The sequence below is a fragment of the Nansenia antarctica genome (genome assembly GCF_963989245.1).
Source record: "Nansenia antarctica genome assembly, chromosome: 4".
Lineage (NCBI taxonomy): Eukaryota > Metazoa > Chordata > Actinopteri > Argentiniformes > Microstomatidae > Nansenia > Nansenia antarctica.
The window spans coordinates 62473395-62615816 of NC_137689.1; the positions used below are offsets into that span (position 1 = coordinate 62473395).

A 142422-nucleotide genomic window follows, 5' to 3' on the forward strand; every position below is an offset into this window, starting at 1 on the left:
AGTTAGTACAGTAGCAGAGGGGTCTCTGTGGGGACAGGGAGTTACAGCTGGAGCTTCAGGAATGGTTTGTTGATATTATGTATGTATGTTTGATATTTAATGATAATACTTCACACTTGCTTCATTTACTATTGTTTATTTCATATTGTATAATGTTGTACATTCACAAACCAAGCTCCAAAAGGGAACATGTACTGTATTCAGGTGACATGCAGTGAAAGAGGAGTATTGTAGTACGTGTCTGTGTGTCCTGCTATAACAGGAAGTAGTGTTAATCATTATGGGCATCGTGATAGCTTCTCAGGACTAAAGCAATATTTACATTTCTATCAATGTAACATTCTTTGTCTTTGCTTCTCTGGGAGCACATCTGAAAGGTCCTGTTGAACTCTGGCCAAACACATATCAACAAAAAGTAACAAAATTAACAGAAATCTCTCTCTCTCGCTCTCTCCATATCAGTAACAATTATACATCCAGAGAGGTAATCTACAACACTTGCATGTAACAGTAATCTCTGAAAGTCTGACCTTCAATTGTAGCAACATTGAAGCCACAAGGAAATGTGTTTGTTACCTGATCAAATAAAAATTACAATGACAAAAGATGTAGAATTCATAGTATTTGAAATGAGCATTAAAAAATCAGGACATTCATCTATGGTGACCCTACAGCAAAGTTCTTGACAACAATCAGCATTATAGCAGTCTGATGTACATGGAGTCAAATGGTTATTCTCTCTCTCTCTCTCAATCTTATCCCTTGTGATAATTATAATCATTTAAAATATGCAGTGTGTGTGGGGTGTCCATACACGGCAGGCCCTGTTGTACAGTTTGTCATCATCACTCCTCTTTCTTCAAGTCCAGTGTCTTGTTATGATGCTTCACCAAACAGTGTAACTTCAAAGTGACCCTTGACCCTCAGGCTATAGAAGTGACCCCTGGTCAGGCTGTAGAGATTAGCCCACTTCTGGACTGTGCATGATACAAAGTCAAGTTTGCTCACTCAAAGCAGAGCAGCACCGATGATGCTTAGTCAGTGAAATTAAATGGTAGTGGTCAGGCCTGGCAGAGTAATGTGGAAAATAGGACACAAGAGGGTGCTATATACCATGAAATGTACCATCCTGGCAACATCAGGGGAAACACTTGGTTGCTGTGCAACATGACTATATCTGTTAATTACATTCATATATGTATAATATACTTATTGTACAATTGTAATAGTATGAAAAATTGTCAGCTTGAAGCTATGTGATAAACTACATTACAAGTCATGACTTCTGTGATTCTATTAGCTTTTTAGGACATTACAACAATAAAAGCCTCAAGACAAAGGCTAAGTCTACAAACCTAAACAGTCAGTTTGTGAAGCATGTTACGATGGACACACAGTGTATGAGTTCATGATTGGCAATAAAAAAAGTGCAAAACCTAATAGACTCACAGACATCATTCTAAAAACACTTGGACTTGCTGACTTTTAAAGCTTTGAAATGAACAAAAGGCACGGAGGAATTACACTATTGCAAACAAAAGTCAACGTCCTCTGACTCTCCCTCATTGTGGCCTGTAGCCACTCAGCTGAGGCATATAGCTAGGGGCGGGTCCTGCTGACGACGGCTGCCAATCAGGGGTTTCCTCTTCATCTGTGGGCGTGGTCTGCTGAGACCCCTCCTCCAATGGGCTGAACCTGAGCGACGAGGCCCCGCCCTGCTCCTCCATCTCTAGCTGGTTGAACTCCGCAGGCGGACGGCTGTCCTCGTTACCCGCCGGCGAGCGTCTGAAGTATGGGTTCCTGGGGTAGCGGGACTCCTGCCCCTCCTGGAGGTGGTGCTGGTGGTGGAGGTCAGGGTGCTCCTCTGAGTCCAGCAGGGGCTGTGTGGACTCAGAGCGGGCGAAGACGTGCTGGGCCTGGGCCTGGGTCTGGGTCTGGGGGGGGAGGGACCCCGGGGTCTGGGTCTTGTAGCCAGTGGAGGCGGCCACCACAGAGGAGTATTGGACGGTGCTGGCCGTGGTCTGGCCCGAGTCTCCGCCCTCGTCGCTGTCAGAGACGCTCTGGCGTGGCGAGGACATACAGGAGGAGCCTCCGATGCCGCTGCTGTGCTCTTCCGACAGGTACTTGTCCTTCTTCAGGGGCAGGCACGTCTTGTCCTCCTCGTACAGGGACTTCCTGTCAAACACATCCACTTCCACCACGCTCACATCTGCCAGGATGCTCTCCTTGGGGCTGTCCGCCTGGCAGGGGAGAGGGGGGAGAGAGAGAAGAGGGTTGATGGGATTAAATAATAACCAGTATAATAATAATACTAATAATAATAATAATAATATAGAGATATAGATAGGTGAAGTGGATGCACATCTGAATCTAGGACAGGTGTTTTACATAAATCATCTAAGTTCCTAAGTTTATAAGTTCCTAAGTTTATTTCTTCCCACAGCAGCACAGAGGCACTGGGACCTACTTTGGAGGGGAAGTCAGGTGACCAGGTGGCGATGGTGCTGTTGGAGGGGTCTGGGACAACCGGCCAGAAGATCTTCTTGATCCTAAACAAAACAAGGCATGGTTAGAGAACGTCTTTTAGCAGGTGAAAAATAGACTATAGGTGTTAGTCTGTTGCTTTGTGTTTGGTTTGGCATGCAGGATGAGAACGTTTGGAACTATTCTGTTGATTCCACTGAAGCCTTCATGCTAGATTCAGTGAAATGGAGTGATAGTTCTTTGAAAAGGAATTATTTCAAACACAAACACAGCTAATTTTGTAAGTGCTTTGTTCAGACAGCTAATCTACTGTATGATATCAAGCAAAGTCAAATTCCTCAGCAATGACATACAGTATGTCATTAACATAAGCCATACTTTCTCTGTGGCTGTGTGTTATTTACCCCCAGCCAACTCCACTAGGCAGGTAGATGCAGCAGACTTTTATGAAAATATCCTCACAAATGTCTATAGTTTTCAGAAACTTGGCCCTTTTCTTATAATGGGAGACTTCAACAGCCGTTGTGCAGATTCTCAGGACTATATTGAGGGCGAGGACTTGGTGGAAGAACGGAATGTAGTGGACTTCTCATCTAACTCCCATGGTGAATTACTTACACAATTTCTGATCAGTGCAAATTGCTGTATTCTAAACGGGAGAAACTATTGTAAGAATGACTTCACCTGTGTGTCAAGTCAACTAAGGGGCTGTCAGTTGTTGATTATTTAATCGTCCCTCATGAAAATCTGCATTGGTTTAGTGACTTCACTGTAACTAGGAGCAGGGACCTTTTCACTCAAGCGGGGTGTGTCTCAATTATGGACACGACTAGAGTAATCCCAGACCACTCCTGCCTTACCTGCACCATGGCCCTACCAGCAGTACCTTCCCTACCTCAATCTTCCAAACAGAGGAACGAGGACAGGGTCTCTTTCACTGCCTTTGATTTGTCCACTATCCCCGACCACTTCCTGTCTAGTGACAGCTGCCAAGATGCACTGAGGGGCTGTATAGCCCAGTTAGAGGCCTCAGCAGCCAACCAGTTTACTGTGGACTCGGTGTATGCTCAGTTTTGTGACATTGTAAAACATGAGATGCGAGAACAGATACCCCACAAGGACATTATTATCCAACCGGGTCGCACAAACAAAAAGAGGAAAACCAAAAAAGCCTGGTGGACAGATGAGCAATCCTCATTATGGAACTCCTTGAGCGTGGCAGAGAAGGAGTGGACATCCTGCCCCCCCGGACCAACAAGAGCCAGGGCTAGAGCTGTGATGAAGGACAGACAGAGACAGTTTGACCGCTCAGTCCAAGCTGCAAAGAGACGCCACTGGAGACTGCAACAGGAGAATATCCAGGAGCTAGAAAGCAACGACCCGAAGACCTTCTGGAGCCAAGTTAACCAGCTTGGTGTAGGCAGCGAGCGGCACCCCAACATCCCCTGGGAGGTCTTGGGGCCGGATGGCTCCCCACAGACTGATAAAGAATCTGTCCTAGAGTCGGGGAGGAGCGAGTTTGCCAGCTTGTTCCAGGCGAACCAGCATAGTGGCCCCACCCTCGCCAGAGTCACAGAGCACCCCCACTTTAACCTGGATACATCCCTGAACCAGCCAATCAGTGAGCATGAGATTGTCAAAGTCCTGCAAGCAGCCAAGAAACGCAAAGCATATGGTTTTGATGGGCTACCTACTGATGTTCTGAAAAATGGTAATGCACTTAACTTATTGCATAGGCTTTTTAATCATTGTTTTCTTAATGGCACAATCCCAGAACTATGGAAATATGGCATCATCAACCCTATCTATAAAGGCGGGGGAAAAGATAAAAGAATACCTGCAAACTATCGAGCTATTACTTTGACCTCTGCTGTATATAAACTGTTCTGCTGTGTGTTACATAACAGGGTCTCTGAGTGGGTGGAGTCCAACGGCATCATAACAGATGAACAAAATGGGTTTAGAAAGAAAAGGAGTTGTATAGACCATTATTGCCACTTTAACTGCTATTATAGACTCAAGGAAAAAGCTTAGAAAATCTACATTCTGCTCTTTTATCGATTTTTCCAAAGCCTTTGATCATATTAACCGTAGCATGCTATGGGAGAAGTTGTCAGCTGTAGGCCTACATGGCAACAACCTTAACTGTCTTACTGCTCTGTACGAAAATGTGAAATGCTGTGTCCGTGTAAATGGTAGCCTTACAGATTGGTTCCTAGTCGACATCGGCGTAAAACAGGGCTGCATTTTGTCACCTGTTCTGTTCTCCATATATATAAATGACTTAAGTATAGCAATTAAGGCCTTGGGAAAAGGTGTCCCTATAGGAAATGAAAAGATCTCTATACTTTTATATGCAGATGATATTACCCTGATATCTGAGACAGAAGAGGAACTACAGGAGATGCTGACACTGGTCCATAGTTGGTGCCAGGAGTGGAAACTAAATATAAATGTTGATAAAACCAAAGTAGTGCATTTCAGAAATCCAGCAAAGCCCCTGTCCAGTTTTAGCTTCTCATGTGGGCTTTCCCCACTAGAGGTAGTCAGAGAATACAAATATCTGGGTCTATACTTAACAGAGTTCCTAGACTATAGTGTAACTGCTAAACATCTAGCCTTGCATGCAAATAGAGCACTAGGTGCAATTATAGCCAAAAGCAAAATATTGGGTGGTTTCCCCTTCAAATGTTTCACCAAATTGTTTGAATCTTTGGCTCTGCCCATCCTGACCTATGCAGCTGCTGTCTGGGGTTACAAAAGTCACTCTTGTATTAATGCAGTTTTTAATAGGGCATGTCGTTTTTGTTTGGGTGTGGGTAAATACACACCGAATGCTGCCATACAAGGTGATTTGGGGTGGAAAACCATGTGGCAACACCAGTGGTCATGCATTTTCAAGAACTGGAAGAGACTGTGTGGTATGCCTGATAACAGGCTATGTAAGCGTGTGTTCCTGTGGGCTAACCAGATGAGAAATGTGAAAAACTATGCTCATACGGTGCGATTTTTCTTTAGCTCTCTACATCTATCCCACCTCGCCAGCACTGATCTAATCCTATCAAGAAATGATCTACGGAGTCTTGATGGAGCAGTTGCAGAGGCAGACAAGGAGAAATGGCTCCGGCAGATTAACAGGCCAGAGGGAAACAAACTGCGTACTTACTGTTTTTTTTTTTTTATAAATTTGTTTTTCAGATTTTATCCCTTTTTCACCCAATTTGGTATCCAATTGAACCCAACCTAGCATCCAATTATCCCCTGCCTATTGCGTAGGATCCGCCGCACGACCCCGTGGCCGGCAGCCCCAGAGGAGATCGCCAGGCAGACTAGCTGACTGGCTCCTCGAGCCCAGCACCGTTATTCCGGCACCCCGGGGGCACTGTTGCGCGACGGATCCTTGTCCGGAAATAGTCCTATACCGCCCTCTGGAGCGGCCGCTCAATATGCTGTGTGCCTCGGCCATATCCGGGTCTGGCGAGACCGGGATTCGATCCCAGTCCCCGGTGGGCAGCTTGCACTAGTGGCTAGTGCTTAGACCGCTACGCCACTGCGGGGCACTACTTACTGTTCTTTTAAAAATGTTTTTGAATCAGAACCCTATGTTCAATGCATTATGCCCAGGCAGCATAGAAGTGCCCTTGCCAAATTTAGGTGTGGAGTCGCTCCCTTAGCCCTGGAAACCGGCAGATACACTAACACCCCAGTGGAGAGTCGTTTCTGCACACTGTGCAACAGTGGTTCGATTGAATCCGAAGCCCACGTCCTATTACACTGTGAACTTTATAACGACATCCGCGCTGATCTTTTTATCAAAACCTTTTTATCATTGCCTTTACTGTATACTGTATTTTATTGTAATGCCAATGCCAATTTGCTGTGTAATAGTTCAAGTGAAATAGTACTCGAATGTACGTTTTTAATTTGTATTGCTATGATTTGTATTGTGTCTCACAACTTTTTAATGCACCTTTTGTTGCTGTTCTTTATACCATACCTGTTTGTTGAGGAGTGACACATAAATAAAGATATATCTATCTATCTATGTGCTGTCTTCACAGAGAGAAGCCAAAACTGCTGCAGTAACTTTCCAGGAGTCATAAATATAATATATAATATAATAATCCATAGTGATGAATGTTGTTCCAGGCTGTCACAGTGTAGGAGAGACAGGATAACTAGGAGTAACTCACGACTCCTTCTTGCACATGCAGAACAGCATGGTCATCAACACCACGAACAGGAAGGCGAAACACGCTCCCACCACGATGCCCTCTATCTGGCCCGGAGCTGATGGACAACGCGCACGCGCACGCACGCACACGCGCACACGCACACGCACACACGCACACAACAAATAGAGAACATTTTAATGAGATCTAGAACATCAAGATGAGATACAACATAAAGATGACATCTACAACATTATTGTTGATTCACTTGACTAACGAATAGAACCACAGAGGGAGAACGGATGGCAGCCCAGGGGAAGTTATAGAGGGACAGAAGTTTAACAGAGTGCAAAATGTTGCTTTTGTAGTATGAAATATTCTTGTGCTCAGGCAGATTTTGTGAAAATATTGCTGATGGAGTCCATTCACATGGTGCAATTTTGGAAATACATGACAGACAGAATACAAAAGAAAACCATGTGGGTGTACCTCAGTCCATGTAACATGTTTGTGTTGGTTGTGTGTGTGCTTGGTTTTAGAACAGTACTGTGCTCCTGGTAACGCTCACCGTAGGTGTGGGTAACGAAGGAGAAGTTGGTGCTGTTGGTGTATCCCACCACAGTAGAGGCCATGACCCGCACCACGTAGTTACTGCTGCTGGACAGGTGCCTGAGCGTGTAGGAGTCGGTGTCAGGAGGCACGCTGTCGGCTGCAAAACAACACAGTCACAGAGGTGAACACACACACTCGTACACGCCGGCCCGACACTCCCATTACAGCAGGACTGCACATGGAGAACGAGATGACAGTAAATTGGGTCAAGACACAGAATCATTTTAATATAACATTTTTATTTAATTAATGTGTGTGTGTGTGTGTGTGTGTGTGTGTGTGTGTGTGTGTGCGTGCGTGCGTGTCCGTCGCGTCTGTTTGAGTGTGTGTGTACAGTACGTACAGAGTTCGTGGCCCCCTGTGGTGTAGTAGATGGTGTAGTTGGTGATGAAGCCTCGTTGTCTGTCCAGAGGGATCTCCATCCACTCCAGCTCTGCATCGTTCTTCCCTGGCCTCAGCTTCACTGACGGACCCTCCAAAGGAACTACAGCAGCGGAGCAGAGGACAGAGAAACTGCGATGAGTTCAACTACGTTACTAAGTGCTGCTCACTCCTGGTCCTGGGGAGCTGCAGTACTGCAGGCTTTTGTCCCAGCACAGCAGGGAGACACCTGATTTACCTAATCAAGGTTTTGAAGATCAGTTGACAGTTAACATAGACAACATAATGATGGATCCATCTTGTGTGTGCATGTGTGTGCGTGTCTTACCCCCTTGTTCCAGAAAGGCTGCTGTGGTGACAGGCTTCCCAACCATTCCAGAGTACAGCGGATACACAGAGATGTCGTAACGTTTATACTTCTCTATGTTTCCTGCATGGGGAAAACGTGGAATTATATTTATTAGACAGCAGAACCATATGTATGCATGGTCCACGTCTCAAAAAGGTGTTAAGTGTTCCCACGCACAAATTAAGCCTAACATGTTTTGTAATTACAATTTATTCCAAGACTTGGCTTAATCTGTGGCCAGGAAACCACCACTAAAAACGTACATACTGAAAGGAGCTGGTATAAAGTGCTGCCTAGCACTACATTTAGCTAAGGTTATCTAAGTCAACCATACCTTAGCTAAATTATCGAAGTCAACCATAACTTAGCTTAATTAGCTAAGTTGACCTTAACTTAGCTAAGGTTATCTAAGTCAACCATGACCATAAAGAGCTGCCTCATCCTGACCTCTGATGGCTGCTGTCCTGGTGCGTTTGCCTTCTCTCTGCCAGTCCATCTGGCCGTCGCTGACAGAGACCCACTCCACCAGGTACTCCGTCACCGCCCTGGGGTGCCCAGCCACATTGGCGGTCATGTTGGGGGGCTGCCACTCCACCCACAGCTGGCCCTCCTGGGTGTACCAGCCCAACGACTCCACCGGAGGGGGCTCTAGAGCACACATAACATTAACATAAATACACACTTCACAAAGTATTATAGAAACATTGTTATACATGGCATCCAGCTAGCAAGGTAGCACGCACACACGCACGCACACACACACACACACACACACACACACCTTGTGTTACTTTAGGGATAACTAGCAGGGCAATAGGCGACTGGCCGGCAGAGTTGCTGGCAATCACTTCAGCATAGACCCTCTTCTTCTCAGACAGGCTAATCTGGCGGAGGACGGTGATTTTCCTCTCTTGCGACCAGGCCTCCAGGTCAGCCTCAGAGCCGTTCACCACCACGCTCTCCCAATCCCAGTCCTGGATCTTTACCCTGTAGCTCCGGATCCTTCCATTACACTCCACAGGAGCCTGGCAGAGAACAGATATTTAACATCTTTTTCACATCATTTAGGCTACGATGAAGGGTCATATGGTGATTCTCAAGAAAACAATTTTAAGTAATAATAATAATAATGTTACATTTGTATAGTGGGCGTTTTCAAGTCTGGGTAAAGTCTTTATTGTCTGGTTGGCAGTTGATCACTGGGTCTTGTTTCAATGTTGAATAGATTTTAACAAACAAGACACATTTCTGTAGATCATATTTGAAGAGTCATTGTATGTATGTTCTATGACTGTCCTCTATATTTTTATGTTAATATTGTTTGACATGGAGACGTTCCGGCTGCAGAGCCTGAGGCCTGACACCGTGTATGTGGTTCAGGTGCGCTGCATTCATGACAAGGACTACGGCTACTGGAGCGACTGGAGCAGTAACACCACCGCCAGGACCCCTGAGGCCGGTGAGTGCCGAGCCTTCGCCTGAGCCTTGAGCGTCATCCATCTCCGTAGAATTCTTTATTTGTTGCTCATCACATTTCTTTTGTCCTCTAGTTTTCTTTCCCCCACTCATTCCAATATATTTTATAACGATTTGTATTAAAGTTTATGAATTAAGGGGGTTAGTTTTATCTGGCTATTGGGAGCTCAAAATTAAGCAGCCATCTTGCACGTTTCGCCACCGGAAGTCTACAAACTTCCCTTTTAATGGTTGTGGTGACTGGCTCTTACACTCACCGGCCTCAGGGGTCCTGGCGGTGGTGTTACTGCTCCAGTCGCTCCAGTAGCCGTAGTCCTTGTCATCAATGCAGCGCACCTGAATCACATACACGGTGTCAGGCCTCAGGCTCTGCAGCCGGAACGTCTCCATGTCAAACAATATTAACATAAAAATATAGAGGACAGTCATAGAACATACATACAATGACTCTTCAAATATGATCTACAGAAATGTGTCTTGTTTGTTAAAATCTATTCAACATTGAAACAAGACCCAGTGATCAACTGCCAACCAGACAATAAAGACTTTACCCAGACTTGAAAACAGTTGTGAAGCAATTGGGGGATCATGTGTAGATGAGGATTCTTCTCCTTCTTCACTATTAACCAAACATGGATTAAAATCTACTATCATACCTGTGTTGTATGTAATGTGTCAGTGTTTCTTTCCCTACCTTAGACATCAGTTGTATTCTCCGTTCAGCTTGCCCCTGGACAGGCATGAGCACCCTCCACAGATCAGGCTTACTGGAGGGCTCTAGAGGAGAGAGGACAGAGGAGACGTCACATATCTCACCAATGACAGATATCTCGGTACAGTTCTACCACACATACTGATACAATGAACTAGACACTAATCTGATCCATGAACATAGGGAACGTTTCAAAGAAGATGACGCCACTGCTCCTCTGTGCCTTACTTATGAATGTCTTGTTGGAATCCCTGCAGGGAAATATAAACTCATCCTGAGTTGATTCTCCTTATTTTTCCACCAGTCCGATGTACATTAGTCGATGGCTAATATGATCCAGTTTGTTTGGAAGGGAAACTAAAAGCTGCCACTGTTTAAGACGCTTGATCACAACTGGAGCCAGATTAACTGATTGCTGAGAGCAATTGAAAACAAATACATGTATGGAATACAAGTCCCTGTATAGACAGTCTACCCACACCCTTTTAAACATTTTCACCTTTTGTTGCCCCAGAGCCTGGAATTTGAATATATTCGAGAGTCCACCAACTCAAATTGCTGATTTCAGTTGCACACTATCTGTAGTTAACAACAAATTGCTGATGCCCTCATAATCAATACAATGTTATAAAAACAGAATTATCTTATGCCTACATTTATCCGTAAAACAGAGCAAGACAACTGTCTGGTCCTAGTAATATTATTCATTATCATACATGGAGGTCAAAATCAGAGGACGGGCTCGTTGTAATGCATGAAATGGAATGAGATATCCATCGCAATGAGCACCTCCTCCGGTTTCTACCTCCACCAGCCTCCCCTGACCCAAACACCACAATGCGTATCCACAGAGCCAGTGACTTACACTATGGTGGTCAACAGAGTGTAGGTAGTGGGCACCTCCTCTACTCCCCCAGGCAGCTCCTGCCTCCTCCCGGCATCCCAGAAGCAGGATACGTTAGAGGAGATCTGGGAGCCGGACTGGACGGCCATGCAGGACAGTCGCTTTGGCTTCACAGGAGCATCTGACCAGGACCAGAGGATGGAACACAATCAACTCTGGTCTATGGTTCGGTGTTCATATTGTTTGTATTTATTGTTTATATTGTTTAGTATTGTTCTTGTGCCTTGGAGACAATAGTTTTGTAAAAATCCCTATCCAAATCAATTTGATTGATTGACTGTCATTATATAAAAAGAAGTGTTGTGTTGCTATGGATCTTCAGGGTGACAAAATAAACAATGTTTCCTTGAAAGTAAATATTTTCATATGTTATTATATCATAACATTTCTATAAGTAAAATAGTGATATTTATGAAAATTAAAGTGTGAAGGAAACACAATTTCCTGGACATGGAGCCTATTGTAGCATTGCTAGCATTGTAGGCCTACTTACACCCCTTCTTCATAATGATCCCGTGGATTTGCAGTTTGTTGTTTCCCGTACTCCGATGGTTATTACATTATTTAGTCATTCAAAGGCAATATTAAAAAGATGGGTTTTCAGTCTTGACTTGAACATATTTGCAGCCTCACCAAATCTGTGGTACACATTGGGCTGATATGCTAGCAAAAGGTCTTTCAGATATTCTGGTGCTGTGCCAGTGAGAGCTTTATAAACAAGCAGAAGGATTTTGAAATCTATTCTGAATTTAACAGGAAGCCAGTGTAGTCTCTAAAATAGGAGTTATATGAAAAAAAGCACATGATATGGTAGGATAGATAGAACTAAAGGCATATGGATCACCTGCCACCAACTGCTCTCATACGTTAAACAATACTTGTACAATAGCGTGTACTGCAGGTCAGATGAGGTACAGTAGATGAGGTTACCTTCCCTCTTCCAATGACGTCCAGCAGTCTCCCCGGGGTTCCACAGAGCACGTTGCAGCCCTTCAGCACCTCTCTTATGGCGTAGCCGGTGCTGATGCCCACACGTCCTGCAGAGGAGAGGGACAATGTTGTCACATCACGTTTAGTTCCTTTGGGCAAAACAACATTCACGCTTTGCTGAAAATGTGGCATTCATCCTAGAACTGGGGAATGTTCGGGACACTTTCTAAAACTCCTTAATGTTTTATAACACATTCTAGAAGGGCTGCCTTCCTCACCCGAAGGCGAACTTCCTGGCCTCCAGGTAGATCTGGTTGATGAGCTCCCTCGTGGGAGCCACGATGATGGCCTCTGGTTCCTGCACCTCGCTGAACCTGCTGGCTGCCACACCGTCCGCCATCAGCTTCTGCAGGATGGGCAGCAGGAACGCAGCCTGGGGAGCGGTTTACAGCAAAACAATCATTAGTCCCTTACAGATTGTTGTTGTCAATTGTATTAATTGATTTGTCTGCACAAAGAGAGAAAATAAAGGCAATTGTGCAGGGTGCACTTGAATTCAAAACATGTTGATAAAACATGCTAGAGCCAAGTGTTGATAGAAAACAGATTAAAACTGTGTATTGATCAGTATTATGCATCCAAAAATATTGGTGGATATACTGTATATATAGAAAATTTTTGTGTAGATTGTAGAAGGTGACTCACTGTTTTTCCAGAGCCGGTCTGGGCACAGGCCATGAGGTCTCTGCCGGCTAAGATGATGGGGATGCCATGCTGGGACAGAGATCGGGGGACAGTGTTACGGTCTCTCAATTTACCTTCAGATCATACAACAATTCACAGACAAACAAGCAAATGTAAACCATTCAAGACAATTTGTGAAAATTGGTTAAAAAAAATTGCTCATCAGGTAGTGAAAGTCATCAACTGAGGCAACATGAAGACACCATGAAGGAACTCACCAGGATGGCTTTGGGGGGGTTGCTGCCACTGACATCCACCAGGATGTTGTCATACTTGTCAAAGTTGATGCCCGTTTCAAACTGAGCGAAGACATCAGAGTCCTCTTCAGAGGGGGTGGGGGGCACATAGGTCACCCTTGGAGGTGCTAAGGAGGGAGGGGAGGCACAGGTCACCCTAGAAGGTCTTAGGGAGGCCTTAGATACTCCGAAACTCCTGCTTAGCTAGACCACTCAGGAGAGACGGTTTACAGTAGAAGAGAAAGTTTGCAATATTTAGAGCCCATGGCCATCAGGTATGAACATACTGACCATCAGCATCACCGTCTCCTCCCTCACCATCCCGGGAGCCTGATGTGGGAAACAGGTCTCAATAAGACAGCAAGAAAACCATGTTTAAGTAAGTAAGCCTTGCACACAAATAGGGCAGGAGCCCATCTCTCCTGTCAACCAGGGAAGCAGAAATCAGAGGACAGCTCATTTCAGGGTTCTCCCCAAACAATGCAAGAGTGGCTGGGCCACCTCGTCAACAAATCAAGTTATGCTTTCCACTAATCAATCATGACCATTCATTGATAAGGTAATATCTCAAAGACAGAACCTCTGGAGAACACTTCTTCGTCTCTTCCACGGTAGCCTGAGGAGAACAAAGACAAGACACACTCTAAGGAGATGGACTCTAAGGAGCGGCAAGGCAGTTTCATCCAACACTCTAACCCCATGTCCTCAGACATCAATGGAAATTCCTGGTAAAATAAAAGGTTTTAAAAAACACACAAAACGCCCACTGAATTACCTCCTCCACCGAAGCCTCCTCTTCCACCTCCATCTTCACCATCTGAAACCAGGAAATCACGTTTGAGATCACACCCATCAGCAACTCAACTAGTACATTCTTATGAGCATAGTTGGTGTTCATCTTCACAGATTAACCAAGCATCTGCGTGTGCCTGTATCAGGTGTGTGACATGTTTGTTCTTCATCAGTCATGGAGCTAACAGAACATTCTAGAAGGGGAGATCAGTGGAGGCAGAAATCAGGAGACAGGCTCATTCGGATGGAAGGAGGAATGGGGTGTTCCTCATTTCACCGTCACCAGCCTCCTGTGGTGCAGAATCAGATGTACCTCTAGAGTGGAACCCTCCTCTGCCCCCACGACCTCCTCTGCCACCTCCAAAACCTGAGGGGAAATAGCAGAAGTGAGGAGAATTCAATGGTTTACCGCCATTACACCCCCAAGGTTCTCCCCAAACAATGTAAGAGTGGCGCTGCGCCATGGTGTGAACTTGGCAACAGAGCATGTTATCCTGCATTCAGTATATGAAAACCATCATACCTTTTTCATTGATGTCATCACCATCCCCTGTAAAACAGATTATTTTTTTTGCAGCAAGTCACAAAGAAGCTTGTCAGACAATGAAAGATCAACACATTAAGAGGCACAAAGAAGGAAAAAATTATAAACTGAATATACCACTTCTGAATCCACCACTTCCGCCCCCTGTTAAGACAAGAGGACATTACATTACTTCAGGGTTTAAAAGCATTCAATTATCAAGCATTGGTTAAAATACTCAGCTCAATGAATCCACACCATACAAACTAATGCCTTTCAGGAGGCCTGTTCAGAACATTCAGATAAGAATTGTATGGTTGAGAAAATGTCTCTAGTAATATTGGAGAAGTTTCGTCAGACCGAATAGACCCCAGTCAGGTCCAACCAGCAGCAGACATTCTCACCTCTTCCTCTCTCCCAACCACTATTCCAAGAGCTGCCTCCGTCACCCCCTGAAAGAAAAAAAGCCTATTTACTGAGAAAGGGTCTCAAACCGGGGGGTCATGTTATGGACTTCAATCTTTTGGGAAACAGTATGACCTCTGATATCAGTCAACACTTACCCTTGTTCCCATTCTCATCAGTGCTCCCTGTTCAGAAGAAAACACGCATTCAGCCGGAGTAAAGCAACTTCTCTCAATTATCATAGTACATAAAATGGAATTTTGTTGAGTTTTACTAACTACAATTGCAACTCAAGATTGGCTTGAATTTCTTTCTGTAACTAGTCTGTTTTTCTTAATTCAAAAAACACAAAGAACAAAATGGCTTGAAACACTCTTTATATTAGGTACTAAATGTAACCACCTGAAGCAAAGCGTTTGAAGCCTCCGCCTCTTCCCCTAGCTCCTCTGCCTGTGGAAGAGTAGACAGGAGGTTCAGATCAGCATAACAGCCCATCTAGCGATCATTCATCCCAGATATTCAGATGCCTATTCAATTGGTAAACGTTTAATTTACCACCTTGGTGGAATTTACATGACCTTTTAATTGGCTCAGTGCAAACTCTACCCAACCAGCCACTGGCAGAACTTAACAACCATGCCTATAGAACTTACCACTACCACCAAAGCCTCCTCCACTGTTCCTGGACACACCGTTATCTAAACACACCAATGACATCGAATCAGCTGATCGTATACATCTAATATTCTACCTTATAAGAAGACAAACATGGAGGACGCCAAGTGGGATTCACCTAATCATTACATTTCAACTTAAATGGGGTGCCATCAGTCAGGCATTCCCAAGCATCAGTTAGCATATACCATATGAAAAAGGCACCATCCTACCATCATTCGCTCCTAGTATAGTATCCAATATACACTGCTCAAAGAAATGAATGGGGACACTTCGAGGATATGCCTCCCCATACCATCACTGACAAACCGGTCATGCTGGATGATGTTGCAGGCAGCATAACATTCGCAACGGCGTCTCCACACTCTTTCATGTCTGTCACATGCTCAGTGTGAACCTGTTCTCATCTGTGAAGAGAACGGGGCACCAATGGCGAACCTGAAAATACTGTGATTAAGTGTTTCCTTCATTTTTTTTGAGCAGTGTACTAACTGTGGCCTTCACTGTTTCATGAGGTCATGCCACTGGGAGAGGAGATGCTTAGTCTTTAAGGTCATGTTCTCACATGAAAGTCCGAATCGAGACCCGGAGCAAGTGGATGACTTCGCAACATTGTTGCATAAATTATTTCTCTGATTTGCGTTTTCACAAGCCTTCATGTAAACGAAGTAACATACGCAATCGAAGTAACAGACGTGGTAGTTGTCCGTTGCCCGTTGTCCCGCTCTTATACAGATCAACACGCGTGCGCTGTTGTTTTCCTATGGACTGCCTCGAGCAGCATTCTCACCAAAAGCGAAGCAAAGTGATGGATGCATCGTTTCTAACCGAAGCGAAACCACCCTTTTCAAGCGGAGCATCCGAGGGTTCTTTGCTGCGGGAGCGACTTCGAATGCGAGTTCTCACAGCTCCAAACAACACAGAGCAAAGCGAACTTTATCCTAAACTCTGTTTCAAGTGAAGCAAATGTTCTAGTGAGAACACCCCCTAAAAAAAGGAAATCATTCCTTCAGTATTCTGTGTACAAAGCCATGTCACCTGTGAACGTGTTAGCTCTGCCAGAAGGAACCATCAGGCTATTGATTATTTGTAAATGTAAAATTCTTTCTTCTTCTAGCACGACTGCCAATGGCCCCTGGCCTGAGCTGGATAACTCTTCCTGCTACAACTAGTGTATTGATGATTCACTTGCTTAGTCAAATGTATCAATTGTAAGTAATTTGGAATAAGGCGTCTGCTAAATGCCAAAAATGTAAATGTAACTTTTCATAACTTAAAATGGGTCTTTAACTTACCATTGCTGGTACTGATAGTAGCATCCTGCAAACAGAGAGTGTGATTGTGAGGGGAAAAAACTGCCTCTTCATTTTAGTATGATTCATATCAAAATGTGTTTGATGAAGTTAATGGTCAGGTGGCAAATTACCTCGTCCCACTCTTCCATGATTGGTTTTGGGATTGGCTGTAGTAAAAGAATTACAGTGTCATGGCAACAAATCTTTATGCTTAAATACTACTGATTGATCATCATCAGCAATTAGGGAGACAAATGCATTTGCAGCCCTCCCCCCCCCCCCCCCACTCCAGTTTGATAGGTTGGTAGCTAACAATCAATTATAGCGCGTTTTCCGAATGCGGACGATCCTGCTAATTGGACAGAGTCAGAATTGTCCAAACGCTTGAGCAAAATCCCCGAATTAGTCCACTTACCAAACAGTTTTAGCTATACAATACATAACTAATTATGTTTAATTACCTGGCCGTATACAAACCGTTAATTACTAAAGCTTTAATTAATAGCAACTAGGTTAACGAAATGTTAACAGTAACCCAATGATAGTGCACAGTGCACACCATAAAGCAAGATTAATTCAATGACATAATTGCAGCACGTGTAAGACATTAACACATTTATATGTAATTTGATCAAATGTCTTCCATACATTACGCAACACTTTCCGCAGTGTCTTGATGGTCTTGGATGTGGCAGCGAGCAGGCTGAGAAAGTCAGAAAGACAGAATCGTCCACGACCAGGAATAACAGGGAAGGAATCACGTGTTCACTCCGTTAAGACGTGAGATAGTTCAACAGTTTACAACCAAATTAAAGTTTGCCCATATACATGCACCTTAATTTATGGATAGGCTACCTATATTCTATCTTGTATTTTGTTAACTGTTGCTGTGCAACACATTGTCTCTTAATTTAGTTATCTGAAAATAGCATCTATAGAGTCCATAATTAGCCTATTTACTGTGTCTTTGATGAGCGACGATCTGGTGGCGTCTTAATAAACTGGTTCAAGATCAGTTCGGTTGGTTGTTTGATTTGGGGTGGTTAGATTCATGCCTGAGGCAAGCCACCACTTACCGTACTCATCTCTTACACCTGCCACTGACTACGCAATTGACTCATTAAGTAGCACAGTCAAGTAGTTCCGAAACAGTTTACTGAAGAAGAAAAAATAATCAAAGTATGAAGTTGAGCTAAAAGACACAGTAAATGGTAGGCTCCTTATGGACTCCATAGCTGCTATTTTCAGATAAATATTCAGAGACAATGTGTTGCACAGCAGTTAATAAAAATACAAGATATACCGGTAATATAGGTATCCATGAATTAAGGTGCATGTATATGGGCAAAACTTAAATGTTGTTGTAAACTGTTGAACTATCTCACATGTTCAATGATAACGGAGTTAATTGCGTGTTTTTTTCAGAAGTGCAAATTACACGGGTCCTGTTTCCTCTCACGTGACTCCTTCCCGCTCCGGTCCTAGACACTCCTGGTCACAACTCCACAGACGTCGAGTCTTTCTTTTCTCTCCGACCATCAACCTGTTCGCTGCTCACCGCCCAGACCGACGAGAGTCTTAAATTGAACTGCCAGGCCCAAGACACCGCGGAAAGCCTTCCACAATGTATGGAAGACATTTTAATATCTTATCAATTTAACATATGAATGTGTTAATATCTCACGTGCTGCAATTATGTTATTGAGTTAATCTTGCTTTAAACGGTGTGTGCACTGTCATTGAACAAGCTGTGTTAGCGTTAGCATTTCGTTAGCTTAGTTGCTATTCATTAGAGCTTTCGTCATTGACGGCTGGTATACGGTCATTAAATATAGGTCATATATTACATATAGGTCATTAAACATAACTAGTTATGTATGTTATAGGTAAAACAGTTCGTCAAGTGGACTTATTAGGTAGTTGGACAATTCGGACTCTTTCCAATTAGATGCTAGGTAAGGGTCGATCGTCCGCATTCGGTAAACGCGCTATAATTGATTGTTAGCTACCAAGCTATCAAGTCTAGCTAGTTATGTATAAAATATATTCCAAATGCTGCACTATGACAATAATGTAGCCGTGAAACCAATCGACATTCTACAGCTATTCAACCCCCCTTGTGGGCTGTCCGTCCATTATCAGAACACGCGGTGGACACGTTTTGCGTAGGGGGGAGGGGGAGGGTTACAGTGATGAACTGTTAATCAGTATTTAGCCTGTATGGTTATGTATGTGTGTGTGTGTGTGTGTATATATATATATATAGGGTTCGACAATATCGATTTACTGTATATGCCGGTATGTTTTTCTGGCGGTTGCGCGTTGTAAAAACTCAAGCGTCAAACTCTGCTGTGTAGTATTCGACGGAGATGTAGAAACGTAGATGACTCGTGAAGATGTTATAGCTAGCTATCTACAATTTATCATAAAAATAATGAACAGCCAGCTAGATCCAAAACTAGTGCCGGTGGAGAAGGGCAAGTGTGCATTGGACAGACTACCAAAAAAGAAAAAGAAAGTATCTGGTTTTTCAAATGGCGTCTTTGGCAGTCAACGTTACTAATTTATAATGAGTTAACGACAGCAAAAGTGATGGGTGTCAGAAATACATTACCTGGAGATTCAATAAGGTAGTTTTTTATGACAGGATATGGGTTAGGGTTATGCCACCTGTAGCGGATTTGAGATCCTAATATCTAAAAAGCAATACAGTTTTCTTATTTTATCAGATTAAAGTAGCAAAGACCACACATTTACATTGACCGCCAGTCAAACTTCTACACTTCTACCACCCAAAAGGGTGTGTGATCGTTCTGATGACAGGGAGGTGATGTATAACTGCTCTATCAATGTATTCCTCTGCCTAATTGCCTAAGATGATAAGTAGAATTCATCCCTAAAGATTTGTTGCTTTGACACCTTCATTCTTTTACTACAGCTAATCCCTTCACAAGCCAATCATGGACGAATGGGACGAGGTAATTTACCACCTGAGCATTAGCTTTATCAAGTTACACAGACTATTTGATATGAGTAAAATGAAAAATGTCCTCACAATCACACTATCTATTTGCAGGGTGCTACCAGTACCAGTAATGGTAAGTTATCTTTAAGATGTGTGTTAATAATCAATAGTCTGGTGGTTCCTTATCACACAGGCAGAGGTAACAAGTTCACAGGTGTCATAGACATACACAGAATAGTGAAGGAATTACTTCCTCGTTTTAAAGACTAAGCATGTAGTGTTCTCTCCCAGTCAATGGAACAAGCTCATGAAACAGAACAGTTATTATATTGGATACTATACTAGAAGCTGGAATGGTAAGATGGTGCCTGTTTCATATGGTATATGCTAACTGTGATGCTTGGGACTGCCCGATTGATGGTACCCCATTTAAGTTGAAATGTAACTATTAGGTGAATTCCACTTGTCATCTACCATGTTTGTCATCTTATAAGGTACAATTTAAGATGTATAAGATCAGCTGATTGGATTTCATTGGTGTGTTTAGATAACGGTGTGTCCAGGAACAGTAGAGGAGGCTTTGGTGGTAGTGGTAAGTTCTATAGGCATGGTTGTTAAGCTCTGCCAGTGGCTGGTTGGGTAGAGTTTGCACTGAGCCAATTAAAAGGTACCGGTAATGTAAATTCCATCCAGGTGGTAAATCAAACGTTTACCAATTGAATAGGCATCTGAATTTCTGGGATGAATGATCGCTAGATGGGCTGTTATGCTGATCTGAACCGCCTGTCTACTCTTCCACAGGCAGAGGAGCTAGGGGAGGAGGCGGAGGCTTCAAATGCTTTGCTTCAGGTGGTTACATTTAGTACCTAATATAAAGAGTGTTTTTTTATAAAGCCATTTTGTTCTTTGTGTTTTTTATATTAAGAAAAACAGACTAGTTACAGAAAGACATTCAAGCCAATCTTGAGTTGCAATTGTAGTTAGTAAGATTCAACAAAATTCCATTTTATGTAGTATGATAATTGAGAGATGTTGCTTTACTCCGGCTGAATGCGTGTTTTCTTCTGAACAGGGAGCACCGATGAGAATGGGAACAAAGGTAAGTGTTGACTGATATCAGAGGTCATACTGTTTCCCAAAAGATTGAAGTCCATAACATGACCCCCCGGGTTGAGACCCTTTCTCAGTAAATAAAACCACCAAAGTAAACCATTGCTTGACAATTGAATGCTTCTAAACCCTGAAGTAATGTAATGTAATGTCCTGTTGTCTTAACAGGGGGCGGAAGAGGTGGATTCAGAAGTGGTATATTCAGTTTATCATTCTTTCCTATGTGTCTCTTAATGTGTTGATTTCCCATTGTCTGACATGTTTCTTTGTGATAAGACTTGCTGCAAAACACTTTTCTGTTTTACAGGGGATGGTGATGACATCAATGAAAAAGGTATGATGGTTTTCGTATACTGTAGGATAAAGTGCTCTGTTGCCAAGTTCACACCATGGCGCAGCGCCCAGGGTTTCCGCGGATCCTTAAAAAGTCTTAAAAAGTCTTAAATTCATGTATATAAAATTAATGCCTTAAAATGTCTTAAATTCATTACAAATGTCTTAAACTGGTCTTAAATACTTTACCCAAACGTCTTAAAATTGTCGGGGCAGGACTATTTAATTTTACTTTTTCTCGCGGCATTTTTCTATTGAGCAAACGTTTAATTTCATTGAGTAGCGCGCAGACTCCTCCCCCTTGCGTTCCTTTGGTTATAGTCAGCTGCAGTGCTTGCTACCTAGCATTAGCCAGTCTGCGAGATGGGGAAGTGCAAGTTCAACGAGAGGTGGCTTGACGACAGAAGATTTTGCGATTGGCTTAAGTCCACCGGCTACCCAGAAGAAGCAAGATGCACTGTGTGTAGGAAAACATTCAAACTCGGCACCATGGGCATTAAGGCGGTTGAGAGCCACCTAAAAAGCGAGAGGCATAAAACGGCTGCTAAAGGCCAACAGCAGACGCCAGGAATCTCCCAGTTCTGCGTGTCTGCCCCGGGCTCAGCGCCCCAGACAACGGCTGCCGCTGCTAGCAGCACTGCTAGCGATCTCAGAGCAACGTTTGGTGGAACACCTACACTGAAATCGGAGATTGTGTGGGTTCTCAATACAGTGGTAAAGCACCAGTCCTACTCCTCCAACGAGGGGATTGGAGATATCTTTCGGATTATGTTTCCCGACTCCCAAATCGCCACTACATTTGCTTGTGGAAAGGACAAGGCGTCATACATAATACGTTTCGGATTAGCTCCTTACGTCAGAAACGAGCTGATCGCGAATGTGAACGAGTCAGTTTTTGTTCTAATGTTTGACGAGAGTTTGAATCATGCCACAAAAAACAAGCAACTCGACGTGCACGTGCGGTATTGGGTCGGCGATCAAGTGGAGTCGCGTTACCTGGGCTCGCAGTTCATGGGACACGCTAAAGCTCAAGATTTACTGCAACACTTCAAGGTAAGTGCATTTTGTCAATGACAAAGTATTAGCTTTACATTAATTTTGGCAGATACTGGCAATGTCATGTAGATTCAGTATAATAGTAGGCGTACCATAGGGAATGATGCGGTGTAGTCTAGTCATTTCCACGTTATAGAGAGCCACAGAGAGGGAGAGGGGACGCGGGAGCGGGCGGGGGGATGGTGGGGAGAGAGAGTATCTAAGGGCGTAGGGAGAGGGAGTAGATGGATGAGTTATAGTTTGTTAACTGAGGATGTGTGCAGACAGAATGTTAAAGTACATTGAACCATTGGCAATCATGCTATTATTATTGTTATTATAGTCATCATTATCATCATCATTTATTATTATTGTTATTATTCTCATCATATTCATGTCATTCTCAGGAGTGTGTGGAGAGACTGAACCTGAGGAACATGGTGTCCATCTCCATGGATGGACCCAATGTTAACTGGAAGTTTCTGGAGCTTCTACAGCAAGAGCATGCTGAGCAGTATGGTGGTGCCCAGCTGGTTGTTGTGGGTAGCTGTGGGCTCCATACCCTACACAACGCATTCAAGTGTGGATTCTCCATGTGGCAACTGGAGAAGGTAAGATGATTATAACTATGAGAAGTAATCTTTCATTTGTCCCACAAGGCAAATTGGAATATTACAGCAAGTGGACACTTGACAGGATTTAAAGAGAGCATGAATTTACAGATGTTTCATACTATTAACTCCTAAGTTATTTTTCTAAGGGTTTATGCAATCAAAAGTGTCTGCACACATTATGTGTACAGTTCAGTCATTCTGTCAGTTTAGTTCTGGTATGTGTCTGTGTGTGTGTGGTCTACTGGGGAGCGCTGCTGGTTGAGCAGTCTGATAGGGCAGTGAGGAAGGACCTGCAGTATTGCTCCCTTACACACTTTGTGTCATTCCCCATGAGAGATGATGGCTAATTCAGCATTCTCCTCTCTCCCACCAAGGTGTTGAGAGCAATGCACTTTGTTTTCCACAATACACCAGCGAGGAGGGATGACTTCATTGCCCTCACCAAATCCTCAGTCTTCCCATTACCATTCTGTGGCCATCGGTGGATTGAGAACCTGCCAGTTGTGGAGAGGGCTATAGAGGTAATTAAAATCTTGATTTATATAGCACCTTTCTAAACAAAGTTACAAGGTGCTGCACAATGTATGATAAAATAGACATGCATGATAAAATAATACATACACATGGTGGAATTAAAGGTATGGCCATCACTGGTGAAGTATGTGGATGCAGTGAAGACAAAAAAGTTGCCAAACCCTGGGACAGCGTCATTTGACACCATCGAAGCAGCCCAGGGAGATCCGCTCATCTTGCCCAAGCTACAGTTCTTCATGGCCATCTCAAGGACCTTCACTCCCTTTCTCACAAAGTACCAGACTGACACACCAGTCATGCCATTCCTTGGCAAAGATTTGGCTGACTTGTCCAAGGTAATCAAATTAATAATGAACAATCAACAACAAAAGCAAAACAAGTTGAGTGTGTGTGGGCATGCTGAATGTGTGTGTGAGCAGGGAGAAATGGCAGATGCTACTGGGTGGCTTGATTAATTAAACTCGTCCTTAGTCAATACATAAAATTACTGAAAGATTATGTTTTGGCTAAGTAAAGGTTACTTATCATACTGTTATTGATATATTGCATATGTGATATGATATTATTTTAAATAACTATATAGAAATGCATTTCATGGTTAATGTGGTTATCAAAGGTACTTGCTTTACAATCATCATGCATTTTCTTGTTACCCTTTCAGAGTGTGCTGAGGCGTTTCGTCAAGAGGGAGCATCTCAATGACATCACTCCACTGCAGCTGGTCAGGCTGGATGTCGCTGATCAGAAGAGCTGGGTCAACCCGAAGGAAGCCGACATAGGCCTGGGTGCTGAGGCAGCCCTCAAGGTAATTTAGATGTATTACTTAACTTTATATCAAATGATGGTCCATATACAGGCAGGAGAGAATACTGTGTTAGGCCATTCAGTTGTATTTAAAACACATTACCCATCTGTCAGGACCTCCAGAGAAAGGGGACCGTAGGGGAGCTCACTGCCCTAGAGTTTAGGAAGGACTGCATGACGGGTATGTCAAATATCCTAAAGAAAGTCCAGGACAGGAGCCCCCTGAAGTACCCCATCGTGAGACAGATGGCATGTCTGGACCCCACAGTCATGTACGCCAACCCAGACGGATGCCAGGGAAGAATGAAAAGTCTAGTGCAGAAGTTACTGCAAGACAAGCAGTTGTCTGGAGGTGTCTCTGCTGGTATGAATAGTTAATAGAAAAGCTGGAAATGTTGTCCCTGATTATTAGCCAATGGACAATTGGACATAAGCCTGTCTGCTAATCAGGATTAATCATGTAAATAATATTTCACATATTTCCTTTCATCTGTTTTGTTATAGGTGATGTGATTATCCAACAGTTTGGGAACTTCCTGTCTGTTGAGGCTAAAAACGAGCACTTCCTGTCCTTCCGGCCCATGGAAACCAGGCTTGACGTGTTCCTGCATGGCTACCTCAGCCAACCCTACCCTGAGCTCTGGGGTTTCTGTCAGAAGCTTCTTCTCCTATCCCATGGGCAGGCGACAGTCGAGAGAGGCTTCTCCATTAACAAGGAGGTGGAGACCGTTAACATTCAGGAGGACACTGTCATTGCCCAGAGACTGGTCTGTGACTATGTTGCAGTTTGTGGGGGGGTTGCCAATGTCCCTCTCACCAAGGAGCTGCTAACTTCGGTGGGATCAGCAAGGTCAAAGTACAGAGAACACCTAGACCTGGAGAAGAGGAAGAGGCAAAGCGCTGCACAAGGGCAGAAAAGAAAAGCAGCAGAAGAGCACATCATCGAGCTGAAAAGGAAGAAGCAAACTCTTCTAGTGGTATCTGATTCTCTGGAGAAGGATGCAGACAAGTTTGCTGAGCAAGCTGAGGGGAAGTCCGGCACCTTGATGGCTCAGCTCATCACAAAGTCTAACGTCCTCAGGAAGAGATACAAAGAAAAAATGTGTGATTTGAAAAAAATAGAGGCAGAACTGGAGAGTAAGGCCACAGAATTGAGGCTCATGCCGTGAGTGTGTTAAGTAGATGGGGTTTTTTTGTTAGATGTTTCCGACCAACTAATTGCACTTTTAATTTAATTAAGTTATTGAACCAGAGCTTTTATGTTCAATAAACAAAACAAGTAAACTTGAATGAGTCTCATTGATTGACATGCTATGCTTGTATTGTAGTACAGTGGAATCCCCTAACCATCGCATATATATATTTTTTCGGTCTTAAATTCCATTTAAAGTGGCATTAAAAAGGTCTTAAAAAGTCTTAAATTGAACTTGCTGAAACCTGCAGAAACCCTGAGCGCCACTCTTACATTGTTTGGGGAGAACCCTGGGGGTGTAATGGAGGTAAGCCATTGAATTCTCCTCACTTCTGCTATTTCCCCTCAGGTTTTGGAGGTGGCAGAGGAGGTCGTGGGGGCAGAGGAGGCTTCCGTTCTAGAGGTACATCTGATTCTGCACGGCTGGTGACAGTGAAATGAGGAACACCCCATTCCTCCTTCCATCCTCCTTCCATCTCCTGATTTCTGCCCTCACTGATCTCCCCTTCTAGAATGTTCTGTTAGCTCCATGACTGATGAAGAACAAACATGTCACACACCTGATACAGGCACACGCAGATGCTTGGTTAATCTGTGAAGATGAACACCAACTATGCTCATAAGAATGTACTAGTTGAGTTGCTGATGGGTGTGATCTCAAACGTGATTTCCTGGTTTCAGATGGTGAAGATGGAGGTGGAAGAGGAGGCTTCGGTGGAGGAGGTAATTCAGTGGGCGTTTTGTGTGTTTTTTAAAACCTTTTATTTTACCAGGAATTTGATGTCTGAGGACATGGGGTTAGAGTGTTGGATGAAACTGCCTTGCCGCACAAGTCCATCTCCTTAGAGTGTGTCTTGTCTTTGTTCTCCTCAGGCTACCGTGGAAGAGACGAAGAAGTGTTCTCCAGAGGTTCTGTCTTTGAGATATTACCTTATCAATGAATGGTCATGATTGATTTGTCGAAAGCATAACATGATTTGTTGACAAGGTGGCCCAGCCACTCTTGCATTGTTTGGGGAGAACCCTGAAATGAGCTGTCCTCTGATTTCTGCTTCCCTGGTTGACAGGAGAGATGGGCTCCTGCCCTACTTGTGTGCAAGGCTTACTTACTTAAACATGGTTTTTTTTGCCGTCTTATTGAGACCTGTTTCCCACATCAGGCTCCCGGGATGGTGAGGGAGGAGACGGTGATGCTGATGGTCAGTATGTTCATACCTGATGGCCATGGGCTCTAAATATTGCAAACTTTCTCTTCTACTGTAAACCGTCTCTCCTGGGTGGTCTAGCTAAGCAGGAGTTTCGGAGTATCTTAGGACCTTCTAGGGTGACCTTTGCCTCCCCTCCCTCCTTAGCACCTCCAACCTATGTGACCTATGTGCCCCCCACCCCCTCTGAAGAGGAATCTGATGTCTTCGCTCATTTTGACACGGGCATCAACTTTGACAAGTATGACAACATCCTGGTGGATGTCAGTGGCAGCAACCCCCCCAAAGCCATCCTGGTGAGTTCCTTCCTGGTGTCTTCATGTTGCCTCAGTTGATGACTTTCACTACCTGATGAGCAAATTTTTTTTTTACCAATTTTCACAAATTGTCTTGAATGGTTTACATTTGCTTGTTTGTCTGTGAATTGTTGTATGATCTGAAGGTACATTGAGAGACCGTAACACTGTCCCCCCATCTCTGTCCCCCCAGACGTTTGAAGAGGCTGCCCTGTGTGATTCTCTGAACAGGAACGTCACCAAGTCTGGCTATGTGAAGCCCACCCTGGTGCAGAAGCATGGCATCCCCATCATCTTAGCCGGCAGAGACCTCATGGCCTGTGCCCAGACCGGCTCTGGAAAAACAGTGAGTCGCCTTCTACAATCTACACAAAAATGTTCTATATTGTGTGTTCCAATATTTTGGATGTCATTAATCATTAATGTCATCTATCATTAACTCTTGGCTCTAGCATGTTTTATCAACATGTTTTGAATTCAAGTGCACCCTGCACAATTGCCTTAATTTTCTCTCTATGCGCAGACAAATCAATGAATACAATTGACAACAACAATCTGTAAGGGACTAATGATTGTTTTGCTGTAAACCGCTCCCCAGGCTGCGTTCCTGCTGCCCATCCTGCAGAAGCTGATGGCGGACGGTGTGGCAGCCAGCAGGTTCAGTGAGGTGCAGGAACCAGAGGCCATCATCGTGGCTCCCACGAGGGAGCTCATCGTCCAGATCTGGCTTGAGGCCAGGAAGTTCGCTTTCGGGTAAGGAGGGCAGCCCTTCTAGAATGTGTTATAAAACGTTACAGAGTTTTACAAAGTGTCCTGAACATTCCCCAGTTCTAGGATGAATGCCACATTTTCAGCAAAGCGTGAATGTTGTTTTGCCCAAAGGAACTAAAAATGATGTGACAACATTGTCCCTCTCCTCTGCAGGACGTGTGTGCGCCCTGTAGTGGTCTATGGGGGCATCAGCACCCGACACACCATAACAGAGGTGCAGAAGGGCTGCAACGTGCTCTGTGGAACCCCGGGGAGACTGCTGGACATCATTGGAAAAGGGAAGGTAACCTCATCTACTGTACCTCATCTGACCTGCAGTACACGCTATTGTACACGTATTGTTTAACGTATGAGAGCAGTTGGTGGCAGGTGATCCATATGCCTTTAGTTCTATCTATCCTACCATATCATGTGCTTTTTTTCATATAACTCCTATTTTAGAGACTACACTGGCTTCCTGTTAAGTTCAGAATAGATTTCAAAATCATTCTGCTTGTTTATAAAGCTCTCACTGCTGGCACAGCACCAGAATATCTGAAAGACCTTTTGCTAGCTCAGCCCAATAGAGCTCTCAGGTCTTCTGATGCTTGTTTTCTCTGTGTACCACATCTACAAAAGAAGAGATTTGGTGAGGTTGCATTCTCATTTTATGCACCCAAATTGTGGAATGCACTGCCAGTTACTCAGCAAATATGTTCAAGTCAAGACTGAAAACCCATCTTTTTAATATTGCCTAAATAATTAAATTATGATTATATAATGATTGGAGCACTTTGAGCTGCAACGTTTGCAGGAAAAGTGCTATACAAATAAAAGTTATTATTATTATTTAACCAACTGCTATAACTGACTGTCCTTTATGTATAGTTGTACAACTAGAGCACTTCATTGGAGTTGGTTACTCCTTCTGGAATAATACAACCCTCTCTCTCTCTCCCCCAGGTGGGTCTGAGTAAGCTGCGTTACCTGGTCCTGGACGAGGCTGACAGGATGTTGGACATGGGCTTTGAGCCTGATATGCGTAAGCTGGTTGGGTCTCCAGGCATGCCCCCCAAGGAGGACCGCAATACACTGATGTTTAGTGCAACCTATCCAACTGACATCCAGATGTAGGTCTTTCTCTCTCTCTCTCTCTCTCTCTCTCTCTCTCTCTCTCTCATGTTTGTGGAAATAACTGAAGTTTACTGCAGATAAACTTATTATGAACAGCAGAGATGATGGTTGTGTGGAAGTATTTATATTGAATGTAGTGATCTGTCTGAGAATGCATATATTGTTGCATTGAGGATGAAGAAAAGGATTTGTGGTTCTATAGGATGGCTGCTGACTTCCTGAAGACTGATTACCTGTTCCTGACTGTGGGGACGGTGGGCGGAGCCTGCAGTGACGTGGAGCAGGTGATCGTAGAGGTGTCTCAGTATGACAAGAGGGACAAGCTCCTGGAGATACTCAAGACTACAGGTGACTGTCCACACCTCACCATACAGCCTGTTCTATTCCATGCATTACCATGAGCCTGTCCTTCAATTTCTGCCTCCCCTGTATTTCAATCATAATTCTCATGAATAGTTGATCCTTTAAGACAGGTTTCCCAGACACAGATTAAGTAATAAAAAACTAAAAAGGTTCTTCAATGGATATTTTCTATAGAAAGTGTGATGGGACTAGTCCAGGACTAGTGTCAATTCATCTGTGTTTGGGGAACTTGAACGTGATGTCTGAAATGGGTTTTGTTTCTGTAAGGAACGGAGCGCACCTTGGTATTTGTGGATAAGAAGAGGAAGGCTGACTTCATCGCCACGTACCTTTGTCAGGAGAAGGTGCCTACTACTAGTATTCATGGGTAGGTGTTCTCTGTCAGGAGAAGGTTTCTACTACTAGTATTCATGGGTAGTTCATCCTGGAGCCAGGCTTCACTTCAAGGAACTGTGATGACCATATTTGAATGATTTTTATTCGATGCAATGGATCTAGATTCTAGTAGCCTCATTCATGTGAGAAGTATCAGACTTGATATAAGAGCAATGTCACAATATGAGAGTATCTTAACTGCGATTAGGCTTAGGTAAAGGATTTCATACATTTACACAAAGGTGGAAATAATATGGTATAGAGTTTCAAATCTCAACTTCAATGAGGTCTCAGTCTGGTCGTAGTGCTTGGCATTTACCGTCTTCTCACCATCAACAGAGACCGTGAGCAGCGGGAGCGAGAGCAGGCGCTGGCAGACTTCCGCGCGGGCAGGTGTCCCGTCCTGGTGGCCACCTCTGTGGCAGCACGCGGCCTCGACATCGAACACGTTCAGCATGTGGTGAACTATGACCTCCCACAAGAGATAAATGAGTATGTGCACCGCATAGGGAGGACGGGTCGCTGCGGCAACACTGGGAGAGCTGTGACCTTCTACGACCCGAACACAGACAGCCAGCTGGCTCCGGGTCTGATCAAAATCCTCTCTGGGGTAGGTCACTAAGCTAGCACTGCAGCAACCCAAAAGTCTGTCCTCTCTTCTTCTCTCCCCATACATTCCAAGACAATATCAAGGGGGAGGATGCATTTTGAGAAAGAAACGATGAGAGCAGATTCAATTAACAGGAAAAACTATAGGGACATAGGGAAGCACTCAGAATCCAGCAACCACAATCCCAATTCTCTACGTTTCTCCTTAGTGTGCACTTGTTCACTTCCCAGTATGGTGTAAAAGCAATAGATTATGGACCGATCGTCTAAAGTGGCTGAGGAGGTGTATACTTGAGGGAGAAGGATGGAGAATTGGGACTGGGAGAGTGGATTAGCAAGTGATTCAGACAACGGACAGATTTTGAGATTAGGATGCATTTTCTAACATGACTAACTCGATTCGCAGGCTCAACAGGAAGTGCCCAAATGGTTGGAGGATGCGGCCTCCGGTGCCCATGGGACCTCTGGGTTCAACCTTGCCTCCACAGACTCAAGGATGGTGAGCATCTATCAGGCTCTGCACTGGGGGAGATCCCAAATGGATCCCTGGGACCACTCTAAACCTTCACTTGGTGACGTCTGTCAGGCCGTTCCAAGCATCCCATTTAGCATTAACTCAGCACTGGCTTTCCACTGAAGAGTGAGTCACCTGTGCGGTGTTTGTGTTACCAGGAAAAGTTGCACTAGCATAACTTTATCCCTTAGAGGTGCTAAGTACCTGTCAGGTTTGTACATGTTCACAGGGTCCTCTTTTGAAACTGCCAGAATACAGTCTTGCTGTCATCAGTGGAGGCAGAAATCAACATGACAAGCTGATTTTATTGGAATTACCATGATCCTGTCCTGATTTCTGCCTCCCCTGGCTGTCACTTACCAGGCTAACTGACTACATGTTCATGACTCTCAAATCTCTTCCTTGTCTCCAGGGTGGAGCTTCAGCCAATAATCAGTCCAGCCAGCAGCCAGCTGCCAGCGCTGCAGATGACGACGCATGGGAGTGAAACTCAAATGCATCCAGCACCTCTGGAACCATTATGTAGTCTTTCTTTTAGTGTTTGAAGGGGAAAGCACTTTGCTGTCCTGTGGTTGTAATGCTTACGTTTGTGACAGATGTATTTTTGGTGCCGGCTACATAAATATCTTTTATTTACTTGTTTTAAATACTGGATAACGTGTTTGTGTTTATTCAGAAAGAAAAAAACGTTTAATAAATCCCTGTTCAGTGCATTAGTTTGTAGTTCTGAGTTGTTTGTGTTTGTCATGTTGTCTGCCTTAGACACAACCATCCATCTAACTATTCTCACTACTCCGATCAACATACATTTAACAATATCCTGGTTCAGAGATGTGTAATGCTGTGGTTGTAATGCTTACGTTTGTGACAGATGTATTTTTGGTGCCGGCTTCATAAATATCTTTTATTTACTTGTTTTAAATACTGGATAACGTGTTCGTGTTTATTCAGAAAGAAAAAAACGTTTAATAAATCCCTGTTTAGTGCATTAGTTTGTAGTTCTGAGTTGTTTGTGTTTGTCATGTTGTCTGCCTTAGACACAACCATCCATCTAACTATTCTCACTACTCCGATCGACATACATTTAACAATATCCTGGTTCAGAGATGTGTAAATACATCACCACTACTGACTCAGAACACTACTCTAAAATACACCACCATTATTGATTCAGAAGACTACTACTTACTCAAAAATGCACCACTACTACTGACTGGTTTATTACAGGGTGTCCCGCTGTCAGCCGTACCCTGCCATTCGTCAGTTAACCAACCAAGTTTCTTCACTTCCCCTCTGACCGTTACCGTTGTTGAGCAATATATTGTGTATCCTAGCTCTGTCGTTGTCGTGTTGTTTAGTCCTGTTCACCGGGATCTTACCGTATTGTTGGTACTGTAAGTTTAACCAAGTGAAGGAGAGAGGTACACATGTATACGTCGACATTTCACGGGACACGGTAAGTACAGTTGCCTTACGAGCGGGATGTGAGGGAGAATACTGCACTAGTTTATTTTGTTGTTTCTCGACCTTCTGAGTGTTTTTTCGGTATTTTAAATAATATATAGTCATAGGTTAAACGTTAGTTTTGTGGTATTTGATGTTGAACTACCGCAGTGGTTATACTAGTGTGTCTTCCGGCAGTGCGTAATTCTTGCGCACATAAAATACATTCGGGGTGGTGCTGTGCGCGATGACATTCTATAGATTCACGTCTACCATGAACTTGACACGCTAACATTTTTTTGTCGATTTTCTGGTAGATGTTTAAAATATATTTTGAAATAAAAATTCTCAATTCTTAACTGCTATAATGCATTTGTGTTTCTGTGTGTTTGCCTATAGAGTCAGAGAAAGATGCATTCCACTCCAGTCCTGTTGATGCTGCTAGTGTTATTAGCACTCTCTAAAGGTAAGGCTGTCTTGCTCTAAGGATCAAAGCAAACCTTGTAACAGATAGACCTGAAGTCTTCACTTGTAGTAGGTTCATTCTGTGATTATAGGAACCGAAGCGCTTGTTATGGCCCATTAACACTAGAACAGCCGTGCCTTTTTACCTACTATAAGAGCCGCCCCTCTTTTTCAATGTAAAGCTGCTATTTACACACAACGACCACTAGTTGGCCGCTTGTAAATTAGCCTGCTTCCTACACAGAAGAACTGCAAAATAGCTTTATACTAGCTTATCCTGGAGTGATTTAGAAAATGTAAGGATACTGGGTGGAAATTTGATAGAAATATGACCCCTCATGGCTGTTCTAGTGTTAAAGATCTTTGATACCCTATTGCAGGCCTATTCAATTAGCGGCCCGGGGGCCGCATGCGGCCCAGACGTGACCCCCGATTGGCCCAGCCATAAAAGCAGAGAAAAACGTATTTCGCAAGTGTTCAGAAATTCATGCAGAAATGTCTACAATAGTAGCCTACAGAACGTGAATATAACACTCTAAACAAACTAAGCGGGGAGCTTAAAACAACAATGGACAACGTGATGGCTACAATTAATTTTATTCGCTCCACTTCGAGCCTCCAACATTATTATTATTATTATTATTATTATTATTATTATTAACTTATTCCGCAAGCTGCTGTCAGAAATGTCTGCTGAGCACCACGATCTGCTTTTGCATAACGACGTCAGGTGGCTGTCCAAAGGCAAGGCACTGGAGCGTTTCTGCGATCTCAGAGAGGAGATTACAACTTTCCTCCGCAGCAGCAAGCAAACGAAGGCAGAAACACACTTGAATCGTATACTGGACGACAACTTCATGGCTGATGTCTGCTTTCTGAGTGACATATTCAAACACCTGAATGACCTAAATGTGGGGCTACAAGGCAGAGACAAAACTGTGATTGATCTTGTGGAACAGGCGCGTTCCAAGTCAAACTGGACCTTTTCGCGGCCGACTTCTGCACCGGCAGAATGCTGCATTTTTCCGACGCTCCGCAAATGCGTCTCATCCCCGGCACAAATCACAGATGTGATGACTGATTTCATTGCGAGGTTGAAAGAGAACTTTGCTGGTCGACTGGATGGACTTGCTCTGCCCGCAGAGGTGATGGGCTTTGCCAGAGACCCGTTCACTGCTGCAATAGAAGGGGACTTATCCACCAGAGGAAAGGGAGTGGTGCCTTCCATCGACGAGGGGAAATTCATACTCGAACTTGTTGACATGCAGTCATCCGCTACCATGGCACAGGAGCTTCGCACTAATGGACCTGCGAAGTTTTGGAGTAATGTCAACGTGCACCAGTTCCCTAACGTTAAGAAAGTAGAAATCCATGTGCTCAGTATGTTTGGATCAACATACACCTGTGAATCAAGCTTTTCACACATGAACACAATAAAAAGCTGCTCTCGTTGTTCCCTGACTAACAGTACTCTTCACCAATGCCTTCGGATTGCATTGACATCTTAAGAGCCAAATGTCACTGCTCTTGTTCAGAATAAAACATGTCACTTCTCACACTAAGAAAGTCAGCAGGGTAAGATTAGATTAGATTAGATTAAATTTGATTGTTTAACTGTAATTGTAACTTGTTAAATTGTGCACTCAAGGCGTTGATGGTTATTTTCATTCAGTTAAAAGCACTTTGTGATGTGCCTGGGTCAGCTATGACCAACATTTATATTTTACAAAATATTTTTTTTTTATTGGTATACTACTGTACACTTTTTTATGCACTTTGAGATTACTTTTGACGTGCCTGTGTCAGATGTTACCTAATTTAAAAGGAAAACTATAAATAAACTGCTTGTATTTCATTAGGCCTACATTCATTTGTGTTGGTTTGAAATGTGTCATTACCTGGTGCCTAGGCTACTGGCCGCTGAAAATGTCTGGCCCAGCAACATTTCTTGGTTTTCAAATCTGGCCCAACTGAATTTGTAATTGAATACCCCTGCCCTATTGGTAATGATGATAGATGTACATGTATTATGAAATCATTTGGGATTTCATATTTCAAATTAGAGTTGTCCATAACCCTTATAGTTAGGTGCTTTAAGATGTTTGTCATATTTCAGAGTTCAGAGTTTCCGTTATGTTTAATTGTTCCAACAACAGGACAGCGTGAAGGATGTACATGTGAAGTTATCCCCAAAGACCCCTACATCGAGCTGGGCTCCGACATCCAGATTGGGTTCAGGAACACGTGCAGTGGTGAAGATCACCCTCACAACCACGGCAAGATCTACTGGACCCTGAACAACCAGAGGGTGGATGAGAGCCTTTATGAGGTCATCAACTCCACCTTCTCTGCTGTGGCCCTGGGGAACTTCTCCCTGCACAGGGCAACGGTCCAATGCCACAGCCTGGTTTTTGAGCAGGTTCTGGGTGGGACCATCATCAAAACATACCGTTAGTACAATATGGAGGATCGCTTATAATCTTTAAGCTTCTCTCTCTCTCTCTCTCTCTCTCTCTCTCTCTCTCTCTCTCTCTCTCTCTCTCTCTCTCTCTCTCTCTCTCTCTCTCTCTCACTCAGTCACTGACTCTTTCTTTTGTTGTTGTTTTTGCACGTCATCCAAGGACTCATCATCATTCATTGTTAAATCCATCCATTTGAATTAATCTTTTTTTGAGACTTATCATATTTTTCTTTTTCTTTTCTTTTTCATCAGAGAGACCCAGTAACATATCATGTGTCATGTCTACATCACCATCAAGTAATTTTACATGTCACTGGGAGGACAACATGAATGATTCCTCATTGAAAGTAAAATACACAGTCTATAGGAAATGGTGAGTTTTGACCATGTGTATATACAACAGGGGAGGCTGGTGGAGGTAGAAATCGGAGGACAGGCTCATTGTAATGAATGGAATGAGGAAGTCTTAGATACCATTCCTCATTTAATTCCATGAGCCCATCCTCTGATATCTACCTCCACCAGCCTCCCCTGATATACAGCACGTGCTTTTCCAAGCTTCCTGTTACTATATCCACTTTGGCCTCAACATTCCTCTCTGTCACATTCTGAATGACCAACAGCTGCATGTCCCTGTGACCTTCTGTACACCACACAACTGTGCTAGCCCTCTGAGCTCAAGCCTAAGTGCTCAGTGCTAACACAGGTCTTCAGGGTCACACCACAGGTGTTGCAGGGATTGTTACCTGTCTGTCTCTGTGTAGGGGTTGTTACCTGTCTGTTTCTGTGTAGGGGTTGTTACCTGTCTGTTTCTGTGTAGGGGTTGTTACCTGTCTGTGTCTGTGTAGGGGTTGTTACCTGTCTGTCTCTGTGTAGGGGTTGTTACCTGTCTGTCTCTGTGTAGGGGTTGTTACCTGTCTGTCTCTGTGTAGGGGTTGTTACCTGTCTGTCTCTGTGTAGGGGTTGTTACCTGTCTGTGTCTGTGTAGGGGTTGTTACCTGTCTGTCTCTGTGTAGGGGTTGTTACCTGTCTGTGTCTGTGTAGGGGTTGTTACCTGCCTGTCTCTGTGTAGGGGTTGTTACCTGTCTGTCTCTGTGTAGGGGTTGTTACCTGTCTGTGTCTGTGTAGGGGTTGTTACCTGTCTGTGTCTGTGTAGGGGTTGTTACCTGTCTGTCTCTGTGTAGGGGTTGTTACCTGTCTGTCTCTGTGTAGGGGTTGTTACCTGTCTGTCTCTGTGTAGGGGTTGTTACCTGTCTGTCTCTGTGTAGTGGTTGTTACCTGTCTGTCTCTGTGTAGGGGTTGTTACCTGTCTGTCTCTGTGTAGGGGTTGTTACCTGTCTGTCTCTGTGTAGGGGTTGTTACCTGTCTGTGTCTGTGTAGGGGTTGTTACCTGTCTGTCTCTGTGTAGGGGTTGTTACCTGTCTGTGTCTGTGTAGGGGTTGTTACCTGTCTGTCTCTGTGTAGGGGTTGTTACCTGTCTGTGTCTGTGTAGTGGTTGTTACCTGTCTGTCTCTGTGTAGGGGTTGTTACCTGTCTGTGTCTGTGTAGGGGTTGTTACCTGTCTGTCTCTGTGTAGGGGTTGTTACCTGTCTGTCTCTTTGTAGGCGTTGTTACCTGTCGGTCTCTGTGTAGGGGTTGTTACCTGTCTGTGTCTGTGTAGTGGTTGTTACCTGTCTGTCTCTGTGTAGGGGTTGTTACCTGTCTGTCTCTGTGTAGGGGTTGTTACCTGTCTGTGTCTGTGTAGGGGTTGTTACCTGTCTGTCTCTGTGTAGGGGTTGTTACCTGTCTGTCTCTGTGTAGGGGTTGTTACCTGTCTGTCTCTGTGTAGGGGTTGTTACCTGTCTGTCTCTGTGTAGGGGTTGTTACCTGTCTGTCTCTGTGTAGGGGTTGTTACCTGTCTGTCTCTGTGTAGGGGTTGTTACCTGTCGGTCTCTGTGTAGGGGTTGTTACCTGTCTGTCTCTGTGTAGGGGTTGTTACCTGTCTGTCTCTGTGTAGGGGTTGTTACCTGTCTGTGTCTGTGTAGGGGTTGTTACCTGTCTGTCTCTGTGTAGGGGTTGTTACCTGTCTGTCTCTGTGTAGGGGTTGTTACCTGTCTGTCTCTGTGTAGGGGTTGTTACCTGTCTGTCTCTGTGTAGGGGTTGTTACCTGTCTGTCTCTGTGTAGTGGTTGTTACCTGTCTGTCTCTGTGTAGGGGTTGTTACCTGTCTGTCTCTGTGTAGTGGTTGTTACCTGTCTGTGTCTGTGTAGGGGTTGTTACCTGTCTGTGTCTGTGTAGTGGTTGTTACCTGTCTGTCTCTGTGTAGGGGTTGTTACCTGTCTGTCTCTGTGTAGGGGTTGTTACCTGTCTGTGTCTGTGTAGGGGTTGTTACCTGTCTGTGTCTGTGTAGGGGTTGTCACCTGTCTGTGTCTGTGTAGTGGTTGTTACCTGTCTGTCTCTGTGTAGGGGTTGTTACCTGTCTGTGTCTGTGTAGGGGTTGTTACCTGTCTGTGTCTGTGTAGGGGTTGTCACCTGTCTGTCTCTGTGTAGGGGTTGTCACCTGTCTGTCTCTGTGTAGGGGTTGTTACCTGTCTGTCTCTATGTAGGGAGAAAGTTAATGGCGGTGGAAATTGGGAGGGCAATACATGCACTTCTAGGAGAAGGTCGTGTACATTCACGGACATGCCCATCTTGTCCCGTATTCAACACATCACTGTGAGAGCTACGACCACTGCCTGGGAGGTCGACTCAGTCACACAACCACTGGATCCATGGCAAACAAGTACGTAATCAAAATGCATAGAGAGCGTGTGTGTGTTTGCGCGTGCGCGTGTATCTTCCTGTATGAGTTGGACCAGCTTCTCTAGGATTTCATCCAGCACCCTGTGGACACATACACATACACACAGATAGAGAGGAAAGGGGGAGGTAAAGTTGAGAGAGAGAGAGAGTGAGAGACAGTGAGAGAGGGGGGGGAGAAAGGAAGAGAGAGAGAGGGAGGGAGGAAGAAAGAGAGAGTGGAAGAAAGAGAGAGAGGGGGAGAGAAAGGAAGAGAGAGAGAGAGGGAGGAAGAAAGAGAGAGCGAGGAATAGAAACAGACAGAGTGTGCCGGCTGCTGTTCCTACGAGACACTGCGGAGCAGAAACACGTTAAAACTGCCTGTGTTAAAACTGCCCATGTCCTCACCAGCATACCACTATCCCAATACTTTTATACCACTATACCAATACTTTTCTTTATTCTATGTGGTACACTAATGTGGATATTGGAATATAGCCTATGTGACGGTATGAGTAGGAAATATAGAGGAACATTGAATGCAGGACAAAATGGAGAGACGCAACACATAAATAAACATACTTTTCAGAAGGTCGTCATTTCTGTATTATAAATCCTTTTTTTGATTGGTCATATGTAATATTCTAATATTTTTTGTGGTACTAGATTTTGGATTTTCATCAGCTGTAAGCCGTAATCATCAACATTAAATCAAAAAAGGCTTGAAATATTTCACTTTGTGTAATGAATCTAGAATATATGAAAGTTTCACTTTTTGAATTAAATTCTAGAATATAATACAAATTTGAGATGCACCTGTATGTCTTGTGAATGTACTTGTATGTTACTTCTAAGAAATGGCCATCTTATCCGTAACATTGGGGATGATGCTTTCACAGTGAAGGTCGACCATCCTGAGAGGGTGAAGGTGGTTCCACTGTTCAACCGTCTGAGGGTTGAATGGAGCAGACCTGAAGGAGAGCGTTATATAGGCTGGTCAATAAACTGTCAAGTCAAATATGCCCAGGTACAGTATGCAGCTTTATAATTTACCATTTATCTAAATGGTAAGATCTCTGTCTGTTGCTCTGCGCAGTGTCATAGTTCTGTTTCCTAGAGCAGAACAAATGTCCAGTTGTCATGACATTGGACAGTAAAGCTTTAATAGTGCAGAGTCCAGAGTCCAGTGTAAGACTTTGTTTATTTTCCTTCTGTGTCAGCATAGCTCTGTTTTCTCAGAAAAACAATACAAAACGAAGCCATCTTAGTTCCCTGAAAAAGCATGTATCTAAAAAGAAGTTTGAGCTGAGCTATTTATAGTGACAAGTGTGTGTGTCACTGATGTCTCTGTTTTCTCTTCTGTTTATTCACTTCCTGTAGCATGTGATCAACACGTCCATGAATGTGAACGCCATCCTGGGCTCTCTGACCACAGGGGAGGTGGAGCCCTGCACCAACCACACAGTGTCGGTGCGCTGTGCGTTAGGCCACGCCCCCTGGAGCGAATGGACCAGTGGAGAGACAGCCCTCTCCTCACTTAATGGTAAGACACTGTTCAATCAAAAATATGGATGAGTTGATGGATGGATGGATGGATGGGTAGATGGATTTATGGATGGATGGCTGGATGGATTGACTTTCTGGCTCTGGAGAGGTTGGAAACCTTCCTGACCCTGAATAATATTTTAGAAATGTGTTTTTCTCTACAAGCCTCTTCACCTCAACTGATTGGATATGAGGTGTGAGAAACAAGGTTGGAATCCTGTTTACACACTATCCCTTAAATCACATGAGTATTGATACTTGTCGTACGGGTAGGAGACGGTCTGTGACTTTAGTTGACACACAACTGGTGAAATCTAGTCTGTCTAGAGCAACGTTGTGAACCAATCACCACCTTTACACATTTCCTGATCATACATTCTTTAAAGAAAAGGTTCTGAAAGTTTCTGAAGGTTTCTTCATTTCTATATATATTATTTCATATATTGTACATGGTCTTGCTTGAGACAGCTAACTGTACAATAGCCTGTTTTCAGTTTCAGTATTACTGTTGAATGGTACTACGTGTTCTCCTGTATTGACTTGATATATCATGTGATGACTTCCTGAAAACAATTACGGCTGCCTGTTGATAGAGCTGTGGGAGGAAAAGGAAACAGAGGAACCAGCATAAAGTGATTATGAATAGTTAATGATGGAAGCTAGTCTCTTGCTAGGGGCTGAGTCTGGTTGAGGCTGGTGTGAGTCTGGTAGAGGTCTGAGTGGTAGAGGTGTGAGTCTGGTAGAGGTGTGAGTCTAGTAGAGGTGTGAGTCTAGTAGGGGTGTGAGTCTAGTAGAGGTGTGAGTCTGGTAGAGGTGTGAGTGTGGTAGAGGTGTGAGTGTGGTAGAGGTGTGAGTCTAGTAGAGGTGTGAGTCTGGTAGAGGTGTGAGTCTAGTAGAGGTGTGAGTCTGGTAGAGGTGTGAGTGGTAGAGGTGTGAGTGTGGTAGAGGTGTGAGTGTGGTAGAGGTGTGAGTCTGGTAGAGGTGTGAGTCTAGTAGAGGTGTGAGTCTGGTAGAGGTGTGAGTGGTAGAGGTGTGAGTCTAGTAGAGGTGTGAGTCTGGTAGACGTGTGTGACGTGGTGTGAGTCTGGTAGAGGTCTGAGTGGTAGAGGTGTGAGTCTGGTAGAGGTGTGAGTCTGTTAGAGGTGTGAGTGTGGTAGAGGTGTGAGTGGTAGAGGTGTGAGTGGTAGAGGTGTGAGTGGTAGAGGTGTGAGTGGTAGAGGTGTGAGTGGTAGAGGTGTGAGTCCGGTAGAGGTGTGAGTGTGGTAGAGGTGTGAGTGGTAGAGGTGTGAGTCTGGTAGAGGTGTGAGTGTTACGGATAACACTGGCTCCCCGCTGGTGGAATGAGCTCCCCACGGCTGTCAGAACGGCAGAGTCACTACCCATCTTCCGTCGTAGACTGAAGACCCATCTCTTCAGGTTACATCTTAACTGCTCCTCCTGAGACATCTTCTGACCCTTACCACTACGTCTCCTAAAGACACCCGCTTTCCCCTCTACTGTGTCCCTAAGAACTTCTATTGCCCCCCTTGTACTGTTTCTCAGTTTCTCCAGTAAAAAATAAAAAAAATAAAAAAAATAAAATAAAAAGGTTTTAGTAGAAGGCGATAGGGAGAAGGTTTTTCCTTCTATCAGTGGCCCCGGGCCCGAGCTAGATTACTCTTCCTGCAACGAATGGTGGATTGCTGATTCACATGCTTAGTATTCAAATGTATTGATTGTAAGTCGCTTTGGAATAAGTGCCAAATAAGTGCCAAATGCCAAAAATGTAAATGTAAATGTAAGTGTGGTAGAGGTGTGAGTGTGGTAGAGGTCTGAGTGGTAGAGGTGTGAGTCTGGTAGAGGTGTGAGTGGTAGAGGTGTGAGTCTGGTAGAGGTGTGAGTCTGGTAGAGGTGTGAGTGTGGTAGAGGTGTGAGTGTGGTAGAGGTGTGAGTGGTAGAGGTGTGAGTGGTAGAGGTGTGAGTGGTAGAGGTGTGAGTGTGGTAGAGGTCTGAGTGGTAGAGGTGTGAGTCTGGTAGGGCTGCAACTAACGATTATTTTGGTAGTCGACTAATCTGTCGATTATTTTCCGATTAGTCTCGATTAGTCGTGTGGCTTTTCGCTGCGCGTAAATGGCGACGCAGAAGCATAAATCCGGCTTAACTAGCTATCTAACCTAACGTTACGCCAAGCTACAGCTGCTCACAGAGCTAGTTGATTGGCTAGCTAGCATTGCTGGCTAGACTACAGACAGCTCACGTTAGTAGGCTACGCTTGGCGCTGTTTATCTTACAGACAGCTCGCTGGTGGACTCAACATAATTGAAATAGCATTCACTTATCAAGCATCATTCATGATCATCCACCATGACTACCTGGTATTTTAATAGCGACCACCCCTCACTTCATTTCATCTCGCGTTCTCCTGGCTTCAACATGGAAAACCCCTGCTACGTAACGTTACATACAAGCGCCTCTGTCTGTCACATGCGTGCCACAGGGCAAATAAATTAATAGCACAAACGCTCATAGCATGTACAGCCCTGTCCATGAGACGTTGTTTTCCAACATGTAACAGTAAAGCTAACATAAACATTACGACCCTAACAATATAACGTTAGCCAGTTGGCTAACAACGTTAGCTAAAACTTACCCAGCTGATTCTTGCATGGCTCCCGTTTAAAAAAAAAAAAAAAAAAAAAAAAACGTTTTTTGGAAATATATCTTTTTATGCGATTAGTCGACAACAACATTTCACGTCGACGAATTTTCGTTATCGATTAGTCGTACCCAATCGACTAATCGTTGCAGCCCTAGAGTCTGGTAGAGGTGTGAGTGTGGTAGAGGTGTGAGTGGTAGAGGTGTGAGTGGTAGAGGTGTGAGTCTGGTAGAGGTGTGCGTGTGAGTCTGGTAGAGGTGTGAGTCTGGTAGAGGTGCGAGTCTGGTAGAGGTGCGAGTCTGGTAGAGCTGTGAGTCTGGTAGAGGTCTGAGTCTGGTAGCATGAAGTATAGTAGACTAAATGGGAAACATTTACATTTTTTATAATCTCTGTATGATAGAAACAGGCTAAAACACTATCGTCTTTTGGATCATAGACTACAATGAACTAGTGCTAAGATGGTTTTGAACTAGTGCTATGATGGTTTTTTACCCCTGGTTTCTCTGAACAGTAAGCTCTATACCGTTGAACCTGTGGAGGAAGATAGAAGTTTCTGACATCACCGGGAGGAGGGTACACCTGATGTGGGAGGTAAGGTGACACACACAGGAGGGCAAGACGAGTTTTGAGAACTCTTGAGAACAATTGAAAAGGGGCCTATATGTAACGGCTGGGGGTTTGAACCTGGGACCTCGCTCATGGATGCCACAGACTGAAGTGTTATACCAAGAGGACATCCTCCTAGTTCAATGGCTATATCTGGGCCTAGAAGTAACAGGCAGGGCTACCCTCATCACAACACAAGGGTCAATGTCAACCACATGTAATTTCCTCCTATCCTGTATAGGTTACAATCAAAGCAGTACAACATTACAAGACATTTCCATTCCCAAAACGATGACCAAATATAACTCCAAACAGACCCACTGATTTCTGAAAGGAGTTTGGGATAATACTGAATGGTTGTGATGTACTGTTCTGCTCTGTCCTCGACCTCTCTCTGTGCAGGGCATCTCACCGGCATGCAAGGCTGTGGATGGTTACAGAGTCAGAGTGATGACTGACAACAACCCCATACCTGTCAAACATTTCAACACAACTAGAGATAACATTAGGGTTACCTTGGACAAGGAGGCACACAGAATCACCCTGGCTGCCTACAGCCATGACATCACGTTTCCAGAAGATTCTACCTACGTACCAGCCGTCGGAGCGAGTAGGTCCTCCTATGAGTGTTCAGTTGCCTGTACCTCATTGTTAACATTAGTGTTGTTCCGATACCATTTTTTGATCCCGATACCGATACCGATACCTGACCGTGCAGTACTTGCCGATACCGAGTACCGATCCGATACCACGGCGTTTGAAAAAACAAAACAAAAAAACATGTTTTTTGAGCCGCATACTCACCTCGATGTAAAATTATTGCTAACACTTAGTCTGGCACTGCTCAAAACCTTTGTAAAACAGGAAAAAATACCAACAGAGAGTGAATACTATAGAACTTTTTTTTATTGTCTACCTGGTATGGTGACAAGAAAATCAACCCCTTATAAAACCTGAAATGTGGCTCTCACAGATGCCAATCAGTGCAATATCCATTTAAGATATAAAACAGTCGTAGTAGTAGTGCAACAGCAAGTGAACATTTACAAACAAAATAACTTTAGTACTTAAAAAAAAAAAAAAAAAAAAAAAAAGTCGTTTTTTTGGTTTGTTAGTACTCGCCGATACCGATACCAGCATTTTTGTGCGTATAGGTGGCCATGCCGATACTAGTATCGGTATCGGAACAACACTAGTTAACATGTAGCAAAATACGTTAGTACACACCATGACAACATGTACAATCTGATATTTTTGTGTCCTGTGCTTTAGTCCTCAAGCGTAATGCTGAGGTGGCTTTGGGCATCTCTTTGTTTACAAATTACAATACAGTATTATTTTTACATTATACAGTTATTATTGTTAGTCGATTATAATGTTAATTGTTCTTCTGCTTTTCATTATGATGTACTGTAACATTGATGTAGATACGACCATGCTGTAACAGTTGTCGTGTGCGTGTGTGTGTGTGTGTGTTCTGTAGCTCTCCCTCAGGTCAGACAGGTCCACACCTCGGCCCATGATGGTGTCATCCAGGTCAGCTGGGCTGCTCCTGCCCCTGGCCTTCCCCCTGTCCCTGCCCCTGGCTCTACCCTCCCTGAACAGCTGGTCCATAGCTACATGGTAGACTGGACCACAGATGGAACCACTTACACCTGGACACAGACACCAGACACTCACATCTCACTGACTGGTGAGTGGGTTGAGATGAAAAGGAAGGAAAGATGGATGGATGGATTAATGCATGGATGGGTCAGTGGATGGATGGAGGGATGGATAGGTGGATGGATGGAAGGATGGTGGGCGGGTGGCTGGGTGGAAAGCTAGATACAGGATTATTCTGTGTTATATTGATGTGTTGGCTTAACTATCTGACATGCTGTAAACTGAGAACAATATGTTTTTTCATATGCCATAGTCAATCAGTGCCAGCTGTTTGAGATTGAACTGCCCACTGCTGCATTCTTTTAGTTTGTCATTGTGGTTGGGAGACTTTTAACAACTAATGGTGCTAGACTGGGTTTCTCTACAGCCACTCACCACTCAGCCTGTTATTCTTATCCACAGTTTGCACTTAGAGACCTACAGAACATTGGGATGTTTCCAAACAGCTATTATCTCTCTCCTTCTCTCTCTCTCTCTCTCTTCCTCTCACTCTCTCTCTCTCTCTCTCTCTCTCTCTCTCTCTCTCTCTCTCTCTCTCTCTCTCTCTCTCTCTCTCTCTATCTCTCTCTCTCTCTCTCTCTCTCTCTCTCTCTCTCTCTCTCTCTCTCTCAGGCCTGCAGCCTTTTAAGCAGTACACTATAACAGTAACTCCTTTGAACAATGACAAGACTGGACAGGAACATGTTACATGCATCTGTTCCAAAGAAAGAGGTACAGAACAAATTTTCCTCTAACTTTTATTCATGTGTCTAGAGCCAGTTTCCCAGACACAGATTAAGTGCCTGAATGAATGAATGGTCTTTATTGTCATTGCTATAGTACAGGTACCAAACAACGAAATTTAGGAGGGGTGGCTCCCCTGGTGTTAGGAAAGAAAAAAAACTTTAAAAAAAAAACACAAGAAGGGAAGGAGCTGGTTTACATAAATAAAGGCTATGTACACTATCCACTATACTATACTGTACAGATAGACGACTAGGGTTGTCATATTGCACATAGTGTTATTGCACATTCATTTAAAGTGTCGCAGTTTGCAGGCTTGAAATGTACATATTTGTGCCTCAGCACTACACCTGATTTTTTCAGTCCAGCAGCTGCCATCAATCCGTCCAGACTGTCCAGGGCCCAGAACCTAGGTCTTTGCTGTGTTCAGGGCCTGGATGGCCCTGGGGTAGAAGCTGTTCTTCAGTCTGTTTGTCCTTGCGGCCAAGGTCCTGTACCGCCTTTTCGAGGGCAGCCGGGTAAAGTGTTCGTACCCAGGGTGGGTTGGGTCCCTGGAGATCTTGGAGGCCTTCCTGAGACAGCGTGTGTTGTACAGCTCTTCCAGAGAGGGGAGGGGGGCGCCGGTGATCTTCTGGGCTGTTCAGCCCTGGACTAGATCTTTATTGAAATAGCTTTTCAGTCCAGGCCAAGGAGTAGGCATAATCTGTGCCTGGGAAGCCGGCACCTTCCATGTTCAGATCCTGTTGTGTAACGGTTCCTCTTCCTGTGTGCCAGCTCCAGGGAACATCTCCTCTGTCCATGTGGAAGCTGAGGACCGGAGCGCCTGGGTCAACTGGACTGCGGTGCCACAGACTTACTGTAGCGGAGCGGTGGTCAACTACACGGTGTTCTACCAGATAGAGACAGAGCCTGAGATGAGTATGTTTCCTTATAAACTGTTGATTGTTTGTTTGTCTGTTTATGTGAGAATGGCCAGATAGAAACTGAGATAGCCAGATACTATACCTTGTTCCTACAGGGCTCAGTAAGGGTGTCCGGTCTCAGTAAGATATCCCCTGTAGAGCCCCGCGGTGGTGTAGCGGTCTAAGCACTAACCACTAGTGCAAGCTGCCCACCGGGGACTGGGATCGAATCCCAGCTCGCCAGATCCGGATATGGCCGAGGCACACACAGGGAGCGGCATATTGAGCGGCCGCTCCCGAGGGCGGTATAGGAATAGTTCCGGACAAGGATCCGTCGCGCAACACCGCCCCCGGGGTGCCGGAATAACGGTGCTGGGCTCGAGGAGCCAGTCAGCTAGTCTGCCTGGCGATCTCCTCTGGGGCTGCCGGCCACGGGGTCGTGCGGCGGATCCTACGCAATAGGCAGGGGATAATTGGATGCTAGGTTGGGTTCAATTGGCTACCAAATTGGGTGAAAAAGGGATAAAATCTGGAGAGAAAAAAATAAAAAATAAAATAAAATATCCCCTGTAGAAATAAAACATCAATTAAAACATGATTGCCTTTCTCTCCTCTCAGATGTAACTGTTAACAGCAGGAAGCTGGTCATCTTAGAACATCTCCAACCAGGCAGGAAATACAGAGTTCATGTCATGGCCACCGCTGTTACTGGGTCAACCAATAGCAGCATCACTGTCTTCACAACAAACAGATACAGTAAGTATTTAGGTTGTTTACATAACCCCGGCTCTCTGAGGAGGTTGAGTGAGTGTCTCACTATGGGAACGCCTGCTGTGTGACCTCATCAGAAGCTCAATATCATTGAGCCAGCCCTCATTGGCTGGCCCAGATGACACTTATGTCAGGAGGGGAGGGACCCTCCTCCTTTATAAGGCGTAGACAGAGCATCAGTCGTCATTCAAGTACACCTCTTCCTCGCTTCTGTAGCAAGAAGGGTGAACTGGTGAGATACTCACTCATACTGCTATGAGTAATGATTATACTAAATAGCCTAAAGTTCTCTTTCATAGTATTCGTTTCGTGTCTCACTGTGGGAAAATACTCACTCCTGTATTGCCAGACATGCCTGCAAAACAACAACTGTCCCCAATGGACCCTCACACACTAGGAGCCACGTCCTAAGAGGAACCCAAACTGAGGACTGAATGTGCTGAATGTGCTAGAGTTGGTGTCGTGACATCCAACCTATAAAATCTAGCAAATGTGTGTGCCGTCGCACACACCTCCTGAATAGAAACCCCTTTAAAGAGAGCCCACAAGGTCTCTAGACCTCTAATAGAGTGCGCATGTAAGCCCGCGGGAGGATGGAGGCCCCTACTAGAGTAAGCCAAGGCAATAGACCCCACTATCCAATGGGAAAGATTTGGCTTTGGCACGTTGGCTTTCCCACGTGCAGACTATTAATCCTTCAGGTCGATTAATGTGAACCTATAAAACGCAACGGGAGGAGTATGTCAACAACCCGAACCTGTATTTTTGGTGCTGATTCAGAGCGTGGATGTCTAGAATAGCTCTAATGCCCCCCCCTTTCTTTGGGACCAGAAAATACCTTGAGTAGAACCCGCTGTGGTTCTCCTTGAGAGGCACAATTCTTCTAGCTCCTTTCTCCCTGAGAATGGAAATCTGTCGGCTGACAGAAGGGCAGAGGCATTGAGAGCCCTCTCTGACAGAGCCACTGCTTTGTAGCACTTATCGGTAAGGCTTGACTGGAAGCAGTCTGATTTGGCGGACATGGACGGGATGAAGACATGGAAGCCTTCGGGTGCAGATGGCTTGCTACCATGGGCTCGATCGACGGAATGTGGCGAAGGCCGAAGGAGTCCATCCCCTCACAGTCCAGCTGAGAACCCCCAACTACGGGGTGTTTCTCGTTGAATGGCCGTTCTTTCCACGTTGACGGTATCTCGTCGAGTAGCTCCGGGAAGAACGGCATCATTTGTTTACCCGTCTTGGCCGCCATCTGCAGTCTCTTCCCGTCAAAGCAGTTTCAGTTTGGGCGACGGGCCATGGGATATTCAGCCTGTTAGCCGCTTGCTTGCACATGTCTTGCATGTCAAGGTCCAGAGGAGACGGGCGGAGGGTTGGTTACCTCCGTCCGGCGTAGGGAGCTTTGCAGCCCCGCGCCTACCGATGGGGAAGTGGGATTCCTCCTCATCATCGATTGACAAGATGAGGTCCGAGTTGGGCGACTCTCCCTCATCGTTGTACAGCTGTACAACACGCTGCCCTCATCGTTGTACGCATCTCTCTCTGGGATGTACCGAGCAGCGGTAGGGCTTTCATCTCCCTGGTCATCCAGCACCAGGAAACCGGTGTCAGGGCTTGAAGGAACTAGGTCCGCCCAGCTCGGTCCAGGTATGGCTGAAGACGCCACCGCGTTAGTTCTGTGACAGCAGCGTTTCAGCTGGCCCACACAGGAGTTGGTCTTCCCCAGACAGGCTAACTTGGCGGTTCAGCCGTCTGCGGAGAAGTTTAGTGGGCGACTGACGCTCTGTCTATGCCTTATAAAGGAGGAGGGTCCCTCCCCTCCTGACATAAGCGTCATCTGGGCCAGCCAATGAGGGCTGATGCAATGATATTGAGCTTCTGGTGAGGTCATGCAGGAGGCGTTCCCACCGTGAGTAGAGACACAGAGGCTCTAACTGTGCGATGCAGGACAGCTGAGAGGAGACGGTGTGCACTGCGTCTATATCACAAAATGTACATTTGATACGTAAAAGTAAGCTAGCTAAATAAGTAATCTAACTAACTATGATTGGAAAAGAAGTACTATCCAGTTAGAATTATAGAAGATCTAGTTGTGTTTTTTTACTGGTCTCGCTGCCTGGGTTTGAACAGACTTTGGGATCAACTAAAACGTCTCCATAGGCTATGAACGTATAGAACTTTGCATCCTTTGAAAAAAATGGTGGGATGTAAGGAACTTGTAACTTCGCAAACAGTAGCAGCATTGAAATAGTTTAGTTTATGTTCAACTGGAAAAGGTAGTGAGCACAGATTTTCGTGTTTTAACTTTGCTGAAAATGCCTTTCCACCAAAGAACTGTGGAGCCGATGAGACTGCCATATCTGCCATATATCCTACCTCCACTATGATTGGAAATGAAGTAGTGTCCAGTTGTGGAATTATATTTAGCAGTAGCGACATTCAGAGTCTGGGGCAGTTCTTATGCGCTCTGCCCTGCTGGTTGCACGATGCAGGACAGCTGTGAAAGGAGACAGACCAGGCAATGTTCAGGCTTCCGTTCAGGCATACAGTGAGTGACCCGGTAAATTGCATGGAATTATACATGGTCTCCACCCGGGTAATTGCCTGGGCGGATTTCCCTGGTCAGTGTTAGGGATTTGTATTAAAATAACTAGAAGTGATAAATCAAGTACTGTGTGTTCATTTAAATAATATGTGACTGAGGTCAGTTGAAGTCTCACAGAACCATAAAAGAGAGGTTCTGCTTTTGAGCGACATGGGGGGAAGGGGCTCCTGACTGGGAGAAAGTGTTGTGGTTCAAACCGGCTGTAGATTGCTTATTTTTACCTATGTACTAACAACCATTTTGTACCTGCTGTTATGATATTCTATTTCCCTATACTCATTTTATACTATCATAACTAATGATTAATGATAAGTCTATTCTTCTATACTGTATTTTAACTTGTTAATCGAATCCCAAGTCATGGGAGTCTGTGGGCCTGGCAACAGTGATGTTTACACAAGTGATCCTGATAAGGACATAGGACCTACAGACCTGGTCAGGAGGGAATGTGTTTGAAGATTAAATAACTGGCCAATTAGTGCTTTAGAACGTACGTAGAATACACCCAAAATAACTATCAAAATATCTGTGCATCCTAAAAACATAACTGTGTGCATATGCTTACTGGTTCCTTAAAAAACATTAGAATGTGTGTGTATCTAACGTCGCGCAAGACTAGGCTGCTCAGGATACCGTTGCCGACAGAGTGTCCGAACACTCTCACCATGACAAACGACCGGGGGGTCAGAAGAAGAAGATAACACACTCGCACGGACACCGAAAGGAGTCGAAAGCCACATACCGATATAAAACAGACGCTTACCATAAAACCTACCAGAGGGACAGCCCATCCCTAAATGTTAAGGAACATGTATAAAGACTATGCACCAAGGCGAAACGGGGCTCTTGTCCGGTGAAGCTTCTGCAGTTAACCAGCTGATACTGGCCTGAGGAGGTGAAGCTAGATAAGACCCCTTTCCATGGAATGAAATGCTATTGTTTGCTGATGCTATTGCTTGCTGATGCTATTGTTTGCTGATGTGCTCGAATAAATATTCTCTTAAAGAACAGTTCAGTAGTGGTGCCGAATATATGATTGGATCATTTTATCTTAGAAGTTATATCAAGGACGTCTCGTTGAGATTAAACGAACTCGCTTGTAAGTGACGACTCAATTAAATCAATTCTGGAGAAGTTGATCGCTTTACATCAGTCACGTTCAGACATACGCCGACCCTGGAAATTGCATGGAATCTACTGGGAAGGCTTGTATGTGTGAAAGGGGCTATAGTTTTACTCTCCATGTATAGTACGTTGATACAGTATGTTCAGTGATGCCGGTAACGCGTTACTAAGTAACGCGTTACTCTAATCTGAATACTTTTTTTTGTAACGAGTATTCTAACGCGATACTATTTCAAAATCAGTAATCGGATTAAAGTTACTTATTCAAGTGACTGTGCGTTACTATTGCGTTACTACCTCATAACTTAGGCTAAATGCAGTATTCCTTTGTAATGTTCGATAGTAAACAAACATTTGTTTGCTTTTCTAGCGTCTTGGGGAGTGATGTCAGTGCTCACGTTTTCAACACGAGGTTGTAGCAGAATCGCTCACGTGTATCACCACGCTGATTGCACAGTGTAAACAGAAGCGTAGCCTACACAATGGAGCGAGAGAGAGAGACAGAGAGAGAGAGACAGGCAGAGAGAGAGAGAGAGACAGACAGAAAGAGAGAGAGAGAGAGAGAGAGAGAGAGAGAGAGAGAGAGAGAGAGAGAGAGAGAGAGAGAGAGCGAGAGAGAGAGACGTTGTAAAATGGTGTGGTGCTTCGGTGAAAGGAACATCTTCTCTGAGGCAGCGTGTAGCTCTGTTCCCTAGTCAAACTGATTTGGAAACTATCAACACTCTGCTTATAAATTTCCCCAGTGTGGAAAGCAATGCATACAAAATGAAGCCTGCTGTATTTATCTATCCAGCTATCTCTCTTTCTCTCGCCCTCTCACTCTCTCTGTCTTTAAGTTATTGTTTAAAGTTTAATTATGTAATTTAAGTTACTGTTAAAATAAAGTGAGTTTTGGCAAAACCAGTTTTCATTTTTATGTTGTGGGGGGGGGGGTCGGGTGCCTAGGCAGCTGCCAATAGTAACTAAAAAAGTAACTAGTAATCTAACTTAGTTACTTTTAAAATCAAGTAATCAGTAAAGTAACTAGATTACTTTTTAAAGGAGTACGGTAATCAGTAATCAGTAATCAGAATACTTTTTCAAAGTAACTGTGGCAACACTGAGTATGTTACTATCCTATAGTACGTTGATCCAGTATGCTACTATCCTATTGTAAGTTGATCTAGTATATTACTATCCTATAGCATGTTGATCCAATATATTACTATCCTATACATTGATTCAGTGTATTACTATGCTATATAGTATGGTATATTCATTCAGTGCATCTGTTCTGACCTGCATTTCAAACTCGTGTTCCAACAACATCTGCTGATTGAACACATTAATAGTTATATTCTGCTCAAGATAAATAAAAGCCTTTGTTTACATATTATAGATTGCACAAAAGTATTTGTTTATTATGTATATATATTTCTTTCACCCCCTAGATCGCCCCTTCATCCTCCTGCTGGGGGTCTTTGGAGGCCTCAGCATCTTCATCATCCTCTTCACGGGACTCTTCTGTGTTATTCAGTAGGTCCTCAAAATGGTGGATTCACCTTTAAACCCTAATTCACCCCGCAGGTCTGAACTGAGCTGAGCCGTACTGAGCTGTACTGGGCTGTTCAGGGCTGCACTGAGCCAAGCTGAGCCGTAACGGGGCTGTACTGAGCCGTACTGGGCCATACTGGGCTGTGATGGGCTGTACTGAGCTGTTCTGGTTACATGTATATATACCATATATATATATATATATATATATATATATATATATATATATATATACCATAGCTGAAACAGTGCTGGAAACGAGAAATAGCCAGCACAGTATGCTTCAGGTTAGCCCTGTGGTTTGACCAACTGTTGACAGTCTGGTTTCAGACCTATTGTGTGTGTGTGTCGTGTGTTCAGGCTGTTCTGTTCTAAGCCATGGAAGCCAAACGCAAATGTAAATACCCAAAATTAAGAGTAAAGCTTTTTGCGCTTATTTGTAGTTATTATTATTAATGATTATTCATTATAATGTGATTGGTAGGTGGAGAATGTTTATGGAGAAGATGGTGCCTGACCCTGGTCAAAGTTCCCTGGCTCACTGGTCTTCTCAGACTGGTCACATGGTAAACAACAATAACATCATACCACAAAACCTCACATCCCTTTACCTTAACATACTATACACCTGTTCTATTCACTGTTCTATTCACTGTTCTATGTACACTTCTATTTACTGCACCATTCACTGTTCTATTTACTTTTCTATTCACTCTTCTATTCCCTCTGGTCCTCTCAGAGTATATACAAGGTATACCCTACAAGGTATGATCACACAATCTCACCTTAAAATGCTTAACATCTGTCCTATTCAATGTAGATATGGACTACAAACCCTTACACCACCAATTCACCATAGTTTGAAGAAGAGTAATGTATTCCTGTAATTCTCTAAAATGTCTACAGTTTATTTACAGTTCCGTTTATTTATAACTTTATTCCTAGTACCCAGAACCTAGTGAATAATGAACCTTCCTTCAGGGTGGCCCAACAGGCTGCAGTTTCCATCATTCCTACTGTCTTTACCATTCCCTTTTGGAAACGTGTGTGATCATGTCACCCCCCAGATCCAGCCCTTCAACCACCCCCCGCAACGAGAGAGCTTCTGTGACAGGGTCTACCCCTGGGAGGTGGACGCCATGATGGGTGACATCACTCCAACGACTACAGAGGACCAGGAAACACAGGACCAGGAGCCAATCAACAACCAGAGAGAGGAGCGAATCCCCAGCTTCTGTAGCTGGACCTCCTGTGAGCATGATCCCAGAGAGGGGAGCATGGACTCAGGCATAGGCCCAGGGAACCCCCCTGGACTGGGGCACCCTGACGAGCATCTAGCCCCCCCTGCGGAGATGACCACTGTCTCCTCAGTCATCCAGACCTTCGAGAGCTGTCCCATCAACCCCTACAAGAACCAGAGCCCGGTGGAACTTCCTGTGGGCTTGGGTTTTGGGTTGGGGAGTCAGGTTATGCAGGGCGTCACGGAGGAGAGCGAGCTTCTGTTGGAGACGAAGCAGCTCAGCAAGACGACCCCGACCCCGCTCACAGCCTATGTGACGGTCGACATGTTGGAACAGAGACAGGGCAGGTGAAGGACGGTGATTGGACATGGACATACGCCAGTAGCCAATGAGCTTCTCAGCTTCGTTGTCTCACTCATTCTGATTCTGGTCTTCAAGGACTTATGGGTGGACTTATGTCACCTGACCAGGAAAAAAAGGACCATTGTTTGTCATGGTCAGGTTCTACTGTATTTATGTTTAGTCAAGTCATGTGGTCAGGGAAAACTCCGCCGGGAATAACATTGATCACTCAGAGAGAAGGTTGAATCGTAATCATTGTATTATGCAGATCTGGGTTACATTCTCTGTACAGATGTTTCCAAGGCAGCATGCTCTGTGGTGTAGTGAGCGACCGAGCAATGTACTGATGGAAGTTACAGCTTATATACTTGTTCACAGAGAGAGAATAGCTTTACATCTGTCCATCGTAACTTACAATTGACATTGGTTCCCATACATGGCTCTATCCTATGTCCATGTTGTTCTGCTCTGCTGACCACTGCTGTCTATACATCGTTTTTGAGATGTTTCTCAACTTTTCCCAAGAGACTAAGTTCCCGGTTGCTATGGCACCAAGTTACCCGACCCCTGGTTAGTCTAACTGGACTGGTGCCCCACTAACCGTGGTCTCTAAATCTGGCCCAGGTGCAGTTACAGAGAAAAGCATATTGACTGAGTGGTCAGTTTTAAGTACCGGTATGTTTAAGATTAAACAATGAATATTGCAATATTTGATGGGCACACAAAAACGGTGATACTGTCATTAACTTGAACTGAAATATTATTTGTATATTTGTGGATTATTGTAAAGTGGGACATTAACTGGTACTGTCAAATGCATGACTCCTTATGCAATCTATTGTATAGATCATTGAGTAAATTATGAAAATGGTATCTTCTTGTCTGTGGATTGGTGTTATAGCAATTCCTCTGTGCGTGCGTGCGTGGTGTTGGTTCACCACATCCTGAGAATAGCGCAAGTGTGCCAAGAATGTGTCCTAGAGCCTGGAGGAGGAACCTCCCCAGTGTGCATTGACAGTACACTGACTCTGAGTCATTCACTTTATATCACTCTGACCCAGTCTCAACCTTCCCTAACAATCCATCAAAACATGATCCACAGAATTCCTGTTTATGTGGAATATTCCTGGGAACGCCTAGCGATATAAACATGGCTGCGGTGTTCACCACACAATGAGTCAGGTTGAGTCAATTCTTGACATGCGGACCTTTTCACTAGACTGTGGAGAGCCATTTCAGTTGTGTAGTTTTTTTTTTGTTAATACCAATGTTTGGTCTAAATTTCATGTGAATAATTATAGGAAATATGTAGATTTATAATGTTTTAAAACAATGTATGTTTGAATACTTATTTCCCCCTCTGTGTCTAGCAGAGTGCTTATGGTGACCTCATAACTTTTAGATCCTCTTTTTTTTAAGGATTAGTTCTGCTGAAGCTCTGCTGCTAGTCTTATATTCACCAACTGATCTAATTTAACACAGACAGACACTGCTAGGATTCGGGACAGACCACACAAGCAACATGAAGAAACTTAAGCAGAGAGCAGCAAAAAACAGAAACAGAAACACAGCACTATCGAAGCAGAGAAAAGGGGGATTGGCTAGGGGAATTTATGCTTCTTGGGGTCAGAGGTGAGGAGGGGCTGGGTTAAAAATGTCCAAAAAAAAATCTGAATAAAAGTCCCAAAAAAAGAAATCTGAAGAAAAGTCTGAAGAAAACATTTCCAAATAAAAGTCAGAATAAAAGTCAGAAAAATTACATTTCTGAAAAAAAGTCCAGTATGTGCTGGATGGTGGAGTATTGGTTCAGCGCATCCCATGGACATGTGGATCCACATACAAGGACATCTGCAAGCTGTACAGTGAGTATGTCACAAGGAAGTATGGAGAGGCAGTTGTACCTCCAGACAGCTCCAGATGGGCTCAAGGCTCTGCTGGGGAGATGTGGGAACAGATACCACATCAGGGCTGCTGGAGAAGGTGGAGGGCATGGTGCAGAAGAACGGAGGAGAGTGCTACACCAACAAATTGTTGAGAGGGGCAAAAGCGGTCATACAAAGGAAGATGGAGGCAGAGGCTGTCCCAAGGCAGATGGATCAGCCACAGATGGACCATTCCTCAGAGTCTCTCGTCTCTAACTTCCGTCAATGGATGAAAGCTGCCCTCTCTCCTGAGGTCCTAGAAGAAGTGAAGATGTGGGTGAAGGCAATATTGGCTGGGGCAGCTATGGGGGCAGCGTTTGGGGTGGGCGGTGTGGCTGTAGCAGGTTTAGTCATGTGTGAAGTGGGGGGCCTGGGGACTGCAGCAGCAGCAGCCATGGGAGGGATAGCAGGAGCTATGATAGGGCCCGAGGGGTTGCATGATGCCGGTCCAACAGGTAAACACAAGTGGCAGTAATTAGACCAATAGCAGATTGAGGGACTCTTAACAGTAGAAGGGGCTTCAACTGTAGATCAGGGAGTTGTGGCTGTAGCTTCAGAATCGTTTTTTTCTTCCGTTGTAGCAATGACAAATTCTCCATTCAAATGAAGAGAGGCTCTGGGTGGAATTCCTATATTTCGTTTGTCTATAAATGTATTATTTTATTTTATTTTATTTTGATACGGTTCATGTGTGTCAGCCCTTCTGGGATTCTTATCTCACTTTTATGTTTCTTGTCGTTGCACCTGTATTGTATATGTGTGTGTGCAAATAAAGACGAATAACACATCTGACTGGATTCTATTTTCTTAGTAATAGTAATAGTAATAGTAATGGCTCAAGGCTCTGTCCTGCTGCCAGGCCTTCCCCAGAGTCTACAGACTCTGACTTAAGTAGGTGGATCAAGTGTGCTCTCTCCCCTGAGGTCCTGAGTGGAGTGATCCCATGGGCGGCAGGGTTACTACTGGGTGTAGTGGTAGGGGCAGCTGCTGGGGCATGTGTGGCTGGATTAACAAGGATGTCAATGACAACTTGTATGGCTGTGGGGGGGATAGGATTAGGACTTTTGGGAGGGAGCATTGGTTTGGTGATAGGGTTTGACAAACTTGAGAAGAAGAGGTGATTAGACCAACAGCAGGATGAGGGAGTTAGTACAGTAGCAGAGGGGTCTCTGTGGGGACAGGGAGTTACAGCTGAGCTTCAGGAATGGTTTGTTGATATTATGTATGTATGTTTGATATTTAATGATAATACTTCACACTTGCTTGATTGACATTTACTATTGTTTATTTCATATTGTATAATGTTGTACATTCACAAACCAAGCTCCAAAAGGGCACATGTACTGTATTCAGGTGACATGCAGTGAAAGAGGAGTATTGTAGTACGTGTCTGTGTGTCCTGCTATAACAGGAAGTAGTGTTAATCATTATGGGCATCGTGATAGCTTCTCAGGACTAAAGCAATATTTACATTTCTATCAATGTAACATTCTTTGTCTTTGCTTCTCTGGGAGCACATCTGAAAGGTCCTGTTGAACTCTAGCCAAACACATATCAACAAAAAGTAACAAAATCAACAGAAATCTCTCTCTCTCCATATCAGTAACAATTATACATCCAGAGAGGTAATCTACAACACTTGCATGTAACAGTAATCTCTGAAAGTCTGACCTTCAATTGTAGCAACATTAAAGCCACAAGGAAATGTGTTTGTTACCTGATCAAATTAAAATTACAATGACAAAAGATGTAGAATTCATAGTATTTGAAATGAGCATTAAACAATCATGCCATTCATCTATGGTGACCCTACAGCAAAGTTCTTGACAACAATCAGGCATTATAGCAGTCTGATGTACATGGAGTCAAATGGTTATTCTCTCTCTCTCAATCTTATCCCTTGTGATAATTATAATCATTTAAAATATGCAGTGTGTGTGTGTGCACATGTGTTTGTGTTTGTGTGTGTGTGTGGGGTGTCCATACACGGCAGGCCCTGTTGTACAGTTTGTCATCATCACTCCTCTTTCTTCAAGTCCAGTGTCTTGTTCTGATGCTTCACCAAACAGTGTAACTTCAAAGTGACCCTTGACCCTCAGGCTATAGAAGTGACCCCTGGTCAGGCTGTAGAGATTAGCCCACTTCTGGACTGTGCATGATACAAAGTCAAGTTTGCTCACTCAAAGCAGAGCAGCACCGATGATGCTTAGTCAGTGAAATTAAATGGTAGTGGTCAGGCCTGTCAGAGTAATGTGGAAAATAGGACACAAGAGGGTGCTATATACCATGAAATGTACCATCCTGGCAACATCAGGGGAAACACTTGGTTGCTGTGCAACATGACTATATCTGTTAATTACATTCATATATGTATAATATACTTATTGTACAATTGTAATAGTATGAAAAATTGTCAGCTTGAAGCTATGTGATAAACTACATTACAAGTCATGACTTCTGTGATTCTATTAGCTTTTTAGGACATTACAACAATAAAAGCCTCAAGACAAAGGCTAAGTCTACAAACCTAAACAGACAGTTTGTGAAGCATGTTACGATGGACACACAGTGTATGAGTTCATGATTGGCAATAAAAAAAGTGCAAAACCTAATAGACTCACAGACATCATTCTAAAAACACTTGGACTTGCTGACTTTTAAAGCTTTGAAATGAACAAAAGGCACGGAGGAATTACACTATTGCAAACAAAAGTCAACGTCCTCTGACTCTCCCTCATTGTGGCCTGTAGCCACTCAGCTGAGGCATATAGCTAGGGGCGGGTCCTGCTGACGACGGCTGCCAATCAGGGGTTTCCTCTTCATCTGTGGGCGTGGTCTGCTGAGACCCCTCCTCCAATGGGCTGAACCTGAGCGACGAGGCCCCGCCCTGCTCCTCCATCTCTAGCTGGTTGAACTCCGCAGGCGGACGGCTGTCCTCGTTACCCGCCGGCGAGCGTCTGAAGTATGGGTTCCTGGGGTAGCGGGACTCCTGCCCCTCCTGGAGGTGGTGCTGGTGGTGGAGGTCAGGGTGCTCCTCTGAGTCCAGCAGGGGCTGTGTGGACTCAGAGCGGGCGAAGACGTGCTGGGCCTGGGCCTGGGTCTGGGTCTGGGGGGGGAGGGACCCCGGGGTCTGGGTCTTGTAGCCAGTGGAGGCGGCCACCACAGAGGAGTATTGTACGGTGCTGGCCGTGGTCTGGCCCGAGTCTCCGCCCTCGTCGCTGTCAGAGACGCTCTGGCGTGGCGAGGACATACAGGAGGAGCCTCCGATGCCGCTGCTGTGCTCTTCCGACAGGTACTTGTCCTTCTTCAGGGGCAGGCACGTCTTGTCCTCCTCATACAGGGACTTCCTGTCAAACACATCCACTTCCACCACGCTCACATCTGCCAGGATGCTCTCCTTGGGGCTGTCCGCCTGGCAAGGGAGAGGGGGGAGAGAGAGAGAGAGAGAGAGAGAAGAGGGTTGATGGGATTAAATAATATACAGTATAATAATAATAATAATAATAATAATAATAATAATAATAATAATATAGAGATATAGATAGGTGAAGTGGATGCACATCTGAATCTAGGACAGGTGTTTTGTCTGTGGGACATAAATCATCTAAGTTCCTAAGTTTATAAGTTCCTAAGTTTATTTCTTCCCACAGCAGCACAGAGGCACTGGGACCTACTTTGGAGGGGAAGTCAGGTGACCAGGTGGCGATGGTGCTGTTGGAGGGGTCTGGGACAACCGGCCAGAAGATCTTCTTGATCCTAAACAAAACAAGGCATGGTTAGAGAACGTCTTTTAGCAGGTGAAAAATAGACTATAGGTTTTAGTCTGTTGCTTTGTGTTTGGTTTGTCATGCAGGATGAGAACGTTTGGAACTATTCTGTTGATTCCACTGAAGCCTTCATGCTAGATTCAGTGAAATGAAGTGATAGTTCTTTGAAAAGGAATTATTTCAAACACAAACACAGCTATTTTTGTAAGTGCTTTGTTCAGACAGCTAATCTACTGTATGATATCAAGCAAAGTCAAATTCCTCAGCAATGACATATGTGCTGTCTTCACAGAGAGAAGCCAGAACTGATGCAGTAACTTTCCAGGAGTCATAAATATAATATATAATATAATAATCCATAGTGATGAATGTTGTTCCAGGCTGTCACAGTGTAGGAGAGACAGGATAGAGGAGTAACTCACGACTCCTTCTTGCACATGCAGAACAGCATGGTCATCAACACCACGAACAGGAAGGCGAAACACGCTCCCACCACGATGCCCTCTATCTGGCCCGGAGCTGATGGACAACGTGCACGCGCACACGCACATACACGCACACGCGCACACACACACACACACACACGCACACAACAAATAGAGAACATTTAAATGAGATCTAGAACATCAAGATGAGATACAACATTAAGATGACATCTACAACATTATTGTTGATTCACTTGACTAACGAATAGAACCACAGAGGGAGAACGGATGGCAGCCCAGGGGAAGTTATAGAGGGACAGAAGTTTAACAGAGTGCAAAATGTTGCTTTTGTAGTATGAAATATTCTTGTGCTCAGGCAGATTTTGTGAAAATATTGCTGATGGAGTCCATTCACATGGTGCAATTTTGGAAATACATGACAGACAGAATACAAAAGAAAACCATGTGGGTGTACCTCAGTCCATGTAACATGTTTGTGTTGGTTGCGTGTGTGCTTGGTTTTAGAACAGTACTGTGCTCCTGGTAACGCTCACCGTAGGTGTGGGTAACGAAGGAGAAGTTGGTGCTGTTGGTTTGTCCCACCACAGTAGAGGCCATGACCCGCACCACGTAGTTACTGCTGCTGGACAGGTGCCTGAGCGTGTAGGAGTAGGTGTCAGGAGGCACACTGACGGCTGCAAAACAACACAGTCACAGAGGTGAACACACACACTCGTACACGCCGCCCCGACACTCCCATTACAGCAGGACTGCACATGGAGAACGAGATGACAGTAAATTGGGTCAAGACACAATCATTTTAATATAACATTTTTATTTAATTAATGTGTGTGTGTGTGTGTGTGTGTGTGTGTGTGTGTGTGTGTGTGTGTGTGCGTGCGCGCGTGCGTGTCCGTCGCGTCTGTTTGAGTGTGTGTGTACAGTACGTACAGAGTTCGTGGCCCCCTGTGGTGTAGTAGATGGTGTAGTTGGTGATGAAGCCTCGTTGTCTGTCCAGAGGGATCTCCATCCACTCCAGCTCTGCATCGTTCTTCCCTGGCCTCAGCTTCACTGACGGACCCTCCAAAGGAACTACAGCAGCGGAGCAGAGGACAGAGAAACTGCGATGAGTTCAACTACGTTACTAAGTGCTGCTCACTCCTGGTCCTGGGGAGCTGCAGTACTGCAGGCTTTTGTCCCAGCACAGCAGGGAGACACCTGATTTACCTAATCAAGGTTTTGAAGATCAGTTGACAGTTAACATAGACAACATAATGATGGATCCATCTTGTGTGTGCATGTGTGTGTGCGTGTCTTACCCCCTTGTTCCAGAAAGGCTGCTGTGGTGACAGGCTTCCCAACCATTCCAGAGTACAGCGGATACACAGAGATGTCGTAACGTTTATACTTCTCTATGTTTCCTGTATGGGGAAAACGTGGAATTATATTTATTAGACAGCAGAACCATATGTATGCATGGTCCACGTCTCAAAAAGGTGTTAAAAGTGTTCCCACGCACAAATTAAGCCTAACATGTTTTGTAATTACAATTTATTCCAAGACTTGGCTTAATCTGTGGCCAGGAAACCACCACTAAAAACGTACATACTGAAAGGAGCTGGTATAAAGTGCTGCCTAGCACTACATTTAGCTAAGGTTATCTAAGTCAACCATACCTTAGCTAAATTATCTAAGTCAACCATAACTTAGCTTAATTAGCTAAGTTGACCTTAACTTAGCTACGGTTATCTAAGTCAACCATGACCATAAAGAGCTGCCTCATCCTGACCTCTGATGGCTGCTGTCCTGGTGCGTTTGCCTTCTCTCTGCCAGTCCATCTGGCCGTCGCTGACAGAGACCCACTCCACCAGGTACTCCGTCACCGCCCTGGGGTGCCCAGCCACATTGGCGGTCATGTTGGGGGGCTGCCACTCCACCCACAGCTGGCCCTCCTGGGTGTACCAGCCCAACGACTCCACCGGAGGGGGCTCTAGAGCACACATAACATTAACATAAATACACACTTCACAAAGTATTATAGAAACATTGTTATACATGGTATCCAGCTAGCAAGGTAGCACGCACACACGCACGCACACACACACACACACACACACACACACACACACACCTTGTGTTACTTTAGGGATAACTAGCAGGGCACTAGGCGACTGGCCGGCAGAGTTGCTGGCAATCACTTCAGCATAGACCCTCTTCTTCTCAGACAGGCTAATCTGGCGGAGGACGGTGATTTTCCTCTCTTGCGACCAGGGGGGTATTCCACGAAGCTCGATAAAGTTCTAAGCCTCGATAAAGTTTTAAGCCTCGATAATGTTAGCTTGTGTTCAGTGCCATCAATGTGGCTCAAATAATTTGCTGCTTGGTTGAGTTCCTTCTGAGTCAGATATAACTAGCCTGGTCCCGACCAGGCTAAAACACAGGCTATAGTGAGACGCGCGTCAAAAAAGGCTCACAGGCGGAAACTACATCCCGAACGACAGTTCCTCCCTAGGAAATATTAGTTCCCACTTCACACGAGATAGATAGATTAGATAGTTTGACTGTGTGATAGATAGATAATTTGATATTTTGAAAGTGTGATCGATCGATAGATAGTTTGATTGTGTGATAGATAACTTGATATTTTGAAAGTGTGATAGATAGATCGATATATCAATAAAGAAAAGAGTGTAAAAAAAAAGAGTAATTGTCTCAACTTGCATTGCCGTCATCACAGCGGTCTGGCTGGCGTAGTGGTTAAGATGATAAAAGTGTTGGGGATATATCTTGGAGAGGATGACAGGGAGGCTGTTGATTACACATGGACAGGGGTTTTGAATAAAATAAGAACAACATTGAATTATTGGAAGCAAAGGAACATGAAACTGAAGGGAAAAGTTGTAATTGTTAATGCACTGTTAATGTCAAAATATGTTTATGTATTAGGAGTATTGAATGTACCAGAGTGGGTTCTAAAAGAAACCAGGATGTTAGTGTCAGATTTTTTGTGGAGAGGAAAGGGGGTTAAAATAGCGTATGATGTATTAGTAGCAGATTATGATAAAGGAGGGTTGAAACTGGTAGATTTGGAAGTAAAGATGAGGGCAATGAGAGTCAGAACAGTCAAAAGGTTTTTGTATGGGGAGGAAGGACATGGATGGAAAGGATACTTTAGGGAATGGGTACATAGATGTGGGGGGTGTGGGGATTATGGGTTGTTGATGTGCTTTAAAGTACGGATGTATGATAGGGTGCCGGAATTCTATAAAGAGGTGTTTAAAGCCTGGGGTAGTTTTTTGCCTCAGGTAGGATATGAGTGTGAGAAGAGAGGGGAGATACTAAATGTTCCAGTTTTATTGAACCCTGTAATAAGAAGAGAGGGGAAAATGTTAGAATCTAGGAGTTTCTGGAGGGCAGGACTGATTAGAGTAAGGGATTTTAGGTATGAGGTAGTGCCAGGGTTCCTATCAGAGCAGGCAATTATAGAAGTTGTTAGGGAAACAGATGAGGAGATGAGAAGGGGAGAAATAGTGAGCATGTATAATAAAATAAAGCAGAGTATACCAGGGGAGTGGGTGAGTAGGTTAGATAGGGAGTTAAAAGGGAAGGAGCAAACAGAGTTACCTAAGTTAAGACTAGGGAAAGGGGAAACAGTGCGGGACTTCTCAGCGGTTAAGGTGAAGGAGTGCTACTGGGCACTGTTGGAGAGCAGAGTGAAGGAGCCTGCGGCAGAGAAGGTGTGGAGGCAGGTGTTCCCAGGATTGGAGGTGAAGAACATATGGAGGAATTTATTTTTAAAATATAATAGTTTAGAATGTACTCATTTTGATTTTATGCTTAGGCATAACAGGGTTTATACTAAGGTGGTGTTGCATCAGGTAGACAGAACAGTTTCGAGGGAGTGTGATGTGTGTGGGATACAGGATGAGAACTTAATGCACATGCTTTTTGAATGTAGAGAAATGAAGGGATTCGAAGAAAGGTTGAAAGGACTAGTGAAGAAGCATTGGGGGGTGGAGGTGGTGGGGATGCAGGAGTGGAGGAGGATGGTGGTTTTTGGGGTGGAGGGAAAGAGGAGGGGAGTGAATATATGGTGTTTAAATTATGTATTATCACAGGCTAGGTATGCAATTTATTTGAGGAGAAATTTAGCAAGATTTGAGGGAAAGTGGATAACGGTGTGGAAAGTCTTTGAGGGATTGGTCAGGAAGAATGTGGGACTGATGCACAAGACAGGGCAAAAAGATTTTGAGAAGTTGTTTATTAGGGATTGTGGGTTTATAAGGGTGGGGGTGGATGGAGGGTTGGAGTTTGATTTAGATTTTTGAAGATGTTTTTTTTGTTGCATTCATTTGTTATTGATTTATGTTAAAGGGTTATTTTGGTTATGAAGGACTGACGGAATAATAGATGGATGCATCTCATACCAAAATGGTATGGGTGTGTTTTGTTTTTATTTATTGGTTTTTAATTTATTTTATTTGAATTAGAATACAATGAAGGCTATAAAATGAACATGTATGAATATGTATAGCTATGATTGTATTTAAAAGAATATTTTTATAATAAAAGATAAAAAAAAAAAAAAGGCTGCGGACTCGAGTTCCAAAGGTTGCGAGTTCGAGACTTGACTAAGTCATTCATTTTTAGTTTTTTTACATTTAACCGAAGATTTCATGCAAAGGTTTCAAACACCATTGTAATCGTGTCAGTTCTTGTAAATTAGCCTGCACCATAATTTTATAGCCTACAATACTTTTTTAGATGAGATTTTAGATTAGATTCAGACAACGAAATGCAGTAAAAAGTGCGTCTGAAGAGGGATTTGAACCACCGATATAAAATGACGAATAAATCCTATGGCAGCAGTCAATACCACTAGGCCATTGTGGCGATATGACGGTTTGTAGCCTGCTGCGGATATCACCACAGTAGTAATATTCATTTATTAAAATATGAACATATAACAATAACTGGGGCTAGTATGACCTACGCATTTAATCGGTCAGCAATTTCTTGCCAAACCATTTCCCTCGCCTTGTTAATTGCGGCAGTATTGCACTATTTTACATCTTATTTTTCCGTCTTCATAAAAATCTATAATTCGGAATGCTGCGCAAATGTAGTACCCCTGCAGAGTGAAGTATCTTCATTTCGACAGATCGACACTTCAGGGCTTTTTATGTCTGCGTGCACGCGCCCATATCGAAGATTTGTAAGCCTGTCTTCTGTGAACACTGATGACACAAGGCTGATCCTCGTTCGAGGAATCACCTGAGGCTTGAATTCCAATCTCGAGTTGCCTGAGCGCCACATTTATTTATATCGCAGCTAAACTGATCCACCTTTAGTGGAATGACCCCCAGGTCAGCCTCAGAGCCGTTCACCACCACGCTCTCCCAATCCCAGTCCTGGATCTTTACCCTGTAGCTCCGGATCCTTCCATTACACTCCACAGGAGCCTGGCAGAGAACAGATATTTAACATCTTTTTCACATCATTTAGGCTACGATGAAGGGTCATATGGTGATTCTCAAGAAAACAATTTTAAGTAATAATAATAATAATGTTACATTTGTATAGTGCTTTGGACTCAAAGCACTTAACATGTCAAAAAATATTAACATAAAAATATAGAGGACAGTCATAGAACATACATACAATGACTCTTCAAATATGATCTACAGAAATGTGTCTTGTTTGTTAAAATCTATTCAACATTGAAACAAGACCCAGTGATCAACTGCCAACCAGACAATAAAGACTTTACCCAGACTTGAAAACAGTTGTGAAGCAATTGGGGGATCATGTGTAGATGAGGATTCTTCTCATTCTTCACTATTAACCAAACATGGATTAAAATCTACTATCATACCTGTGTTGTATGTAATGTGTCAGTGTTTCTTTCCCTACCTTAGACATCAGTTGTATTCTCCGTTCAGCTTGCCCCTGGACAGGCATGACCACCCTCCACAGATCAGGCTTACTGGAGGGCTCTAGAGGACAGAGGAGACGTCACATATCTCACCAATGACAGATATCACGGTACAGTTCTACCACACATACTGATACAATGAACTAGACTCTGATCAAGATATCTTTGAATGCCCTTTGAATCAGTCCTGATGTTCAAAATTGCCCATTTGTGTAAATTCCTACAACTCCCAAGATTCCCCTTCCTCTCACGCGACATCCTTCCATTGCTCTCTGGGAATCACTGGCACTGAAATCACGTATTCCCTCACTGATGCTACGTAGCACTAAGCTAAAGTTTTCTGCCGAGCCTTCGCCTGAGCCTTGAGCGTCATCCATCTCCGTAGAATTCTTTATTTGTTGCTCATCACTTTTCTTTACAGTCCTCTAGTTTTCTTTCCCCCACTCATTCCAATATATTTTATAACGATTTGTATTAAAGTTGATGAATTAAGGGGGTTAGTTTTATCTGGCTATTGGGAGCTCAAAATTAAGCAGCCATCTTGCACGTTTCGCCACCGGAAGTCTGCAAACTTCCCTTTTAATGGTTGTGGTGACTGGCTCTTACACTCACCGGCCTCAGGGGTCCTGGCGGTGGTGTTACTGCTCCAGTCGCTCCAGTAGCCGTAGTCCATGTCATCAATGCAGCGCACCTGAACCACATACACGGTGTCAGGCCTCAGGCTCTGCAGCCGGAACGTCTCCATGTACTTCTCAGTATCTGCCCGGGGCACCTGGGGGAGGGGGGGTCGCAGCACATTAGACACCAGGACACACAGCACAACAGAACATCCAAGACCACCATTACAATGATCTATAGAGACAATCAAAGTGACTTTGAAAACGGCAGAACAGATTGCTTCCCAATTGACCAAATAGCCGGTGAGAATAGTACATACAGTACATGTATTATATAAACCTGTAAAATTCATATTTACCTCGGTCCACTCTCCAGCGGTGGCCTTGCAGTAGCGGATGTTGTACTTCAGTATGCCGTATGTTTTGTGGATAGGGTGGGTCCAGTTCACGATGAGAGATCTGGCAAATTGCTTCTCCGAGATGATTCTGACTTTGGAGGGGGGGTTTGTTTTCACTGCAAAACAGGAAAGACATATAGATCATTACACTATAGACAGTGCTCTGTGGAAGTAATGGGACAGTGAAGCATTTTATCTTCTTTTGGCTCTACACTCGAAAAGACATAGTTCCCCTATCAATCTTTTTTTTTGTGTGTAACCAAAACCTTTGGAATCTTTCTATATACAGTATATTGTACTATGATCCCTCTTCTCTATATCTCTCTCTGTCATTCCGTCAAGACTGTAATAAGGATTAGACTTCCCTCTCTCCTTTAAACATTTTTAACAAATCATCATGATGAGACTGAGATCCATTGGTGTCCACCTACCCAGCTCCTCTGCCGATATGTTCAGGACATCAGACTGGACCTGCCCCAGTCCGTTCTCTACCTTCACCCACACGTCCAGTTCCATGAACATAGGGAACGTTTTCCGATTTCAGTTGCACACTATCTGTAGTTAACAACAAATTGCTGATGTCCTCATAATCAATACAATGTTATAAAAACAGAATGATCTTATGCCTACATTTATCCGTAAAACAGAGCAAGACAACTGTCTGGTCCTAGTAATATTATTCATTATCATACATGGAGGTCAAAATCAGAGGACGGGCTCGTTGTAATGCATGGAATGGAATGAGATATCCATCGCAATGATCACCTCCTCCGGTTTCTACCTCCACCAGCCTCCCCTGACCCAAACACCACAATGTGTATCCACAGAGCCAGTGACTTACACTATGGTGGTCAACAGAGTGTAGGTAGTGGGCACCTCCTCTACTCCCCCAGGCAGCTCCTGCCTCCTCCCGGCATCCCAGAAGCAGGATACGTTAGAGGAGATCTGGGAGCCGGACTGGACGGCCATGCAGGACAGTCGCTTCGGCTTCACAGGAGCATCTGACCAGGACCAGAGGATGGAACACAAGCAACTCTGGTCTATGGTTCGGTGTTCATATTGTTTGTATTTATTGTTTATATTGTTTAGTATTGTTCTTGTGCCTTGGAGACAACAGTTTTGTAAAAATCCCTATCCAAATCAATTTGATTGATTGACTGTCATTATATAAAAAGAAGTGTTGTGTTGCTATGGATCTTCAGGGTGACAAAATAAACAATGTTTCCTTGAAAGTAAATATTTTCATATGTTATTATATCATAACATTTCTATAAGTAAAATAGTGATATTTATGAAAATTAAAGTGTGAAGGAAACACAATTTCCTGGACATGGAGCCTATTGTAGCATTGCTAGCATTGTAGGCCTACTTACACCCCTTCTTCATAATGATCCCGTGGATTTGCAGTTTGTTGTTTCCCGTACTCCGATGGTTATTACATTATTTAGTCATTCAAAGGCAATATTAAAAAGATGGGCTTTCAGTCTTGACTTGAACATATTTGCAGCCTCACCAAATCTGTGGTACACATTGGGCTGATATGCTAGCAAAAGGTCTTTCAGATATTCTGGTGCTGTGCCAGTGAGAGCTTTATAAACAAGCAGAAGGATTTTGAAATCTATTCTGAATTTAACAGGAAGCCAGTGTAGTCTCTAAAATAGGAGTTATATGAAAAAAAGCACATGATATGGTAGGATAGATAGAACTAAAGGCATATGGATCACCTGCCACCAACTGCTCTCATACGTTAAACAATACGTGTACCATAGCGTGTACTGCAGGTCAGATGAGGTACAGTAGATGAGGTTACCTTCCCTCTTCCAATGACGTCCAGCAGTCTCCCCGGGGTTCCACAGAGCACGTTGCAGCCCTTCAGCACCTCTCTTATGGCGTAGCCGGTGCTGATGCCCACACGTCCTGCAGAGGAGAGGGACAATGTTGTCACATCATGTTTAGTTCCTTTGGGCAAAACAACATTCACGCTTTGCTGAAAATGTGGCATTCATCCTAGAACTGGGGAATGTTCGGGACACTTTCTAAAACTCCTTAATGTTTTATAACACATTCTAGAAGGGCTGCCTTCCTCACCCGAAGGCGAACTTCCTGGCCTCCAGGTAGATCTGGTTGATGAGCTCCCTCGTGGGAGCCACGATGATGGCCACTGGTTCCTGCACCTCGCTGAACCTGCTGGCTGCCACACCGTCCGCCATCAGCTTCTGCAGGATGGGCAGCAGGAACGCTGCCTGGGGAGCGGTTTACAGCAAAACAATCATTAGTCCCTTACAGATTGTTGTTGTCAATTGTATTAATTGATTTGTCTGCACAAAGAGAGAAAATAAAGGCAATTGTGCAGGGTGCACTTGAATTCAAAACATGTTGATAAAACATGCTAGAGCCAAGTGTTGATAGAAAACAGATTAAAACTGTGTATTGATCAGTATTATGCATCCAAAAATATTGGTGGATATATATATAGAACATTTTTGTGTAGATTGTAGAAGGTGACTCACTGTTTTTCCAGAGCCGGTGTGGGCACAGGCCATGAGGTCTCTGCCGGCTAAGATGATGGGGATGCCATGCTTCTGCACCGGGGTGGGCTTCACATAGCCAGACTTGGTGACGTTCCTGTTCAGAGAATCACACAGGGCAGCCTCTTCAAACGTCTGGGGGGACATAGATGGGGGGACAGTGTTACGGTCTCTCAATTTACCTTCAGATCATACAACAATTCACAGACAAACAAGAAAATGTAAACCATACAATACAATTTGTGAAAATTGGTTAAAAAAATTTGCTCATCAGGTAGTGAAAGTCATCAACTGTTTGTCCTGAAGAACAGCTTCTACCACAGGGCCGTCCAGGCCCTGAACACAGCAAAGACCTAGGTTCTGGGCCCTGGACAGTCTGGACGGATTGATGGCAGCTGCTGGACTGAAAAAATCTGGTGTAGTGCTGAGGCACAAATATGTACATTTCAAGCCTGCAAACTGCGACACTTTAAATAAATGTGCAATAACACTATGTGCAATATGACAACCCTAGTCGTCTATCTGTACAGTATAGTATAGTGGATAGTGTACATAGCCTTTATTTATGTAAACCAGCTCCTTCCCCTCTTGTGTTTTTTTTAAAAGTTTTTTTTTTCTTTCCTAACACCAGGGGAGCCTCCCCTCCTAAATTTCGTTGTTTGGTACCTGTACTGTAGCAATGACAATAAAGACCATTCATTCATTCATTCATTCAACTGAGGCAACATAAAGACACCAGGAAGGAACTCACCAGGATGGCTTTGGGGGGGTTGCTGCCACTGACATCCACCAGGATGTTGTCATACTTGTCAAAGTTGATGCCCGTTTCAAACTGAGCGAAGACATCAGAGTCCTCTTCAGCGGGGGTGGGGGGCACATAGGTCACCCTTGGAGGTGCTAAGGAGGGAGGGGAGGCACAGGTCACCCTAGAAGGTCTTAGGGAGGCCTTAGATACTCCGAAACTCCTGCTTAGCTAGACCACCCAGGAGAGATGGTTTACAGTAGAAGAGAAAGTTTGCAATATTTAGAGCCCATGGCCATCAGGTATGAACATACTGACCATCAGCATCACCGTCTCCTCCCTCACCATCCCGGGAGCCTGATGTGGGAAACAGGTCTCAATAAGACAGCAAGAAAACCATGTTTAAGTAAGTAAGCCTTGCACACAAATAGGGCAGGAGCCCATCTCTCCTGTCAACCAGGGAAGCAGAAATCAGAGGACAGCTCATTTCAGGGTTCTCCCCAAACAATGCAAGAGTGGCTGGGCCACCTCGTCAACAAATCAAGTTATGCTTTCCACAAATCAATCATGACCATTCATTGATAAGGTAATATCTCAAAGACGGAACCTCTGGAGAACACTTCTTCGTCTCTTCCACGGTAGCCTGAGGAGAACAAAGACAAGACACACTCTAAGGAGATGGACTTGTGCGGCAAGGCAGTTTCATCCAACACTCTAGCCCCATGTCCTCAGACATCAATGGAAATTCCTGGTAAAATAAAAGGTTTTAAAAAACACACAAAACGCCCACTGAATTACCTGCTCCACCGGAGCCTCCTCTTCCACCTCCATCTTCACCATCTGAAACCAGGAAATCACGTTTGAGATCACACCCATCAGCAACTCAACTAGTACATTCTTATGAGCATAGTTGGTGTTCATCTTCACAGATTAACCAAGCATCTGCGTGTGCCTGTATCAGGTGTGTGACATGTTTGTTCTTCATCAGTCATGGAGCTAACAGAACATTCTAGAAGGGGAGATCAGTGGAGGCAGAAATCAGGAGACAGGCTCATTCGGATGGAAGGAGGAATGGGGTGTTCCTCATTTCACCGTCACCAGCCTCCAGTGGTGCAGAATCAGATGTACCTCTAGAGTGGAAGCCTCCTCTGCCCCCACGACCTCCTCTGCCACCTCCAAAACCTGAGGGGAAATAGCAGAAGTGAGGAGAATTCAATGGTTTACCGCCATTACACCCCCAAGGTTCTCCCCAAACAATGTAAGAGTGGCGCTGCGCCATGGTGTGAACTTGGCAACAGAGCATGTTATCCTGCATTCAGTATATGAAAACCATCATACCTTTTTCATTGATGTTATCACCATCCCCTGTAAAACAGATTTTTTTTTTTGCAGCAAGTCACAAAGAAGCTTGTCAGACAATGAAAGATCAACACATTAAGAGGCACAAAGAAGGAAAAAATGATAAACTGAATATACCACTTCTGAATCCACCACTTCCGCCCCCTGTTAAGACAACAGGACATTACCGTACATTACTTCAGGGTTTAAAAGCATTCAATTGTCAAGCATTGGTTAAAATACTCAGCTCAATGAATCCACACCATACAAACTAATGCCTTTCAGGAGGCCTGTTCAGAACATTCAGATAAGAATTGTATGGTTGAGAAAATTTCTCTAGTAATATTGGAGAAGTTTCGTCAGACCGAATAGACCCCAGTCAGGTCCAACCAGCAGCAGACATTCTCACCTCTTCCTCTCTCCCAACCACTATTCCAAGAGCTGCCTCCGTCACCCCCTGAAAGAAAAAAAGCCTATTTACTGAGAAAGGGTCTCAAACCGGGGGGTCATGTTATGGACTTCAATCTTTTGGGAAACAGTATGACCTCTGATATCAGTCAACACTTACCTTTGTTCCCATTCTCATCAGTGCTCCCTGTTCAGAAGAAAACACGCATTCAGCCGGAGTAAAGCAACTTCTCTCAATTATCATAGTACATAAAATGGAATTTTGTTGAGTTTTACTAACTACAATTGCAACTCAAGATTGGCTTGAATTTCTTTCTGTAACTAGTCTGTTTTTCTTAATTCAAAAAACACAAAGAACAAAATGGCTTGAAACAATCTTTATATTAGGTACTAAATGTAACCACCTGAAGCAAAGCGTTTGAAGCCTCCGCCTCCTCCCCTAGCTCCTCTGCCTGTGGAAGAGTAGACAGGAGGTTCAGATCAGCATAACAGCCCATCTAGCGATCATTCATCCCAGATATTCAGATGCCTATTCAATTGGTAAACGTTTAATTTACCACCTTGGTGGAATTTACATGACCTTTTAATTGGCTCAGTGCAAACTCTACCCAACCAGCCACTGGCAGAACTTAACAACCATGCCTATAGAACTTACCACTACCACCAAAGCCTCCTCCACTGTTCCTGGACACACCGTTATCTAAACACACCAATGACATCGAATCAGCTGATCGTATACATCTAATATTCTACCTTATAAGAAGACAAACATGGAGGACGCCAAGTGGGATTCACCTAATCATTACATTTCAACTTAAATGGGGTGCCATCAGTCAGGCATTCCCAAGCATCAGTTAGCATATACCATATGAAAAAGGCACCATCCTACCATCATTCGCTCCTAGTATAGTATCCAATATACACTGCTCAAAGAAATGAATGGGGACACTTCGAGAGGATATGCCTCCCCATACCATCACTGACAAACCGGTCATGCTGGATGATGTTGCAGGCAGCATAACATTCGCAACGGCGTCTCCACACTCTTTCATGTCTGTCACATGCTCAGTGTGAACCTGTTCTCATCTGTGAAGAGAACGGGGCACCAATGGCGAACCTGAAAATACTGTGATGTGTTTCCTTCATTTTTTTTGAGCAGTGTACTAACTGTGGCCTTCACTGTTTCATGAGGTCATGCCACTGGGAGAGGAGATGCTTAGTCTTTAAGGTCATGTTCTCACATGAAAGTCTGAATCGAGACCCGCAGCAAGTGGATGACTTCGCAACATTGTTGCATAAATTATTTCTCTGATTTGCGTTTTCACAAGCCTTCATGTAAACGAAGTAACATACGCAATCGAAGTAACAGACGTGGTAGTTGTGCGTTGCCCCGCTCTTATACAGATCAACACGCGTGCGCTGTTGTTTTCCTATGGACTGCCTCGAGCAGCGTTCTCACCAAAAGCGAAGCAAAGTGATGGATGCATCGTTTCTAACCGAAGCGAAACCACCCTTTTCAAGCGGAGCATCCGAGGGTTCTTTGCTGCGGGAGCGACTTCGAATGCGAGTTCTCACAGCTCCAAACAACACAGAGCAAAGCGAACTTTATCCTAAACTCTGTTTCAAGTGAAGCAAATGTTCTAGTGAGAACACCCCCTAAAAAAAGGAAATCATTCCTTCAGTATTCTGTGTACAAAGCCATGTCACCTGTGAACTTGTTAGCTCTGCCAGTGTGATAGGGAACCATCAGGCTATTGATTATTTGTAAATGTAAAATTCTTTCTTCTTCTAGCACGACTGCCAATGGCCCCTGGCCTGAGCTGGATAACTCTTCCTGCTACAACTAGTGAATTGATGATTCACTTGCTTAGTCAAATGTATCGATTGTAAGTAATTTGGAATAAGGCGTCTGCTAAATGCCAAAAATGTAAATGTAACTTTTCATAACTTAAAATGGGTCTTTAACTTACCATTGCTGGTACTGATAGTAGCATCCTGCAAACAGAGAGTGTGATTGTGAGGGGAAAAAACTGCCTCTTCATTTTAGTATGATTCATATCAAAAATGTGTTTGATGAAGTTAATGGTCAGGTGGCAAATTACCTCGTCCCACTCTTCCATGATTGGTTTTGGGATTGGCTGTAGTAAAAGAATTACAGTGTCATGGCAACAAATCTTTATGCTTAAATGCTACTGATTGATCATCATCAGCAATTAGGGAGACAAATGCATTTGCAGCCCCCCCCCCCCCCCCCCACCCACTCCAGTTTGATAGGTTGGTAGCTAACAATCAATTATAGCGCGTTTTCCGAATGCGGACGATCCTGCTAATTGGAAAGAGTCAGAATTGTCCAAACGCTTGAGCAAAATCCCCGAATTAGTCCACTTACCAAACTGTTTTAGCTATACAATACATAACTAATTATGTTTAATTACCTGGCCGTATACAAACCGTTAATTACTAAAGCTTTAATTAATAGCAACTAGGTTAACGAAATGTTAACAGTAACCCAATGATAGTGCACACCATAAAGCAAGATTAATTCAATAACATAATTGCAGCACGTGTAAGACATTAACACATTTATATGTAATTTGATCAAATGTCTTCCATACATTACGCAACACTTTCCGCAGTGTCTTGATGGTCTTGGATGTGGCAGCGAGCAGGCTGAGAAAGTCAGAAAGACAGAATCGTCCACGACCAGGAATAACAGGGAAGGAATCACGTGTTCACTCCGTTAAGACGTGAGATAGTTCAACAGTTTACAACCAAATTAAAGTTTGCCCATATACATGCACCTTAATTTATGGATAGGCTACCTATATTCTATCTTGTATTTTGTTAACTGTTGCTGTGCAACACATTGTCTCTTAATTTAGTTATCTGAAAATAGCATCTATAGAGTCCATAATTAGCCTATTTACTGTGTCTTTGATGAGCGACGATCTGTGGCGTCTTAATAAACTGGTTCAAGATCAGTTCGGTTGGTTGTTTGATTTGGGGTGGTTAGATTACTACGCAATTGACTCAATTACTACGCAATTGACTCATTAAGTAGCACAGTCAAGTAGTTCCGAAACAGTTTACTGAAGAAGAAAAAAAATCAAAGTATGAAGTTGAGCTAAAAGACACAGTAAATGATAGGCTCCTTATGGACTCCATAGCTGCTATTTTCAGATACATATTCAGAGACAATGTGTTGCACAGCAGTTAATAAAAATACAAGATATACCGGTAATATAGGTATCCATGAATTAAGGTGCATGTATATGGGCAAAACTTAAATGTTGTTGTAAACTGTTGAACTATCTCACATTTTCAATGATAACGGAGTTAATTGCGTGTTTTTTTCAGAAGTGCAAATTACACGGGTCCTGTTTCCTCTCACGTGACTCCTTCCCGCTCCGGTCCTAGACACTCCTGGTCACAACTCCACAGACGTCGAGTCTTTCTTTTCTCTCCGACCATCAACCTGTTCGCTGCTCACCGCCCAGACCGACGAGAGTCTTAAATTGAACTGCCAGGCCCAAGACACCGCGGAAAGCCTTCCACAATGTATGGAAGACATTTTAATATCTTATCAATTTAACATATGAATGTGTTAATATCTCACGTGCTGCAATTATGTTATTGAGTTAATCTTGCTTTAAACGGTGTGTGCACTGTCATTGAACTAGCTGTGTTAGCGTTAGCATTTCGTTAGCTTAGTTGCTATTCATTAGAGCTTTCGTCATTGACGGCTGGTATACGGTCATTACATATAGGTCATTAAACATAACTAGTTATGTATGTTATAGGTAAAACAGTTCGTCAAGTGGACTTATTAGGTAGTTGGACAATTCGGACTCTTTCCAATTAGATGCTAGGTAAGGGTCGATCGTCCGCATTCGGAAAACGCGCTATAATTGATTGTTAGCTACCAAGCTATCAAGTCTAGCTAGTTATGTATAAAATATATTCCAAATGCTGCACTATGACAATAATGTAGCCGTGAAACCAATCGACATTCTACAGCTATTCAACCCCCCTTGTGGGCTGTCCGTCCATTATCAGAACACGCGGTGGACACGTTTTGCGTAGGGGGGAGGGGGAGGGTTACAGTGATGAACTGTTAATCAGTATTTAGCCTGTATGGTTATGTATGTGTGTGTGTGTGTGTGTATATATATATATATATATATATATATATATATATATATAGGGTTCGACAATATCGATTTACTGTATATGCCGGTATGTTTTTCTGGCGGTTGCGCGTTGTAAAAACTCAAGCGTCAAACTCTGCTGTGTAGTATTCGACGGAGATGTAGAAACGTAGATGACTCGTGAAGATGTTATAGCTAGCTATCTACAATTTATCATCAAAATAATGAACAGCCAGCTAGATCCAAAACTAGTGCCGGTGGAGAAGGGCAAGTGTGCATTGGACAGACTACCAAAACAGAAAAATAAAGTATCTGGTTTTTCAAATGGCGTCTTTGGCAGTCAACGTTACTAATTTATAATGAGTTAACGACAGCAAAAGTGATGGGTGTCAGAAATACATTACCTGGAGATTCAATAAGGTAGTTTTTTATGACAGGATATGGGTTAGGGTTATGACACCTGTAGCGGATTTGAGATCCTAATATCTAAAAAGCAATACAGTTTTCTTATTTTATCAGATTAAAGTAGCAAAGACCACACATTTACATTGACCGCCAGTCAAACTTCTACACTTCTACCACCCAAAAGGGTGTGTGATCGTTCTGATGACAGGGAGGTGATGTATAACTGCTCTATCAATGTATTCCTCTGCCTAATTGCCTAAGATGATAAGTAGAATTCATCCCTAAAGATTTGTTGCTTTGACACCTTCATTCTTTTACTACAGCTAATCCCTTCACAAGCCAATCATGGACGAATGGGACGAGGTAATTTACCACCTGAGCATTAGCTTTATCAAGTTACACAGACTATTTGATATGAGTAAAATGAAAAATGTCCTCACAATCACACTATCTATTTGCAGGGTGCTACCAGTACCAGTAATGGTAAGTTATCTTTAAGATGTGTGTTAATAATCAATAGTCTGGTGGTTCCTTATCACACAGGCAGAGGTAACAAGTTCACAGGTGTCATAGACATACACAGAATAGTGAAGGAATTACTTCCTCGTTTTAAAGACTAAGCATGTAGTGTTCTCTCCCAGTCAATGGAACAAGCTCATGAAACAGAACAGTTATTATATTGGATACTATACTAGAAGCTGGAATGGTAAGATGGTGCCTGTTTCATATGGTATATGCTAACTGTGATGCTTGGGACTGCCCGATTGATGGTACCCCATTTAAGTTGAAATGTAACTATTAGGTGAATTCCACTTGTCATCTACCATGTTTGTCATCTTATAAGGTACAATTTAAGATGTATAAGATCAGCTGTTTGGATTTCATTGGTGTGTTTAGATAACGGTGTGTCCAGGAACAGTGGAGGAGGCTTTGGTGGTAGTGGTAAGTTCTATAGGCATGGTTGTTAAGCTCTGCCAGTGGCTGGTTGGGTAGAGTTTGCACTGAGCCAATTAAAAGGTACCGGTAATGTAAATTCCATCCAGGTGGTAAATCAAACGTTTACCAATTGAATAGGCATCTGAATTTCTGGGATGAATGATCGCTAGATGGGCTGTTATGCTGATCTGAACCTCCTGTCTACTCTTCCACAGGCAGAGGAGCTAGGGGAGGAGGCGGAGGCTTCAAATGCTTTGCTTCAGGTGGTTACATTTAGTACCTAATATAAAGAGTGTTTTTTTATAAAGCCATTTTGTTCTTTGTGTTTTTTATATTAAGAAAAACAGACTAGTTACAGAAAGACATTCAAGCCAATCTTGAGTTGCAATTGTAGTTAGTAAGATTCAACAAAATTCCATTTTATGTAGTATGATAATTGAGAGATGTTGCTTTACTCCGGCTGAATGCGTGTTTTCTTCTGAACAGGGAGCACCGATGAGAATGGGAACAAAGGTAAGTGTTGACTGATATCAGAGGTCATACTGTTTCCCAAAAGATTGAAGTCCATAACATGACCCCCCGGGTTGAGACCCTTTCTCAGTAAATAAAACCACCAAAGTAAACCATTGCTTGACAATTGAATGCTTCTAAACCCTGAAGTAATGTAATGTAATGTCCTGTTGTCTTAACAGGGGGCGGAAGAGGTGGATTCAGAAGTGGTATATTCAGTTTATCATTCTTTCCTATGTGTCTCTTAATGTGTTGATTTCCCATTGTCTGACATGTTTCTTTGTGATAAGACTTGCTGCAAAACACTTTTCTGTTTTACAGGGGATGGTGATGACATCAATGAAAAAGGTATGATGGTTTTCGTATACTGTAGGATAAAGTGCTCTGTTGCCAAGTTCACACCATGGCGCAGCGCCACTCTTACATTGTTTGGGGAGAACCCTGGGGGTGTAATGGAGGTAAGCCATTGAATTCTCCTCACTTCTGCTATTTCCCCTCAGGTTTTGGAGGTGGCAGAGGAGGTCGTGGGGGCAGAGGAGGCTTCCGTTCTAGAGGTACATCTGATTCTGCACGGCTGGTGACAGTGAAATGAGGAACACCCCATTCCTCCTTCCATCCTCCTTCCATCTCCTGATTTCATCTCCTAATCATTAATGTCATCTATCATTAACTCTTGGCTCTAGCATGTTTTATCAACATGTTTTGAATTCAAGTGCACCCTGCACAATTGCCTTAATTTTCTCTCTATGCGCAGACAAATCAATGAATACAATTGACAACAACAATCTGTAAGGGACTAATGATTGTTTTGCTGTAAACCGCTCCCCAGGCTGCGTTCCTGCTGCCCATCCTGCAGAAGCTGATGGCGGACGGTGTGGCAGCCAGCAGGTTCAGTGAGGTGCAGGAACCAGAGGCCATCATCGTGGCTCCCACGAGGGAGCTCATCGTCCAGATCTGGCTTGAGGCCAGGAAGTTCGCTTTCGGGTAAGGAGGGCAGCCCTTCTAGAATGTGTTATAAAACGTTACAGAGTTTTACAAAGTGTCCTGAACATTCCCCAGTTCTAGGATGAATGCCACATTTTCAGCAAAGCGTGAATGTTGTTTTGCCCAAAGGAACTAAAAATGATGTGACAACATTGTCCCTCTCCTCTGCAGGACGTGTGTGCGCCCTGTAGTGGTCTATGGGGGCATCAGCACCCGACACACCATAACAGAGGTGCAGAAGGGCTGCAACGTGCTCTGTGGAACCCCGGGGAGACTGCTGGACATCATTGGAAAAGGGAAGGTAACCTCATCTACTGTACCTCATCTGACCTGCAGTACACGCTATTGTACACGTATTGTTTAACGTATGAGAGCAGTTGGTGGCAGGTGATCCATATGCCTTTAGTTCTATCTAGTGTTGTTCCGATACCGATACTAGTATCGGCATGGCCACCGATACGCACAAAAATGCTGGTATCGGTATCGGCGAGTACTAACAAAAAACAAATTCCGTTTTTTTTTTTTTTAAGTACTAAAGTTATTTTGCTTGTAAATGTTCACTTGCTGTTGCACTACTACTACGACTGTTTTATATCTTAAATGGATATTGCACTGATTGGCATCTGTGAGAGCCACATTTCAGGTTTTATAAGGGGTTGATTTTCTTGTCACCATACCAGGTAGACAATAAAAAAAAGTTCTATAGTATTCACTCTCTGTTGGTATTTTTTCCTGTTTTACAAAGGTTTTGAGCAGTGCCAGACTAAGTGTTAGCAATAATTTTACATCGAGGTGAGTATGCGGCTCAAAAAACATGTTTTTTTGTTTTGTTTTTTCAAACGCCGTGGTATCGGATCGGTACTCGGTATCGGCAAGTACTGCACGGTCAGGTATCGGTATCGGGATCGGGATCAAAAAATGGTATCGGAACAACACTAGTTCTATCTATCCTACCATATCATGTGCTTTTTTTCATATAACTCCTATTTTAGAGACTACACTGGCTTCCTGTTAAGTTCAGAATAGATTTCAAAATCATTCTGCTTGTTTATAAAGCTCTCACTGCTGGCACAGAACCAGAATATCTGAAAGACCTTTTGCTAGCATATCAGCCCAATAGAGCTCTCAGGTCTTGATGCTTGTTTTCTCTGTGTACCACATCTACAAAAGAAGAGATTTGGTGAGGTTGCATTCTCATTTTATGCACCCAAATTGTGGAATGCACTGCCAGTTACTCAGCAAATATTTTCAAGTCAAGACTGAAAACCCATCTTTTTAATATTGCCTAAATAATTAAATTATGATTATATAATGATTGGAGCACTTTGAGCTGCAACGTTTGCAGGAAAAGTGCTATACAAATAAAAGTTATTATTATTATTTAACCAACTGCTATAACTGACTGTCCTTTATGTATAGTTGTACAACTAGAGCACTTCATTGGAGTTGGTTACTCCTTCTGGAATAATACAACCCTCTCTCTCTCTCCCCCAGGTGGGTCTGAGTAAGCTGCGTTACCTGGTCCTGGACGAGGCTGACAGGATGTTGGACATGGGCTTTGAGCCTGATATGCGTAAGCTGGTTGGGTCTCCAGGCATGCCCCCCAAGGAGGACCGCAATACACTGATGTTTAGTGCAACCTATCCAACTGACATCCAGATGTAGGTCTTTCTCTCTCTCTCTCTCTCTCTCTCTCTCTCTCTCTCTCATGTTTGTGGAAATAACTGAAGTTTACTGCAGATAAACTTATTATGAACAGCAGAGATGATGGTTGTGTGGAAGTATTTATATTGAATGTAGTGATCTGTCTGAGAATGCATATATTGTTGCATTGAGGATGAAGAAAAGGATTTGTGGTTCTATAGGATGGCTGCTGACTTCCTGAAGACTGATTACCTGTTCCTGACTGTGGGGACGGTGGGCGGAGCCTGCAGTGACGTGGAGCAGGTGATCGTAGAGGTGTCTCAGTATGACAAGAGGGACAAGCTCCTGGAGATACTCAAGACTACAGGTGACTGTCCACACCTCACCATACAGCCTGTTCTATTCCATGCATTACCATGAGCCTGTCCTTCAATTTCTGCCTCCCCTGTATTTCAATCATAATTCTCATGAATAGTTGATCCTTTAAGACAGGTTTCCCAGACACAGATTAAGTAATAAAAAACTAAAAAGGTTCTTCAATGGATATTTTCTATAGAAAGTGTGATGGGACTAGTCCAGGACTAGTGTCAATTCATCTGTGTTTGGGGAACTTGAACGTGATGTCTGAAATGGGTTTTGTTTCTGTAAGGAACGGAGCGCACCTTGGTATTTGTGGATAAGAAGAGGAAGGCTGACTTCATCGCCACGTACCTTTGTCAGGAGAAGGTGCCTACTACTAGTATTCATGGGTAGGTGTTCTCTGTCAGGAGAAGGTTTCTACTACTAGTATTCATGGGTAGTTCATCCTGGAGCCAGGCTTCACTTCAAGGAACTGTGATGACCATATTTGAATGATTTTTATTCGATGCAATGGATCTAGATTCTAGTAGCCTCATTCATGTGAGAAGTATCAGACTTGATATAAGAGCAATGTCACAATATGAGAGTATCTTAACTGCGATTAGGCTTAGGTAAAGGATTTCATACATTTACACAAAGGTGGAAATAATATGGTAGAGTTTCAAATCTCAACTTCAATGAGGTCTCAGTCTGGTCGTAGTGCTTGGCATTTACCGTCTTCTCACCATCAACAGAGACCGTGAGCAGCGGGAGCGAGAGCAGGCGCTGGCAGACTTCCGCGCGGGCAGGTGTCCCGTCCTGGTGGCCACCTCTGTGGCAGCACGCGGCCTCGACATCGAACACGTTCAGCATGTGGTGAACTATGACCTCCCACAAGAGATAAATGAGTATGTGCACCGCATAGGGAGGACGGGTCGCTGCGGCAACACTGGGAGAGCTGTGACCTTCTACGACCCGAACACAGACAGCCAGCTGGCTCCGGGTCTGATCAAAATCCTCTCTGGGGTAGGTCACTAAGCTAGCACTGCAGCAACCCAAAAGTCTGTCCTCTCTTCTTCTCTCCCCATACATTCCAAGACAATATCAAGGGGGAGGATGCATTTTGAGAAAGAAACGATGAGAGCAGATTCAATTAACAGGAAAAACTATAGGGACATAGGGAAGCACTCAGAATCCAGCAACCACAATCCCAATTCTCTACGTTTCTCCTTAGTGTGCACTTGTTCACTTCCCAGTATGGTGTAAAAGCAATAGATTATGGACCGATCGTCTAAAGTGGCTGAGGAGGTGTATACTTGAGGGAGAAGGATGGAGAATTGGGACTGGGAGAGTGGATTAGCAAGTGATTCAGACAACGGACAGATTTTGAGATTAGGATGCATTTTCTAACATGACTAACTCGATTCGCAGGCTCAACAGGAAGTGCCCAAATGGTTGGAGGATGCGGCCTCCGGTGCCCATGGGACCTCTGGGTTCAACCTTGCCTCCACAGACTCAAGGATGGTGAGCATCTATCAGGCTCTGCACTGGGGGAGATCCCAAATGGATCCCTGGGACCACTCTAAACCTTCACTTGGTGACGTCTGTCAGGCCGTTCCAAGCATCCCATTTAGCATTAACTCAGCACTGGCTTTCCACTGAAGAGTGAGTCACCTGTGCGGTGTTTGTGTTACCAGGAAAAGTTGCACTAGCATAACTTTATCCCTTAGAGGTGCTAAGTACCTGTCAGGTTTGTACATGTTCACAGGGTCCTCTTTTGAAACTGCCAGAATACAGTCTTGCTGTCATCAGTGGAGGCAGAAATCAACATGACAAGCTGATTTTATTGGAATTACCATGATCCTGTCCTGATTTCTGCCTCCCCTGGCTGTCACTTACCAGGCTAACTGACTACATGTTCATGACTCTCAAATCTCTTCCTTGTCTCCAGGGTGGAGCTTCAGCCAATAATCAGTCCAGCCAGCAGCCAGCTGCCAGCGCTGCAGATGACGACGCATGGGAGTGAAACTCAAATGCATCCAGCACCTCTGGAACCATTATGTAGTCTTTCTTTTAGTGTTTGAAGGGGAAAGCACTTTGCTGTCCTGTGGTTGTAATGCTTACGTTTGTGACAGATGTATTTTTGGTGCCGGCTACATAAATATCTTTTATTTACTTGTTTTAAATACTGGATAACGTGTTTGTGTTTATTCAGAAAGAAAAAAACGTTTAATAAATCCCTGTTCAGTGCATTAGTTTGTAGTTCTGAGTTGTTTGTGTTTGTCATGTTGTCTGCCTTAGACACAACCATCCATCTAACTATTCTCACTACTCCGATCAACATACATTTAACAATATCCTGGTTCAGAGATGTGTAATGCTGTGGTTGTAATGCTTACGTGACAGATGTATTTTTGGTGCCGGCTACATAAATATCTTTTATTTACTTGTTTTAGATGGTCTGTCTCTTTGGAGGGGTTGTTACCTGTCTGTCTCTGTGTAGGGGTTGTTACCTGTCTGTCTCTGTGTAGGGGTTGTTACCTGTCGGTCTCTGTGTAGGGGTTGTTACCTGTCTGTCTCTGTGTAGGGGTTGTTACCTGTCTGTCTCTTTGTAGGGGTTGTTACCTGTCTGTCTCTGTGTAGGGGTTGTTACCTGTCTGTGTCTGTGTAGGGGTTGTTACCTGTCTGTCTCTGTGTAGGGGTTGTTACCTGTCTGTCTCTGTGTAGGGGTTGTTACCTGTCTGTGTCTGTGTAGGGGTTGTTACCTGTCTGTCTCTGTGTAGGGGTTGTTACCTGTCTGTTCTCCCCAAACAATGTAAGAGTGGCGCTGCGCCATGGTGTGAACTTGGCAACAGAGCATGTTATCCTGCATTCAGTATATGAAAACCATCATACCTTTTTCATTGATGTTATCACCATCCCCTGTAAAACAGATTTTTTTTTTGCAGCAAGTCACAAAGAAGCTTGTCAGACAATGAAAGATCAACACATTAAGAGGCACAAAGAAGGAAAAAATGATAAACTGAATATACCACTTCTGAATCCACCACTTCCGCCCCCTGTTAAGACAACAGGACATTACATTACTTCAGGGTTTAAAAGCATTCAATTGTCAAGCATTGGTTAAAATACTCAGCTCAATGAATCCACACCATACAAACTAATGCCTTTCAGGAGGCCTGTTCAGAACATTCAGATAAGAATTGTATGGTTGAGAAAATGTCTCTAGTAATATTGGAGAAGTTTCGTCAGACCGAATAGACCCCAGTCAGGTCCAACCAGCAGCAGACATTCTCACCTCTTCCTCTCTCCCAACCACTATTCCAAGAGCTGCCTCCGTCACCCCCTGAAAGAAAAAAAGCCTATTTACTGAGAAAGGGTCTCAAACCGGGGGGTCATGTTATGGACTTCAATCTTTTGGGAAACAGTATGACCTCTGATATCAGTCAACACTTACCTTTGTTCCCATTCTCATCAGTGCTCCCTGTTCAGAAGAAAACACGCATTCAGCCGGAGTAAAGCAACTTCTCTCAATTATCATAGTACATAAAATGGAATTTTGTTGAGTTTTACTAACTACAATTGCAACTCAAGATTGGCTTGAATTTCTTTCTGTAACTAGTCTGTTTTTCTTAATTCAAAAAACACAAAGAACAAAATGGCTTGAAACACTCTTTATATTAGGTACTAAATGTAACCACCTGAAGCAAAGCGTTTGAAGCCTCCGCCTCCTCCCCTAGCTCCTCTGCCTGTGGAAGAGTAGACAGGAGGTTCAGATCAGCATAACAGCCCATCTAGCGATCATTCATCCCAGATATTCAGATGCCTATTCAATTGGTAAACGTTTAATTTACCACCTTGGTGGAATTTACATGACCTTTTAATTGGCTCAGTGCAAACTCTACCCAACCAGCCACTGGCAGAACTTAACAACCATGCCTATAGAACTTACCACTACCACCAAAGCCTCCTCCACTGTTCCTGGACACACCGTTATCTAAACACACCAACGACATCGAATCAGCTGATCTTATACATCTAATATTCTACCTTATAAGAAGACAAACATGGAGGACGCCAAGTGGGATTCACCTAATCATTACATTTCAACTTAAATGGGGTGCCATCAGTCAGGCATTCCCAAGCATCAGTTAGCATATACCATATGAAAAAGGCACCATCCTACCATCATTCGCTCCTAGTATAGTATCCAATATACACTGCTCAAAGAAATGAATGGGGACACTTTGAGGATATGCCTCCCCATACCATCACTGACAAACCGGTCATGCTGGATGATGTTGCAGGCAGCATAACATTCGCAACGGCGTCTCCACACTCTTTCATGTCTGTCACATGCTCAGTGTGAACCTGTTCTCATCTGTGAAGAGAACGGGGCACCAATGGCGAACCTGAAAATACTGTGATTAAGTGTTTCCTTCATTTTTTTGGAGCAGTGTACTAACTGTGGCCTTCCCTGTTTCATGAGGTCATGCCACTGGGAGAGGAGATGCTTAGTCTTTAAGGTCATGTTCTCACATGAAAGTCCGAATCGAGACCCGGAGCAAGTGGATGACTTCGCAACATTGTTGCATAAATTATTTCTCTGATTTGCGTTTTCACAAGCCTTCATGTAAACGAAGTAACATACGCAATCGAAGTAACAGACGTGGTAGTTGTCCGTTGCCCGTTGTCCCGCTCTTATACAGATCAACACGCGTGCGCTGTTGTTTTCCTATGGACTGCCTCGAGCAGCGTTCTCACCAAAAGCGAAGCAAAGTGATGGATGCATCGTTTCTAACCGAAGCGAAACCACCCTTTTCAAGCGGAGCATCCGAGGGTTCTTTGCTGCGGGAGCGACTTCGAATGCGAGTTCTCACAGCTCCAAACAACACAGAGCAAAGCGAACTTTATCCTAAACTCTGTTTCAAGTGAAGCAAATGTTCTAGTGAGAACACCCCCTAAAAAAAGGAAATCATTCCTTCAGTATTCTGTGTACAAAGCCATGTCACCTGTGAACGTGTTAGCTCTGCCAGAAGGAACCATCAGGCTATTGATTATTTGTAAATGTAAAATTCTTTCTTCTTCTAGCACGACTGCCAATGGCCCCTGGCCTGAGCTGGATAACTCTTCCTGCTACAACTAGTGAATTGATGATTCACTTGCTTAGTCAAATGTATCGATTGTAAGTAATTTGGAATAAGGCGTCTGCTAAATGCCAAAAATGTAAATGTAACTTTTCATAACTTAAAATGGGTCTTTAACTTACCATTGCTGGTACTGATAGTAGCATCCTGCAAACAGAGAGTGTGATTGTGAGGGGAAAAAACTGCCTCTTCATTTTAGTATGATTCATATCAAAATGTGTTTGATGAAGTTAATGGTCAGGTGGCAAATTACCTCGTCCCATTCTTCCATGATTGGTTTTGGGATTGGCTGTAGTAAAATAATTACAGTGTCATGGCAACAAATCTTTATGCTTAAATACTACTGATTGATCATCATCAGCAATTAGGGAGACAAATGCATTTGCAGCCCTCCCTCCCCCCCCCACTCCAGTTTGATAGGTTGGTAGCTAACAATCAATTATAGCGCGTTTTCCGAATGCGGACGATCCTGCTAATTGGAAAGAGTCAGAATTGTCCAAACGCTTGAGCAAAATCCCCGAATTAGTCCACTTACCAAACAGTTTTAGCTATACAATACATAACTAATTATGTTTAATTACCTGGCCGTATACAAACCGTTAATTACTAAAGCTTTAATTAATAGCAACTAGGTTAACGAAATGTTAACAGTAACCCAATGATAGTGCACAGTGCACACCATAAAGCAAGATTAATTCAATAACATAATTGCAGCACGTGTAAGACATTAACACATTTATATGTAATTTGATCAAATGTCTTCCATACATTACGCAACACTTTCCGCAGTGTCTTGATGGTCTTGGATGTGGCAGCGAGCAGGCTGAGAAAGTCAGAAAGACAGAATCGTCCACGACCAGGAATAACAGGGAAGGAATCACGTGTTCACTCAGTTAAGACGAGATAGTTCAACAGTTTACAACCAAATTAAAGTTTGCCCATATACATGCACCTTAATTTATGGATAGGCTACCTATATTCTATCTTGTATTTTGTTAACTGTTGCTGTGCAACACATTGTCTCTTAATTTAGTTATCTGAAAATAGCATCTATAGAGTCCATAATTAGCCTATTTACTGTGTCTTTGATGAGCGACGATCTGGTGGCGTCTTAATAAACTGGTTCAAGATCAGTTCGGTTGGTTGTTTGATTTGGGGTGGTTAGATTCATGCCTGAGGCAAGCCACCACTTACCGTACTCATCTCTTACACCTGCCACTGACTACGCAATTGACTCATTAAGTAGCACAGTCAAGTAGTTCCGAAACAGTTTACTGAATAAGAAAAAATAATCAAAGTATGAAGTTGAGCTAAAAGACACAGTAAATGATAGGCTCCTTATGGACTCCATAGCTGCTATTTTCAGATAAATATTCAGAGACAATGTGTTGCACAGCAGTTAATAAAAATACAAGATATACCGGTAATATAGGTATCCATGAATTAAGGTGCATGTATATGGGCAAAACTTAAATGTTGTTGTAAACTGTTGAACTATCTCACATGTTCAATGATAACGGAGTTAATTGCGTGTTTTTTTCAGAAGTGCAAATTACACGGGTTTCCTCTCACGTGACTCCTTCCCGCTCCGGTCCTAGACACTCCAGGTCACAACTCCACAGACGTCGAGTCTTTCTTTTCTCTCCGACCATCAACCTGTTCGCTGCTCACCGCCCAGACCGACGAGAGTCTTAAATTGAACTGCCAGGCCCAAGACACCGCGGAAAGCCTTCCACAATGTATGGAAGACATTTTAATATCTTATCTATTTAACATATGAATGTGTTAATATCTCACGTGCTGCAATTATGTTATTGAGTTAATCTTGCTTTAAACGGTGTGTGCACTGTCATTGAACTAGCTGTGTTAGCGTTAGCATTTCGTTAGCTTAGTTGCTATTCATTAGAGCTTTCGTCATTGACGGCTGGTATACGGTCATTAAATATAGGTCATATATTACATATAGGTCATTAAACATAACTAGTTATGTATGTTATAGGTAAAACAGTTCGTCAAGTGGACTTATTAGGTAGTTGGACAATTCGGACTCTTTCCAATTAGATGCTAGGTAAGGGTCGATCGTCCGCATTCGGAAAACGCGCTATAATTGATTGTTAGCTACCAAGCTATCAAGTCTAGCTAGTTATGTATAAAATATATTTCAAATGCTGCACTATGACAATAATGTAGCCGTGAAACCAATCGACATTCTACAGCTATTCAACCCCCCTTGAACCCTGACCCCCAGGTGGGCTGTCCGTCCATTATCAGAACACGCGGTGGACACGTTTTGCGTAGGGGGGAGGGGGAGGGTTACAGTGATGAACTGTTAATCAGTATTTAGCCTGTATGGTTATGTATGTATGTGTGTGTGTGTGTGTATATATATAGGGTTCGACAATATCGATTTACTGTATATGCCGGTATGTTTTTCTGGCAGTTGCGCGTTGTAAAAACTCAAGCGTCAAACTCTGCTGTGTAGTATTCGACGGAGATGTAGAAACGTAGATGACTCGTGAAGATGTTATAGCTAGCTATCTACAATTTATCATCAAAATAATGAACAGCCAGCTAGATCCAAAACTAGTGCCGGTGGAGAAGGGCAAGTGTGCATTGGACAGACTACCAAAACAGAAAAATAAAGTATCTGGTTTTTCAAATGGCGTCTTTGGCAGTCAACGTTACTAATTTATAATGAGTTAACGACAGCAAAAGTGATGGGTGTCAGAAATACATTACCTGGATTCAATAAGGTAGTTTTTTATGACAGGATATGGGTTAGGGTTATGACACCTGTAGCGGATTTGAGATCCTAATATCTAAAAAGCAATACAGTTTTCTTATTTTATCAGATTAAAGTAGCAAAGACCACACATTTACATTGACCGCCAGTCAAACTTCTACACTTCTACCACCCAAAAGGGGGTGTGATCGTTCTGATGACAGGGAGGTGATGTATAACTGCTCTATCAATGTATTCCTGTGCCTAATTGCCTAAGATGATAAGTAGAATTCATCCCTAAAGATTTGTTGCTTTGACACCTTCATTCTTTTACTACAGCTAATCCCTTCACAAGCCAATCATGGACGAATGGGACGAGGTAATTTACCACCTGAGCATTAGCTTTATCAAGTTACACAGACTATTTGATATGAGTAAAATGAAAAATGTCCTCACAATCACACTATCTATTTGCAGGGTGCTACCAGTACCAGTAATGGTAAGTTATCTTTAAGATGTGTGTTAATAATCAATAGTCTGGTGGTTCCTTATCACACAGGCAGAGGTAACAAGTTCACAGGTGTCATAGACATACACAGAATAGTGAAGGAATTACTTCCTCGTTTTAAAGACTAAGCATGTAGTGTTCTCTCCCAGTCAATGGAACAAGCTCATGAAACAGAACAGTTATTATATTGGATACTATACTAGAAGCTGGAATGGTAAGATGGTGCCTGTTTCATATGGTATATGCTAACTGTGATGCTTGGGACTGCCCGATTGATGGTACCCCATTTAAGTTGAAATTTAACTATTAGGTGAATTCCACTTGTCATCTACCATGTTTGTCATCTTATAAGGTACAATTTAAGATGTATAAGATCAGCTGATTGGATTTCATTGGTGTGTTTAGATAACGGTGTGTCCAGGAACAGTGGAGGAGGCTTTGGTGGTAGTGGTAAGTTCTATAGGCATGGTTGTTAAGCTCTGCCAGTGGCTGGTTGGGTAGAGTTTGCACTGAGCCAATTAAAAGGTACCGGTAATGTAAATTCCATCCAGGTGGTAAATCAAACGTTTACCAATTGAATAGGCATCTGAATTTCTGGGATGAATGATCGCTAGATGGGCTGTTATGCTGATCTGAACCTCCTGTCTACTCTTCCACAGGCAGAGGAGCTAGGGGAGGAGGCGGAGGCTTCAAATGCTTTGCTTCAGGTGGTTACATTTAGTACCTAATATAAAGAGTGTTTTTTTATAAAGCCATTTTGTTCTTTGTGTTTTTTATATTAAGAAAAACAGACTAGTTACAGAAAGACATTCAAGCCAATCTTGAGTTGCAATTGTAGTTAGTAAGATTCAACAAAATTCCATTTTATGTAGTATGATAATTGAGAGATGTTGCTTTACTCCGGCTGAATGCGTGTTTTCTTCTGAACAGGGAGCACCGATGAGAATGGGAACAAAGGTAAGTGTTGACTGATATCAGAGGTCATACTGTTTCCCAAAAGATTGAAGTCCATAACATGACCCCCCGGGTTGAGACCCTTTCTCAGTAAATAAAACCACCAAAGTAAACCATTGCTTGACAATTGAATGCTTATAAACCCTGAAGTAATGTAATGTAATGTCCTGTTGTCTTAACAGGGGGCGGAAGAGGTGGATTCAGAAGTGGTATATTCAGTTTATCATTCTTTCCTATGTGTCTCTTAATGTGTTGATTTCCCATTGTCTGACATGTTTCTTTGTGATAAGACTTGCTGCAAAACACTTTTCTGTTTTACAGGGGATGGTGATGACATCAATGAAAAAGGTATGATGGTTTTCGTATACTGTAGGATAAAGTGCTCTGTTGCCAAGTTCACACCATGGCGCAGCGCCACTCTTACATTGTTTGGGGGGAACCCTGGGGGTGTAATGGAGGTAAGCCATTGAATTCTCCTCACTTCTGCTATTTCCCCTCAGGTTTTGGAGGTGGCAGAGGAGGTCGTGGGGGCAGAGGAGGCTTCCGTTCTAGAGGTACATCTGATTCTGCACGGCTGGTGACAGTGAAATGAGGAACACCCCATTCCTCCTGCCATCCTCCTTCCATCTCCTGATTTCTGCCCTCACTGATCTCCCCTTCTAGAATGTTCTGTTAGCTCCATGACTGATGAAGAACAAACATGTCACACACCTGATACAGGCACACGCAGATGCTTGGTTAATCTGTGAAGATGAACACCAACTATGCTCATAAGAATGTACTAGTTGAGTTGCTGATGGGTGTGATCTCAAACGTGATTTCCTGGTTTCAGATGGTGAAGATGGAGGTGGAAGAGGAGGCTTCGGTGGAGGAGGTAATTCAGTGGGCGTTTTGTGTGTTTTTTAAAACCTTTTATTTTACCAGGAATTTGATGTCTGAGGACATGGGGTTAGAGTGTTGGATGAAACTGCCTTGCCGCTCCTTAGAGTCCATCTCCTTAGAGTGTGTCTTGTCTTTGTTCTCCTCAGGCTACCGTGGAAGAGACGAAGAAGTGTTCTCCAGAGGTTCTGTCTTTGAGATATTACCTTATCAATGAATGGTCATGATTGATTTGTCGAAAGCATAACATGATTTGTTGACAAGGTGGCCCAGCCACTCTTGCATTGTTTGGGGAGAACCCTGAAATGAGCTGTCCTCTGATTTCTGCTTCCCTGGTTGACAGGAGAGATGGGCTCCTGCCCTACTTGTGTGCAAGGCTTACTTACTTAAACATGGTTTTTTTTGCCGTCTTATTGAGACCTGTTTCCCACATCAGGCTCCCGGGATGGTGAGGGAGGAGACGGTGATGCTGATGGTCAGTATGTTCATACCTGATGGCCATGGGCTCTAAATATTGCAAACTTTCTCTTCTACTGTAAACCGTCTCTCCTGGGTGGTCTAGCTAAGCAGGAGTTTCGGAGTATCTTAGGACCTTCTAGGGTGACCTTTGCCTCCCCTCCCTCCTTAGCACCTCCAACCTATGTGACCTATGTGCCCCCCACCCCCTCTGAAGAGGACTCTGATGTCTTCGCTCATTTTGAAACGGGCATCAACTTTGACAAGTATGACAACATCCTGGTGGATGTCAGTGGCAGCAACCCCCCCAAAGCCATCCTGGTGAGTTCCTTCCTGGTGTCTTCATGTTGCCTCAGTTGATGACTTTCACTACCTGATGAGCAACATTTTTTTTAACCAATTTTCACAAATTGTCTTGAATGGTTTACATTTGCTTGTTTGTCTGTGAATTGTTGTATGATCTGAAGGTACATTGAGAGACCGTAACACTGTCCCCCCATCTCTGTCCCCCCAGACGTTTGAAGAGGCTGCCCTGTGTGATTCTCTGAACAGGAACGTCACCAAGTCTGGCTATGTGAAGCCCACCCTGGTGCAGAAGCATGGCATCCCCATGATCTTAGCCGGCAGAGACCTCATGGCCTGTGCCCAGACCAGCTCTGGAAAAACAGTGAGTCGCCTTCTACAATCTACACAAAAATGTTCTATATTGTGTGTTCCAATATTTTGGATGTCATTAATCATTAATGTCATCTATCATTAACTCTTGGCTCTAGCATGTTTTATCAACATGTTTTGAATTCAAGTGCACCCTGCACAATTGCCTTAATTTTCTCTCTTTGCGCAGACAAATCAATGAATACAATTGACAACAACAATCTGTAAGGGACTAATGATTGTTTTGCTGTAAACCGCTCCCCAGGCTGCGTTCCTGCTGCCCATCCTGCAGAAGCTGATGGCGGACGGTGTGGCAGCCAGCAGGTTCAGTGAGGTGCAGGAACCAGAGGCCATCATCGTGGCTCCCACGAGGGAGCTCATCGTCCAGATCTGGCTTGAGGCCAGGAAGTTCGCTTTCGGGTAAGGAGGGCAGCCCTTCTAGAATGTGTTATAAAACGTTACAGAGTTTTACAAAGTGTCCTGAACATTCCCCAGTTCTAGGATGAATGCCACATTTTCAGCAAAGCGTGAATGTTGTTTTGCCCAAAGGAACTAAAAATGATGTGACAACATTGTCCCTCTCCTCTGCAGGACGTGTGTGCGCCCTGTAGTGGTCTATGGGGGCATCAGCACCCGACACACCATAACAGAGGTGCAGAAGGGCTGCAACGTGCTCTGTGGAACCCCGGGGAGACTGCTGGACATCATTGGAAAAGGGAAGGTAACCTCATCTACTGTACCTCATCTGACCTGCAGTACACGCTATTGTACACGTATTGTTTAACGTATGAGAGCAGTTGGTGGCAGGTGATCCATATGCCTTTAGTTCTATCTATCCTACCATATCATGTGCTTTTTTTCATATAACTCCTATTTTAGAGACTACACTGGCTTCCTGTTAAGTTCAGAATAGATTTCAAAATCATTCTGCTTGTTTATAAAGCTCTCACTGCTGGCACAGCACCAGAATATCTGAAAGACCTTTTGCTAGCATATCAGCCCAATAGAGCTCTCAGGTCTTCTGATGCTTGTTTTCTCTGTGTACCACATCTACAAAAGAAGAGATTTGGTGAGGTTGCATTCTCATTTTATGCACCCAAATTGTGGAATGCACTGCCAGTTACTCAGCAAATATGTTCAAGTCAAGACTGAAAACCCATCTTTTTAATATTGCCTAAATAATTAAATTATGATTATATAATGATTGGAGCACTTTGAGCTGCAACGTTTGCAGGAAAAGTGCTATACAAATAAAAGTTATTATTATTATTTAACCAACTGCTATAACTGACTGTCCTTTATGTATAGTTGTACAACTAGAGCACTTCATTGGAGTTGGTTACTCCTTCTGGAATAATACAACCCTCTCTCTCTCTCCCCCAGGTGGGTCTGAGTAAGCTGCGTTACCTGGTCCTGGACGAGGCTGACAGGATGTTGGACATGGGCTTTGAGCCTGATATGCGTAAGCTGGTTGGGTCTCCAGGCATGCCCCCCAAGGAGGACCGCAATACACTGATGTTTAGTGCAACCTATCCAACTGACATCCAGATGTAGGTCTTTCTCTCTCTCTCTCTCTCTCTCTCTCTCTCTCTCTCTCTCTCATGTTTGTGGAAATAACTGAAGTTTACTGCAGATAAACTTATTATGAACAGCAGAGATGATGGTTGTGTGGAAGTATTTATATTGAATGTAGTGATCTGTCTGAGAATGCATATATTGTTGCATTGAGGATGAAGAAAAGGATTTGTGGTTCTATAGGATGGCTGCTGACTTCCTGAAGACTGATTACCTGTTCCTGACTGTGGGGACGGTGGGCGGAGCCTGCAGTGACGTGGAGCAGGTGATCGTAGAGGTGTCTCAGTATGACAAGAGGGACAAGCTCCTGGAGATACTCAAGACTACAGGTGACTGTCCACACCTCACCATACAGCCTGTTCTATTCCATGCATTACCATGAGCCTGTCCTTCAATTTCTGCCTCCCCTGTATTTCAATCATAATTCTCATGAATAGTTGATCCTTTAAGACAGGTTTCCCAGACACAGATTAAGTAATAAAAAACTAAAAAGGTTCTTCAATGGATATTTTCTATAGAAAGTGTGATGGGACTAGTCCAGGACTAGTGTCAATTCATCTGTGTTTGGGGAACTTGAACGTGATGTCTGAAATGGGTTTTGTTTCTGTAAGGAACGGAGCGCACCTTGGTATTTGTGGATAAGAAGAGGAAGGCTGACTTCATCGCCACGTACCTTTGTCAGGAGAAGGTGCCTACTACTAGTATTCATGGGTAGGTGTTCTCTGTCAGGAGAAGGTTTCTACTACTAGTATTCATGGGTAGTTCATCCTGGAGCCAGGCTTCACTTCAAGGAACTGTGATGACCATATTTGAATGATTTTTATTCGATGCAATGGATCTAGATTCTAGTAGCCTCATTCATGTGAGAAGTATCAGACTTGATATAAGAGCAATGTCACAATATGAGAGTATCTTAACTGCGATTAGGCTTAGGTAAAGGATTTCATACATTTACACAAAGGTGGAAATAATATGGTATAGAGTTTCAAATCTCAACTTCAATGAGGTCTCAGTCTGGTCGTAGTGCTTGGCATTTACCGTCTTCTCACCATCAACAGAGACCGTGAGCAGCGGGAGCGAGAGCAGGCGCTGGCAGACTTCCGCGCGGGCAGGTGTCCCGTCCTGGTGGCCACCTCTGTGGCAGCACGCGGCCTCGACATCGAACACGTTCAGCATGTGGTGAACTATGACCTCCCACAAGAGATAAATGAGTATGTGCACCGCATAGGGAGGACGGGTCGCTGCGGCAACACTGGGAGAGCTGTGACCTTCTACGACCCGAACACAGACAGCCAGCTGGCTCCGGGTCTGATCAAAATCCTCTCTGGGGTAGGTCACTAAGCTAGCACTGCAGCAACCCAAAAGTCTGTCCTCTCTTCTTCTCTCCCCATACATTCCAAGACAATATCAAGGGGGAGGATGCATTTTGAGAAAGAAACGATGAGAGCAGATTCAATTAACAGGAAAAACTATAGGGACATAGGGAAGCACTCAGAATCCAGCAACCACAATCCCAATTCTCTACGTTTCTCCTTAGTGTGCACTTGTTCACTTCCCAGTATGGTGTAAAAGCAATAGATTATGGACCGATCGTCTAAAGTGGCTGAGGAGGTGTATACTTGAGGGAGAAGGATGGAGAATTGGGACTGGGAGAGTGGATTAGCAAGTGATTCAGACAACGGTCAGATTTTGAGATTAGGATGCATTTTCTAACATGACTAACTCGATTCGCAGGCTCAACAGGAAGTGCCCAAATGGTTGGAGGATGCGGCCTCCGGTGCCCATGGGACCTCTGGGTTCAACCTTGCCTCCACAGACTCAAGGATGGTGAGCATCTATCAGGCTCTGCACTGGGGGAGATCCCAAATGGATCCCTGGGACCACTCTAAACCTTCACTTGGTGACGTCTGTCAGGCCGTTCCAAGCATCCCATTTAGCATTAACTCAGCACTGGCTTTCCACTGAAGAGTGAGTCACCTGTGCGGTGTTTGTGTTACCAGGAAAAGTTGCACTAGCATAACTTTATCCCTTAGAGGTGCTAAGTACCTGTCAGGTTTGTACATGTTCACAGGGTCCTCTTTTGAAACTGCCAGAATACAGTCTTGCTGTCATCAGTGGAGGCAGAAATCAACATGACAAGCTGATTTTATTGGAATTACCATGATCCTGTCCTGATTTCTGCCTCCCCTGGCTGTCACTTACCAGGCTAACTGACTACATGTTCATGACTCTCAAATCTCTTCCTTGTCTCCAGGGTGGAGCTTCAGCCAATAATCAGTCCAGCCAGCAGCCAGCTGCCAGCGCTGCAGATGACGACGCATGGGAGTGAAACTCAAATGCATCCAGCACCTCTGGAACCATTATGTAGTCTTTCTTTTAGTGTTTGAAGGGGAAAGCACTTTGCTGTCCTGTGGTTGTAATGCTTACGTTTGTGACAGATGTATTTTTGGTGCCGGCTACATAAATATCTTTTATTTACTTGTTTTAAATACTGGATAACGTGTTTGTGTTTATTCAGAAAGAAAAAAACGTTTAATAAATCCCTGTTCAGTGCATTAGTTTGTAGTTCTGAGTTGTTTGTGTTTGTCATGTTGTCTGCCTTAGACACAACCATCCATCTAACTATTCTCACTACTCCGATCAACATACATTTAACAATATCCTGGTTCAGAGATGTGTAATGCTGTGGTTGTAATGCTTACGTTTGTGACAGATGTATTTTTGGTGCCGGCTACATAAATATCTTTTATTTACTTGTTTTAAATACTGGATAACGTGTTCGTGTTCATTCAGAAAGAAAAAAACGTTTAATAAATCCCTGTTCAGTGCATTAGTTTGTAGTTCTGAGTTGTTTGTGTTTGTCATGTTGTCTGCCTTAGACACAACCATCCATCTAACTATTCTCACTACTCCGATCAACATACATTTAACAATATCCTGGTTCAGAGATGTGTAAATACATCACCACTACTGACTCAGAACACTACTCTAAAATACACCACCATTATTGATTCAGAAGACTACTACTTACTCAAAAATGCACCACTACTACTGACTGGTTTATTACAGGGTGTCCCGCTGTCAGCCGTACCCTGCCATTCGTCAGTTAACCAACCAAGTTTCTTCACTTCCCCTCTGACCGTTACCGTTGTTGAGCAATATATTGTGTATCCTAGCTCTCTGTCGTTGTCGTGTTGTTTAGTCCTGTTCACCGGGATCTTACCGTATTGTTGGTACTGTAAGTTTAACCAAGTGAAGGAGAGAGGTACACATGTATACGTCGACATTTCACGGGACACGGTAAGTACAGTTGCCTTACGAGCGGGATGTGAGGGAGAATACTGCACTAGTTTATTTTGTTGTTTCTCGACCTTCTGAGTGTTTTTTCGGTATTTTAAATAATATATACTCATAGGTTAAACGTTAGTTTTGTGGTATTTGATGTTGAACTACCGCAGTGGTTATACTAGTGTGTCTTCCGGCAGTGCGTAATTCTTGCGCACATAAAATACATTCGGGGTGGTGCTGTGCGCGATGAAATTCTATAGATTCACGTCTACCATGAACTTGACACGCTAACATTTTTTTTGTCGATTTTCTGGTCGATGTTTAAAATATATTTTGAAATAAAAATTCTCAATTCTTAACTGCTATAATGCATTTGTGTTTCTGTGTGTTTGCCTATAGAGTCAGAGAAAGATGTATTCCACTCCAGTCCTGTTGATGCTGCTAGTGTTATTAGCACTCTCTAAAGGTAAGGCTGTCTTGCTCTAAGGATCAAAGCAAACCTTGTAACAGATAGACCTGAAGTCTTCACTTGTAGTAGGTTCATTCTGTGATTATAGGAACCGAAGCGCTTGTTATGGCCCATTAAAGATCTTTGATACCCTATTGGTAATGATGATAGATGTACATGTATTATGAAATCATTTGGGATTTCATATTTCAAATTAGAGTTGTCCATAACCCTTACAGTTAGGTGCTTTAAGATGTTTGTCAGAGTTCAGAGTTTCCGTTATGTTTAATTGTTCCAACAACAGGACAGCGTGAAGGATGTACATGTGAAGTTATCCCCAAAGACCCCTACATCGAGCTGGGCTCCCACATCCACATTGTGTTCAGGAACACGTGCAGTGGTGAAGATCACCCTCACAACCACGGCCAGATCTACTGGACCCTGAACAACCAGAGGGTGGATGAGAGCCTTTATGAGGTCATCAACTCCACCTTCTCTGCTGTGGCCCTGGGGAACTTCTCCCTGCACAGGGCAACGGTCCAATGCCACAGCCTGGTTTTTGAGCAGGTTCTGGGTGGGACCATCATCAAAACATACCGTTAGTACAATATGGAGGATCGCTTATAATCTTTAAGCTTCTCTCTCTCTCTCTCTCTCTCTCTCTCTCTCTCTCTCTCTCTCTCTCTCTCTCTCTCTCTCTCTCTCTCTCTCTCTCTCTCTCTCACTCAGTCACTGACTCTTTCTTTTGTTGTTGTTTTTGCACGTCATCCAAGGACTCATCATCATTCATTGTTAAATCCATCCATTTGAATTAATCTTTTTTTGAGACTTATCATATTTTTCTTTTTCTTTTCTTTTTCATCAGAGAGACCCAGTAACATATCATGTGTCATGTCTACATCACCATCAAGTAATTTTACATGTCACTGGGAGGACAACATGAATGATTCCTCATTGAAAGTAAAATACACAGTCTATAGGAAATGGTGAGTTTTGACCGTGTGTATATACAACAGGGGAGGCTGGTGGAGGTAGAAATCGGAGGACAGGCTCATTGTAATGAATGGAATGAGGAAGTCTTAGATACCATTCCTCATTTAATTCCATGAGCCCATCCTCTGATATCTACCTCCACCAGCCTCCCCTGATATACAGCACATGCTTTTCCAAGCTTCCTGTTACTATATCCACTTTGGCCTCAACATTCCTCTCTGTCACATTCTGAATGACCAACAGCTGCATGTCCCTGTGACCTTCTGTACACCACACAACTGTGCTAGCCCTCTGAGCTCAAGCCTAAGTGCTCAGTGCTAACACAGGTCTTCAGGGTCACACCACAGGTGTTGCAGGGATTGTTACCTGTCTGTCTCTGTGTAGGGGTTGTTACCTGTCGGTCTCTGTGTAGGGGTTGTTACCTGTCTGTCTCTTTGTAGGGGTTGTTACCTGTCTGTGTCTGTGTAGGGGTTGTTACCTGTCTGTCTCTGTGTAGGGGTTGTTACCTGTCTGTGTCTGTGTAGGGGTTGTTACCTGTCTGTGTCTGTGTAGGGGTTGTTACCTGTCTGTCTCTGTGTAGGGGTTGTTACCTGTCTGTCTCTGTGTAGGGGTTGTTACCTGTCTGTCTCTGTGTAGGGGTTGTTACCTGTCGGTCTCTGTGTAGGGGTTGTTACCTGTCTGTCTCTGTGTAGGGGTTGTTACCTGTCTGTGTCTGTGTAGGGGTTGTTACCTGTCTGTCTCTGTGTAGGGGTTGTTACCTGTCTGTCTCTGTGTAGGGGTTGTCACCTGTCTGTGTCTGTGTAGTGGTTGTTACCTGTCTGTCTCTGTGTAGGGGTTGTTACCTGTCGGTCTCTGTGTAGGGGTTGTTACCTGTCTGTCTCTGTGTAGGGGTTGTTACCTGTCGGTCTCTGTGTAGGGGTTGTTACCTGTCTGTCTCTGTGTAGGGGTTGTTACCTGTCTGTCTCTGTGTAGGGGTTGTTACCTGTCTGTCTCTGTGTAGGGGTTGTTACCTGTCTGTCTCTGTGTAGGGGTTGTTACCTGTCGGTCTCTGTGTAGGGGTTGTTACCTGTCTGTCTCTGTGTAGGGGTTGTTACCTGTCTGTCTCTGTGTAGGGGTTGTTACCTGTCTGTCTCTTTGTAGGGGTTGTTACCTGTCTGTGTCTGTGTAGGGGTTGTTACCTGTCTGTGTCTGTGTAGGGGTTGTTACCTGTCTGTCTCTGTGTAGGGGTTGTTACCTGTCTGTCTCTGTGTAGGGGTTGTTACCTGTCTGTCTCTGTGTAGGGGTTGTTACCTGTCTGTCTCTGTGTAGGGGTTGTTACCTGTCTGTCTCTGTGTAGGGGTTGTTACCTGTCTGTCTCTGTGTAGTGGTTGTTACCTGTCTGTGTCTGTGTAGTGGTTGTTACCTGTCTGTCTCTGTGTAGGGGTTGTTACCTGTCTGTCTCTGTGTAGGGGTTGTTACCTGTCTGTCTCTGTGTAGGGGTTGTTACCTGTCTGTCTCTGTGTAGGGGTTGTTACCTGTCTGTGTCTGTGTAGGGGTTGTTACCTGTCTGTCTCTGTGTAGGGGTTGTTACCTGTCTGTGTCTGTGTAGTGGTTGTTACCTGTCTGTCTCTGTGTAGGGGTTGTTACCTGTCTGTGTCTGTGTAGGGGTTGTTACCTGTCTGTGTCTGTGTAGGGGTTGTTACCTGTCTGTCTCTGTGTAGTGGTTGTTACCTGTCTGTGTCTGTGTAGGGGTTGTTACCTGTCTGTGTCTGTGTAGGGGTTGTTACCTGTCTGTGTCTGTGTAGGGGTTGTTACCTGTCTGTGTCTGTGTAGGGGTTGTTACCTGTCTGTCTCTGTGTAGGGGTTGTTACCTGTCTGTCTCTGTGTAGGGGTTGTTACCTGTCTGTCTCTGTGTAGGGGTTGTTACCTGTCTGTCTCTGTGTAGGGGTTGTTACCTGTCTGTGTCTGTGTAGGGGTTGTTACCTGTCTGTCTCTGTGTAGGGGTTGTTACCTGTCTGTGTCTGTGTAGGGGTTGTTACCTGTCTGTCTCTGTGTAGGGGTTGTTACCTGTCTGTCTCTGTGTAGGGGTTGTTACCTGTCTGTCTCTGTGTAGGGGTTGTTACCTGTCTGTGTCTGTGTAGGGGTTGTTACCTGTCTGTGTCTGTGTAGGGGTTGTCACCTGTCTGTGTCTGTGTAGGGGTTGTTACCTGTCTGTCTCTGTGTAGGGGTTGTTACCTGTCTGTGTCTGTGTAGTGGTTGTTACCTGTCTGTCTCTGTCTAGGGGTTGTTACCTGTCTGTGTCTGTGTAGGGGTTGTTACCTGTCTGTGTCTGTGTAGGGGTTGTTACCTGTCTGTCTCTGTGTAGTGGTTGTTACCTGTCTGTGTCTGTGTAGGGGTTGTTACCTGTCTGTGTCTGTGTAGGGGTTGTTACCTGTCTGTGTCTGTGTAGGGGTTGTTACCTGTCTGTGTCTGTGTAGGGGTTGTTACCTGTCTGTCTCTGTGTAGGGGTTGTTACCTGTCTGTCTCTGTGTAGGGGTTGTTACCTGTCTGTCTCTGTGTAGGGGTTGTTACCTGTCGGTCTCTATGTAGGGGTTGTTACCTGTCTGTCTCTGTGTAGGGGTTGTTACCTGTCTGTCTCTGTGTAGGGGTTGTTACCTGTCTGTGTCTGTGTAGGGGTTGTTACCTGTCTGTGTCTGTGTAGGGGTTGTTACCTGTCTGTCTCTGTGTAGGGGTTGTTACCTGTCTGTCTCTGTGTAGGGGTTGTTACCTGTCTGTGTCTGTGTAGGGGTTGTTACCTGTCTGTGTCTGTGTAGGGGTTGTTACCTGTCTGTCTCTGTGTAGGGGTTGTTACCTGTCTGTGTCTGTGTAGGGGTTGTTACCTGTCTGTGTCTGTGTAGGGATTGTTACCTGTCTGTGTCTGTGTAGGGGTTGTTACCTGTCTGTCTCTGTGTAGGGGTTGTTACCTGTCTGTGTCTGTGTAGGGGTTGTTACCTGTCTGTGTCTGTGTAGGGGTTGTTACCTGTCTGTCTCTGTGTAGGGGTTGTTACCTGTCTGTCTCTGTGTAGGGGTTGTTACCTGTCTGTGTCTGTGTAGGGATTGTTACCTGTCTGTCTCTGTGTAGGGGTTGTTACCTGTCTGTCTCTGTGTAGGGGTTGTTACCTGTCTGTCTCTGTGTAGGGGTTGTTACCTGTCTGTCTCTGTGTAGGGGTTGTTACCTGTCTGTGTCTGTGTAGGGGTTGTTACCTGTCTGTCTCTGTGTAGGGGTTGTTACCTGTCTGTCTCTGTGTAGTGGTTGTTACCTGTCTGTGTCTGTGTAGGGGTTGTTACCTGTCTGTGTCTGTGTAGGGGTTGTCACCTGTCTGTGTCTGTGTAGGGGTTGTTACCTGTCTGTCTCTGTGTAGGGGTTGTTACCTGTCTGTGTCTGTGTAGTGGTTGTTACCTGTCTGTCTCTGTGTAGGGGTTGTTACCTGTCTGTGTCTGTGTAGGGGTTGTTACCTGTCTGTGTCTGTGTAGGGGTTGTTACCTGTCTGTCTCTGTGTAGTGGTTGTTACCTGTCTGTGTCTGTGTAGGGGTTGTTACCTGTCTGTGTCTGTGTAGGGGTTGTTACCTGTCTGTGTCTGTGTAGGGGTTGTTACCTGTCTGTGTCTGTGTAGGGGTTGTTACCTGTCTGTCTCTGTGTAGGGGTTGTTACCTGTCTGTCTCTGTGTAGGGGTTGTTACCTGTCGGTCTCTATGTAGGGGTTGTTACCTGTCTGTCTCTGTGTAGGGGTTGTTACCTGTCTGTCTCTGTGTAGGGGTTGTTACCTGTCTGTGTCTGTGTAGGGGTTGTTACCTGTCTGTGTCTGTGTAGGGGTTGTTACCTGTCTGTCTCTGTGTAGGGGTTGTTACCTGTCTGTCTCTGTGTAGGGGTTGTTACCTGTCTGTGTCTGTGTAGGGGTTGTTACCTGTCTGTGTCTGTGTAGGGGTTGTTACCTGTCTGTCTCTGTGTAGGGGTTGTTACCTGTCTGTCTCTGTGTAGGGGTTGTTACCTGTCTGTGTCTGTGTAGGGGTTGTTACCTGTCTGTGTCTGTGTAGGGGTTGTTACCTGTCTGTCTCTGTGTAGGGGTTGTTACCTGTCTGTCTCTGTGTAGGGGTTGTTACCTGTCTGTGTCTGTGTAGGGGTTGTTACCTGTCTGTGTCTGTGTAGGGGTTGTTACCTGTCTGTCTCTGTGTAGGGGTTGTTACCTGTCTGTGTCTGTGTAGGGGTTGTTACCTGTCTGTGTCTGTGTAGGGGTTGTTACCTGTCTGTCTCTGTGTAGGGGTTGTTACCTGTCTGTCTCTGTGTAGGGGTTGTTACCTGTCTGTGTCTGTGTAGGGGTTGTTACCTGTCTGTGTCTGTGTAGGGGTTGTTACCTGTCTGTCTCTGTGTAGGGGTTGTTACCTGTCTGTGTCTGTGTAGGGGTTGTTACCTGTCTGTGTCTGTGTAGGGGTTGTTACCTGTCTGTCTCTGTGTAGGGGTTGTTACCTGTCTGTGTCTGTGTAGGGATTGTTACCTGTCTGTCTCTGTGTAGGGGTTGTTACCTGTCTGTGTCTGTGTAGGGGTTGTCACCTGTCTGTGTCTGTGTAGGGGTTGTTACCTGTCTGTCTCTGTGTAGGGGTTGTTACCTGTCTGTGTCTGTGTAGTGGTTGTTACCTGTCTGTCTCTGTGTAGGGGTTGTTACCTGTCTGTGTCTGTGTAGGGGTTGTTACCTGTCTGTGTCTGTGTAGGGGTTGTTACCTGTCTGTCTCTGTGTAGGGGTTGTTACCTGTCTGTCTCTGTGTAGGGGTTGTTACCTGTCTGTCTCTGTGTAGGGGTTGTTACCTGTCTGTCTCTGTGTAGTGGTTGTTACCTGTCTGTCTCTGTGTAGGGGTTGTTACCTGTCTGTCTCTGTGTAGGGGTTGTTACCTGTCTGTCTCTGTGTAGGGGTTGTTACCTGTCTGTCTCTGTGTAGGGGTTGTTACCTGTCTGTCTCTGTGTAGGGGTTGTTACCTGTCTGTGTCTGTGTAGGGGTTGTTACCTGTCTGTCTCTGTGTAGGGGTTGTTACCTGTCTGTCTCTGTGTAGGGGTTGTTACCTGTCTGTGTCTGTGTAGTGGTTGTTACCTGTCTGTGTCTGTGTAGGGGTTGTTACCTGTCTGTCTCTGTGTAGGGGTTGTTACCTGTCTGTCTCTGTGTAGGGGTTGTTACCTGTCTGTGTCTGTGTAGGGGTTGTTACCTGTCTGTCTCTGTGTAGGGGTTGTTACCTGTCTGTGTCTGTGTAGGGGTTGTTACCTGTCTGTCTCTGTGTAGGGGTTGTTACCTGTCTGTCTCTGTGTAGGGGTTGTTACCTGTCTGTGTCTGTGTAGGGGTTGTTACCTGTCTGTGTCTGTGTAGGGGTTGTTACCTGTCTGTGTCTGTGTAGGGGTTGTTACCTGTCTGTGTCTGTGTAGGGATTGTTACCTGTCGTCTCTGTGTAGGGGTTGTTACCTGTCTGTCTCTGTGTAGGGGTTGTTACCTGTCTGTCTCTGTGTAGGGGTTGTTACCTGTCTGTCTCTGTGTAGGGGTTGTTACCTGTCTGTCTCTGTGTAGGGGTTGTTACCTGTCTGTCTCTATGTAGGGGTTGTTACCTGTCTGTGTCTGTGTAGGGGTTGTTACCTGTCTGTGTCTGTGTAGGGGTTGTTACCTGTCTGTGTCTGTGTAGGGGTTGTTACCTGTCTGTGTCTGTGTAGGGATTGTTACCTGTCTGTCTCTGTGTAGGGGTTGTTACCTGTCTGTCTCTGTGTAGGGGTTGTTACCTGTCTGTCTCTGTGTAGGGGTTGTTACCTGTCTGTCTCTGTGTAGGGGTTGTTACCTGTCTGTCTCTGTGTAGGGGTTGTTACCTGTCTGTCTCTGTGTAGGGGTTGTTACCTGTCTGTCTCTGTGTAGGGGTTGTTACCTGTCTGTCTCTGTGTAGGGGTTGTTACCTGTCTGTCTCTGTGTAGGGGTTGTTACCTGTCTGTGTCTGTGTAGGGGTTGTTACCTGTCTGTCTCTGTGTAGGGGTTGTTACCTGTCTGTCTCTGTGTAGGGGTTGTTACCTGTCTGTCTCTGTGTAGGGGTTGTCACCTGTCTGTGTCTGTGTAGGGGTTGTTACCTGTCTGTGTCTGTGTAGTGGTTGTTACCTGTCTGTCTCTGTGTAGGGGTTGTTACCTGTCTGTCTCTGTGTAGGGGTTGTCACCTGTCTGTCTCTGTGTAGGGGTTGTTACCTGTCTGTCTCTATGTAGGGAGAAAGTTAATGGCGGTGGAAATTGGGAGGGCGATACATGCACTTCTAGGAGAAGGTCGTGTACATTCACGGACATGCCCATCTTGTCCCGTATTCAACACATCACTGTGAGAGCTACGACCACTGCCTGGGAGGTCGACTCAGTCACACAACCACTGGATCCATGGCAAACAAGTACGTAATCAAAATGCATAGAGAGCGTGTGTGTGTTTGCGCGTGCGCGTGTATCTTCCTGTATGAGTTGGACCAGCTTCTCTAGGATTTCATCCAGCACCCTGTGGACACATACACATACACACAGATAGAGAGGAAAGGGGGAGATAAAGTTGAGAGAGAGAGAGAGAGAGAGAGAGAGAGAGAGAGAGAGACAGTGAGAGAGGGGGGGGGAGAAAGGAAGAGAGAGAGAGGGAGGGAGGAAGAAAGAGAGTGGAAGAAAGAGAGAGAGGGGGAGAGAAAGGAAGAGAGAGAGAGAGGGAGGAAGAAAGAGAGAGCGAGGAATAGAAACAGACAGAGTGTGCCGGCTGCTGTTCCTACGAGACACTGCGGAGCAGAAACACGTTAAAACTGCCTGTGTTCCAATGTCCTCACCAGCATACCACTATCCCAATACTTTTATACCACTATACCAATACTTTTCTTTATTCTATGTGGTACACTAATGTGGATATTGGAATATAGCCTATGTGACGGTATGAGTAGGAAATATAGAGGAACATTGAATGCAGGACAAAATGGAGAGACGCAACACATAAATAAACATACTTTTCAGAAGGTCGTCATTTCTGTATTATAAATCCTTTTTTTGATTGGTCATATGTAATATTCTAATATTTTTTGTGGTACTAGATTTTGGATTTTCATCAGCTGTAAGCCGTAATCATCAACATTAAATCAAAAAAGGCTTGAAATATTTCACTTTGTGTAATGAATCTAGAATATATGAAAGTTTCACTTTTTGAATTAAATTCTAGAATATAATACAAATTTGAGATGCACCTGTATGTCTTGTGAATGTACTTGTATGTTACTTCTAAGAAATGGCCATCTTATCCGTAACATTGGGGATGATGCTTTCACAGTGAAGGTCGACCATCCTGAGAGGGTGAAGGTGGTTCCACTGTTCAACCGTCTGAGGGTTGAATGGAGCAGACCTGAAGGAGAGCGTTATATAGGCTGGTCAATAAACTGTCAAGTCAAATATGCCCAGGTACAGTATGCAGCTTTATAATTGACCATTTATCTAAATGGTAAGATCTCTGTCTGTTGCTCTGCGCAGTGTCATAGTTCTGTTTCCTAGAGCAGAACAAATGTCCAGTTGTCATGACATTGGACAGTAAAGCTTTAATAGTGCAGAGTCCAGAGTCCAGTGTAAGACTTTGTTTATTTTCCTTCTGTGTCAGCATAGCTCTGTTTTCTCAGAAAAACAATACAAAACGAAGCCATCTTAGTTCCCTGAAAAAGCATGTATCTAAAAAGAAGTTTGAGCTGAGCTATTTATAGTGACAAGTGTGTGTGTCACTGATGTCTCTGTTTTCTCTTCTGTTTATTCACTTCCTGTAGCATGTGATCAACACGTCCATGAATGTGAACGCCATCCTGGGCTCTCTGACCACAGGGGAGGTGGAGCCCTGCACCAACCACACAGTGTCGGTGCGCTGTGCGTTAGGCCACGCCCCCTGGAGCGAATGGACCAGTGGAGAGACAGCCCTCTCCTCACTTAATGGTAAGACACTGTTCAATCAAAAATATGGATGAGTTGATGGATGGATGGATGGATGGGTAGATGGATTTATGGATGGATGGCTGGATGGATTGACTTTCTGGCTCTGGAGAGGTTGGAAACCTTCCTGACCCTGAATAATATTTTAGAAATGTGTTTTTCTCTACAAGCCTCTTCACCTCAACTGATTGGATATGAGGTGTGAGAAACAAGGTTGGCATCCTGTTTACACACTATCCCTTAAATCACATGAGTATTGATACTTGTCGTACGGGTAGGAGACGGTCTGTGACTTTAGTTGACACACAGGGCTGGTGAAATCTAGTCTGTCTAGAGCAACGTTGTGAACCAATCACCACCTTTACACATTTCCTGATCATACATTCTTTAAAGAAAAGGTTCTGAAAGTTTCTGAAGGTTTCTTCATTTCTATATATATTATTTCATATATTGTACATGGTCTTGCTTGAGACAGCTAACTGTACAATAGCCTGTTTTCAGTTATAGTATTACTGTTGAATGGTACTACGTGTTCTCCTGTATTGACTTGATATATCATGTGATGACTTCCTGAAAACAATTACGGCTGCCTGTTGATAGAGCTGTGGGAGGAAAAGGAAACAGAGGAACCAGCATAAAGTGATTATGAATAGTTAATGATGGAAGCTAGTCTCTTGCTAGGGGCTGAGTCTGGTTGAGGCTGGTGTGAGTCTGGTAGAGGTCTGAGTGGTAGAGGTGTGAGTCTGGTAGAGGTGTGAGTCTGGTAGACGTGTGTGACGTGGTGTGAGTCTGGTAGAGGTCTGAGTGGTAGAGGTGTGAGTCTGGTAGAGGTCTGAGTGGTAGAGGTGTGAGTCTGGTAGAGGTGTGAGTCTGGTAGAGGTGTGAGTGTGGTAGAGGTGTGAGTGGTAGAGGTGTGAGTGGTAGAGGTGTGAGTGGTAGAGGTGTGAGTGGTAGAGGTGTGAGTCTGGTAGAGGTGTGAGTCTGGTAGAGGTGTGAGTGTGGTAGACGTGTGTGACGTGGTGTGAGTCTGGTAGAGGTGTGAGTGTGGTAGAGGTGTGAGTGTGGTAGAGGTGTGAGTGGTAGAGGTGTGAGTGGTAGAGGTGTGAGTGGTAGAGGTGTGAGTGGTAGAGGTGTGAGTGGTAGAGGTGTGAGTCTGGTAGAGGTGTGAGTGTGGTAGAGGTGTGAGTGGTAGAGGTGTGAGTGGTAGAGGTGTGAGTGGTAGAGGTGTGAGTGGTAGAGGTGTGAGTGGTAGAGGTGTGAGTGGTAGAGGTGTGAGTCTGGTAGAGGTGTGAGTGTGGTAGAGGTGTGAGTGGTAGAGGTGTGAGTCTGGTAGAGGTGTGAGTGTTACGGATAACACTGGCTCCCCGCTGGTGGAATGAGCTCCCCACGGCTGTCAGAACGGCAGAGTCACTACCCATCTTCCGTCGTAGACTGAAGACCCATCTCTTCAGGTTACATCTTAACTGCTCCTCCTGAGACATCTTCTGACCCTTACCACTACGTCTCCTAAAGACACCCGCTTTCCCCTCTACTGTGTCCCTAAGAACTTCTATTGCCCCCCTTGTACTGTTTCTCAGTTTCTCCAGTAAAAAATAAAAAAAATAAAAAAAATAAAATAAAAAGGTTTTAGTAGAAGGCGATAGGGAGAAGGTTTTTCCTTCTATCAGTGGCCCCGGGCCCGAGCTAGATTACTCTTCCTGCAACGAATGGTGGATTGCTGATTCACATGCTTAGTATTCAAATGTATTGATTGTAAGTCGCTTTGGAATAAGTGCCAAATAAGTGCCAAATGCCAAAAATGTAAATGTAAGTGTGGTAGAGGTGTGAGTGTGGTAGAGGTCTGAGTGGTAGAGGTGTGAGTCTGGTAGAGGTGTGAGTGGTAGAGGTGTGAGTCTGGTAGAGGTGTGAGTCTGGTAGAGGTGTGAGTGTGGTAGAGGTGTGAGTGGTAGAGGTGTGAGTGGTAGAGGTGTGAGTGGTAGAGGTGTGAGTCTGGTAGAGGTGTGCGTGTGAGTCTGGTAGAGGTGTGAGTCTGGTAGAGGTGCGAGTCTGGTAGAGGTGCGAGTCTGGTAGAGCTGTGAGTCTGGTAGAGGTCTGAGTCTGGTAGCATGAAGTATAGTAGACTAAATGGGAAACATTTACATTTTTTATAATCTCTGTATGATAGAAACAGGCTAAAACACTATCGTCTTTTGGATCATAGACTACAATGAACTAGTGCTAAGATGGTTTTGAACTAGTGCTAAGATGGTTTTTTACCCCTGGTTTCTCTGAACAGTAAGCTCTATACCGTTGAACCTGTGGAGGAAGATAGAAGTTTCTGACATCACCGGGAGGAGGGTACACCTGATGTGGGAGGTAAGGTGACACACACAGGAGGGCAAGACGAGTTTTGAGAACTCTTGAGAACAATTGAAAAGGGGCCTATATGTAACGGCTGGGGGTTTGAACCTGGGACCTCGCTCATGGATGCCACAGACTGAAGTGTTATACCAAGAGGACATCCTCCTAGTTCAATGGCTATATCTGGGCCTAGAAGTAACAGGCAGGCAGGGCTACCCTCATCACAACACAAGGGTCAATGTCAACCACATGTAATTTCCTCCTATCCTGTATAGGTTACAATCAAAGCAGTACAACATTACAAGACATTTCCATTCCCAAAACGATGACCAAATATAACTCCAAACAGACCCACTGATTTCTGAAAGGAGTTTGGGATAATACTGAATGGTTGTGCTGTACTGTTCTGCTCTGTCCTCGACCTCTCTCTGTGCAGGGCATCTCACCGGCATGCAAGGCTGTGGATGGTTACAGAGTCAGAGTGATGACTGACAACAACCCCATACCTGTCAAACATTTCAACACAACTAGAGATAACATTAGGGTTACCTTGGACAAGGAGGCACACAGAATCACCCTGGCTGCCTACAGCCATGACATCACGTTTCCAGAAGATTCTACCTACGTACCAGCCGTCGGAGCGAGTAGGTCCTCCTATGAGTGTTCAGTTGCCTGTACCTCATTGTTAACATGTAGCAAAATACGTTAGTACACACCATGACAACATGTACAATCTGATATTTTTGTGTCCTGTGCTTTAGTCCTCAAGCGTAATGCTGAGGTGGCTTTGGGCATCTCTTTGTTTACAAATTACAATACAGTATTATTTTTACATTATACAGTTATTATTGTTAGTCGATTATAATGTTAATTGTTCTTCTGCTTTTCATTATGATGTACTGTAACATTGATGTAGATACGACCATGCTGTAACAGTTGTCGTGTGCGTGTGTGTGTGTGTGTTCTGTAGCTCTCCCTCAGGTCAGACAGGTCCACACCTCGGCCCATGATGGTGTCATCCAGGTCAGCTGGGCTGCTCCTGCCCCTGGCCTTCCCCCTGTCCCTGCCCCTGGCTCTACCCTCCCTGAACAGCTGGTCCATAGCTACATGGTAGACTGGACCACAGATGGAACCACTTACACCTGGACACAGACACCAGACACTCACATCTCACTGACTGGTGAGTGGGTTGAGATGAAAAGGAAGGAAAGATGGATGGATGGATTAATGCATGGATGGGTCAGTGGATGGATGGAGGGATGGATAGGTGGATGGATGGAAGGATGGTGGGCGGGTGGCTGGGTGGAAAGCTAGATACAGGATTATTCTGTGTTATATTGATGTGTTGGCTTAACTATCTGACATGCTGTAAACTGAGAACAATATGTTTTTTCATATGCCATAGTCAATCAGTGCCAGCTGTTTGAGATTGAACTGCCCACTGCTGCATTCTTTTAGTTTGTCATTGTGGTTGGGAGACTTTTAACAACTAATGGTGCTAGACTGGGTTTCTCTACAGCCACTCACCACTCAGCCTGTTATTCTTATCCACAGTTTGCACTTAGAGACCTACAGAACATTGGGATGTTTCCAAACAGCTATTATCTCTCTCCTTCTCTCTCTCTCTCTCTTCCTCTCACTGTCTCTCTCTCTCTCTCTCTCTCTCTCTCTCTCTCTCTCTCTCTCTCTCTCTCTCTCTCTCTCTCTCTCTCTCTCTCTCTCTCTCTCTCAGGCCTGCAGCCTTTTAAGCAGTACACTATAACAGTAACTCCTTTGAACAATGACAAGACTGGACAGGAACATGTTACATGCATCTGTTCCAAAGAAAGAGGTACAGAACAAATTTTCCTCTAACTTTTATTCATGTGTCTAGAGCCAGTTTCCCAGACACAGATTAAGTGCCTGAATGAATGAATGGTCTTTATTGTCATTGCTATAGTACAGGTACCAAACAACGGAATTTAGGAGGGGTGGCTCCTAGTGTTAGGAAAGAAAAGAAAAAAAGGAAAAAAAACACAAAATGGGAAGGAGCTGGTTTACATAAATAAAGGCTATGTACACTATCCACTATACTATACTGTACAGATAGACGACTACGGTTGTCATATTGCACATAGTGTTATTGCACATTCATTTAAAGTGTCGCAGTTTGCAGGCTTGAAATGTACATATTTGTGCCTCAGCACTACACCTGATTTTTTCAGTCCAGCAGCTGCCATCAATCCGTCCAGACTGTCCAGGGCCCAGAACCTAGGTCTTTGCTGTGTTCAGGGCCTGGATGGCCCTGGGGTAGAAGCTGTTCTTCAGTCTGTTTGTCCTCGCGGCCAAGGTCCTGTACCGCCTTTTCGAGGGCAGCCGGGTAAAGTGTTCGTACCCAGGGTGGGTTGGGTCCCTGGAGATCTTGGAGGCCTTCCTGAGACAGCGTGTGTTGTACAGCTCTTCCAAAGAGGGGAGGGGGCGCCGGTGATCTTCTGGGCTGTTCAGCCCTGGACTAGATCTTTATTGAAATAGCTTTTCAGTCCAGGCCAAGGAGTAGGCATAATCTGTGCCTGGGAAGCCGGCACCTTTCATGTTCAGATCCTGTTGTGTAACGGTTCCTCTTCCTGTGTGCCAGCTCCAGGGAACATCTCCTCTGTCCATGTGGAAGCTGAGGACCGGAGCGCCTGGGTCAACTGGACTGCGGTGCCACAGACTTACTGTAGCGGAGCGGTGGTCAACTACACGGTGTTCTACCAGATAGAGACAGAGCCTGAGATGAGTATGTCTCCTTATAAACTGTTGATTGTTTGTTTGTCTGTTTATGTGAGAATGGCCAGATAGAAACTGAGATAGCCAGATACTATACCTTGTTCCTACAGGGCTCAGTAAGGGTGTCCGGTCTCAGTAAGATATCCCCTGTAGAGCCCCGCGGTGGTGTAGCGGTCTAAGCACTAACCACTAGTGCAAGCTGCCCACCGGGGACTGGGATCGAATCCCAGCTCGCCAGATCCGGATATGGCCGAGGCACACACAGGGAGCGGCATATTGAGCGGCCGCTCCCGAGGGCGGTATAGGAATAGTTCCGGACAAGGATCCGTCGCGCAACACCGCCCCCCGGGGTGCCGGAATAACGGTGCTGGGCTCGAGGAGCCAGTCAGCTAGTCTGCCTGGCGATCTCCTCTGGGGCTGCCGGCCACGGGGTCGTGCGGCGGATCCTACGCAATAGGCAGGGGATAATTGGATGCTAGGTTGGGTTCAATTGGCTACCAAATTGGGTGAAAAAGGGATAAAATCTGAAAAAAAAGAAAAAAGATATCCCCTGTAGAAATAAAACATCAATTAAAACATGATTGCCTTTCTCTCCTCTCAGATGTAACTGTTAACAGCAGGAAGCTGGTCATCTTAGAACATCTCCAACCAGGCAGGAAATACAGAGTTCATGTCATGGCCACCGCTGTTACTGGGTCAACTAATAGCAGCATCACTGTCTTCACAACAAACAGATACAGTAAGTATTTAGGTTGTTTACATAATCCCGGCTCTCTGAGGAGGTTGAGTGAGTGTCTCACTATGGGAACGCCTGCTGTGTGACCTCATCAGAAGCTCAATATCATTGAGCCAGCCCTCATTGGCTGGCCCAGATGACACTTATGTCAGGAGGGGAGGGACCCTCCTCCTTTATAAGGCGTAGACAGAGCATCAGTCGTCATTCAAGTACACCTCTTCCTCGCTTCTGTAGCAAGAAGGGTGAACTGGTGAGATACTCACTCATACTACTATGAGTAATGATTATACTAAATAGCCTAAAGTTCTCTTTCATAGTATTCGTTTCGTGTCTCACTGTGGGAAAATACTCACTCCCGTATTGCCAGACATGCCTGCAAAACAACAACTGTCCCCAATGGACCCTCACACACTAGGAGCCACGTCCTAAGAGGAACCCAAACTGAGGACTGAATGTGCTGAATGTGCTAGAGTTGGTGTCGTGACATCCAACCTATAAAATCTAGCAAATGTGTGTGCCGTCGCACACACCTCCTGAATAGAAACCCCTTTAAAGAGAGCCCACAAGGTCTCTAGACCTCTAATAGAGTGCGCATGTAAGCCCGCGGGAGGATGGAGGCCCCTACTATAACCTATAAAACGCAACGGGAGGAGTATGTCAACAACCCGAACCTGTATTTTTGGTGCTGATTCAGAGCGTGGATGTCTAGAATAGCTCTAATGCCCCCCTCTTTCTTTGGGACCAGAAAATACCTTGAGTAGAACCCGCTGTGGTTCTCCTTGAGAGGCACAATTCTTCTAGCTCCTTTCTCCCTGAGAATGGAAATCTGTGTTGGAAGTCATATCCTCCTCCAGCTCAGCCTGGTAGGCTGACAGAAGGGCAGAGGCATTGAGAGCCCTCTCTGACAGAGCCACTGCTTTGTAGCACTTATCGGTAAGGCTTGACTGGAAGCAGTCTGATTTGGCGGACATGGACGGGATGAAGACATGGAAGCCTTCGGGTGCAGATGGCTTGCTACCATGGGCTCGATCGACGGAATGTGGCGAAGGCCGAAGGAGTCCATCCCCTCACAGTCCAGCTGAGAACCCCCAACTACGGGGTGTTTCTCGTTGAATGGCCGTTCTTTCCACGTTGACGGTATCTCGTCGAGTAGCTCCGGGAAGAACGGCATCATTTGTTTACCCGTCTTGGCCGCCATCTGCAGTCTCTTCCCGTCAAAGCAGTTTCAGTTTGGGCGACGGGCCATGGGATATTCAGCCTGTTAGCCGCTTGCTTGCACATGTCTTGCATGTCAAGGTCCAGAGGAGACGGGCGGAGGGTTGGTTACCTCCGTCCGGAGTAGGGAGCTTTGCAGCCCCGCGCCTACCGATGGGGAAGTGGGATTCCTCCTCATCATCGATTGACAAGATGAGGTCCGAGTTGGGCGACTCTCCCTCATCGTTGTACGCATCTCTCTCTGGGATGTACCGAGCAGCGGTAGGGCTTTCATCTCCCTGGTCATCCAGCACCAGGAAACCGGTGTCAGGGCTTGAAGGAACTAGGTCCGCCCAGCTCGGTCCAGGTATGGCTGAAGACGCCACCGCGTTAGTTCTGTGACAGCAGCGTTTCAGCTGGCCCACACAGGAGTTGGTCTTCCCCAGACAGGCTAACTTGGCGGTTCAGCCGTCTGCGGAGAAGTTTAGTGGGCGACTGACGCTCTGTCTATGCCTTATAAAGGAGGAGGGTCCCTCCCCTCCTGACATAAGCGTCATCTGGGCCAGCCAATGAGGGCTGATGCAATGATATTGAGCTTCTGGTGAGGTCATGCAGGAGGCGTTCCCACAGTGAGTAGAGACACAGAGGCTCTAACTGTGCGATGCAGGACAGCTGAGAGGAGACGGTGTGCACTGCGTCTATATCACAAAATGTACATTTGATACGTAAAAGTAAGCTAGCTAAATAAGTAATCTAACTAACTATGATTGGAAAAGAAGTACTATCCAGTTAGAATTATAGAAGATCTAGTTGTGTTTTTTTACTGGTCTCGCTGCCTGGGTTTGAACAGACTTTGGGATCAACTAAAACGTCTCCATAGGCTATGAACGTATAGAACTTTGCATCCTTTGAAAAAAAATGGTGGGATGTAAGGAACTTGTAACTTCGCAAACAGTAGCAGCATTGAAATAGTTTAGTTTATGGAAAAGGTAGTGAGCACAGATTTTCGTGTTTTAACTTTGCTGAAAATGCCTTTCCACCAAAGAACTGTGGAGCCGATGAGACTGCCATATCTGCCATATATCCTACCTCCACTATGATTGGAAATGAAGTAGTGTCCAGTTGTGGAATTATATTTAGCAGTAGCGACATTCAGAGTCTGGGGCAGTTCTTATGCGCTCTGCCCTGCTGGTTGCACGATGCAGGACAGCTGTGAAAGGAGACAGACCAGGCAATGTTCAGGCTTCCGTTCAGGCATACAGTGAGTGACCCGGTAAATTGCATGGAATTATACATGGTCTCCACCCGGGTAATTGCCTGGGCGGATTTCCCTGGTCAGTGTTAGGGATTTGTATTAAAATAACTAGAAGTGATAAATCAAGTACTGTGTGTTCATTTAAATAATATGTGACTGAGGTCAGTTGAAGTCTCACAGAACCATAAAAGAGAGGTTCTGCTTTTGAGCGACATGGGGGGAAGGGGCTCCTGACTGGGAGAAAGTGTTGTGGTTCAAACCGGCTGTAGATTGCTTATTTTTACCTATGTACTAACAACCATTTTGTACCTGCTGTTATGATATTCTATTTTCCTATACTCATTTTATACTATCATAACTAATGATTAATGATAAGTCTATTCTTCTATACTGTATTTTAACTTGTTAATCGAATCCCAAGTCATGGGAGTCTGTGGGCCTGGCAACAGTGATGTTTACACAAGTGATCCTGATAAGGACATAGGACCTACAGACCTGGTCAGGAGGGAATGTGTTTGAAGATTAAATAACTGGCCAATTAGTGCTTTAGAACGTACGTAGAATACACCCAAAATAACTATCAAAATATCTGTGCATCCTAAAAACATAACTGTGTGCATATGCTTACTGGTTCCTTAAAAAACATTAGAATGTGTGTGTATCTAACGTCGCGCAAGACTAGGCTGTCCGAACACTCTCACCATGACAAACGACCGGGGGGTCAGAAGAAGAAGATAACACACTCGCACGGACACCGAAAGGAGTCGAAAGCCACATACCGATATAAAACAGACGCTTACCATAAAACCTACCAGAGGGACAGCCCATCCCTAAATGTTAAGGAACATGTATAAAGACTATGCACCAAGGCGAAACGGGGCTCTTGTCCGGTGAAGCTTCTGCAGTTAACCAGCTGATACTGGCCTGAGGAGGTGAAGCTAGATAAGACCCCTTTCCATGGAATGAAATGCTATTGTTTGCTGATGCTATTGCTTGCTGATGCTATTGTTTGCTGATGTGCTCGAATAAATATTCTCTTAAAGAACAGTTCAGTAGTGGTGCCGAATATATGATTGGATCATTTTATCTTAGAAGTTATATCAAGGACGTCTCGTTGAGATTAAACGAACTCGCTTGTAAGTGACGACTCAATTAAATCAATTCTGGAGAAGTTGATCGCTTTACATCAGTCACGTTCAGACATACGCCGACCCTGGAAATTGCATGGAATCTACTGGGAAGGCTTGTATGTGTGAAAGGGGCTATAGTTTTACTCTCCATGTATAGTACGTTGATACAGTATGTTACTATCCTATAGTACGTTGATCCAGTATGCTACTATCCTATTGTAAGTTGATCTAGTATATTACTATCCTATAGCATGTTGATCCAATATATTACTATCCTATACATTGATTCAGTGTATTACTATGCTATATAGTATGGTATATTCATTCAGTGCATCTGTTCTGACCTGCATTTCAAACTCGTGTTCCAACAACATCTGCTGATTGAACACATTAATAGTTATATTCTGCTCAAGATAAATAAAAGCCTTTGTTTACATATTATAGATTGCACAAAATTATTTGTTTATTATGTATATACAGTATATTTCTTTCACCCCCTAGATCGCCCCTTCATCCTCCTGCTGGGGGTCTTTGGAGGCCTCAGCATCTTCATCATCCTCTTCACGGGACTCTTCTGTGTTATTCAGTAGGTCCTCAAAATGGTGGATTCACCTTTAAACCCTAATTCACCCCGCAGGTCTGAACTGAGCTGAGCCGTACTGAGCTGTACTGGGCTGTTCAGGGCTGCACTGAGCCAAGCTGAGCCGTAACGGGGCTGTACTGAGCCGTACTGGGCCATACTGCGCTGTGATGGGCTGTACTGAGCTGTTCTGGTTACATGTATATATACCATATATATATATATATATATACCATAGCTGAAACAGTGCTGGAAACGAGAAATAGCCAGCACAGTATGCTTCAGGTTAGCCCTGTGGTTTGACCAACTGTTGACAGTCTGGTTTCAGACCTATTGTGTGTGTGTGTGTCATGTGTTCAGGCTGTTCTGTAAAGCTTTTTGCGCTTATTTGTAGTTATTATTATTAATGATTATTCATTATAATGTGATTGGTAGGTGGAGAATGTTTATGGAGAAGATGGTGCCTGACCCTGGTCAAAGTTCCCTGGCTCACTGGTCTTCTCAGACTGGTCACATGGTAAACAACAATAACATCATACCACAAAACCTCGCATCCCTTCACCTTAACATACTATACACCTGTTCTATTCACTGTTCTATTCACTGTTCTATGTACACTTCTATTTACTGCACCATTCACTGTTCTATTTACTTTTCTATTCACTCTTCTATTCCCTCTGGTCCTCTCAGAGTATATACAAGGTATACCCTACAAGGTATAATCACACAATCTCACCTTAAAATGCTTAACATCTGTCCTATTCAATGTAGATATGGACTACAAACCCTTACACCACCAATTCACCATAGTTTGAAGAAGAGTAATGTATTCCTGTAATTCTCTAAAATGTCTACAGTTTATTTACAGTTCAGTTTATTTACAACTTTATTCCTAGTACCCAGAACCTAGTGAATAATGAACCTTCCTTCAGGGTGGCCCAACAGGCTGCAGTTTCCATCATTCCTACTGTCTTTACCATTCCCTTTTGGAAACGTGTGTGATCATGTCACCCCCCAGATCCAGCCCTTCAACCACCCCCCGCAACGAGAGAGCTTCTGTGACAGGGTCTACCCCTGGGAGGTGGACGCCATGATGGGTGACATCACTCCAACGACCACAGAGGACCAGGAAACACAGGACCAGGAGCCAATCAACAACCAGAGAGAGGAGCGAATCCCCAGCTTCTGTAGCTGGACCTCCAATGAGCATGATCCCAGAGAGGGGAGCATGGACTCAGGCGTAGGCCCAGGGAACCCCCCTGGACTGGGGCACCCTGACGAGCATCTAGCCCCCCCTGCGGAGATGACCACTGTCTCCTCAGTCATCCAGACCTTCGAGAGCTGTCCCATCAACCCCTACAAGAACCAGAGCCCGGTGGAACTTCCTGTGGGCTTGGGTTTTGGGTTGGGGAGTCAGGTTATGCAGGGCGTCACGGAGGAGAGCGAGCTTCTGTTGGAGACGAAGCAGCTCAGCAAGACGACCCCGACCCCGCTCACAGCCTATGTGACGGTCGACATGTTGGAACAGAGACAGGGCAGGTGAAGGACGGTGATTGGACATGGACATACGCCAGTAGCCAATGAGCTTCTCAGCTTCGTTGTCTTACTCATTCTGATTCTGGTCTTCAAGGACTTATGGGTGGACTTATGTCACCTGACCAGGAAAAAAAGGCCCATTGTTTGTCATGGTCAGGTTCTACTGTATTTATGTTTAGTCAAGTCATGTGGTCAGGGAAAACTCCGCCGGGAATAACATTGATCACTCAGAGAGAAGGTTGAATCGTAATCATTGTATTATGCAGATCTGGGTTACATTCTCTGTACAGATGTTTCCAAGGCAGCATGCTCTGTGGTGTAGTGAGCGACCGAGCAATGTACTGATGGAAGTTACAGCTTATATACTTGTTCACAGAGAGAGAATAGCTTTACATCTGTCCATCGTAACTTACAATTGACATTGGTTCCCATACATGGCTCTATCCTATGTCCATGTTGTTCTGCTCTGCTGACCACTGCTGTTTATACATCGTTTTTTAGATGTTTCTCAACTTCTCCCCAAGAGACTAAGTTCCCGGTTGCTATGGCACCAAGTTACCCGACCCCTGGTTAGTCTAACTGGACTGGTGCCCCACTAACCGTGGTCTCTAAATCTGGCCCAGGTGCAGTTACAGAGAAAAGCATATTGACTGAGTGGTCAGTTTTAAGTACCGGTATGTTTAAGATTAAACAATGAATATTGCAATATTTGATGGGCACACAAAAACGGTGATACTGTCATTAACTTGAACTGAAATATTATTTGTATATTTGTGGATTATTGTAAAGTGGGACATTAACTGGTACTGTCAAATGCATGACTCCTTATGCAATCTATTGTATATATCATTGAGTAAATTATGAAAATGGTATCTTCTTGTCTGTGGATTGGTGTTATAGCAATTCCTCTGTGCGTGTGTGCGTGGTGTTGGTTCACCACATCCTGAGAACAGCGCAAGTGTGCCAAGAATGTGTCCTAGAGCCTGGAGGAGGAACCTCCCCAGTGTGCATTGACAGTACACTGACTCTGAGTCATTCACTTTATATCACTCTGACCCAGTCTCAACCTTCCTAACAATCCATCAAAACATGATCCACAGAATTCCTGTTTATGTGGAATATTCCTGGGAACGCCTAGCGATATAAACATGGCTGCGGTGTTCACCACACAATGAGTCAGGTTGAGTCAATTCTTGACATGCGGACCTTTTCACTAGACTGTGGAGAGCCATTTCAGTTGTGTAGTTTTTTGTTTGTTAATACCAATGTTTGGTCTAAATTTCATGTGAATAATTATAGGAAATATGTAGATTTATAATGTTTTAAAACAATGTATGTTTGAATACTTATTTCCCCCTCTGTGTCTAGCAGAGTGCTTATGGTGACCTCATAACTTTTAGATCCTCTTTTTTTTAAGGATTAGTTCTGCTGAAGCTCTGCTGCTAGTCTTATATTCACCAACTGATCTAATTTAACACAGACAGACACTGCTAGGATTCGGGACAGACCACACAAGCAACATGAAGAAACTTAAGCAGAGAGCAGCAAAAAACAGAAACAGAAACACAGCACTATCGAAGCAGAGAACAGGGGGATTGGCTAGGGGAATTTATGCTTCTTGGGGTCAGAGGTGAGGAGGGGCTGGGTTAAAAATGTCAAAAAAAAATCTGAATAAAAGTCCCAAAAAAAGAAATCTGAATAAAAGTCTGAAGAAAACATTTCCAAATAAAAGTCAGAATAAAAGTCAGAAAAATTACATTTCTGAAAAAAAGTCCAGTATGTGCTGGATGGTGGAGTATTGGTTCAGCGCATCCCATGGACATGTGGATCCACATACAAGGACATCTGCAAGCTGTACAGTGAGTATGTCACAAGGAAGTATGGAGAGGCAGTTGTACCTCCAGACAGCTCCAGATGGGCTCAAGGCTCTGCTGGGGAGATGTGGGAACAGATACCACATCAGGGCTGCTGGAGAAGGTGGAGGGGATGGTGCAGAAGAACGGAGGAGAGTGCTACACCAACAAATTGTTGAGAGGGGCAAAAGCGGTCATACAAAGGAAGATGGAGGCAGAGGCTGTCCCAAGGCAGATGGATCAGCCACAGATGGACCATTCCTCAGAGTCTCTCGTCTCTAACTTCCGTCAATGGATGAAAGCTGCCCTCTCTCCTGAGGTCCTAGAAGAAGTGAAGATGTGGGTGAAGGCAATATTGGCTGGGGCAGCTATGGGGGCAGCGTTTGGGGTGGGCGGTGTGGCTGTAGCAGGTTTAGTCATGTGTGAAGTGGGGGGCCTGGGGACTGCAGCAGCAGCAGCCATGGGAGGGATAGCAGGAGCTATGATAGGGCCCGAGGGGTTGCATGATGCCGGTCCAACAGGTAAACACAAGTGGCAGTAATTAGACCAATAGCAGATTGAGGGACTCTTAACAGTAGAAGGGGCTTCAACTGTAGATCAGGGAGTTGTGGCTGTAGCTTCAGAATCGTTTTTTTCTTCCGTTGTAGCAATGACAAATTCTCCATTCAAATGAAGAGAGGCTCTGGGTGGAATTCCTATATTTCGTTTGTCTATAAATGTTTTATTTTATTTTATTTTATTTTGATACGGTTCATGTGTGTCAGCCCTTCTGGGATTCTTATCTCACTTTTATGTTTCTTGTCGTTGCACCTGTATTGTATATGTGTGTGTGCAAATAAAGACGAATAACACATCTGACTGGATTCTATTTTCTTGCATCTTGATCATTAATAGTAATGGCTCAAAGCTCTGTCCTGCTGCCAGGCCTTCCCCAGAGTCTACAGACTCTGACTTAAGTAGGTGGATCAAGTGTGCTCTCTCCCCTGAGGTCCTGAGTGGAGTGATCCCATGGGCGGCAGGGTTACTACTGGGTGTAGTGGTAGGGGCAGCTGCTGGGGCATGTGTGGCTGGATTAACAAGGATGTCAATGACAACTTGTATGGCTGTGGGGGGGATAGGATTAGGACTTTTGGGAGGGAGCATTGGTTTGGTGATAGGGTTTGACAAACTTGAGAAGAAGAGGTGATTAGACCAACAGCAGGATGAGGGAGTTAGTACAGTAGCAGAGGGGTCTCTGTGGGGACAGGGAGTTACAGCTGAGCTTCAGGAATGGTTTGTTGATATTATGTATGTATGTTTGATATTTAATGATAATACTTCACACTTGCTTGATTGACATTTACTATTGTTTATTTCATATTGTATAATGTTGTACATTCACAAACCAAGCTCCAAAAGGGCACATGTACTGTATTCAGGTGACATGCAGTGAAAGAGGAGTATTGTAGTACGTGTCTGTGTGTCCTGCTATAACAGGAAGTAGTGTTAATCATTATGGGCATCGTGATAGCTTCTCAGGACTAAAGCAATATTTACATTTCTATCAATGTAACATTCTTTGTCTTTGCTTCTCTGGGAGCACATCTGAAAGGTCCTGTTGAACTCTGGCCAAACACATATCAACAAAAAGTAACAAAATCAACAGAAATCTCTCTCTCTCTCTCCATATCAGTAACAATTATACATCCAGAGAGGTAATCTACAACACTTGCATGTAACAGTAATCTCTGAAAGTCTGACCTTCAATTGTAGCAACATTGAAGCCACAAGGAAATGTGTTTGTTACCTGATCAAATTAAAATTACAATGACAAAAGATGTAGAATTCATAGTATTTGAAATGAGCATTAAAAAATCATGCCATTCATCTATGGTGACCCTACAGCAAAGTTCTTGACAACAATCAGGCATTATAGCAGTCTGATGTACATGGAGTCAAATGGTTATTCTCTCTCTCTCTCTCAATCTTATCCCTTGTGATAATTATAATCATTTAAAATATGCAGTGTGTGTGTGTGCGCATGTGTTTGTGTTTGTGTGTGTGGGGTGTCCATACACGGCAGGCCCTGTTGTACAGTTTGTCATCATCACTCCTCTTTCTTCAAGTCCAGTGTCTTGTTATGATGCTTCACCAAACAGTGTAACTTCAAAGTGACCCTTGACCCTCAGGCTATAGAAGTGACCCCTGGTCAGGCTGTAGAGATTAGCCCACTTCTGGACTGTGCATGATACAAAGTCAAGTTTGCTCACTCAAAGCAGAGCAGCACCGATGATGCTTAGTCAGTGAAATTAAATGGTAGTGGTCAGGCCTGTCAGAGTAATGTGGAAAATAGGACACAAGAGGGTGCTATACCATGAAATGTACCATCCTGGCAACATCAGGGGAAACACTTGGTTGCTGTGCAACATGACTATATCTGTTAATTACATTCATATATGTATAATATACTTATTGTACAATTGTAATAGTATGAAAAATTGTCAGCTTGAAGCTATGTGATAAACTACATTACAAGTCATGACTTCTGTGATTCTATTAGCTTTTTAGGACATTACAACAATAAAAGCCTCAAGACAAAGGCTAAGTCTACAAACCTAAACAGTCAGTTTGTGAAGCATGTTACGATGGACACACAGTGTATGAGTTCATGATTGGCAATAAAAAAAGTGCAAAACCTAATAGACTCACAGACATCATTCTAAAAACACTTGGACTTGCTGACTTTTAAAGCTTTGAAATGAACAAAAGGCACGGAGGAATTACACTATTGCAAACAAAAGTCAACGTCCTCTGACTCTCCCTCATTGTGGCCTGTAGCCACTCAGCTGAGGCATATAGCTAGGGGCGGGTCCTGCTGACGACGGCTGCCAATCAGGGGTTTCCTCTTCATCTGTGGGCGTGGTCTGCTGAGACCCCTCCTCCAATGGGCTGAACCTGAGCGACGAGGCCCCGCCCTGCTCCTCCATCTCTAGCTGGTTGAACTCCGCAGGCGGACGGCTGTCCTCGTTACCCGCCGGCGAGCGTCTGAAGTATGGGTTCCTGGGGTAGCGGGACTCCTGCCCCTCCTGGAGGTGGTGCTGGTGGTGGAGGTCAGGGTGCTCCTCTGAGTCCAGCAGGGGCTGTGTGGACTCAGAGCGGGCGAAGACGTGCTGGGCCTGGGCCTGGGTCTGGGTCTGGGGGGGGAGGGACCCCGGGGTCTGGGTCTTGTAGCCAGTGGAGGCGGCCACCACAGAGGAGTATTGGACGGTGCTGGCCGTGGTCTGGCCCGAGTCTCCGCCCTCGTCGCTGTCAGAGACGCTCTGGCGTGGCGAGGACATACAGGAGGAGCCTCCGATGCCGCTGCTGTGCTCTTCCGACAGGTACTTGTCCTTCTTCAGGGGCAGGCACGTCTTGTCCTCCTCGTACAGGGACTTCCTGTCAAACACATCCACTTCCACCACGCTCACATCTGCCAGGATGCTCTCCTTGGGGCTGTCCGCCTGGCAGCGGAGAGGGGGGAGAGAGAGAGAGAGAGAGAGAGAGAGAGAGAGAGAGAGAGAGAAGAGGGTTGATGGGATTAAATAATATACAGTATAATAATAATAATAATAATAATAATAATAATAATAATAATATAGAGATATAGATAGGTGAAGTGGATGCACATCTAAATCTAGGACAGGTGTTTTGTCTGTGGGACATAAATCATCTAAGTTCCTAAGTTTATAAGTTCCTAAGTTTATTTCTTCCCACGGCAGCACAGAGTCACTGGGACCTACTTTGGAGGGGAAGTCAGGTGACCAGGTGGCGATGGTGCTGTTGGAGGGGTCTGGGACAACCGGCCAGAAGATCTTCTTGATCCTAAACAAAACAAGGCATGGTTAGAGAACGTCTTTTAGCAGGTGTAAAATAGACTATAGGTTTTAGTCTGTTGCTTTGTGTTTGGTTTGGCATGCAGGATGAGAACGTTTGGAACTATTCTGTTGATTCCACTGAAGCCTTCATGCTAGATTCAGTGAAATGAAGTGATTGTGTTTGAAATAATTCCTTTTCAAAGAACTAACACAGCTATTTTTGTACGTGCTTTGTTCAGACAGCTAATCTACTGTATGATATCAAGCAAAGTCAAATTCCTCAGCAATGACATGTGCTGTCTTCACAGAGAGAAGCCAGAACTGATGCAGTAACTTTCCAGGAGTCATAAATATAATATCTAATATAATAATCCATAGTGATGAATGTTGTTCCAGGCTGTCACAGTGTAGGAGAGACAGGATAGAGGAGTAACTCACGACTCCTTCTTGCACATGCAGAACAGCATGGTCATCAACACCACGAACAGGAAGGCGAAACACGCTCCCACCACGATGCCCTCTATCTGGCCCGGAGCTGATGGACAACACGCAAGCACACGCACATACACGCGCACACACACACACACACACACACACACACACACACACACACACACACACACACACACACACACACACACGCACACAACAAATAGAGAACATTTAAATGAGATCTAGAACATCAAGATGAGATACAACATTAAGATGACATCTACAACATTATTGTTGATTCACTTGACTAACGAATAGAACCACAGAGGGAGAACGGATGGCAGCCCAGGGGAAGTTATAGAGGGACAGAAGTTTAACAGAGTGCAAAATGTTGCTTTTGTAGTATGAAATATTCTTGTGCTCAGGCAGATTTTGTGAAAATATTGCTGATGGAGTCCATTCACATGGTGCAATTTTGGAAATACATGACAGACAGAATACAAAAGAAAACCATGTGGGTGTACCTCAGTCCATGTAACATGTTTGTGTTGGTTGTGTGTGTGCTTGGTTTTAGAACAGTACTGTGCTCCTGGTAACGCTCACCATAGGTGTGGGTAATAAAGGAGAAGTTGGTGCTGTTGGTTTGTCCCACCACAGTAGAGGCCATGACCCGCACCACGTAGTTACTGCTGCTGGACAGGTGCCTGAGCGTGTAGGAGTAGGTGTCAGGAGGCACACTGACGGCTGCAAAACAACACAGTCACAGAGGTGAACACACACACTCGTACACGCCGCCCCGACACTCCCATTACAGCAGGACTGCACATGGAGAACGAGATGACAGTAAATTGGGTCAAGACACAGAATCATTTTAATATAACATTTTTATTTAATTAATGTTAATTCATGTTAATTAATGTGTGTGTGTGTGTGTGTGTGTGTGTCCGTCGCGTCTGTTTGAGTGTGTGTGTACAGTACGTACAGAGTTCGTGGCCCCCTGTGGTGTAGTAGATGGTGTAGTTGGTGATGAAGCCTCGTTGTCTGTCCAGAGGGATCTCCATCCACTCCAGCTCTGCATCGTTCTTCCCTGGCCTCAGCTTCACTGACGGACCCTCCAAAGGAACTACAGCAGCGGAGCAGAGGACAGAGAAACTGCGATGAGTTCAACTACGTTACTAAGTGCTGCTCACTCCTGGTCCTGGGGAGCTGCAGTACTGCAGGCTTTTGTCCCAGCACAGCAGGGAGACACCTGATTTACCTAATCAAGGTTTTGAAGATCAGTTGACAGTTAACATAGACAACATAATGATGGATCCATCTTGTGTGTGCGTGTCTTACCCCCTTGTTCCAGAAAGGCTGCTGTGGTGACAGGCTTCCCAACCATTCCAGAGTACAGCGGATACACAGAGATGTCGTAACGTTTATACTTCTCTATGTTTCCTGCATGGGGAAAACGTGGAATTATATTTATTAGACAGCAGAACCATATGTATGCATGGTCCACGTCTCAAAAAGGTGTTAAAAGTGTTCCCACGCACAAATTAAGCCTAACATGTTTTGTAATTACAATTTATTCCAAGACTTGGCTTAATCTGTGGCCAGGAAACCACCACTAAAAACGTACATACTGAAAGGAGCTGGTATAAAGTGCTGCCTAGCACTACATTTAGCTAAGGTTATCTAAGTCAACCATACCTTAGCTAAATTATCTAAGTCAACCATAACTTAGCATAATTAGCTAAGTCGACCTTAACTTAGCTAAGGTTATCTAAGTCAACCATGACCATAAAGAGCTGCCTCATCCTGACCTCTGATGGCTGCTGTCCTGGTGCGTTTGCCTTCTCTCTGCCAGTCCATCTGGCCGTCGCTGACAGAGACCCACTCCACCAGGTACTCCGTCACCGCCCTGGGGTGCCCAGCCACATTGGCGGTCATGTTGGGGGGCTGCCACTCCACCCACAGCTGGCCCTCCTGGGTGTACCAGCCCAACGACTCCACCGGAGGGGGCTCTAGAGCACACATAACATTAACATAAATACACACTTCACAAAGTATTATAGAAACATTGTAATACATGGTATCCAGCTAGCAAGGTAGCACGCACACACGCACGCACACACACACACACACACACACCTTGTGTTACTTTAGGGATAACTAGCAGGGCACTAGGCGATTGGCCGGCAGAGTTGCTGGCAATCACTTCAGCATAAACCCTCTTCTTCTCAGACAGGCTAATCTGGCGGAGGACGGTGATTTTCCTCTCTTGCGACCAGGCCTCCAGGTCAGCCTCAGAGCCGTTCACCACCACGCTCTCCCAATCCCAGTCCTGGATCTTTACCCTGTAGCTCCGGATCCTTCCATTGCACTCCACAGGAGCCTGGCAGAGAACAGATATTTAACATCTTTTTCACATCATTTAGGCTACGATGAAGGGTCATATGGTGATTCTCAAGAAAACAATTTTAAGTAATAATAATAATAATGTTACATTTGTATAGTGCTTTGGACTCAAAGCACTTAACATGTCAAAAGATATCAACATAAAAATATAGAGGACAGTCATAGAACATACATACAATGACTTCAAATATGATCTACAGAAATGTGTCTTGTTTGTTAAAATCTATTCAACATTGAAACAAGATCCAGTGATCAACTGCCAACCAGACAATAAAGACTTTACCCAGACTTGAAAACAGTTGTGAAATAATTGGGGGATCATGTGTAGATGAGGATTCTTCTCATTCTTCACTATTAACCAAACATGGATTAAAATCTACTATCATACCTGTGTTGTATGTAATGTGTCAGTGTTTCTTTCCCTACCTTAGACATCAGTTGTATTCTCCGTTCAGCTTGCCCCTGGACAGGCATGACCACCCTCCACAGATCAGGCTCACTGGAGGGCTCTAGAGGAGAGAGGACAGAGGAGACGTCACATATCTCACCAATGACAGATATCACGGTACAGTTCTACCACACATACTGATACAATGAACTAGACACTAATCTGATCAAGATATCAAGATATCTTTGAATGCCCTTTGAATCAGTCCTGATGTTCAAAATTGCCCATTTGTGTAAATTCCTACAACTCCCAAGACTCCCCTTCCTCTCACGCGACATCCTTCCATTGCTCTCTGGGAATCACTGGCACTGAAATCACGTATTCCCTCACTGATGCTACGTAGCACTAAGCTAACGTTTTCTGCCGAGCCTTCGCCTGAGCCTTGAGCGTCATCCATCTCCGTAGAATTCTTTATTTGTTGCTCATCACTTTTCTTTTGTCCTCTAGTTTTCTTTCCCCCACTCATTCCAATATATTTTATAACGATTTGTATTAAAGTTTATGAATTAAGGGGGTTAGTTTTATCTGGCTATTGGGAGCTCAAAATTAAGCAGCCATCTTGCACGTTTCGCCACCGGAAGTCTGCAAACTTCCCTTTTAATGGTTGTGGTGACTGGCTCTTACACTCACCGGCCTCAGGGGTCCTGGCGGTGGTGTTACTGCTCCAGTCGCTCCAGTAGCCGTAGTCCTTGTCATGAATGCAGCGCACCTGAACCACATACACGGTGTCAGGCCTCAGGCTCTGCAGCCGGAACGTCTCCATGTACTTCTCAGTATCTGCCCGGGGCACCTGGGGGAGGGGGGGTCGCAGCACATTAGACACCAGGACACACAGCACAACAGAACATCCAAGACCACCATTACAATGATCTATAGAGACAATCAAAGTGACTTTGAAAACGGCAGAACAGATTGCTTCCCAATTGACCAAATAGACGGTGAGAATAGTACATACATGTATTATATAAACCTGTAAAATTCATATTTACCTCGGTCCACTCTCCAGCGGTGGCCTTGCAGTAGCGGATGTTGTACTTCAGTATGCCGTATGTTTTGTGGATAGGGTGGGTCCAGTTCACGATGAGAGATCTGGCAAATTGCTTCTCCGAGATGATTCTGACTTTGGAGGGGGGGTTTGTTTTCACTGCAAAACAGGAAAGACATATAGATCATTACACTATACCGGATCATTACACTATACCTAGACAGTGCTCTGCGGAAGTAATGGGACAGTGAAGCATTTTATCTTCTTTTGGCCCTACACTCGAAAAGACATAGTTCCCCTATCAATCTATTTTTTTGTGTGTAACCAAAACCTTTGGAATCTTTCTATATACAGTATATTGTACTATGATCCCTCTTCTCTATATCTCTCTCTGTCATTCCGTCAAGACTGTAATAAGGATTAGACTTCCCTCTCTCCTTTAAACATTTTTAACAAATCATCATGATGAGACTGAGGTCCATTGGTGTCCACCTACCCAGCTCCTCTGCCGATATGTTCAGGACATCAGACTGGACCTGCCCCAGTCCGTTCTCTACCTTCACCCACACGTCCAGTTCCATGAACATAGGGAATGTTTCAAAGAAGATGACGCCACTGCTCCTCTGTGCCTTACTTATGAATGTCTTGTTGGAATCCCTGCAGGGAAATATAAACTCATCCTGAGTTGATTCTCCTTATTTTTCCACCAGTCCGATGTACATTAGTCGATGGCTAATATGATCCAGTTTGTTTGGAAGGGAAACTAAAAGCTGCCACTGTTTAAGACACTTGATCACAACTGGAGCCAGATTAACTGATTGCTGAGAGCAATTGAAAACAAATACATGTATGGAATACAAGTCCCTATAGACAGTCTACCCACACCCTTTTAAACATTTTCATCTTTTGTTGCCCCAGAGCCTGGAATTTGAATATATTCGAGAGTCCACCAACTCAAATAGTGTGCAACTGAAATCAGCTATCTGTAGTTAAGAACAAATTGCTGATGCCCTCATAATCAATACAATGTTATAAAAACAGAATTATCTTATGCCTACATTTATCCGTAAAACAGAGCAAGACAACTGTCTGGTCCTAGTAATATTATTCATTATCATACATGGAGGTCAAAATCAGAGGACGGGCTCGTTGTAATGCATGGAATGGAATGAGATATCCATCGCAATGAGCACCTCCTCCGGTTTCTACCTCCACCAGCCTCCCCTGACCCAAACACCACAATGCGTATCCACAGAGCCAGTGACTTACACTATGGTGGTCAACAGAGTGTAGGTAGTGGGCACCTCCTCTACTCCCCCAGGCAGCTCCTGCCTCCTCCCGGCATCCCAGAAGCAGGATACGTTAGAGGAGATCTGGGAGCCGGACTGGACGGCCATGCAGGACAGTCGCTTCGGCTTCACAGGAGCATCTGACCAGGACCAGAGGATGGAACACAATCAACTCTGGTCTATGGTTCGGTGTTCATATTGTTTGTATTTATTGTTTATATTGTTTAGTATTGTTCTTGTGCCTTGGAGACAATAGTTTTGTAAAAATCCCTATCCAAATCAATTTGATTTATTGACTGTCATTATATAAAAAGAAGTGTTGTGTTGCTATGGATCTTCAGGGTGACAAAATAAACAATGTTTCCTTGAAAGTAAATATTTTCATATGTTATTATATCATAAAATTTCTATAAGTAAAATAGTGATATTTATGAAAATTAAAGTGTGAAGGAAACACAATTTCCTGGACATGGAGCCTATTGTAGCATTGCTAGCATTGTAGGCCTACTTACACCCCTTCTTCATAATGATCCCGTGGATTTGCAGTTTGTTGTTTCCCGTACTCCGATGGTTATTACATTATTTAGTCATTCAAAGGCAATATTAAAAAGATGGGTTTTCAGTCTTGACTTGAACATATTTGCAGCCTCACCAAATCTGTGGTACACATTGGGCTGATATGCTAGCAAAAGGTCTTTCAGATATTCTGGTGCTGTGCCAGTGAGAGCTTTATAAACAAGCAGAAGGATTTTGAAATCTATTCTGAACTTAACAGGAAGCCAGTGTAGAGTCTCTAAAATAGGAGTTATATGAAAAAAAGCACATGATATGGTAGGATAGATAGAACTAAAGGCATATGGATCACCTGCCACCAACTGCTCTCATACGTTAAACAATACGTGTACAATAGCGTGTACTGCAGGTCAGATGAGGTACAGTAGATGAGGTTACCTTCCCTCTTCCAATGATGTCCAGCAGTCTCCCCGGAGTTCCACAGAGCACGTTGCAGCCCTTCAGCACCTCTCTTATGGCGTAGCCGGTGCTGATGCCCCCATAGACCACTACAGGGCGCACACACGTCCTGCAGAGGAGAGGGACAATGTTGTCACATCATGTTTAGTTCCTTTGGGCAAAACAACATTCACGCTTTGCTGAAAATGTGGCATTCATCCTAGAACTGGGGAATGTTCGGGACACTTTCTAAAACTCCTTAATGTTTTATAACACATTCTAGAAGGGCTGCCTTCCTCGCCCGAAGGCGAACTTCCTGGCCTCCAGGTAGATCTGGTTGATGAGCTCCCTCGTGGGAGCCACGATGATGGCCTCTGGTTCCTGCACCTCGCTGAACCTGCTGGCAGCCACACCGTCCGCCATCAGCTTCTGCAGGATGGGCAGCAGGAACGCAGCCTGGGGAGCGGTTTACAGCAAAACAATCATTAGTCCCTTACAGATTGTTGTTGTCAATTGTATTAATTGATTTGTCTGCACAAAGAGAGAAAATAAAGGCAATTGTGCAGGGTGCACTTGAATTCAAAACATGTTGATAAAACATGCTAGAGCCAAGTGTTGATAGAAAACAGATTAAAACTGTGTATTGATCAGTATTATGCATCCAAAAATATTGGTGGATATATATATAGAACATTTTTGTGTAGATTGTAGAAGGTGACTCACTGTTTTTCCAGAGCCGGTGTGGGCACAGGCCATGAGGTCTCTGCCGGCTAAGATGATGGGGATGCCATGCTTCTGCACCGGGGTGGGCTTCACATAGCCAGACTTGGTGACGTTCCTGTTCAGAGAATCACACAGGGCAGCCTCTTCAAACGTCTGGGGGGACAGAGATGGGGGGACAGTGTTACGGTCTCTCAATTTACCTTCAGATCATACAACAATTCACAGACAAACAAGAAAATGTAAACCATTCAAGACAATTTGTGAAAATTGGTTAAAAAAATTTGCTCATCAGGTAGTGAAAGTCATCAACTGTTTGTCCTGAAGAACAGCTTCTACCACAGGGCCGTCCAGGCCCTGAACACAGCAAAGACCTAGGTTCTGGGCCCTGGACAGTCTGGACGGATTGATGGCAGCTGCTGGACTGAAAAAATCAGGTGTAGTGCTGAGGCACAAATATGTACATTTCAAGCCTGCAAACTGCGACACTTTAAATAAATGTGCAATAACACTATGTGCAATATGACAACCCTAGTCGTCTATCTGTACAGTATAGTATAGTGGATAGTGTACATAGCCTTTATTTATGTAAACCAGCTCCTTCCCCTCTTGTGTTTTTTTTTAAAGTGTTTTTTTTCTTTCCTAACACCAGGGGAGCCACCCCTCCTAAATTTCGTTGTTTGGTACCTGTACTGTAGCAATGACAATAAAGACCATTCATTCATTCATTCATTCATTCATTCAACTGAGGAAACATGAAGACACCAGGAAGGAACTCACCAGGATGGCTTTGGGGGGGTTGCTGCCACTGACATCCACCAGGATGTTGTCATACTTGTCAAAGTTGATGCCCGTTTCAAACTGAGCGAAGACATCAGAGTCCTCTTCAGAGGGGGTGGGGGGCACATAGGTCACCCTTGGAGGTGCTAAGGAGGGAGGGGAGGCACAGGTCACCCTAGAAGGTCTTAGGGAGGCCTTAGATACTCCGAAACTCCTGCTTAGCTAGACCACCCAGGAGAGACGGTTTACAGTAGAAGAGAAAGTTTGCAATATTTAGAGCCCATGGCCATCAGGTATGAACATACTGACCATCAGCATCACCGTCTCCTCCCTCACCATCCCGGGAGCCTGATGTGGGAAACAGGTCTCAATAAGACAGCAAGAAAACCATGTTTAAGTAAGTAAGCCTTGCACACAAATAGGGCAGGAGCCCATCTCTCCTGTCAACCAGGGAAGCAGAAATCAGAGGACAGCTCATTTCAGGGTTCTCCCCAAACAATGCAAGAGTGGCTGGGCCACCTCGTCAACAAATCAAGTTATGCTTTCCACAAATCAATCATGACCATTCATTGATAAGGTAATATCTCAAAGATGGAACCTCTGGAGAACACTTCTTCGTCTCTTCCACGGTAGCCTGAGGAGAACAAAGACAAGACACACTCTAAGGAGATGGACTCTAAGGTGCGGCAAGGCAGTTTCATCCAACACTCTAACCCCATGTCCTCAGACATCAATGGAAATTCCTGGTAAAATAAAAGGTTTTAAAAAACACACAAAACGCCCACTGAATTACCTCCTCCACCGAAGCCTCCTCTTCCACCTCCATCTTCACCATCTGAAACCAGGAAATCACGTTTGAGATCACACCCATCAGCAACTCAACTAGTACATTCTTATGAGTATAGTTGGTGTTCATCTTCACAGATTAACCAAGCATCTGCGTGTGCCTGTATCAGGTGTGTGACATGTTTGTTCTTCATCAGTCATGGAGCTAACAGAACATTCTAGAAGGGGAGATCAGTGGAGGCAGAAATCAGGAGACAGGCTCATTCGGATGGAAGGAGGAATGGGGTGTTCCTCATTTCACCGTCACCAGCCTCCAGTGGTGCAGAATCAGATGTACCTCTAGAGTGGAAGCCTCCTCTGCCCCCACGACCTCCTCTGCCACCTCCAAAACCTGAGGGGAAATAGCAGAAGTGAGGAGAATTCAATGGTTTACCGCCATTACACCCCCAAGGTTCTCCCCAAACAATGTAAGAGTGGCGCTGCGCCATGGTGTGAACTTGGCAACAGAGCATGTTATACTGCATTCAGTACCGTATATGAAAACCATCATACCTTTTTCATTGATGTTATCACCATCCCCTGTAAAACAGATTTTTTTTTTGCAGCAAGTTACAAAGAAGCTTGTCAGACAATGAAAGATCAACACATTAAGAGGCACAAAGAAGGAAAAAATGATAAACTGAATATACCACTTCTGAATCCACCACTTCCGCCCCCTGTTAAGACAACAGGACATTACATTACTTCAGGGTTTAAAAGCATTCAATTGTCCAGCATTGGTTAAAATACTCAGCTCAATTAATCCACACCATACAAACTAATGCCTTTCAGGAGGCCTGTTCAGAACATTCAGATAAGAATTGTATGGTTGAGAAAATGTCTCTAGTAATATTGGAGAAGTTTCGTCAGACCGAATAGACCCCAGTCAGGTCCAACCAGCAGCAGACATTCTCACCTCTTCCTCTCTCCCAACCACTATTCCAAGAGCTGCCTCCGTCACCCCCTGAAAGAAAAAAAGCCTATTTACTGAGAAAGGGTCTCAAACCGGGGGGTCATGTTATGGACTTCAATCTTTTGGGAAACAGTATGACCTCTGATATCAGTCAACACTTACCTTTGTTCCCATTCTCATCAGTGCTCCCTGTTCAGAAGAAAACACGCATTCAGCCGGAGTAAAGCAACTTCTCTCAATTATCATAGTACATAAAATGGAATTTTGTTGAGTTTTACTAACTACAATTGCAACTCAAGATTGGCTTGAATTTCTTTCTGTAACTAGTCTGTTTTTCTTAATTCAAAAAACACAAAGAACAAAATGGCTTGAAACACTCTTTATATTAGGTACTAAATGTAACCACCTGAAGCAAAGCGTTTGAAGCCTCCGCCTCCTCCCCTAGCTCCTCTGCCTGTGGAAGAGTAGACAGGAGGTTCAGATCAGCATAACAGCCCATCTAGCGATCATTCATCCCAGATATTCAGATGCCTATTCAATTGGTAAACGTTTAATTTACCACCTTGGTGGAATTTACATGACCTTTTAATTGGCTCAGTGCAAACTCTACCCAACCAGCCACTGGCAGAACTTAACAACCATGCCTATAGAACTTACCACTACCACCAAAGCCTCCTCCACTGTTCCTGGACACACCGTTATCTAAACACACCAATGACATCGAATCAGCTGATCGTATACATCTAATATTCTACCTTATAAGAAGACAAACATGGAGGACGCCAAGTGGGATTCACCTAATCATTACATTTCAACTTAAATGGGGTGCCATCAGTCAGGCATTCCCAAGCATCAGTTAGCATATACCATATGAAAAAGGCACCATCCTACCATCATTCGCTCCTAGTATAGTATCCAATATACACTGCTCAAAGAAATGAATGGGGACACTTCGAGGATATGCCTCCCCATACCATCACTGACAAACCGGTCATGCTGGATGATGTTGCAGGCAGCATAACATTCGCAACGGCGTCTCCACACTCTTTCATGTCTGTCACATGCTCAGTGTGAACCTGTTCTCATCTGTGAAGAGAACGGGGCACCAATGGCGAACCTGAAAATACTGTGATTAAGTGTTTCCTTCATTTTTTTTGAGCAGTGTACTAACTGTGGCCTTCACTGTTTCATGAGGTCATGCCACTGGGAGAGGAGATGCTTAGTCTTTAAGGTCATGTTCTCACATGAAAGTCCGAATCGAGACCCGGAGCAAGTGGATGACTTCGCAACATTGTTGCATAAATTATTTCTCTGATTTGTGTTTTCACAAGCCTTCATGTAAACGAAGTAACATACGCAATCGAAGTAACAGACGTGGTAGTTGTCCGTTGCCCGTTGTCCCGCTCTTATACAGATCAACACGCGTGCGCTGTTGTTTTCCTATGGACTGCCTCGAGCAGCGTTCTCACCAAAAGCGAAGCAAAGTGATGGATGCATCGTTTCTAACCGAAGCGAAACCACCCTTTTCAAGCGGAGCATCCGAGGGTTCTTTGCTGCGGGAGCGACTTCGAATGCGAGTTCTCACAGCTCCAAACAACACAGAGCAAAGCGAACTTTATCCTAAACTCTGTTTCAAGTGAAGCAAATGTTCTAGTGAGAACACCCCCTAAAAAAAGGAAATCATTCCTTCAGTATTCTGTGTACAAAGCCATGTCACCTGTGAACGTGTTAGCTCTGCCAGAAGGAACCATCAGGCTATTGATTATTTGTAAATGTAAAATTCTTTCTTCTTCTAGCACGACTGCCAATGGCCCCTGGCCTGAGCTGGATAACTCTTCCTGCTACAACTAGTGAATTGATGATTCACTTGCTTAGTCAAATGTATCGATTGTAAGTAATTTGGAATAAGGCGTCTGCTAAATGCCAAAAATGTAAATGTAACTTTTCATAACTTAAAATGGGTCTTTAACTTACCATTGCTGGTACTGATAGTAGCATCCTGCAAACAGAGAGTGTGATTGTGAGGGGAAAAAACTGCCTCTTCATTTTAGTATGATTCATATCAAAATGTGTTTGATGAAGTTAATGGTCAGGTGGCAAATTACCTCGTCCCATTCTTCCATGATTGGTTTTGGGATTGGCTGTAGTAAAAGAATTACAGTGTCATGGCAACAAATCTTTATGCTTAAATACTACTGATTGATCATCATCAGCAATTAGGGAGACAAATGCATTTGCAGCCCTCCCCCCCCCCCCACTCCAGTTTGATAGGTTGGTAGCTAACAATCAATTATAGCGCGTTTTCCGAATGCGGACGATCCTGCTAATTGGAAAGAGTCAGAATTGTCCAAACGCTTGAGCAAAATCCCCGAATTAGTCCACTTACCAAACAGTTTTAGCTATACAATACATAACTAATTATGTTTAATTACCTGGCCGTATACAAACCGTTAATTACTAAAGCTTTAATTAATAGCAACTAGGTTAACGAAATGTTAACAGTAACCCAATGATAGTGCACAGTGCACACCATAAAGCAAGATTAATTCAATGACATAATTGCAGCACGTGTAAGACATTAACACATTTATATGTAATTTGATCAAATGTCTTCCATACATTACGCAACACTTTCCGCAGTGTCTTGATGGTCTTGGATGTGGCAGCGAGCAGGCTGAGAAAGTCAGAAAGACAGAATCGTCCACGACCAGGAATAACAGGGAAGGAATCACGTGTTCACTCCGTTAAGACGTGAGATAGTTCAACAGTTTACAACCAAATTAAAGTTTGCCCATATACATGCACCTTAATGTATGGATAGGCTACCTATATTCTATCTTGTATTTTGTTAACTGTTGCTGTGCAACACATTGTCTCTTAATTTAGTTATCTGAAAATAGCATCTATAGAGTCCATAATTAGCCTATTTACTGTGTCTTTGATGAGCGACGATCTGGTGGCGTCTTAATAAACTGGTTCAAGATCAGTTCGGTTGGTTGTTTGATTTGGGGTGGTTAGATTCATGCCTGAGGCAAGCCACCACTTACCGTACTCATCTCTTACACCTGCCACTGACTACGCAATTGACTCATTAAGTAGCACAGTCAAGTAGTTCCGAAACAGTTTACTGAAGAAGAAAAAATAATCAAAGTATGAAGTTGAGCTAAAAGACACAGTAAATGATAGGCTCCTTATGGACTCCATAGCTGCTATTTTCAGATAAATATTCAGAGACAATGTGTTGCACAGCAGTTAATAAAAATACAAGATATACCGGTAATATAGGTATCCATGAATTAAGGTGCATGTATATGGGCAAAACTTAAATGTTGTTGTAAACTGTTGAACTATCTCACATGTTCAATGATAACGGAGTTAATTGCGTGTTTTTTTCAGAAGTGCAAATTACACGGGTCCTGTTTCCTCTCACGTGACTCCTTCCCGCTCCGGTCCTAGACACTCCAGGTCACAACTCCACAGACGTCGAGTCTTTCTTTTCTCTCCGACCATCAACCTGTTCGCTGCTCACCGCCCAGACCGACGAGAGTCTTAAATTGAACTGCCAGGCCCAAGACACCGCGGAAAGCCTTCCACAATGTATGGAAGACATTTTAATATCTTATCAATTTAACATATGAATGTGTTAATATCTCACGTGCTGCAATTATGTTATTGAGTTAATCTTGCTTTAAACGGTGTGTGCACTGTCATTGAACTAGCTGTGTTAGCGTTAGCATTTCGTTAGCTTAGTTGCTATTCATTAGAGCTTTCGTCATTAGCGGCTGGTATACGGTCATTAAATATAGGTCATATATTACATATAGGTCATTAAACATAACTAGTTATGTATGTTATAGGTAAAACAGTTCGTCAAGTGGACTTATTAGGTAGTTGGACAATTCGGACTCTTTCCAATTAGATGCTAGGTAAGGGTCGATCGTCCGCATTCGGAAAACGCGCTATAATTGATTGTTAGCTACCAAGCTATCAAGTCTAGCTAGTTATGTATAAAATATATTCCAAATGCTGCACTATGACAATAATGTAGCCGTGAAACCAATCGACATTCTACAGCTATTCAACCCCCCTTGTGGGCTGTCCGTCCATTATCAGAACACGCGGTGGACACGTTTTGCGTAGGGGGGAGGGGGAGGGTTACAGTGATGAACTGTTAATCAGTATTTAGCCTGTATGGTTATGTATGTGTGTGTGTGTGTGTGTGTATATATATATATATATATATATATATAGGGTTCGACAATATCGATTTACTGTATATGCCGGTATGTTTTTCTGGCGGTTGCGCGTTGTAAAAACTCAAGCGTCAAACTCTGCTGTGTAGTATTCGACGGAGATGTAGAAACGTAGATGACTCGTGAAGATGTTATAGCTAGCTATCTACAATTTATCATCAAAATAATGAACAGCCAGCTAGATCCAAAACTAGTGCCGGTGGAGAAGGGCAAGTGTGCATTGGACAGACTACCAAAATAGAAAAATAAAGTATCTGGTTTTTCAAATGGCGTCTTTGGCAGTCAACGTTACTAATTTATAATGAGTTAACGACAGCAAAAGTGATGGGTGTCAGAAATACATTACCTGGAGATTCAATAAGGTAGTTTTTTATGACAGGATATGGGTTAGGGTTATGACACCTGTAGCGGATTTGAGATCCTAATATCTAAAAAGCAATACAGTTTTCTTATTTTATCAGATTAAAGTAGCAAAGACCACACATTTACATTGACCGCCAGTCAAACTTCTACACTTCTACCACCCAAAAGGGTGTGTGATCGTTCTGATGACAGGGAGGTGATGTATAACTGCTCTATCAATGTATTCCTCTGCCTAATTGCCTAAGATGATAAGTAGAATTCATCCCTAAAGATTTGTTGCTTTGACACCTTCATTCTTTTACTACAGCTAATCCCTTCACAAGCCAATCATGGACGAATGGGACGAGGTAATTTACCACCTGAGCATTAGCTTTATCAAGTTACACAGACTATTTGATATGAGTAAAATGAAAAATGTCCTCACAATCACACTATCTATTTGCAGGGTGCTACCAGTACCAGTAATGGTAAGTTATCTTTAAGATGTGTGTTAATAATCAATAGTCTGGTGGTTCCTTATCACACAGGCAGAGGTAACAAGTTCACAGGTGTCATAGACATACACAGAATAGTGAAGGAATTACTTCCTCGTTTTAAAGACTAAGCATGTAGTGTTCTCTCCCAGTCAATGGAACAAGCTCATGAAACAGAACAGTTATTATATTGGATACTATACTAGAAGCTGGAATGGTAAGATGGTGCCTGTTTCATATGGTATATGCTAACTGTGATGCTTGGGACTGCCCGATTGATGGTACCCCATTTAAGTTGAAATGTAACTATTAGGTGAATTCCACTTGTCATCTACCATGTTTGTCATCTTATAAGGTACAATTTAAGATGTAGAAGATCAGCTGATTGGATTTCATTGGTGTGTTTAGATAACGGTGTGTCCAGGAACAGTAGAGGAGGCTTTGGTGGTAGTGGTAAGTTCTATAGGCATGGTTGTTAAGCTCTGCCAGTGGCTGGTTGGGTAGAGTTTGCACTGAGCCAATTAAAAGGTACCGGTAATGTAAATTCCATCCAGGTGGTAAATCAAACGTTTACCAATTGAATAGGCATCTGAATTTCTGGGATGAATGATCGCTAGATGGGCTGTTATGCTGATCTGAACCTCCTGTCTACTCTTCCACAGGCAGAGGAGCTAGGGGAGGAGGCGGAGGCTTCAAATGCTTTGCTTCAGGTGGTTACATTTAGTACCTAATATAAAGAGTGTTTTTTTATAAAGCCATTTTGTTCTTTGTGTTTTTTATATTAAGAAAAACAGACTAGTTACAGAAAGACATTCAAGCCAATCTTGAGTTGCAATTGTAGTTAGTAAGATTCAACAAAATTCCATTTTATGTAGTATGATAATTGAGAGATGTTGCTTTACTCCGGCTGAATGCGTGTTTTCTTCTGAACAGGGAGCACCGATGAGAATGGGAACAAAGGTAAGTGTTGACTGATATCAGAGGTCATACTGTTTCCCAAAAGATTGAAGTCCATAACATGACCCCCCGGGTTGAGACCCTTTCTCAGTAAATAAAACCACCAAAGTAAACCATTGCTTGACAATTGAATGCTTCTAAACCCTGAAGTAATGTAATGTAATGTCCTGTTGTCTTAACAGGGGGCGGAAGAGGTGGATTCAGAAGTGGTATATTCAGTTTATCATTCTTTCCTATGTGTCTCTTAATGTGTTGATTTCCCATTGTCTGACATGTTTCTTTGTGATAAGACTTGCTGCAAAACACTTTTCTGTTTTACAGGGGATGGTGATGACATCAATGAAAAAGGTATGATGGTTTTCGTATACTGTAGGATAAAGTGCTCTGTTGCCAAGTTCACACCATGGCGCAGCGCCACTCTTACATTGTTTGGGGAGAACCCTGGGGGTGTAATGGAGGTAAGCCATTGAATTCTGATCACTTCTGCTATTTCCCCTCAGGTTTTGGAGGTGGCAGAGGAGGTCGTGGGGGCAGAGGAGGCTTCCGTTCTAGAGGTACATCTGATTCTGCACGGCTGGTGACGGTGAAATGAGGAACACCCCATTCCTCCTTCCATCCTCCTTCCATCTCCTGATTTCTGCCCTCACTGATCTCCCCTTCTAGAATGTTCTGTTAGCTCCATGACTGATGAAGAACAAACATGTCACACACCTGATACAGGCACACGCAGATGCTTGGTTAATCTGTGAAGATGAACACCAACTATGCTCATAAGAATGTACTAGTTGAGTTGCTGATGGGTGTGATCTCAAACGTGATTTCCTGGTTTCAGATGGTGAAGATGGAGGTGGAAGAGGAGGCTTCGGTGGAGGAGGTAATTCAGTGGGCGTTTTGTGTGTTTTTTAAAACCTTTTATTTTACCGGGAATTTGATGTCTGAGGACATGGGGTTAGAGTGTTGGATGAAACTGCCTTGCCGCACAAGTCCATCTCCTTAGAGTGTGTCTTGTCTTTGTTCTCCTCAGGCTACCGTGGAAGAGACGAAGAAGTGTTCTCCAAAGGTTCTGTCTTTGAGATATTACCTTATCAATGAATGGTCATGATTGATTTGTCGAAAGCATAACATGATTTGTTGACAAGGTGGCCCAGCCACTCTTGCATTGTTTGGGGAGAACCCTGAAATGAGCTGTCCTCTGATTTCTGCTTCCCTGGTTGACAGGAGAGATGGGCTCCTGCCCTACTTGTGTGCGAGGCTTACTTACTTAAACATGGGGTTTTTTGCCGTCTTATTGAGACCTGTTTCCCACATCAGGCTCCCGGGATGGTGAGGGAGGAGACGGTGATGCTGATGGTCAGTATGTTCATACCTGATGGCCATGGGCTCTAAATATTGCAAACTTTCTCTTCTACTGTAAACCGTCTCTCCTGGGTGGTCTAGCTAAGTAGGAGTTTCGGAGTATCTTAGGACCTTCTAGGGTGACCTTTGCCTCCCCTCCCTCCTTAGCACCTCCAACCTATGTGACCTATGTGCCCCCCACCCCCTCTGAAGAGGAATCTGATGTCTTCGCTCATTTTGACACGGGCATCAACTTTGACAAGTATGACAACATCCTGGTGGATGTCAGTGGCAGCAACCCCCCCAAAGCCATCCTGGTGAGTTCCTTCCTGGTGTCTTCATGTTGCCTCAGTTGATGACTTTCACTACCTGATGAGCAAATTTTTTTTTAACCAATTTTCACAAATTGTCTTGAATGGTTTACATTTGCTTGTTTGTCTGTGAATTGTTGTATGATCTGAAGGTACATTGAGAGACCGTAACACTGTCCCCCCATCTCTGTCCCCCCAGACGTTTGAAGAGGCTGCCCTGTGTGATTCTCTGAACAGGAACGTCACCAAGTCTGGCTATGTGAAGCCCACCCTGGTGCAGAAGCATGGCATCCCCATGATCTTAGCCGGCAGAGACCTCATGGCCTGTGCCCAGACCGGCTCTGGAAAAACAGTGAGTCGCCTTCTACAATCTACACAAAAATGTTCTATATTGTGTGTTCCAATATTTTGGATGTCATTAATCATTAATGTCATCTATCATTAACTCTTGGCTCTAGCATGTTTTATCAACATGTTTTGAATTCAAGTGCACCCTGCACAATTGCCTTAATGTTCTCTCTTTGCGCAGACAAATCAATGAATACAATTGACAACAACAATCTGTAAGGGACTAATGATTGTTTTGCTGTAAACCGCTCCCCAGGCTGCGTTCCTGCTGCCCATCCTGCAGAAGCTGATGGCGGACGGTGTGGCAGCCAGCAGGTTCAGTGAGGTGCAGGAACCAGAGGCCATCATCGTGGCTCCCACGAGGGAGCTCATCGTCCAGATCTGGCTTGAGGCCAGGAAGTTCGCTTTCGGGTAAGGAGGGCAGCCCTTCTAGAATGTGTTATAAAACGTTACAGAGTTTTACAAAGTGTCCTGAACATTCCCCAGTTCTAGGATGAATGCCACATTTTCAGCAAAGCGTGAATGTTGTTTTGCCCAAAGGAACTAAAAATGATGTGACAACATTGTCCCTCTCCTCTGCAGGACGTGTGTGCGCCCTGTAGTGGTCTATGGGGGCATCAGCACCCGACACACCATAACAGAGGTGCAGAAGGGCTGCAACGTGCTCTGTGGAACCCCGGGGAGACTGCTGGACATCATTGGAAAAGGGAAGGTAACCTCATCTACTGTACCTCATCTGACCTGCAGTACACGCTATTGTACACGTATTGTTTAACGTATGAGAGCAGTTGGTGGCAGGTGATCCATATGCCTTTAGTTCTATCTATCCTACCATATCATGTGCTTTTTTTCATATAACTCCTATTTTAGAGACTACACTGGCTTCCTGTTAAGTTCAGAATAGATTTCAAAATCATTCTGCTTGTTTATAAAGCTCTCACTGCTAGGGTTGGGTATCGTTTGGGTTTTATCCGGTACCGGTACCTAACCGATACTTTAAAAACGGTACCGGTACCAAAACGGTACTTAATTCGGTACTTTTGATTTTTAAAAATGACATATATATATATATCATAATAACACGGTCGACAACATTAAACAGCTTTTCACTTTTTTATTGCTGAGGCACAATATTATTAGTTAAATATACACTCAAATTAAAATAAATGAAAATAAAACTCCTGCTGACTGAGGCACAATATACATATATATATATATATATATATATATATATATATATATATATAATATTACAGTTAAATATACACTCAAATAACAAATAATACTCCCACCTCAGCAATTATTTTGCAAAAAGATCAGCATATTTGCCTTCTCTGGCAAAACACGACACCTCTCTTGACTTTTTTATTGTCATTTTGACTTTTTTTTTTTGTTGACATAATTGTCTAATGGCACAGATTTATAAACATAAAGTAAACAAATATTGTTTTCACGTCACTTTACCT

The 142422-nt window shown here is 44.1% G+C and overlaps 11 protein-coding genes across 11 annotated transcripts in view; 7 read left to right on the forward strand and 4 right to left on the reverse strand.

Moving 5' to 3' along the window:
* Nucleotides 1-1382: 1382 nt before the first annotated feature.
* On the reverse strand, nt 1383-9864 carry LOC308156230 (interleukin-6 receptor subunit beta-like; the record flags this gene model as incomplete). Its single annotated transcript, XM_080529580.1, has 9 exons — nt 1383-2240; nt 2468-2549; nt 6678-6774; nt 7225-7365; nt 7612-7752; nt 7978-8079; nt 8446-8646; nt 8780-9023; nt 9736-9864. The coding sequence occupies 9 exons, from the start codon at nt 9862-9864 to the stop codon at nt 1563-1565; spliced, it is 1815 nt and encodes a 604-aa protein (XP_080385706.1). The 3' UTR covers nt 1383-1562.
* Nucleotides 9865-22544: 12680 nt separating this feature from the next.
* Nucleotides 22545-25473, forward strand: LOC308156436 (uncharacterized protein). Its single transcript, XM_080529774.1, has 6 exons — nt 22545-22744; nt 23122-23268; nt 23386-23616; nt 23943-24086; nt 24200-24449; nt 24590-25473. Exons 1-6 carry the CDS (start codon nt 22571-22573, stop codon nt 25252-25254), a joined length of 1611 nt encoding a protein of 536 aa, XP_080385900.1. The 5' UTR covers nt 22545-22570; the 3' UTR covers nt 25255-25473.
* Nucleotides 25474-25578: 105 nt separating this feature from the next.
* LOC308156231 (putative ATP-dependent RNA helicase DDX4) lies at nt 25579-31010 on the forward strand (the record flags this gene model as incomplete). The annotated part of the gene is made up of 14 exons (XM_080529581.1): nt 25579-25584; nt 25959-26000; nt 26151-26186; nt 26438-26480; nt 26630-26778; nt 26972-27124; nt 27377-27531; nt 27703-27832; nt 28492-28658; nt 28865-29010; nt 29293-29392; nt 29740-30010; nt 30416-30508; nt 30936-31010. 14 exons carry the CDS (start codon nt 25579-25581, stop codon nt 31008-31010), a joined length of 1566 nt encoding a protein of 521 aa, XP_080385707.1.
* Nucleotides 31011-34529: 3519 nt separating this feature from the next.
* On the forward strand, nt 34530-54125 carry LOC308156232 (interleukin-31 receptor subunit alpha-like; the record flags this gene model as incomplete). Its single annotated transcript, XM_080529582.1, has 14 exons — nt 34530-34881; nt 35145-35265; nt 37477-37652; nt 38548-38675; nt 39029-39191; nt 42340-42419; nt 42837-43044; nt 43918-44127; nt 44712-44810; nt 45597-45740; nt 46343-46480; nt 51653-51737; nt 52240-52321; nt 52823-54125. 14 exons carry the CDS (start codon nt 34530-34532, stop codon nt 53345-53347), a joined length of 2511 nt encoding a protein of 836 aa, XP_080385708.1. The 3' UTR covers nt 53348-54125.
* A 3129-nt stretch (nt 54126-57254) lies between these two features.
* LOC308156233 (interleukin-6 receptor subunit beta-like) lies at nt 57255-66918 on the reverse strand (the record flags this gene model as incomplete). Its single annotated transcript, XM_080529583.1, has 13 exons — nt 57255-58672; nt 58935-59016; nt 59450-59546; nt 60007-60147; nt 60404-60544; nt 60772-60873; nt 61242-61442; nt 61584-61710; nt 64798-64914; nt 65366-65448; nt 66000-66159; nt 66364-66518; nt 66834-66918. The coding sequence occupies 13 exons, from the start codon at nt 66916-66918 to the stop codon at nt 57995-57997; spliced, it is 2169 nt and encodes a 722-aa protein (XP_080385709.1). The 3' UTR covers nt 57255-57994.
* A 321-nt stretch (nt 66919-67239) lies between these two features.
* Nucleotides 67240-71590, reverse strand: LOC308156234 (putative ATP-dependent RNA helicase DDX4; the record flags this gene model as incomplete). Its single annotated transcript, XM_080529584.1, has 10 exons — nt 67240-67389; nt 68213-68303; nt 68491-68645; nt 68913-69065; nt 69682-69827; nt 69987-70029; nt 70280-70315; nt 70471-70512; nt 70765-70854; nt 71579-71590. 10 exons carry the CDS (start codon nt 71588-71590, stop codon nt 67240-67242), a joined length of 918 nt encoding a protein of 305 aa, XP_080385710.1.
* A 5818-nt stretch (nt 71591-77408) lies between these two features.
* Nucleotides 77409-82410, forward strand: LOC308156235 (putative ATP-dependent RNA helicase DDX4; the record flags this gene model as incomplete). The annotated part of the gene is made up of 10 exons (XM_080529585.1): nt 77409-77420; nt 77918-77971; nt 78247-78401; nt 78573-78702; nt 79896-80062; nt 80267-80412; nt 80695-80794; nt 81140-81410; nt 81816-81908; nt 82336-82410. 10 exons carry the CDS (start codon nt 77409-77411, stop codon nt 82408-82410), a joined length of 1203 nt encoding a protein of 400 aa, XP_080385711.1.
* Nucleotides 82411-89706: 7296 nt separating this feature from the next.
* Nucleotides 89707-95608, forward strand: LOC308156236 (putative ATP-dependent RNA helicase DDX4; the record flags this gene model as incomplete). Its single annotated transcript, XM_080529586.1, has 15 exons — nt 89707-89718; nt 90216-90269; nt 90548-90589; nt 90744-90779; nt 91031-91073; nt 91223-91371; nt 91565-91717; nt 91970-92124; nt 92296-92425; nt 93088-93254; nt 93463-93608; nt 93891-93990; nt 94338-94608; nt 95014-95106; nt 95534-95608. The coding sequence occupies 15 exons, from the start codon at nt 89707-89709 to the stop codon at nt 95606-95608; spliced, it is 1626 nt and encodes a 541-aa protein (XP_080385712.1).
* A 1370-nt stretch (nt 95609-96978) lies between these two features.
* LOC308156238 (interleukin-31 receptor subunit alpha-like) lies at nt 96979-118356 on the forward strand (the record flags this gene model as incomplete). The annotated part of the gene is made up of 15 exons (XM_080529587.1): nt 96979-97033; nt 97359-97613; nt 97881-98001; nt 104244-104419; nt 105325-105452; nt 105806-105968; nt 108241-108320; nt 108742-108949; nt 109276-109485; nt 110038-110136; nt 110920-111063; nt 111655-111792; nt 115870-115954; nt 116384-116465; nt 116967-118356. The coding sequence occupies 15 exons, from the start codon at nt 96979-96981 to the stop codon at nt 117489-117491; spliced, it is 2469 nt and encodes an 822-aa protein (XP_080385713.1). The 3' UTR covers nt 117492-118356.
* Nucleotides 118357-121958: 3602 nt separating this feature from the next.
* Nucleotides 121959-133090, reverse strand: LOC308156239 (interleukin-6 receptor subunit beta-like; the record flags this gene model as incomplete). Its single annotated transcript, XM_080529588.1, has 22 exons — nt 121959-122816; nt 123096-123177; nt 123609-123711; nt 124206-124346; nt 124585-124725; nt 124941-125042; nt 125411-125611; nt 125739-125982; nt 126432-126514; nt 127084-127243; nt 127443-127597; nt 127935-128095; nt 128708-128853; nt 129679-129808; nt 129980-130134; nt 130402-130554; nt 131179-131324; nt 131484-131526; nt 131777-131812; nt 131972-132013; nt 132266-132355; nt 133079-133090. 22 exons carry the CDS (start codon nt 133088-133090, stop codon nt 122139-122141), a joined length of 3204 nt encoding a protein of 1067 aa, XP_080385714.1. The 3' UTR covers nt 121959-122138.
* A 5863-nt stretch (nt 133091-138953) lies between these two features.
* Nucleotides 138954-142422, forward strand: part of LOC308156240 (putative ATP-dependent RNA helicase DDX4) — a gene marked incomplete at both ends in the record, with an annotated part of 7080 nt that continues 3611 nt past the window's right edge. Inside the window, 9 exons of the mRNA XM_080529589.1 lie at nt 138954-138965; nt 139463-139516; nt 139795-139836; nt 139987-140022; nt 140274-140316; nt 140466-140614; nt 140808-140960; nt 141213-141367; nt 141539-141668. Coding sequence (XP_080385715.1) covers nt 138954-138965; nt 139463-139516; nt 139795-139836; nt 139987-140022; nt 140274-140316; nt 140466-140614; nt 140808-140960; nt 141213-141367; nt 141539-141668 — 774 coding nt within the window. The remainder of the gene's footprint in view (nt 138966-139462; nt 139517-139794; nt 139837-139986; nt 140023-140273; nt 140317-140465; nt 140615-140807; nt 140961-141212; nt 141368-141538; nt 141669-142422) is intronic.

What these genes read in the sequence shown, in the direction of transcription:
- LOC308156436 (XM_080529774.1), top strand. Translation starts at nt 22,571, where the DNA reads ATGGTGTCCATCTCCATGGATGGACCCAATGTTAACTGGAAGTTTCTG. An exon ending in TTGTGGAGAGGGCTATAGAG is followed by an intron (nt 23,269 to 23,385) that starts GTAATTAAAATC and finishes GTGGAATTAAAG; the next exon opens with GTATGGCCATCACTGGTGAA. An exon ending in GTGCTGAGGCAGCCCTCAAG is followed by an intron (nt 24,087 to 24,199) that starts GTAATTTAGATG and finishes CCCATCTGTCAG; the next exon opens with GACCTCCAGAGAAAGGGGAC.